Consider the following 144,179-nt stretch of genomic DNA (forward strand, 5'->3'; position numbering starts at 1 on the left):
ATAAGCAGCAAAACTACAATAAGTTGGTTTGCTGCTTAGCGACTGTAAAATTACTGCACGATCTACATCACTAGCACTCTAATGCAGGCATACACACATACACACACACACTTCTATTTTTTTTCTTAAATGCCATTGATTATTTTAGACTCGATAAGCAGCAAAATTACAATAAGTTGGTTTGCTGCTTAGCGACTGTAAAATGACTGCACGATCTATCTCTCTAGCACTCCAATGCAGGCATACACACATTCAGACACACACACTTCTATTTTTTTTTTTTTCTTAAATTTCTTTGATTATTTTGCACTCGATAAGCATCAAAACTACAATAAGTTGGTTTGCTGCTTAGCGAGTGTAAAATTACTGCATGATCTACCTCACTAGCACTCTAATGCAGGCATACACACACACACACACACACACACACACACACACACACACACACACACACACACACACACACACACTGGGACACGCGCACTTCTGTTTTTACTTAAAAGTCTTATTTTCTTATTTTACACTGGCTAAACAGCAAAAGTGATGCTTAGCCAGCATAAAATAATGGCAGTCATTAGGTTTCTCCATAGCAGTAACAGGCATTACGTGTAATGCTAAACCTTACTTCTCAATAGTACAAACTTTTGCAGAATTTCCAGATTTTGGCTTATAACTTAGGTCCATCCTATTAACATTTTCTGGTTTGCCTACGGATTAAAGTCAGTAAATAATGAGATGAATTTTTGGTGAAGTGCATGCAAACACTGGTTTTATTTGAACACCACTACGTTTATAACAGCAATATTTAATGTGTCCCTTTTTACACCCCTTTCTCTCATTACTTTTGCATCTCTCCCAACTTCTAAATCTAAGCAGTTTCAATGTATTTTTACTGAGGAACATTGCATGATCTGTACATATATGTAGGGGGAAAAATTTATAGAGAAATGTGATACAGATACCTCTAGTTATAAAATCGTCACTGGAAAACACTTGTGTGAAAAATCAGGTATTCTAGCAATCCCTCGACAAAACAGATGTGTGCAGCAACTACTATGAAGAAAACAGTTCCCACAGTCAGTCAGCATTGCATTTTTACAGGCTGCAGGAATCAAAAGTAAAATATCTCATGCATAGTTAGTGTTTGGGGGTGTTCCCAGGGTGAAAGGACTGAAGGAGGCTGGTCGTGGGTTGTTCTTGAGCAGCAACGGAGGAAAATGTGAAAAGTAACAAAGGGCGTTATTACCAAAAGGTTCAAGCGCCCATACCTTCTCTTCAGCTATGCGAGATTGTGATATGGTCAAAGATGGCTCACAGAACCGGAGCTGTTAGAACAGCTAATGAAAAAAATCGGGGAAATATTCATTCTGGATAACCAAAAAATATGGTACAGTGCAACATTCAAAAAATAGAGGAAAAGAGAACCTCGGAAATGAAAAAGCAAGCAAAGCAGCACGTAGTGGTCCTTTAAGGGAAGGGAGGTAATAACTACAGGAACAATAACTCACAGCCCCAGACTACACTAGCAAAAACCACTCTAACAACTCTACTTAAAGTATGAGAAAAAAGACAAGAAAACACATCTAGCTAGAGCCAGAGGAACACGCGTCTGCACAGGATACACGGTAAATGAGATCTGTGAAATTTGGGGATCAGAGGACAGCAGAGCATCATGGAAGAGGGAGGAGCTAGAGCCTTGGATCCATCTGTAGTATGTTGCCTATGGTGATGAATGATGACTTGGATAACATCAGATCACAATATTTTCCAGTTAGAACTTCAGAATGAAGCAGATAAAAAGACAAAGGCATCTTGGCACCCTGCCAAGAGACTTGCTGAGACCACAGACCTTCAGTTTTCTACTAGAAGTCATAAAACAATTTAGAAAAGCCCCATAATTGATTAAAAGCAGTACTATGCATGCAGCACAGTAGTAAATTAGAATTCCCAGAGGAACAAGCAGTAGTAAACAGCAAGTACATTCAAATAAAAAGTTAACACACATGTAAAATTATTATTTTTAATAAAACAGAAAGGAAACAAAAGCATTTCTGTTAAGAGCAAGAAATTTGTTTTTGTTCAATAATTTAACTTGGTAAAAGAAATGGTCTGCAGAACCTTTTCAGCTATGACCATAATCTTATACATGAGATAGCATTACAGTGATTAAAAAAAAATGCATCACAAAAGTACTGATGTAAATAATGATTACAGGTTGTAATATGTTAAAGTTATGTGCGGTCAGGCTTCTATGTCCATGCAATAGTTGTGTGCACTAGTAATGTAGGTCGTGGCTAGAGCATAGTAAATAAAAATTTCTACAAGAATTGCATTTGGAAGTTTGTTCAAGAGTACCTTCTGTTTTAGCCTATGAATGTTGAAAGGTGCTTTGAAATGTAAAGGGGTATATTTAAGTAATAAGAGTAACAGAGTTGCAGGCCTTCTCTCCTTTTGGTAAATGCGAAAGGGTACTCCATCAGAACCATTTTAGACTGTGCCCTGTAGTACATACTCAGAATACACGTGTGTGTATGTGCGCGTGCGTATATATATATATATATATATATATATATATATATATATATATATATATATATATATATATATATATATATATATATATATATATATAAAACTGTATATATATATATATATATATATGGATCCCTATCACATGGTCGACAAGCCATATGATCGACTTTCATTTGGTCGACAGTTCATTTGGTCGACAAGCAGTTTTATGTGGGGAGCTGTGCCCCCCACCCCCCCACCCCCCAACTATATATATCAACTCCAGGGTCACACAACATTGGGGAGGGGGGCAAATCTGCCTGTCGACCAAATTAAAGTTGATCAAATGGCTTGTCGACCATCTCAGGTAGACCCATATATATATATATATATATATATATATATATATATATATATATATATAGGTTCATTAGACAATTTTGAAATACTGAAATGTCGAATTTCAGTATTTCGAGACTGAATAGTAGAAAACCCACATACCCAAAACCGCGAAAACCACAACTGCGACCATACACACACACACACACACACACACACACACACACACAACACACAAACACCTACCTAACTACACTAAAACAAAACAACACACACAAACACAACATAACACACAAACATACCTACCCTACCTATAAGCAGGGGGACAAGACCCCCCCCCATGTGGGAGGCTGCACCCCCCCACCCCCCTACTTTTATATATATATATATATATATATATATAGGGTCTATATTATATCATCGAACGCTTAAAAAAGCGAACGCTGATTGATCAACCTAATTTAAGTGAAAGCTTACAATCTCGAACTGTCAGATCAGCAATTTTTTCCCAGAGAAAACAATCGCTGATCCAAAACACATACACACAACACAAGCACACCAAACAAACAGAAATCCACACACATACACCTAAAACCTGATACCTAACCCTACACTAAACTATGCACACACCACTAACTACCCACTTACCTTAACCCAAACCCTAACCCTAAGGTCCATCACTATCGCACACTCACCTCACCCGCTCCCTAACCCTAACTCACTTAAATCCACCCTAACCCTCATGTCCACTCAATCGCACACACACCTAACCCGAGCCCTAACCCTAACTCACCTAAATCACCCTAACACTCACATCCACACAATCGCACACTTACCTGAATCCGACCGGTAACTTTCCTCCATAACACTGAAAATACCAAAGCAACAGAAACGGACAACCGAATTCTTTCCTTAGGAAAAAATTTGTGTTTCTGCTGTTTCGATATTTTGCAGTTTCGCGAAAATAAGTTTGATCAATCAGCGTTCGCTTTTTTAAGCGTTCGAGGATATAATATAGACCCTATATATATATATATATATATATATATATATATGGGTCTACTTCTAAAGACCGAACCGACGATTCCCCGACACAGAAATCACCGACGCCAGAAAACCGACAACACACAAACCCGACAACGCGAAACACCGAACACCATAACACCGACACACGGAACGTAAACAACACACTACACTACATAGCATACACACTAGCCCTGACCCAAACCCTAACCCTAAGGTCCGACACTATCGCACACTTCACCTACCTGCACCCTAACCCTAACTCACTTACCCACCCCTAGCCCAAGCTCCGACACTAACGCACACTTCACTTACCTGCATCCTAACCCTAACTCACTTACCCACCCCTAGCCCAAGCTCCGACACTAACGCACACTTCACCTACCTGCACCCTAACCCTAACTCACTTACCTGACCACTCCTACCTCCGTCACTGTCGCACACCTACCGGGTCGGGATCACACATTACCCTTGTCGGTCTTTCCGCTGTCGGCGAATCACCCTGTCGGTATACGTACCTGTCGGTTATCTGGTGTCGGTGATTTCTGCGTCGGGGGATCGGCGGTTCGGTCTTTAGAAGGGGACCCATATATATATATATATATATATATATATATATATATATATATATACTAACTCCGAGGTCACACTAAACATACAAAAAAACCCACTACACACGCACGCACACACACACTAAAATCCCTACCCAATACCCTTACATAATCACCACTTACCTGAAACCCCAGATAAATCCACAAACCGCACGTCACGAACGTTCACTACAATAGCAGATTCGACATTTCCGCATTCGACATAGTGCAGTTTCGCGTAACTGCACTTTTCACTATTCATTCTCAAAATACTGAAATTCGACATTTCAGTATTTCGAGATTGTCTAGTGCACCTATATATACACACACACACACACACACACACACACACACATAAGAATATAAAAACTTTCAACACAGATAAAATGTGATACATAGAGAGTATAAAACTAATTCATAGAGAAAGTGGATAGAATATATAGAAGGAAGGTTGTGCATAGACATACTGTGCAAGGGTGATATCAAAAATAAAATAGGATGAGCTGAAATACATCAATCAAAAACCTAATAATGCATCTCACTATATCAGCAACCTAACATAATTCTAATTGACAAATGCAATGCATCTAAATTATTACAGTAGGAGAAGAAAATAAGTAAAAATTATAACTTTATATTTATATAAACATTTGCCTGATTAACTTATTTGTAATTAAAAAATGCAATATAGCTAAACAAGGAGGAGGAAAGTATGAAGAGAGTTTTGAAGGGGAGACATTTTAAGTATGTTTTGATAGAAGAAATACACATAAATAATGAGAAAATATGGAAATGTATGGATAACAAATTATGGGGGTAGTTATCTTGGAAACAATTACTTCTGACCAATTAAACAGATAATAAAGTGCTTTACAGAAGACTGGATAGAACTCACTCTCTTTGGACAGACAGGAAGAGATTTCCAGTGAAGCTTTTATTGCTTCAAGCAAACACATTACTAAAGTAGAAAGGGCCGTCACTGAACTTAGGGACCCTACAAGAAGAAGAATAACCAGAGATCTTAGAAGTATTGGAGATATTTTGGAAATTTTATGAAAAACTGTATAAAGTAGAGGAATGTGGAAACCAAGAAAGAGCACAAATGGAAAGATTTATGGAAGACTTAATTATGCCAAGGTTAGAGGAAGATATTGCTCATCAAATTAATAGTTAAGATAGGAGGTGTTGAGATAAAAATGGTGATGTATAAGCAATCTGCAAAGAAGTCTCCAGGAAAAAAGAAGTTACCATAACATTCCATGTTTGTAGTCCATCTCGCCTACATTCTTGCTGAATGGGTTCGGAGCCGATATTCGGCTCCGACTCGGTCAATACTAAAGCTCGAGAGCTTTTACTGGCTCGAGGCTAACCCCTGTCCCATGATGCCTCAAGGCAATTCCCCAGATCTTGTTTGCAAGAAGCAATAAGTACCTAACATGTATGAAAAATCAGAGTTTTATACATACAGACAAACCATTTGTAATATAATCCATGCCAAGTGGACAACAACTAAAAACTAGGTCAGACAGCACCAGTATAGTCCACCAGATCCTTCAGAGACGGGAAGGGGGTTGGAGGGAGGGACGCAATAATGTAGGCGAGATGGACTACAAACATGGAACGTTACGATAAGTAGATAATGTCTTTATGTTATGTAGTCCTATCTTGCCATAATTCTTGCTGGATGGGACAGCGTCCCTAGCACCTTTATCCCAGGTGGCTCAAGCGAAAAAGCACAGTGGACCCAAAGGATAGCCTGTCCCGGGAGGCCAAATCCAATTTGTAATCAGTGACAAAAGTATGAGGTCTTGCCCAAGTAGCTGCTGTGCAAATAGTATCAATTGGGAGCCTAGATCTAAAGGCACATGAAGTAGATACAGCTCTAGTAGAATGGCCTTTGACTTTGATGGGTAATTTTTTGCCAGCAATTTGATAAGCAAAGGAAATGCAATCCGAAAGCCATTTTGAAAGAGTAACCTTGGAAACAGGCAAGCCCTTATTCTTGTCAGAAAAGGAGACAAATTATTGATCTGATTTTCTGAATTCTTTAGTCCTGTGTAAATAAAATCTGAGAATTCTATGAACGTCTAACTGGTGTAGTCTATATTCAGATTTATTAGAGTGGTTCGGGAAAAACACTGGTAGCTCAATAGTGGTGTTCAGATTGTGCTCTGAGCATGTCTTAAGAAGAAAGACTCTATCGTTGTGAAAAATAATGTAAGGAGGTCAAATAGTAAGAGCTTGCAGTTCTGAGACTCTCCTAGCAGATGTTATGGCTACTAAGAATAGTGTTTTCCACGACAATAATTTCAGGTCTGATGAAGAGGAGGGCTCAAAGGGTGCAGACATTAAAGATGAGAGGACTAAGTTTAAGTCCCAGGGTTCTAATGGCTGTTTGATTGGAGGCCTGAGAAGAAGAACTCCTTTTAAGAAGGTTTTGCACAAGGAGTGTGACATGATAGGATTTCCCATGAAGCCAAAATAACTGAACTCTGACTGTAGCGGCTGCAGCTCCTTCATGAAAAATTGACGCTAGAAAGGATAGAATAGATTCTATAGGAGCCATGTATGGATCTAAGCCTTGGTTTGTAGCCCAAATAGAAAGCCTTTTCCATTTGCTGGAGCATAGTTTCTGAGCGGAAGGTTTATGGGATGAGATCAGAATGTGTTTGACAGAAGGAGATATGGGAATACACCTGGCTATTCGTGGAAATGGAGCAGCCATGCTGTCAATTTGAGGGTGTGGCTGGAGGGATGGAACTGCCCCGACTGATGAATCAGGAGGTCTGGAGATGGGTCCAGAAGCCATGGTTCCTCCAAAAGGTAGGGCCACAGGAAGGGAAGCCATACTTGTTGACGCCAGTAAGGAGCAATGAGGATCAGAGAACTCCTCAACTGTTTTGCTTTCTGTATTACCTTTGGGATGAGAGGAAAAGGTGGAAAGGCATAAAGAAGTCCCAGGGGCCAATTGTGGATTAAAGTATCCCTGTGTGACATCCCCAGCTGGGGAATGAGGGCAAAGTAGCTGCTGCATTTGGTGTTCAGGTGAGTGGTGAATAGGTCGCAGTAAGGCTGATCCCATTTGTGAAAGATCTCTTTCGCAACTTCTGGATTCAGGGACCACTCATGAGGCATCAGAATTGCTCTGCTGAGTTTGTCAGCTATTACGCTGGATTTACCAAGGATGTGCGTTGCTACCAGAAAACATTGAGAGTCCATCGCTCATTTCCAAACTTTTAAGGCCTCTCGGCAAAGCAGGTAAGATTTGGTTCCCCTTGCTTGTTTATGTACCACACGACAGACATGTTGTCTGACTGGATTGCAATCATCCCGGTGGGAAGGGAGCTGTGAACTGCTTGCAACGCATACAGCACCACTTTCATCTCCAGAACATTGATGTGCAAGTGGTTCTCGTGGTTCTGCCAAGTACCTTGGACTATCATTCCCAGATAATGCCCCCCCCTATCTGGGAAGCGTCCATGGTCAAAACTGCTTTCTCTTGGGGAGGAACAAGTGGACGACCTAGGAGGAGTTGTTCTGTGTGCAACCACCATGTCAGATCCTTCTTGCAGGTGTTTGTTATAAAAATCTGATGGACAATGAAAGGTCTTGTAATGACCATTGGGCAAATAGCCACTGAAGTATTCTCATGTGTAGATGGGCTAGAGGAACTAATAGGATGGAGGAAGCCATAGTCCCTAGGACTTGAAGGACTACCCTGGCCTGAACTTTTTGCTTGTTTAGCAAGGCTCTGACTTGACTGTGTAGAGACTCTACTCTTTCTGGTGTTAGTCTTGCTGCCATGGTGGTTGTGTCTATTTCTGAGCCTAAGAATACAATGTGCTGCGAAGGAAATAAGGCTGACTTTTTTAGGTTGACTGTGATGCCTAGACTGGCGCACAAGGATAGAGTCTCATCCCTGGTTCTGATGAGTTGATACTTGGTGGTAGCAGTGAGGAGCCAATCGTCTAGGTACGGAAACACCTGGAATCCTTGACGTCTCAGGTGAGCCGTAACCACTGCTATGCATTTAGTGAACACTCTGGGGGCTGTAGTGAGACCAAAGGGCAGTGTTCTGAACTGAAAGTGGCTGGCTCCCAGCCAGAAGCGTGTCTCCTGGATCGCCTGTCCATTTTGATGTGGTAGTACGCATCCTGGAGATCTACTGAGCACATCCAATTGCCTTTCCCGATAAAGGGAAATATCGACTACAGAGTGATCATTCGGAACTTTGATTTCTTTATGGACTTGTTGAGCCTTGTGAGATCTACAATTGATCTCCAGTCCCCTGTCTTTTTCGGAACTAAAAAGAATCGAGAGTAAGTTCCGGATCCTATTTGCTCTGTGGGGACTTCTTGGATGACTCTTTTTTGCAGCAACGAGATGACCTTTGATGTTACATGGTCTAGCTGAATGGGTGGTACGTCTGGTAGAGACCGGTTTGTTGGTGGTTTGGAAACTAAGGGGATCAGATAACCTCTGGATATTATGGTGTCTACCCAACAATCTTGTGAAATGGTTAGCCAGGTGATTTGGTACAGTGATAGACTAGACCCCCGACTGCCTTCAGAGATGGACAGTCCGGCAACCCCCCAGGCGATGGAAGGGATGATCAGAGAAGGTTTCTGTATCACCCTGATGCTGTGGACCTCCTCTGCCACAAGGGCGGTGTCTTCCATTATATCCTCCCCCTCTGCCTCTAGGGGAGGGTTGACCTTGTGCCTGAGGGAAACCTTTTTGGGATTTATGGAACCACAATTTCCCTCCCGTATTACCCTTGGGATAGTGTCTAGAAGGGAGGGAAAAAAGGACTCCGACAGCAGATAAGGTTTTCCCTTCCTGCTCGCACCTGGTCAAAGTCTCTCACCTGGGGTCCAAAAAGAGATGAACCATCAAAGGGGACGTTAGTGAAGTAAGACTTGAAGGATTCCGTGAAATTACAAAGATGCATCCAAGAATGTCTCCTGAGGGATATTCCTGCTGCAGCTGCCCTACTTGCTCCATCTGCTGCATACGATATCAGCCTCATGGAGGAGTTAGCTATCGATGTAAGGGTGGAGAACTGCGCAGAAACCTTATCCATGGAACCCGGAGCTACTGAACCCTGGAGGGTATCTCCTAACTCCTTCAGGAGATCCCTCTAAAGACGAGTAAAATGAGTAAGGTAATTCAGCGATCTTAATGTAAATGCCGCTGAAGAGAAGGTATGCTTCCCATATCTATCCATCATCCTGGACTCCTTGTTAGGAGGATGGATATTAGAAGATGTTTCAGATAGCACCTTCTTGATGGCCACTGCTACCACCATAGCATCAACGGGAACTCCTTTGCTAAGGAAAGTCTTATCCTCAGGTGTTGTCATGAATTTATTTGGCCTTCTGGGGACGGGCTCCACTGAGTCTAGGAAGGTACAGGCTTTCTGCGATACGACCCCCAAGAGTTGGTCATAAGGCGGTGTCACCAGGAGGTGGAAGGTCACGAACCAAAGGCCTCAAGATACAATGATTCATCCTCAGTAGGGTTAGAGGTCTTCCAATCACCTCTCTGTCTAAGGATTTCTAGGATGTCAGAAAAGGAGACATCCTCAGAGGAGGATCTAGGGAACCCTTCTGATTCCTCTAAATCAGTGTCAGAAGTGACAGACTCAGGTGAGTCAACATGCTTCCTCTTACACAGTCTCTTCCGAGGGAGCTCTTCAGTGGGGTAATCTGAGAGCTTTTACTGGCTCGAGGCTAACCCCTATCTCATGGTGCCTCATGGCAATTCCCCAGATCTCGTTTGCCACTAAAGCTTCATGGTTGTGTCTTACTGGCTCGTTGGCTAAGTAACATTTTACTAAATTTAGTCCTTTTTCTTCACTTTCACTAGCCTTTTTACAGTCTTTAATACCTTATCTCTTGTGTGACTGTTTTGCTTGGCCCTCTGGTTCCCTACGCTGTGGGGGGGGGGTGGCAGGGAGGTTGCTACCTGCTGCTAGTGGGACACAGGTTCCAAAGGTATGGCTTTAGCAGAATATAAAGCCTTCTCTATAGCTTTGAAAACATTTCCTCCCCGCTCCAAACACCTCCGCTCCGAGGAGACGGACAGTTGACTCCTAGCAAGGGGGAATGGCTCCGAAGCAGAAGTGGGAGCCAAGCTGATTCGGGCTGAGGCACTGAGAGGGAGGGTCGATTCTGAAGAAAAGCCAGGGTGACTGTCCCCCTCGGAGTTGACTCGAAAGCGTCGGCTCCCAGATCCCTCGGCTCCAGCCTGAGCCACCGAGGATAGAGTAATCGGTTCCGAGGAAGCAAGTTGGATCCCCAGAACCGATGGGTCCAAGACTGAAGAACCTGAAGTAATAGGCTCCAAGAGCGAAGCAGTCGGAGGAGGAACAGTGGAGATAAGGGGGTCAGCTCCAAAGCCTTTGGGTCCAGAGGGGCCAATTTTCTTGCCAGAGCTGGATCTGAAAGCAATCTCTTCACCACCCGCTCAATGTCCTCATCTGATAATGTCCTGGAGGATCTGGTGGAGACAGAAAGAGATCTCCTCCTGTCCAAAATAGGAGATCTTAAAGTAGGTGACAACTTCAATATCAGGTAAAATTTTCGGTACTGAAGATTGCCTCGGCACCGAGGAAACCAATGGTACAGATGTGGAAGAAGCTGAATCGGAGCCAGAACTCCTTGGCTGCGATGCATTGTTCTTTTTCGATGGCTCCGAAGCTGGGGCCGAAGATTTTCGCTTTGAAGATTTAGTAGCTGCCTGACCAAGTTCCAGCTGTTCCTGGAAGAAACTGGTCATAAGACCCCTATCAATATGTTTTTGTTTCCTCTCATTCAAGACCCTGGTGGTAAATACATGGCAAAAGGTACAGGGCTCTTGCAAATGAGCTTCACCTAAACAGTACATGCAACTGGTGTGACTGTCAGAGACATTTTTTGTGAGAATCTATCGCACTTTTTAAACCCTGAAGGGCGATGATCCTTATGCTCTCTATCCTTTTCTTTAGACATACTAACTAAAACTATAAACTAGCTAGACAACAACAATAACAATAATAACTAAATACTAACTACTGACAAAAAATAGTAAGAAGAGAGTAGTTATATAACTTCTTTTTTTTTTTTTTATCACACACTCAGGGAGGAAAGGCCCTCTAACTTAAACGGTCCATACAATCCTAGGGGAAGAATAGGGGTCAGAAACTCTCAAAACAGTCACACAAGAGATAAGGTATTAAAGACTGTAAAAAGGCTAGTGAAAGTGAAGAAAAAGGACTAAATTTAGTAAAATGTTACTTAGCCAACGAGCCAGTAAGACACAACCATGAAGCTTTAGTGGCAAACGAGATCTGGGGAATTGCCATGAGGCACCATGAGATAGGGGTTAGCCTCGAGCCAGTAAAAGCTCTCAAGCTTTAACATCGGCCGAGTCGGAGCTGAATATTGGCTCCCAACCCATCCAGCAAGAATTATGGCGAGATAGGACTACATAACATCAGAAGTTATGTACTTGCCATAACTTGGCATCTGTGTTGTCCATTTTCATTCTTCCTTACTATTTGGTCTTCGGATCTAACATCCAGTTCAAATCGGCTGCATTCACAAGACTTTAGGATCCAAGAATGGAGCTCCTCCCTTTCCCATAATGCATCATACCTTCCCTAACTCCTCAGACTGAGTTTGTTGCCCTAATGGTTAAACAGCCAGAAAAGATAGAGTAGAAGAAGAGATTCTGGAGCCCAAGCCATGGACCTATGGGTTAGAAATTCCTCTAGGTAACATCTCTAAGATGCCAAGGCTGGGGGATGGATAGGTGGAAAGTGAGGAAAAATGAAAATGGACAACACAGATGCCAAGTTATGTTAAGTACATAACTTATATATCTGATGATGTCCTTTTCATACTTCAATGTTGGGTCAGAGTCCCTGGCTACATAACTATTGGGTGGACCCTAAGGAAGGGTATGTCTGTGCACTGCCGAGCCGAAGGATGCCCTGCTTCTGGAGACAATATCCAACTTATAATGAGAAACAAATGTATGAGTCTTAGACCAAGTGGCTGCAGCACATATTTCGTCAATAGATGTTCTAGCAGAAAAGGTTGAAGAACTGGCCATGGATCTAGTAGAGTAGGCTTTAGGTGGGCGAGGCAATTTAGCCAGTGTAATCTTGGATACTGCTTGGCCCAAATGATTACTAGTAAAGGATACAAAGAGCTAATTAGATTTTCTGCGCTTCTTTGTTCTGTGCAGATAGAAATGTAACTGTCTATGAACATCAAGAAGATGCAAAGTACAGTTGTGTACACTTACCATAAATGTAGATGTTCGAGTGAATTCACTGTTGCAGTCAATACATTTGGGTTATCCTGCTGGCAGGTTGCCCTCAGTCAGCCTGAATTCCAAAGTCTTGGATCCTGCGTCAGTTGCTGTCTCCTCTTCCCTGACGTCAGGTCATCAGGGGTATAAAAGATGCAGCCGACGCCATTTTATTCAGTATTTCTTGCCCCAGATGTCAGGTGCCCCCAAAAGGGTAGGCTAAAATTATGTAAATAAAATATACATGCATCAAAAATAAGCTTTACCTTCATCTATAAGCAAATACACCACCTAGGTTGTATAGATTAGAGAAGTAAAGATAAGTTCCAGCAAAAATAAGGGGGATGGCGGGTGGGTAACCTGGACTGCAACAGTGAATACACTCGAACATCTACATTTATGGTAAGTGTACACAACTGTACTATGTTCTTCATGTTTCACTGTTGCAGTCATTACATTTGGGTTGACTCCCAAAGCTATGGTTGGGGGGCTGGAGCTAGACAGCATTAGGAGCGGCTATGAGGCCCTGCAGAACTGCAGTGGCAAAGCCTGCCCTGGATTTAGAGTAAAGAGGCAGATTGTAATGTTTTGTAAAGGTATGCACTGAACTCCAAGTAGCAGCCTCTAAAATGTCTTTGGTTGGTACTCCCCTGAGAAAGGCTGCAGAAGTGGCTGCAGCTCTGGTTGAATGTGGCCTAATGCCCTTAGGCACTGGTTTGCCATGCTGTGACTAGCAGAAACGAATGCAGTGACCTATCCACTTTGAAATAGTCTGCTTGGAGATAGCCTTTCCTTGTGATGCTGTGGCATATGCCACTAGTAATTGTTCTGTCTTTCTGAAAAAAAGAAGTTATGTACTCACCATAACGTTCCATCTGAGTAGGTACTTCATTTGTCTGCAACCTGTGGGTATCGGATCTGATCTCGGATCCGAGCCGGCAGCTTTCCAAGCTACAAGATCCGAGCTCCTAGCTCCTCCCCCCTACCCATAATCCCCTGCTATGTGCTACATTACCTCAGATCGAATTTTTTGCCACTTACACAACTCCTACCTTCGATAGAGGAAGCAACACCAGATAAACTGTCCTAAGGCAGAACAAGATCTCTTTAGTGATAGAAATCCCGAAAGGTTCGGGGGATGGCAGGGGGGGTCGGTTGCAGACAAATGAAGTACCTACTCAGATGGAACATTATGGTGAGTACATAACTTCTTTATCTGAAGTAGTTACTTCATTTGCTCTGCAACCTGTGGGACAGAGTCCCCAGCTACCTAGGGAGAAATCCTGGGCGGCCTATGGAAGGATATTCCGAAGCACCGCAGAGCCAAAGGAAGCCCTACCTCTCGATACCATATCCAACTTATAATGAGAAATAAACGTATGTGAAGAGGACCAGGTAGCTGCAGAGCATATGTCATCCAAGGGGATCCTAGACCAGAAGGCTGCAGAGGTGGCCACAGCCCTCGAGAGTGAGCTAATTCCCGTAGGAACCGGTTTGCCTGCAGATAAGTACCCGTGGACTATGCATTGACAAATCCAATTTGCTATAGTCACTTTGGAAATGGCCTTACCCATGGCTGATTTAGCAAAAGACACGAACAACTGGTCCGATTTGCGAAAATCCTTAGTCCTGTGCAGGTAGAAACGCAGTTGTCTGTGCACATCCAATTTATGCAATGTGTACTCTCCTTTATTCTGAAAGTTTGAGAAGAACATGGGAAAGTTTATTGATTGATTGATATTTGACTCCGAAGCCACCTTAGGTAAGAACGACGGATTAGTCTTGAGGAACACACTATCCTTATGAAAAATGAGATAAGGATGCTTCGTACATACGGCTTGAAGCTCTGATACCGTTTTGGCTGAAGTAATGGCAACCAAAAAGGCTGTTTTCCAGGACAAGAACTTTAATGGAACCGAAGCTGCGGGTTCAAAAGGTGGGCCTGTCAAGGCTTGTAAGACTAAGGCCAAATCCCATGGAGGCACCACCACTTTCACCGGAGGCTTCAAGAGGAAAACGCCCCGTAAGAAGGTTTTACATAATTTTGTAGAAGCCAAAGATCCTAGTCCGTCTCCCACATGGAAATGGGAGATGGCTGCCAATTGCACCTTAACTGTTGAGGCACTTGCTCCTTGTCTGAATATCAGAGACAGGAAGTCTAGAATAGTAGGAATAGGAACTGTAAATGGATCCAGGCCTCTATCTTTGGCCCAGACAGAGAAGCGTTTCCATTTACTGTAGTAAATCTTCCTAGTAGTCGGCTTATGTGCTGTGACTAGAATGGCCTTAACAGGAGATGAGATACCGGGAGTCCTAGCCATCAGTGGAACTGGAGCAACCAAGCCGCAAGCTTGAGGTTCACCAGGTTCGGGGTTTGTAATCCCGCCAGATGTGAAATCAGGTCTGGAATGGGATCCAGTATCAATGGCGGAAATACACTGCGAGACCGCAGGTACGGGAACCAGATCTGGCGAGGCCAGAATGGGGCTATGAGGATAACTCTGCTCCCCAACCAATGGGATTTCTGTATGAACTTGGTTATGAGCGGAAGGGGTGGATAGGCATACAGTAGACCGGACGGCCAAGCATGGACTAGAGCGTCTCTGGGATTCTCCCCTTCGGGGGGAAGTATTGCGAAGTACTCGCTGCATTTTGTGTTTAAGGGAGAAGCAAAAAGATCGCAGCAAGGCCAACCCGATTTGCGGAAGATCTGCTTCACAACTGATGGATTGAGAGACCACTCGTACGGAGTGAGAATCACTCTGCTCAGTTTGTCTGCCAAAATGTTGGACCGACCCGGAATGTGCGTTGCTACCAGAAAGCGGTTGGTGGATATCGCCCATTCCCACACTCTCATAGCCTCGTGGCAAAGTGGGTAGGATCTGGTTCCTCCTTGCTTGTTTATGTACCAGACCACTGACATGTTGTCTGTCTGGATTGCAATAGTCCCCAGAGGTAGAAGGTTGTGGAGAGCTTGCAACGCTAGAAGCACCGCCCTCATCTCTAGGACATTGATATGCAAAGTGGTCTCCAGGGGAGTCTATGTGCCTTGGACGGTTCTGCCCGAACAATGCCCCCCCCACCCGAGGCGAGAAGCATCCGTGGTCAGCGTGGCTTGGGGGGGGGAGGGACAACAAAAGGCCTCCCTTCCTTTAGTTCTGGGGCGTGGAGCCACCAAAGAAGGGAGTGCCTGCAAACTCTGCTTAGGGGAATCGGAGTACTCAACGGATGGAGTATCAGGGACCACTGAACTTGAAGGGTCCACTGCAGAATCCTCATTCGCAGACGCGCGTGAAGGGCGAGAGTGATCACTGCTGCCATAGATCCTAGTGCCCTCAGAACTAATTCCGCCTTCGGGGCCGGGCTTTGAAGAAGAATTAGCACCTGACATGACAAGCTGTTTATCCTGTCCGCAGTTAGCATTGCTCGAGAAATGCGGGTATCTAACTTGGCCCCTATGAACTCCAGGACCTGCACGGGGCAAAGAGAGGATTTCTGGAGGTTTACCGAGATGCCTAAGCTCTGGGCAAGGGTCAGAGCATAATCTCTTGCCAGGCAGAGCTGATGCCTGTTGGTGGCGGTAAGGAGCCAGTCATCTAGGTACGGGAAGACCTGAATGCCCTGAAGTCTCAGGTGGGCTGCAACCACTGCCATGACCTTGGTGAACACCCTGGGGGCTGAGGTGAGGCCGAACGGGAGAACCCTGAACTGGTAATGACTGGCTCCCAGCTGGAAGCGGAGAAACCTTCTGGATCGTCTGTCCATCAAGATGTGGTAGTACGCATCCTTGAGGTCTATCGAGCACATCCAGTTGTTCTGCCGCAGAAGGGGGAGAATAGATTGGAGGGTGACCATCCAGAACTTTTCTTTGGGAATGAACAGGTTCAAAGTGGAGAGGTCTAGAATGGGTCTGAGGTCCCCCGTCTTTTTTGGCACTAAAAAGAACCTGGAGTAATAACCCAATCCGGACTGGTCTGGGGGGATGGGCTGGATGGCTCTTTTTTTCTAGAAACTTCAGGATTTCTGAAGCTGCTGCCTCCCTTCGATTGGGTGGAACATCGGGGAGGTGTCTGGTCGAGGGAGGGTGGTTTATGAAGGGGATGGAATAACCTCTGGATATGATGCGGAGCACCCATCGATCTGTCGTAATGGACTCCCAGTTTGACAGGTGCTCCGACAACCGCCCCCCGACTGCCTCCAGAGAGGGACAGCCGGGTAAGCCCTCAGGGCTGCTGCGCGGGTCTATCCAGGAAAGGTTCCCTGGACCCGAAGTTACGCGGTCCCCCTCTGCCTCTGGGCCGGCGTCCTCCTCTGCCTCTAGAGGACGAGGGGTCCGAAGCCGGATGGGATTGCTGGGACTTATGGAACCACAGCTTCTTTTGTCCCCTCTGATTCCTAGAAAAGGATCGTTGGGGATTAGAGAAGCGGACCCCGATGGCAGACAGCGTCTTCCCATCCTTCTCGCTTTGGACCAGCGTCTCGCAAACGGTCTTGCCGAAGAGCGAAGATCTGTCAAAGGGTACATTCACGAAGGATGCCTTGAAGGGATCAGCGAAATCGCACAGACGGAGCAAGGAGTGACGTCGCAAGACGACCCCGGCTCTACTGGCCCTAGCGGCTCCCTCCGTGGCATGGGAGAGCAGACGCATGGACGTGTTAGAGATGGACTTTAGAGTGGCCATACAAGTCGAAAAAACTTTTTTGTCCTCGACCGACATGGACTCTGGGGGGGCTGCAGCGTATTCCTTAATTAAGTCTCGATGCAGCCTAATGGTATGTGCCATGTAGTTAAGCGCCCTTACGGAAAAGGTCGCTGAACTAAACATCCGCCTCCCAATGCGGTCCAGTGCTCGAGATTCCTTAACTGGCAGGTGAACCGAAGAGCTCTCCTGTGCGAGTTCTCTCTTGGTGGCAGCCGCCACCAGCATGGCATCCACTGGTGTTCCCTTGGCCCAAGACAATCTATCCACTGGGGGGCTAAGGATCTTGTTGGGTCGCTTCGGGATAGGCTCCACGGTGTCGGGCTCCTTCCACGCCCTGGTAGTAATGAGGTCTACCAGGGGGTCAGCCGGGGGGGACACCCAGGAGGTAGAAGGGCCTGCCTCAAATGCATCCAGGAACACGGATTCATCTGCGGAAGGTTTTTGGGCAGACCACCCCTCTCTAATATGCAACATTTCCATGATGTCTCCGAAGGAGACATCCTTGGGGGGTGACCTTGGGGAACCCTCCCCTTCATCTAAATCTGTGTCGGTCGTGACGGACTCGGGGGAGTCCAGGTGCCTCCTCTTGCACCGACGTTTGAGGGACCTCCTCGGTGGGACTGTCCGAAGAGGGCTCGTCAACGGGGTCCTGTTCCTCTAAGGGAACCAACTGGAGGGCTTGGGCAGGCTGTCCCGATGGTCGGATGATGGAGGATAGACCCACATGCGGCGGGGGTACGGGAGGATCTGACGCCCGGACTGGGGACCTGGAGGTCCTCGACAGTACCCTCTCCACAACCTCAAAAGCCGAAGGAGAGCTACTCTCGCCAGGCTCCGAGAGCAATCTCCTCGGCTCCGAGGTAGGGATCGGGGTCGGAGCCGATGCAGCCGGAGCCGAGAGAGAGGTGTGCTCCGAACCCAATGGAGCCGAAGACACACCAGCTCCCCCGGATCCGATGCTCAGCCCTCGGCCCCGAGAGCTCGGATCCGACAGACTCGAAGGCACAGTCGGCGTCGAAGCGACCGGCTATCGGCGCCGACGAATCCCCAGTTCCGAAAAGGCCTGGATCTGATAACTCCGAGACCCGAAAATGGGTCGGAGAAGGAGTAATCGGAGCAAATATGGGGGCCACACTCCCCCCCAGAGGGGGGGAGGCAAGAGCACCCCCATCTGCATTTGGGTCTGGATGAATCGGCGCATCATCCGATCCATATCTGCTTCAGTGAGGCTTCTTGTTGATCTTGAAGAAGTCGTCGAGCCGGGCCAGGAGGGTCGCCTCGATGACCTCGAGGGAGACCGATCCTCCTCCTCCAGCTCCGGAGAAAAACGAGGTGAATGGAGCCGAGAGGGGAGGATCCGTAGCCCCTCGAGGGAGACTTAGTCAGCTTAGACGGCGGGGCTGAGGGTTGAGTCTCAGCCCACCTTTTGTGGGACTTATGTCCCTTGTCTTTATGCCTTTTTTCCACCGTAGTGGAGGTACCTGAATCTCCCGAACTCAAACCCAAAGAGGGAGGTTGAGTCCCAGGTTGAGTCGGGGGCCCAGAAGGCACGAGGGCTGTGGAGACAGCCTGTGCCTGAGAGGGGGAGGAAGAAGAAGCTGATTCCTGAGGCAACAAGCCCGCCAGGATCAGCTTGTTCTTCCTGTCCCTAATAGCTCGGGGATTAAAGGCCGCACAGATTGTGCAGGCCGATGACAAATGGGCCGCCCCCAAGCATAAAACGCACTGAGTGTGGCCATCAGCCGGTGAAAGCTTATGGCCACACTCAGTACATTTTGAGAACACCGCCTTAGGCCCTTCAGCCATAACACCACTCACACCAAAAAACACACCCAAACACTAAGAGGGGGGAGGGTGAAAGGCGGGAACTAACAGAAATAAACTAGTTAGAAAGAGGAGAACAAAGGTACCTAACTAACTACACTTTCGCTAACTAACCCAAGAAAACTAAACACTCACACAAGAAAGATTTTTTTTTTTACAATAAGAAAAAGGTTCAATCTCACCAAAAGCCAAGGAGCTCTTCAAAAGTAGCTGCTTCAGCCGCGGCAAAAAACGATCTGCGGTAATGTAGCACATAGCAGGGGATTATGGGTAGGGGGAGGAGCTAGGAGCTCGGATCTTGTAGCTTGGAAAGCTGCCGGCTCGGATCCGAGATCGGATCCGATACCCACAGGTTGCAGAGCAAATGAAGTAACTACTTCAGATCTTTAGTTTTGTCCAAGTAGAATCTAAGTTGTCTGTGTATGTCCAAAGAATGCAGACTTTTCTCCCCCTTGTTCTGTGGATTTGGATAAAAAGTTGGCAAATGAATTGTTTGGTTAAGGGCTTCACTGGATACCACCTTAGGCATACATGTAGGGTTTGTTCTCAGAGAGATCCTGTCTGGATAAAAAAATGATAAAGGGTTCCACAGCCATGAGAGCCTGTAGCTCTGAAACTCGTCTTGCAGAAGTTATTGCTAGAAGCAGAGCTGTTTTCCAAGATAAGAACTTTGTATCAGAAGTAGCAGCTGGCTCAAAAGGAGGTAAGGTGAATTTTTCCAAGACATAATTGAGGTCCCATGCAGGTATTGGCGTTCTCCTTGGAGGCCTTAAGTTTTTGGCTCCTCTGAGGTACTGCCTTAATAAAGGATGAAAAAAGAGTGGTGGCTCTGTATTGCAATGAGCCAAAATGGCACAGGCATGGATTTTAATTGATGAAAAAGATAGGCCTTTGTCCAGCATCTCAGTTAAGTATTGCAAAATCTGAGGAATATTTGGGACTGCTGTATCAGTTCTTTGAGCTTGGTTCCAAGTGCAAAATCTCTTCCATTTCCCAGTATAGGATTTTCTAGTACTAGGCCTTCTGGCTTCTAAAATGACATCCATCACAGCTTTACTGAGAGGTGTGGTTTGTATGGATACATTATCTGCCATGCTGCCAGGTTTAGGGTCCTGAGTTGGCTGTGCAGAATCTGATTGTTTTGCTGGGACAGTAGATGAGGTATTTGAGGTAAGGTTTAGGTTGGGCATTGGGACAAGTTCCTTAAGATCGGATACCAGTACTGGCGTGACCAGTCTGGGACAATCAGCATAATTTTTGGTTTCTCCTGCCTGACCTTTAGGAGTACCTTGGGGAGGAGAGGCAGTGGAGGAAAGGCATATACTGATAGGTTTGTCCAGTTGAAAGATAAGGCGTCCACTTTCCAAGCTTGTCTATGATAAGTCCTTGTGCAGAATCTTTTTAGTTGATTGTTTTGAGGGGAGGCAAATAGATCTATGTCTGGCCGTCCCCATTTCTTTGTTATCATGCTGAAGACTTGTGGATCCAGGTGCCACTCATGGGGATCCATGAGGTTTCTGCTTAGTTCGTCTGCCAGAGTATTTTCCTTTCCTGGCAGGAATTGTGCCTGCAGATGAACTTGGTAAGTCAATGCTGTGTCCCATAAAGCCATGGCTAGTCTGCACAGGGGATAAGAATGAGTGCCCCCCTGCTTGTTTATGTACCACATAACCGTGGTGTTGTCTGTCTTTATCAGTAGTTGTCCCGGATGAAGTAGGTCCTTGTAGGCTGTCAGGGCATTTTGAACAGCTAGCATCTCTTTTTGTGTATGCATCATATATAGATGCTTTTAGGTTGTGGACCAGGTGCCCTGAATGTCTCTTCCTGCCATGTGTGCCCCCCAGGCATAATCTGATGCATCCGTCGTTAGGCTCTGCCTGGCTGGGGGTAGTGAGAATGGCTGTCCCTTGTTTTGGTGACAAGCCTTTGCCCACCATCGAAACTCCTGTTGCAGGCAGGGAATTAGCGTAATCATTCCTTCCAGACTGTGGTAATGTTGTGTCCAGACACTTTTTTAGGTACCATTGAATTTTCCTCATATGCAGTTTTGCATATGGAATTAGTAAGATGCAGGATGCCATGAAGCCCAAAGCCTGCAGAATTTTTCTTGCAGATAACTGGGCCTTTGTTGCCATTTCCTTGAAATAGGTAGTCAGTTGCCTTTGTTTGTCTGGAGTGAGATAAGCCATCTGGGCAGTTGTATTTAAGCTTGCACCCAGGAATATTATCTCTTGAGAGGGTACTAGCTTTGATTTCTTTTTGTTGACTGTGTACCCTAGGCATGTTAAAAGTCTTATCACAAAAGTCAGATGCTGTAGCAGAATGTCCTTGTTCTCTCCTTGTATGAGGCAGTCATCCAAGTAAGGATATATTTGTATTCCTCTTTGTCTGCAGTAAGCAATTACTGGTGGGGCGCAGTAGATAAGCCAAAGGGCAGTGCAGAGAATTGGTAATGCTTTGAGCCAGCCTTGAATCTGAGGTATCTTCTGCATGATTGTCTGATTGGGACATGCAGGTATGCCTCTTTTAGGTCTAAAGTCACGAGCCAAGCCTTGCATGGGCAGAAGCTGCTGTAAGGTCAACATCTTGAATTTTGGTATATCCAGGAAAGTGTTTAGAATAGATAGGTCCAGTATTGGTCTCCATGCTTTGTCCTTTCTGGGTACCAAGAACAGTCGAGTAAAATCCTTGTCCCTGCTCTTGCTGTGGCACTTGTTGAATAGCCCTCATGTCCATGAGAGCTGCGATTTGTTTTTGAGCTTCTGCCCATTGATTTTTTGGCAGATCTGGCCAACCATTTGCCCTTGGCAGGGTATGGAAATGAAACTTGTAGCCTTGTGACACTATGTCTAGAACCCATTTGTCCTGGATTATAATGTGCCAATTTTGAGAAAAAAGTGCTATTTTTCCCCCTAAGGGTGCTGCCAGAAGATAAGTGCTTGGTGCAGGTAGGGGGGAGTCATTGGGACTGTTTCCTGTATGATTGTGATTTGTCCTCTCCACCTTTGGAGGTAGAAGCACTCCACTGCTTAGACCTGTAGGATCCTTGCGGCTGTGATCTGCCTCTAGGGCATCTGGATCTGCCCCTTTGAGGCCTGTCTGAGACTGGAAAGGACCAGTTCTTTATAGGCCAGTGTCTGCTAAATCTAGGTGGCTGTACCTGTAAGAAATCCTTGACCGTTTGCATAGATTTAGCTTTGTCCTCCATTTTCTTTAACACCTCTTCTGCCTTAACACTAAACAAGGTATCATGTTGTAAAGGAGCATCTAATAATTTTGCTTTAACATGGTCAGGCAGATTTTGTTCCTTTAACCAAGCATGCCTCCTAATGACAGAACCCGTAACAGTGGCCCTGCAGGAGGCCTCCAGAGAATCAAACCCACATTGCAAAGTATGCTTTCCAACTTGTTCGGCTGCATGCAATAGATCCTGCATTTCTTTGTTTTCTGCACATTCAGAATTTGCTATCATTTTCTGTTTAAGCAGTGTCATGATATGTTGCTGGTATTTGAGCATATGAAACTGGCAATTTAAGGCCCTTATAGCCAAAGTAGCAGATGTGTAAATCGTCTTTCCCCATCTTTCCAGAGCCCTAGAATTCCTGTCAGAGGAGGTAGGGTTTTTTGCAGTAGAAGCCTTGACCCCTTTTGGACCCTGAGAAATAGTTTCTGGGTCTGCAGTAGGGTTTTTGAAAAGGAATTTATGAGATTTAGGGACCCTGTAGTATCTAATCGGCCTAACAGGAGCTGGAGGTAAAGAGTCAGGGGTCAGACTAGACCCCGAGGACACATCATCTACAATGTCCAACACAGGTGGAATAGCTAGAGGCCTGTGTTGAGGTAGTAAAAGGAAGTCTCTGAGCCTTTTCTTAGATTCTGAAAAATCTTGGCTCTCCCAGTGGAAGTGCTCCCTCATGGTATGCAAGGTTTCCCCAAAAGAGTAGTCCTCAGGAGGAGAAGCTGAAGGAATTGATTCTTCAGCATCAGAATCCTCATAGGGGGGAAGAGAATATTCCTGATCAGAAAAGGAATCGGAAGAAATGGAAACCTGATCTGAAGATTCATAGTCTGTCTCTTGCCTAGGCCTCTTATCAGGAGGGGGATGGGAACCCCTGATCAAGGTAATTAAGTCTTCGGCCATTTTGAGCATCTGTTTTTTGGGCATGGAGACCTGTCCTTGTGGCTGGTGAACTTTTTTCTTTGCCTTTAAAGGTGTTTTAGTCTTTGTTTTTGAAGTTGGTTTAATATATATTTGTTTAGGTCTGAATACACCCTCAGAAGCCGATGCCTGCTCAGCGGCTCCAGACCCATCTGAGGGAATAATCTCCAAGGCTCCAATACCTTGAGTTTCCTGCGGCCTGGCCGACTCCACATGAGAGTCGGTAGCGGCATGCGACTCTAAAGTAGCGGGTGTCAGGGACTGTGAAAGTGCCTCACTGAGAACCGACGACTTGCTTAGGAGAAGCTTCTTCGTCGGTTTTAGACCTTGGTTGCCTGTCTTTTTCTTTGCATTTTTTGTGAACTCCGGTAGTCGGATGGCTATCCGACAACATTGTATAATTAAATCTTTGCCCAAAATAGCTTAATGCAAAATCGTACCGACTCTTAATAGTGCATTGGTTAAATCTAGCACAAAACCGACAACTAGCAACGTCGTGGTCAGGGCCTAGGCAAGGAATACAGTAAGAATGAAAGTCCTTATGAGGTATTCGCTTCCCACAAGAAATACAATTATTAACTTTTTCTGACATCAGTCTGGAGCAAGAAAAAAGTTTCCCCAACGGGGTACTTAGCTTTTAATGAAGACTTCAGATCTGAAACTCGAACACGAAAATCTCAGGAGTCTGCTGCCCGGCACTTGCGAACTGCTTCTGCTTCGGGCACCGCGCGGCAAGAAAGACTGAATAAAATGGCGTCGGCTGCATCTTTTATACCTCTGATAACCTGACGTCAGGGAAGAGGTGACAGCAACCAACGCAGGACCCAAGACTTTGGAATTCAGGTCAACTGAGGGCAACCTGCCAGCAGGATAACCCAAATGTAATGACTGCAACAGTGAAACACAAAGAACATCATATATTCTCCTTTATTTGAATAATTTGGAAAAGAAAACTAGCAACTAAATGGACTGGTTAATGTTGGAATCTCTTGCAACTTTAGGCATAAAGTATGGATTAATTATTACGGAAACTCTGTCTTTATGAAAAATGATGTACAGAGGTTTGGCTGACAAAGCTTGCAGTTCAGATACTCTCTTGGCTGATGTGATGGCTACCAAGAAAATCGTCTTCCATGAAAAAAATTTCAAGTCACAACTATCTGATGGTTCAAAAGGTTTTTGAGTGAGGCCTTGAAGGACAATTGTAAGGTCCCAAGGGGAGAAGGACCTTTTATTGGAGGCCTTAGCAGAAAAATTCCCCTCACAAAGGCTTTGGATAACTCTGATGAGGAAAGAGAGGGTGATCCCTTTCCTGAATGAAAATTAGAAATGGCAGCCAGCTGTAGCTTAATAGTAGAGAAACTGGCACTGTCATGAAAAGGTGAACTTAGAAAAAGGAGAATAGTTAATGTAGGAGCTGTAAATTGATCAATATTCTCCTCTGATGCCCAAATTGTAAATCTTCTCCACTTACTGTTATAGACCTTTTTTGTGGAAGCTTTTTGCAAGGCCAAGATTACGTTGTGAACTGGGGAAGCTAGCCTGGACTTTCTTTTAATCACTGGAAGTGTAGAAACCATGTAGTTAGCTTGAGAGTGTGGAGATTGGGTTTCTGATGGTTGGGAGAGATAAGATCCTGACTGGGATCCAGTATCCTTGGGGGGATACTTCAGGTGAGACCACAAGAAGGGGGACCACATCTGACAAGGCCAGAAGGGGGCAATGAGGCTCACTGAGCACTTCAGCCTGCTGGCTTTCTGTAGAAACTTCGGGATCAAGGGAAGGGGGGGTTTAGCATAAAGGAGACCAAGGGCCAATTGTAGACTAGAGCATCCCTTGGTGACTCCCCTTTTGGGGGAATCAGAGCAAAGTACTTGCTGCATTTGTTGTTTAGGGGAGAAGCAAAGAGATCACAGCAAGGCTGGCCCCAATGGCTGAAAATCTGGTTTGCTACTGCTTGACTGAGGGACCACTCAGGTCGGAATGGACCTGCTGAGACTGTCTGCTAGTATGTTGGTTTTCTCAGGAATGCGTGTTGCAATTAGAAAGCAGCTGGAAGAGATCACCCATTCCCAAACTCTCATGGCCTTTCTGCATAATGGGTAGGATCAGGTTCTTCCTTGATTGTTTATATAACAGACCACTGGCATGTTGCCTGTATGAACTACAGTCATCCCTAGAGGAAGAATGTCCTGAAAGGCTTGCAACATTAGATATACTGCCCTCATCTCAAGGATACTGATATGCAGGTTGGTCTCATGCTGGGACCACGTGCTTGGACCATATGTCCCTGATAATGCCCTCCACCCCAATAGGGGAGTGTCTGTGGTCACTGTGGCTATTGGAGGGGGAACAGAAAACAACCTGTCCAACAATAGGTTGTCTGACTGCATCCACCACTGGAGATGCCTTCTGCAAATCAGAGTTACTTGGATAGGAGCAGATAGGGCCTGGTATAGAATGGACCACTGAACAGCCAAGATCCATTGTAGAACTCGCATACAGTATCTTGCTAAGGGAACAAGAACGATGGCTGCTGACACAGAACCCAACACTCTGAGAACTAACTGTGCTGGAAGGAAGGGATGTAAGATAAAGTAAGTCCTTGACTTGCTGCCTCAGAAAAGTTATGCAATGCAGAGGAAGGGAAGCAACATGAGTGGAAGTGTTCAGTTTGTGCTCCTAAAAACTTTAGATTCTGCATGGGAATCAGGTTGGATTTTGTCAAGTTTATTGAAATGCCCAGGGAGTTGAAGATCTGTAGCAGGTAATCCCTGGCCTGAATCAGTTGATGCCTTGACTGTGCAAGTAAGGAGCCATTCGTCTAAATATGGAAACACCTTGTAGATCAGAGAGCATGTGCTATGTGTTGTATCTTTAAGAAGCACGTCAAAGACTGAGCATGCACGTATCAATGTTAAACACGTGCCATTCCTAGTGCCATTTTGACAGTGCAGCCAGACAGTAAGTATGTATGATTACAGCAGTTAGTTTGTATATAAGTTAATTAGTTAAACTCAGTAAACTTCTATTGTGATGTCTTTGTATACAATAAAGCTGCTTGAACAGAACCCACGAAGACTCTTCTATTGTGTCCAAAGCAGGAGAGCAACACACCTGGAATCCTTTCAGCCTTAGGTAAGCTGCAACAGCTACCATGCATTTTGTAAACATCTGGGGGGGGGTGGGTTGGTGATGTCAAAGGGCAGCGCTTTGAATTGGTAATGACTGGCCCTCAACCAAAAGCGCAAATGTCTCCTGAAGTGTTTGTTCATTTTGATATGATAATACGCATCCTGGAGATCTACAGAGCACATCCAATCATCCTTGTGAAGAAGCAGGAGAATGGACTGGACCGTAAACTTTCAGAACTTTGACTTCTTAACATATAGATTGAGGTTGCTGAGATCCAAAACTGGTCTTAGGTCCCTTATTTTATCTGGCACCAAAAAGAAGCGAGAATAAGTTCTGTATCCTACTTGTTTGGTTGGGCCTCTTGGGTGATTCTTTTCTCCAGAAGTTTTTGAACTTTTTGAAGAACGGACTCCCTCTAACTGGGTGGCATGTCAAGGAGTAACCTTGTGGGACTTGGAGGTGGAGTGGGAAAAGGGAATGTAATAACATCTGGATATTATTTTTAGCACTCACTTGTTTGTGATGTTTGTCCAGGCAACTAGGTGCAAGGATAGAAGTCCCCCAACTGCCCCCAGAGGTGGGCAGTTGGGGAGCACTTCAGGAGCGCTGACAGGGCTTATCAGTAAACAGTTTCCTAAGGCCCTGATTCTGCGGACCCCCCCCCCTGCCTCTGGGATGGGGTCTACTGTTGAAACCTCCTCCTCTTCCCCTGGAAGAGGTATCCCCACATGAGTCCTGGAAAGGACCTTGAGAGTTTCTGAACCAAAGCTTGTTACCTCCCCCTGATTCCTTGAAAAGGTCCTTTGGTGGGTAAAAAACTTGATCCCTATGGCAGACAAGGTCTTTCCATCTTTCTCGCTGTAGGTAGGAGTTTCTTTCACTGATGGTCCAGACAAGGAGGAGCCATCAAAGGGGCATTAATGGACACCTTGAAGGGTTCCACAAAATGGTAAAGCCACATCTAATCATATCTCCTAATGGCTGTGCCTGTTCCAGCTACTTGTGAGGTGCCTTCCACAGAGTTCAAGATCAGCCTCATCGAGGAATATGCCAGAGAAGACAGAGTCGCCAACTGGGGAGAAGCCTGTTTAAGTTTCTCCTCTGGCAAAGACTCTTTTAGAAAGTTGGTTAGCTCCTTGACCAGATCTCTCTGTGGATGTGTAAAATGTACCAAGTAGTTTAATACTCTCAATGTGAAGATAGTTAAGGCTTACACTCACTTTCCATATCTGTCCAAGGCCTGAGACTCCTTGTTCAGGGGATGAACAGAGGAGCTCTCTTCAGTGAGCTCCTTTTTTGTGGCTGCTGACACCACAGTGGCATCAAATGGGACACCCTTGTACCAGTATGCGCGATCAGAAGGGTGACTCATGAATTTATCAGGACATTTGGGGATTTGCTCAACTGTGTCCAGGTCCTTCCACACCCAGTGAAAACTAGATCGATAAGTTCTTCTGCCAGGGGAGTTACCCAAGACACAGACGTGCCTGCCCTGAAAACCTTCGGAAAAAGGATTTTGGGAGGATCAGCCATCTTTTTGTCTCAGGAGTTCAAGAATGACTCTGAAGGAGATGTCATCGGAGGAGATCCTTCTCCTTCATCAAATCAGTGTCCTTAGCCAAGAACTCCAAGGGACAGTCCACATACCTCCTCTTGCATGTTTTCTTCTGATGAACCTCCTCTGTGGGATAGTCAGGGGAAGAATTGGAAGCAGCAGGGACCCCTTGTGGATAAATGGTCTGGAGGCTTAGCTGGGGGGGGGAGCTGACGAATGGCAGGATGGATTAAATCAAAGCTCTGATGAGATGACAATTTGGTAGGATCCACAGGATGAGGCACTACATCTCTAGGTGTAGAGAAAACTCTCTCTGCTACCCAGAAGGCTGATAGACTAGGAGAAACTCCCCCGTCCTCCCTCAGTGGCGAAGCCACCGGAGGAGAAAGAGCAGAGATCACCCCAGTACAGAAGCTTCCAGACAGAGCAGGGCCCAAGCTGTCGAAGGCCGAGACCCCTAGGGGTGGACTGATCTGACTAAGTAGTGACCGAAGCAATCCTCCTGGAGCCAGCACCATCTTGGATCCGGGACCCACTCCATTTCAAGGGTACTGTAACACAGTCAGTCTGGGAAACAGATGGAGTAAAAAAAAGGCATAATCTGGGACCTGATGACTACTTTCTCAGGGGAACCAAATCCTGGAATTCTGAGACTGTAGGTCGAATCAGAAGAGGAGCTTGTATCACTGGTGTTGGAGCACTCATGGATCCAGAAAGTACAGTTGTGTACACTTACCATAAATGTAGATGTTCGAGTGTATTCACTGTTGCAGTCATTACATTTGGGGTAATCTGCTTGCAGGTTGCCCTCAGTTGGCCTGATTAACAAAGTCTTGGGTCCTGCATCGGTTGCTGTCCCTTCTTCCATGACATCAGGTCGTCAGGGGTATAAAACATGCAGCTGACGCCATTACATCAGTTTTTCTTGCCCCAGATGTCAGGTTCCCCCTAAATGCGGAGCAAATAAACATAAAAACACGAAGGTATACCTCCAACAAAAAGCAAATACACCAAAAAGGCTTTTAAGCATAGCAAAGGAAAGTAGAGGTATAGCTAGAAGTTAGGGGGCTGGAGGGAGGGTAACCAGGACTGCAACAGTGAATACACTCGAACATCTACATTTCTGGTAAGTGTACACAACTGTACTATGTTCTTCGTGTTTCACTTTTGCAGTCATTACATTTGGGTACATTCCCAAAGCTATGGTTAGGAGGAGAAGTTTATATAGCATTAGGGCCAGCTATAAGGCCCTGCAAGACAGCAGTGGCAAAGCCAGCTCTGGATTTAGAGAAAATTGGCAAATGATAATGCTTGGTGAAAGTATGGATAGAAATCCAGGTAGCAGCTTCTTGGATGTCCCTGGTAGGAACACCTCTGAGAAAGGCTGCAGAAGTAGATGCAGCCCTGGTGGAATGAGATCTGATCCCCTGGGGGATAGGTTTTCCATGGTGCTTATAGCAGAAATGAATGCAATAGCTTATCCATTTAGAAATGGTTTTCTTTGAAATAGCCTTCCCCTCTGCCCCTGCAGCAAATGCCACCAGCAGTTGTTCAGATTTTCTTCGAGGTTTAGTCCTGTCCAAGTAGAATCTAAGTTGTCTGTGCACATCCAAGGAATGTAGAATCCGTTCCCCTTTGTTCTGTAGATTGGGAAAGAAGGTTGGCAAATGAATGGACTAATTAAGAGCCACACTGGATACCACCTTGGGCATGAAGGACGGACTGGTCTTGAGTGACACCTTGTCCGCATGAAAGATGATGAAATGCTCCACTGCCATACGGGCCTGTAATTCAGATATCCTTCTAGCTGAAGTGATTGCTAAAAGGAAAGCTGTTTTCCAAGAAAGAAATTTTAAGTCTGCAGTAGCAGCTGGCTCGAAAGGAGGTAAAGTGAGTTTCTCCAATACAAAGTTAAGGTCCCAGGCAGGGGTTGGAGCTCTCCTGGGTGGTCTCAAATTTTTGGCCCCTCTGAGGTACTGCTTGAGCAGAGGATGAGAGAAGAAGGGAGGTTCTGTGTTATAATGAGCTGAAATGGCTAAGAAGTAGATTTTAATGGAGGAAAAAGACTGGCCCTTGTGAAGCATCTCAGTTAAGTATTGCAAAATCTGAGGTAAATTGGGCGCTGCTGTGCTCATCCCTTGAGATTGGTTCCAGGCACAGAATCTTTTCCATTTTTCAGCATAAGATTTTCTAGTACTAGGCCTCCTTGCCTCTAAGATGACATCCATCACAGGTTTGCTGAGGGATGATAAGGGTGAGTTTAAGTAATTAGCCAGGCTGCAAGGTTCAATGTTGGAAGCTGAGGGTGCAGAATCTGGTTCTCCTGCTGAGACAGCAGGGAAGGGGTCTGAGGCAGGTGCCATGGAGACAACAGTGACACACTGCACAGGAGGGGGTATCAGTGGTGGCGCGGCCAGTCTGGAGCAATCAAAATCATCCTTGGTTTGTCCTGTTTGACTTTTAGTAGAACTTTGGAGAGCAGAGGCAGTGGGGGGAAGGCATAGACTGATAGGTTTTTCCAGCTGAAGGACAGAGCATCCACTTTCCAGGCTTGTTTGTGGGGAGTCCTTGTGCAAAACTTGTCCAATTGGTAGTTCTGGGGGAAGGCAAATAGATCTATGTCTGGGCTCCCCCATTCACTTGTCAACATGTTGAAAATCCTTGGTTCCAGTTTCCACTCATGTGGGTCAATGAGGTTTCTGCTTAGTCCGTCTGCCAGTGTATTTAATTTTCCTGGCAGGAATTGAGCTTGTACGTGCACTTGGTAGCTCAAGGCTGTGTTCCACAATGCCATGGCAAGTCTGCAGAGGAGGTAGGAATGTGTACCCCCCTGCTTGTTTATGTACCACATAACCGTGGTGTTGTCCGTCTTTACCATTAGTTGTCCTGGAAGAATGTAGTCCTTGAAGGCTGTCAGAGCATTCTGTACAGCTAACATTTTTTTTTGATTGATATGTAGGTGCATTTGACTTGGGCTCCATTTGCCCTGAATGAACTTCCCTGCCAGGTGAGCCCCCATGCATAGTCTGATGCATCTGTTGTTAGGGTTTGGGTGGCAGGGGGTAGTGTGAATGGTAGTTCCTTGTTTTGGTGGCAGGCCTCTGCCCACCAGAGGAACTCTAGGCATAGGCAAGGTATGATAGGAATCATTGTTTCTAGGCTATGAGAATGTTGACTCCATAGGCTTTTTAAATACCAAGTTTCCTCATATGCAATCTTGCATATGGAATTAGAAGAATGCAGGAGGCCATGAACCCCAAGGCTTGCAGTATTTGACTTGCAGATAGCAGGGTTTTTGTGGCCACTTGTTTGAAATAGGTTATTAAATGAATTCACTTTTCTGGCGTGAGGTAAGCTATCTGGGAAGTTGTATTCAAGCTTGCTCCCAGGAATGTAATCTGTTGACAGGGTACCAGTTGTGATTCTTTTCATTTATGCTGTACCCTAGACAAGTAAGAACCCTTTTTACAAACGCCAGATGATTCAAAAGTATGCCCTGGCTTTCTGCCTGAATTAGACAATCGTCCAGGTATGGGTATATTTGAATACTTCTTTGCCTGCAAAATGCAATAACTGGAGCCAGGCACTTTGTGAATACCCTGGGCGCAGTAGACAAGTCAAAGGGCAGTGCAGAGAACTGATAATGTGTGTAGCCTGCTTTGAAGCATAGTTATCTTCTGCAAAATTCCCTGATTGGGATGTGCAGGTATGCTTAAATCTAGTGTTGCCAACCAGGAGTCTTTGCCTAGCATAGGAAGTAATTGGTGAAGAGTCAGCAGCTTGAATTTTAGAATCTCCAGAAAGGTGTTTAGAGTAGACAGGTCCAGGTTTGGACACCATGATTTGTCTTTTCTGGGTACCAGGAAAAGTCTGGAGTAGAAACCTTGTCCCTTTTCCTCTTCTGGTACCAGTTAAATAGCCCCCATGCTTAAGAGAGAAAGTACTTGTTTTTGAGCCTCTGCCCACTGATTTGGGGGCACGTCCGGCCACCTATTTGGTGATGGCAATGTGTGGAAATGAAATCTGTATCTCTGGGACACTACATTTAAAACCTATTTGTCCTCGGTTATGAGTTCCCAGTTCTTTGCATGAAGATCAGTCTTTCCCCCAAAAGGGGCGGTCAGCAAGTAAGTGCTTGGAAATTTTAAAAGGAAGTCATTGAGACTGTTTACCATAGGGGGGGAGGTGTCTTGTTATTCCTAGATTTGGAAGTGGAGGCCCCCCACTGCTTAGTTCTGAGAGTCCCCTGGGACTGAAACCTGGGGTTTTTGCTGTGTCTGGGTTTGGCTTGAGAAGACCTGGAAGGGACTGGAAAGGACCAGTTCTTAGTAGGCCACTGCCTACTAAATCTAGGAGGTTGCACTTGTAAACAATCTTTAACAGTTTGCATAGATTTAGCTTTATCTTCCATCTTTTTAAGAACTTCTTCAGCCTTGTTGCCAAACAGGAGGTCCTGATTTAAATGAGCATCCAACAATTTACCTTTAACATGATCATGCAAAGATTGCTCCTTAAGCCAAGCATGCCTTCTAAGCACAGATCCAGTAACAGCAGATCTGCAAGAGGCCTCTACAGAATCAAAACCACATTGCAAAGTATGTTTTCCAACTTGTTCAGCAGAATGCATTAAGTCCTGTAAATCTTTATTTTCAACAGTCAGGGATCAACATCATTTTCTGTTTAAGCAGTCAAATGACATGTTGCTGATATTTTAACATATGAAATTGGCAGTTTAAAGCTCTGATTGCCAAGGTTGCTGAAGTATAATCCTTTTTACCCCATCTGTCCAGCGCCCTGGAGTCTCTATCAGAAGAGGTAGGATTTTTAGTAGTAGAAGCCTTAATGCCCTTGGGCCCCTGAGAAATATTCTCTGGATCTGCAATAGGATTTTTGAAAATGAACTTGTGGAACTCAGGAACCCTGTAGTATCTTGTCAGGTTTACTAGGAGCAGGAGGCAGGGAATCAGGGGCCAAACTGGATTCCGAGAAAACATCATCAACAATGTCTAGTAGAGCAGGAATAGCCAAAGGCCTATACTGAGGTAGAAGAAGGAAATCCCTAAGCCTCTTTTTTAAATCAGAAAATTCCTGGCTTTCCCAGTGAAAATGCTCCCTTAAAGTATGTAAGGTTTCCCCAAAAGAAAAATCCTCAAGAGGGGAAGCAGAGGGAATAGAATCACCTGCATCAGAATCCTCATAAGGAGGTAAGGACAAATCCAGGTCATCAGAACAGTCAGAAGAAACAGAATCCTGATCAGAAGATTCATAATCAAGCACAGCCCTAGGCCTCTTAATGGGGGGGGGGGGGGGGTTGACTATCCCTGATTAGAGTTATTAGATCTTCAGCCATTTTTAACATTTGTTTATTAGGCATAGGGGCCTGAGCATGTGGCCTGGGCGTTGCTTTTTTAGACATGGATCGAGATTTAGGCCTTAGTAATGAAGGAGGCGTCAATTTAATATGCAAGTCCGTAGGCCTGAATACACCCTCAGAAGCCAGTGCCTGCACAGTGGCTCCAGACCCATTCAAGGTAGTGACCTCTGCGGGTTTCATAGTTGAAATATCTCACGGCATACCGGACTCCGAATGGGTCTCAGTAGAGGCCTGTGAATCAGAAGTAGCAGGTATCAGGGGCTGCGAAAGCACATCACTGAGTACCGGTGACTGGCTTAGGAGAAGCGTCATTGGCAGTTTTGGACCTCAGCGGCCTGTCTCTATCTTTATCTTTGTGTTTTTTCAGAATCCCAGTAGTCGGATGGCTAACCGACGACATTTCTGGATAATTAAACCGAGAACCGAAATATTTAGAGGCAAAAATATACTGACGACGGATAGTGCGCTGATTAAACAAAGCACAAAACCGACAGCAAGGTATATCGTGGTCAGAGCCTAGGCAAGGAATACAGTATGAATGAAAATCTTTATGAGGTATTTGCTTTCTACAAGTAATGCAATTATTAACTTTTACTGACATCGGTAAGGAGCAAGAAAAAGTTTCCCCAACGGGGTACTTAGTTTTAAGTTGAAGACTTCGGTTCTGAAACTTTAAAACAAGAAGTTATGTACTCACCATAACGTTCAATGTATGTAGTCCATCTTGCCTCACATTCTTACCCGTGGATTCGGAGCCGAATATCGGCTCCAACTCTGCCTATTTACTAGCTCAAAAGTCTCTGATTGGCTGGGCTAAGAGGGTATCCCATAGTACACTGCTTCACATCCCCAGATTTAGTTTGCTGCAAACAACTCAGTTATTGCATACATAACACACATCCATACATACTAAATATCCAAACAAATTAATCAAAGGGACTCTGCATGATAAAATATCACCTCCAAATCCTCCAGGTAGAAAGAAGGCGGGAGGGTAAGTAAGAATGTGAGGCGAGATGGACTACATACATCGAACGTTATGGTGAGTACATAACTTCTTGATGTTATGTAATCCTATCTCACCTACATTCTTACCCATGGGACAGCGTCCCTAGCACCTACAACCCGGGTGGCTCATAGGAAAATACTCCTGAGAACCGTGGAGCCAAATGAAGATCTGCCCCTGGAAACCATGTCCAATTTGTAATGAGAGACAAAGGTGTGAGGAAAAGCCCAAATGGCCGCAGCACATATATCATCCATTGACAATCTAGCCTGATAGGTTGTAGATGTGGAAACAGCTCTTGTGGAGTGGGCTTTAGGTGGAAAGGGCAGAGTTTTACCTGCTGTGTGATAGACGAAGGAAATACAACTGGCTATCCATCTAGACAGCGTGACCTTGGATACCAGAGAAGGAAGCCGGTTTTCGGAAAAGGAGACAAAGAGTTGGTCAGATTTCCGAATCTCTTTTGTCCGATGGAGATAGAAGCGTAACTGTCTATGTACATCTAGTTGGTGAAATCTGAATACTGCCTTGTTGGAAAAATTGGGGAAGAAAACTGGCAGCTCAATAGACTGTTTTATATTAGACAGAGAAGCCACTTTGGGAAGGAATGACGGGTTTGGTCTAAGGGAGACTCTATCTTTATGGAAGATCAAATATGGGGGTTTGATGGAAAGGGCCTGGATTTCGGAGACCCGCCTCGCTGAAGTGATAGCTATTAAAAAGGCTGTTTTCCATCTTAGAAACTTTAAGTCGCAGGTAGCTGCAAGCTCGAAGGGTGGAAAAGTGAGGGCTTGAAGAACAAAATTGAGGTCCCAGGGCATAACAGATTGTGATACTGGGGGACGAAGCAATAGGGTACCTTTAAGGAATGCCTTACATAGTCTGTGTGCCATCAGGCTAGGTTCATTGGCCACGTGGAAGTTAGATATAGCCGCCAGCTGAACTTTGATGGTGGCTGAAGCGGACCCCTGATAGAACAATATAGACAAAAATTCCAAAACAGAGTCAATTGGAGCCATGTAGGGATCGATGCCTCTGGAATGAGCCCAAATGGAGAATCTTTTCCATTTGCTAAAGTAGATCTTTCTAGTGGATGGTTTATGAGAGGACGACAAAATATGTACTACGTCTGGCGAAAAATTATGACATCTGACTAAGGATGGAAGTGGAGTAGCCAGGCTGTCAGCCGGAGTGTCCTCAGAGAGGGGTGGAACTGTCCCGACATGTGTGTCAGTAAGTCTGGAAGGGGTTCCAGAATCCACGGAGTATCCACAAGGTAGGGTTGAAGAAAGGGGAACCATACTTGATGAGGCCAGTGTGGCGCAATCAGAATCATCCTGCTTCCCAAGGATTGCGCTTTCTGAATCACCCTTGAGAGAAGGGGAAATGGAGGGAAAGCATAAAGCAGCCCGGTGGGCCAATTTTGAGCTAAAGCGTTCCTGGGTGATTCCCCTGGTGGGGGGATCAGCGAGAAGAAGTTGCTGCATTTCGCGTTGAGGGGGCTGGCAAAAAGGTCGCAGCAAAGTTGACCCCATCTGCTGAAGATTCGCTCTGCCACCAGGCGATTCAGGGACCACTCGTAGGGCATAAGAATTGCCCTACTTAACTTGTCTGCTATCACATTGGTCTTCCCCGGGATGTGCATTGCCACTAGAAACCGTTGGGAAGCTATTGCCCAATGCCACACGCGCATGGCCTCCCTGCATAGTGGGTAAGATCGGGTTCCTCCTTGCTTGCTGAGATACCACACTACTGACATGTTGTCTGAGTGTATCGCGATAGTCCCTAGAGGGAGGACTTCTTGAAGTGCCTGCAATGCAAGGAGCACTGCTCTCATCTCTAGGACATTTATGTGCAAATGTATCTCATGCTCCTGCCACGTGCCTTGGACCATCCTGCCGAAAAAATGCCCCCCCCCCTATCTGGGAGGCATCCATAGTCACTGTGGCCACAGGGATGGGTGGAACAAAGGGTTTTCCTGCATTCAAGATATTGGTGCACAGCCACCAGCGGAGGTCCTGCTTGCATTTGTCTGTCAATAGGATTGGATGGGATAGCGGACGTCTTTGGAGAGACCATTGGACAAAGAGAAGCCATTGAAGAATTCTCATGTGTAATCTCGCTAATGGAACCAACATGATCGTAGCTGCCATGGTCCCTAGGAGTTGAAGAATCAGTCTTGCCTTCGCATGTCTCAGAGGCATCAGTGTGAGAATTTGTTGTTGCAACCCTGTAATCCTTTCTTGTGGTAGGAACACTCGCATTTGAATGGTGTCCAGCTCTGCTCCTATAAAAAATTACATGCTGTAAGGGCAACAAGGCAGATTTTTTCCAGTTTATCGTAATGCCTAATTGGTGACACAGACTGATAGTAGCGTCCCTGGCCTGAATTAGTAGATGCCTGGTGGAGTCGGTGAGGAACCAGTCGTCCAGGTACGGAAACACCTGGAATCCTTGACGTCTCAATTGAGCCATCACCACTGCCATACACTTGGTGAACACCCTGGGGGCTGTGGTGAGACCAAAGGGCAGGGCTCGAAACTGGAAATATCTGGCTCCCAGCCGGAAGCATAGATGATACTTGGATGCCCTGTCCATTTTGATATGGTAGTAAGCATCCTTCAGGTCGATGGAGCACATCCATAGTTCCTTTCCCAACAGTGGGAGAATAGATTGTAGGGTGACCATATGGAATTTGGACTTGTATACGTAATGGTTGAGTTGACTGAGATCTAGTATGGGTCTCAGGTCCCCTGTTCTTTTCAGCACCAAAAAGAATCTTGAGTAAGTCCCTAATCCGATCTGGTCTGAGGGGACTGGTTGGATGACTCCTTTTTCTAGCAGCTGAGATACCTCTGAGGCTGCTTGATCCCTTTGACTGGGTGGAACGTCTGGGATCCTTCTGATGGGAAGGGGTACTGAACAGAATGGAATGGTATAACCTCCGGGAATTATCCTTAATACCCATCGGTCCTGGGTGATGTTTTCCCAGACTTCCGGATACAAGGAAATTCGACCCCCGACTGGCTCCGGATAAGCACAATCGGGCACATCCTCAGGAGTGAGTATGGGGAGCCACGAAAGGAGTCGTGGTCCCCAGAATTGCGGGGGCCCCTCTGCCTCTGGGGCGATGTCTACCTGAATAACTCCCCCCTCCCCTGCCTCGGGAGGGGGTTTCACCTTGTGCGGCAGGAAAAAACCTCTGTGATTTCTTGAACCACATCTTTCCCCCTCGCTGAGCCTTGGGGTAAGGCCTAGATGGGAGGGAAAAATGGACCCCTACAGCAGACAGGGTCTTTCCCTCTTGCTTGCACCTGGTGAGGGTGTCTTTTACTTTGGTCCCAAACAAGGAGGAACCATCAAAAGGGGCATCAGTGAAGGAAGACTTGAAGGCTTCCGCAAAGTGACACAGGCACAGCCAGGCCTGCCTTCTAAGGGCTACACCTGAGCTGGCCGCTCTACTCGCTCCCTCGGCCGCATACGAAATGAGTCGCATGGACGAGTTCGCGATGGAGTTGAGGGTAGAAACCTGTGCGTTGACTGTCTGAGCCACCGCTTCAGGTATGTTACCCGCAAGAGTATCTCCTAACTCCTTAAGGAGATCTCTCTGGAGCCGAGTGAAATGAGATAAGTAGTTCAGCGACCTTAAGGTGAAGGTGGCTGAAGACAAGGTATGCTTCCCGTACCGGTCCATAGTCCTAGACTCCTTGTTAGGAGGATGGACCGAAGAGGAAGACTCTGCAACTTCTTTCTGGGTGGCTGCTGCTGCCACCACCATGGTATCTACCGGGACTCCCTTTGTCAGAAATTCTTTTCCGTGGGGGGCGCAGAGGAATTTGTTGGGGTGCCGAGCTACTGGCTTCACGGAATCAGGGTTTTCCCACACCCTTCGACAAATAAGGTCAAGAAGTTCATCGAAGGGTGGAGACTTGAGCGCCAAAAGCCTTAAGGAATACAGACTCCTCCTCAGAAGGGGTCTTGGAAGGCCAGTCTCCTCTTTGTTTCAGTATCTCCAGGATATCGGAGAAGGAAACATCATCAGGGGAAGACTTCGGGGACCCTTCTGATTCCTCGAGGTCAGTATCGGAAGTGAGAGACTCGTCCTGGGAGTCTATGTGCTTCCTCTTGCACAATTTCTTTCTGGGAGGTCCCTCAGGCACAGGCTCTGAGGGACCTTCAGAAAGTGGGGGACCGCTCGTGCGGGTATCCTTAGGGCCTGGTGCTCTGCTGTCCAAGGATAAGTGGGTGTCAGAAGCTTTCACCGGAGTGGTGGGGGACGGAATGACCAACCTGAGTGACGTAGCTGATGACCTGGCCAGCGTGCTCCGCATGGCCTCGAAGGCAGGTCCCCCCGAGTCCGAGGACCGACCGGCCTCCAAGGCCATGACCAGGACTGGAGTCCCCCCAGCCGATGCACTGAGTGGAAGACTCGGAACCGTAAGATGTCCCGAGGCATCCCCCTCGGGCCCGACCGAGGAGACCCGAGTCTCGAACCCTGTGGACGGAACCAACATGGTCGGAGCCGAGGTCGGCACCGATAAACCCAGGGGGGGTATCAGAGCTGAAGTGGAACATACCGGCTCCGACAGCAAGGATGTGCTCGGAGGAGGAATCGATGAAACAACCATAGGAATTGGCTCCAGAGCCGACTGGGTCGGAGCCAAAAACAATTTAGCCAACACCAGCGACTGCAGGAGCCTCTGCACCACCTATCCACATCCAAATCGGAAAGTCTGGAGGAGATGGATGGAGACTGAGACCTTTTATCTGGTGAACCATGTCTGACACTCAGCGACCGGCTCCGAATAGGTTCGAGAATGATTGGAGTGGACGCTGATTCACTCAATACAGAAACCTCCTGCGGCCCCGAAGACAGTGGAGCCGAGGAAGCAGTATCAAATATGGTACTTTTCTCCGAAGATGCTGATGGAGCCGGTGACCTTTTCTTGGACTTGGAGGACTTAGGTTTCGACTGGGAGCTGGGAGATGAATCTATAGCCTCCTCGAAAGATGGTTTAAGCAGTCCCTTTAAAATCAATTTGTTTTTCCTCTCTTGGAGCACCCTAGGACTGAAGGCGTGGCAAAAACTACACGATTCCTGTAAATGGATGGCTCCAAGAAAGTAAACACAGACAGAGTGTTCATCCATGATGGATATTTTATATCCGCACTTTGAACACTTTTTAAAGCCAGAAGGCTTATGTTCTTTCTGATCCTTAGACATATTCAAAGAATTAACGACTTCCAACAGGTGCAAGCACACAAAGAAACCACTTACCAAAAAGGGCGGGAAGCCCACTAGTTAGACAGTGCCACAGAGAAGAGCGAAGCTCTAAACCAACAACCACAATGAGAACACAGAGAGAGAACCTCTAACTTAAACGGTTCTCAAAAGGAAAATACAATAGCAAACTGACTAACTACTCACTAAGGGAGGACTAGGTCCTCTAACTAAAACGGGCCTAGCCCATGGGAACTGTTAGGGATACCACAAAAAACACTACTAAACACACAAACACAACTAACGCAGCAAAAATAGCTATTAAAATAGCTTTTGAAGTATGAAGCAACCAATTTCTGAAGAGAAATAAGTCAAAAAAGAGTACTTAGCCACAGCCAAGTGGCAAACGACATCTGGGGATGCGAAGCAGTGTACTATAGGATACCCTCTTAGCCCAGCAAATCTGAGACTTTTGAGCTAGTAAATAGGCCGCGTCAGAGCTGATATTCGGCTCCGAACCCGTGGGTAAGAATGTAGGTGAGATAGGACTACATAACATCGAAAATTTCAGGAGTCGGGTGACCGGCACTTGCGAACTGCTTCTGCTTCGGGCACCGCATGGCAAGAAAGACTGATGTGATGGCATTGGCTGCATGTTTTATACCCCTGACGACCTGACGTCATGGAAGAAGGGACAGCAACTGATGCAGGACCCAAGACTTTGTTAATCAGGCCGACTGAGGGCAACCTGCAAGTAGATTACCCCAAATGTAATGACTGCAACAGTGAAACATGAAGAACATTGGGACGGAGATGACAAAATCCCCATCTGGATCTGAGTTTTGAGAAAGCTTCTCAACATCCTGTCTATGTCCAAATGAGAAAGACTCCGCGAAGACCTACATGATACAGACAAATGCCTAGATTTAGCTGGTGAAGGTGTAATCTGGAACATCTAAGCTGGAGATGTTGGCTTGCTTCGAACCAGTGTATGACTCCGAGACCTCTGATCCGAAGGCTTAGGATCTGAAGGAGGCTCTACTAGGAAAGAGTGCTGGATCAGTATGATGTCTGCTGGATCCAAGGTTGCAATGGGATCTGAAATGTTAGGATCTGAGTGCAGACTTATGTGCCAGTCTGGAAACTGTCGGATCCTAAGAGACTCTCAGATCCAAGGAAGTTTTCATCTGCATCAGATCTAAAGAAGTCAGATCCGATACTTTGCGTCTTCTCAACTTGAGAAGACGAAGCCCCCAGGGAAGGTGAGGGCTCACTTCTTGAGCTCTTTAGAGGTCGAAGGCTTGGAGGGGGTTTTAGCACCAGAAGAAGGTAATAAACCTCCCAAAATTAACTTATTCTCCTCCTATCAGAAAGGGCATGAGGATTAAATGCCACTCATATGTCACACTCAGCATTCAATTTGTGCCCACAAGAGGTGCATCTCTTGCTTTTCAGCCATAACTAGGCCAACAGAAACACTCCACACACGCACACACTTCCACCTAAACTAGTCAACAGTACCAGAAACATTCTAGATATATATATATATATATATATATATATATAAATATAAAAGAAAGGAGTTTTTTTTTTTCTTTCTTGTTTTTGTTTTTTTATATCGAAGAGGAAAGTGATAGAGATGTGAGGGGAGGGAATCCTAATGCCCTCGTAAACAAAGTGTGGGAATGGAGGTACAGAAAGGACAGAACAAGCAGGTTAGCACAAGAAAATTATTATATTCTAGCTAAAGAGATAGAAGAAGCCAAAAGGAAGCAAAAATATTGAAATTATTAACTCATAACCCTTACAGAAGCTCAAGACTAGTGGACCATGTCCGTGCTGGATGGCGGTAAACGAGATCTGAGGAGTTAGGGAAAGTATGATGCATTATAGGAAAGGGAGGAATGCAAGACTCAGATCCTAAAGTCTTGTGAATGCAGCCGAGTCAGATCCAAAGACCCAATAGTGAGGAAGAATGAAAAGGACATCAGATCAGATGGTATTTCTATGGAAATGTGGAAGTTAGGAGGGAAGATGATAGTAAAGATATGGAAGATTTGGTTTAATAGTATTTAAAAAGCTGTGGTGGCTGTATTACCCAAAGAGGGTAAAGAACCATCAAACCCAACTTCATATAGACCCATTTCAATTTTATAATCATGGTTTAAAGTGTTTTGTCTTAGGTAAAAGAATGCAAAGGTGTTGCCAAAATTGACATATCGGGATTAGTGTGGTTTTATGGTGAGGAGGCAAATATTTGACATTAGCAAAACAATGATCCAGAAAGAAGCAGAATATAAGAAAATACCACTTTTGTTGGTGGGATTTGATGCAAAGAAAGCACTCAGAGTAAACTGGGATTGTATTAGTAATGGAAGAATTTGCATTCCATGATACAATAAATAGGGTTAATTTGGAGAATATATGAAGGATTGTAGGCAAGACAAAGTGGGAGACTTCCTCTCAGATAAGTTATGTTGGAACAAAGGAACCATGCAGGGGTGTCCTCTTTCCACTTTGTTATTTGCTTTATATTTGGAGCCACTAGCAAAGAAAATAAGGGACTCAGAAATTCAGATACAACTGGCATGGTAATCAAGAAAAGCTGGCTTTATCTGCATATTATTTTGTATTTGATAAATCCAGAAAATGTCATCTTGGTGTTGCAGAACATTTTGAGACAGTCTTTTTGGAATATAAAATTAACAAGGATAAAACAAAGGGTATAGCTGTAAATTATGTATCCACAGGAGAACTGGGTCAGCAACACACACACACACACACACACACACACACACACACACACACACAGAAACTGGAAGCTCTTTTTTATGGATATGGACAGGAAGGTACTAAGAGTGAAAATGTTTTTAGTCCCTTCAGTTTTATATACCGGGCATGCATATTTTTAAAAAACAGAAAAAAGTTGTGGAGAGCAACTAACAGAGTTGAAAGGAGTTTATCTGGGAGGGGGGGGGGAGGAAAATAGTTAAATGTGATATGTTGTTCCTTCCAATACAGCAAGATAGTTTAGGATTATCTGATTTGAAGGGATATTTTACACTTAAGCTCATGTACATAGCACAAACAGAAGGTTATAATTCAAACTAGAAAGGAATGATGAAGCAGGGGGGGGGGGAGTTCAAGAAAGACAGTGAATGGGATTATGGATGTAGAGCCTTAAACAGAACCACCACCACATACAGATTACTATATTCATAAAGTAATAGAAAGTATTCTAAGAATACAAAAATGGGAATGGAGAAAGGAAATTTGTCAGTAGGGATGACTACAAGTAGGGGTAGAAAAAACAGGCAAGAAGGGGCTGAAATTTACTGGAGTAAACTGGGAAATGAACCAAAGTATTTGGGAGCAAATAGAGAAAGAAAGGTAATAGAATATGTGTGTGTGTGTGTGTGTGTGTGTGTGTGTGTGTATGGGGGGAGGAGGGCAAGACGACATTTGGACTGCAAGCTAGAGACTGCCTTCTCTACCAGGGATTGATATCAGAGCGTAGGCAAACAGAAACGGTTAGGGGAATCATAAGTGAAAGACCTGATCTGTTAGTGTTTTTAGTTGAATCTAGAAGAGAAGCTGCTGTTTAAAAAAGGATTACTAGGGCATATAAAATATTGCACTATAACTTTCAATCAGAGGAGTTTAGAAGAAAGACGTTATGTACTCACCCATTTGTACAAACTGATTTGAGCCCCTCTAAATTGCAACTTTAAATGTGTCTCTGCCTTTTTGTACATTGTTACACTGCGCTAACAAGAAAGACCTAATTCATAGAAACGGACCTTAGCCAGCACATGAAAAAGCCTTCAGCTTAACAGTCTGTCTGCCTTTTAATAGTGTTACTGCTTGGAAAAGTTAATTTTCTGTGATAATACCTGTTAAGTATTATAAAGCCTCTTAAAGTTATATTGTTTGAAAAAGTTATTTTCTGGGAAAATACCTCTTAAGCATTATAAAACCTACTAGAAATAACTATTTCATAAAAACGGACCTTAGCCAGCAAATGTGAATGCGTTTCTGCTCAACAGTTTGTCAGTCTTTTAAAGTTTGTTTGTAAGGGTTAATCTTCTGTGAAAGTACTCTCTTCTACTTAGCCTGCTGTTGAATTTAATGCACATTGGGTCGTATATGTTTTAGAGCAATGATATGCAGCGTATGTTTCACAGCTAAATGGTCTAATTTGAAACTGACACTGTGATATTGACTGTTATGCCTACTTCTGAAGGGATTTTACTTGAAGCATTTTGCTAGTTTGTCTTATGTTTCTCTGCTGCTTAACCTGTTAATTGTGCATTACACTCACCTGCTGCTTAAAGTACAGTTGTGTACACTTACCATAAATGTAGATGCTCGAGTGTATTCACTGTTGCAGTCATTACATTTGGGGTAATCTGCTTGCAGGTTGCCCTCAGTCGGCCTGATTAACAAAGTCTTGTGTCCTGCGTCGGTTGCTGTCCCTTCTTCCATGACATCAGGTCGTCAGGGGTATAAAACATGCAGCCGACACCATTACATCAGTTTTTCTTGTCCCAGATGTCAGGTGCCCCCCAAATGGGGAGCAAATAAACATAAAAACACAAAGGTATACCTCCAACAAAAAGCAAATACACCAAAAAGGCGTTTAAGCATAGTAAAGGAAAGTAGAGGTATAGCCAGAAGTTAGGGGGCTGGAGGGAGGGTAACCAGGACTGCAACAGTGAATACACTCGAACATCTACATTTCTGGTAAGTGTACACAACTGTACTATGTTCTTCATGTTTCACTGTTGCAGTCATTACATTTGGGTAGATTCCCAAAGCTATGGTTGGGAGGATGAATTTATACAGCATTAGGACCAGCTATAAGGCCCTGCAGGACAGCAGTGGCAAAGCCAGCTCTGGATTTAGAGAAGAAAGGTAAATGGTAATGTTTGGTGAATGTATGAACTGAGCTCCAGGTTGCAGCTTTTAGAATGTCTCTGTTAGGAACACCTCTGAGAAAGGCTGTAGAGGTAGATGCAGCCCTGGTGGAATGAGATCTGATCCCCTGGGGGATAGATTTACCATGGTGCATACAGCAGAAATGAATGCAATGGCTTATCCATTTGGAAATAGTCTGCTTTGAAATAGCCTTTCCCTCTGCCCCTGCAGCAAATGCCACCAGTAGTTCTGATTTTCTTAGAGATTTTGTCCTGTTTTAAGTAAAATCTAAGTTGTCTGTGTACATCCAATGAATGCAGAATCCGCTCCCCCTTGTTCTGTGCATTGGGAAAGAAAGTTGGCAAATTAATGGTCTGATTAAGAGCCACACTGGATAACACCTTAGGCATGAAGGATGGATTGGTCCTGAGAGACACCCTGTCTGCATGAAAAATAATGAAAGGCTCCACTGCCATAAGAGCCTGTAATTCAGAAATCCTTCTAGCTGAAGTGACTGCTAAAAGGAAAGCTGTTTTCCAGGAGAGAAACTTTAAGTCTGCAGTAACAGCTGGCTCGAAAGGAGGGAGAGTGAGTTTTTCCAATACAAAATTGAGGTCCCAGGCAGGGGTTGGAGCTCTCCTGGGTGGTCTTAAGTTTTTGGCCCTTCTGAGATACTGCTTTAGCAGAGGATGAGAGACGAGGGGAGGTTCTGTGTTGTAATGAGCTGAAATGGCTGAGGCATGGATTGTTATGGAAGAAAAGGACAGGCCCTTGTGAAGCATCTCAGTTAAGTATTGTAAAATCTAAGGAATATTGGGCACTGTTGTGCTTATTCCTTGTGATTGATTCCAGGCACATAATCTTTTCCATTTGTCAGCATAAGATTTTCTAGTACTAGGCCTTCTCGCCTCCAAAATGACATCCATCACAGGTTTGCTGAGGGATGCTAAAGGTGAATTTAGGTGATTAGCCACACTGCAAGATTCAAAGTTTGGAGCTGAGTGTGCAGAATTTGGTTGTTCTGCTGAGACAGTAAGTAAGGTGTCTGAGGCAGGTGCCACGGTGGAAGGTGTGACACATTGCGCAGGAGTGGGTACCAATTTTGGCGAGGCCAGTCTGGAGCAATCAGAATCATTTTTGGTTTGTCCCGTTTGACTTTTAGTAGAACTTTGGAGAGCAGAGGCAGAGGGGGAAAAGTATAGACTGATAGATTTTTTTCCAGCTGAATGATAGAGCATCCACTTTCCAGGCTTTTTTGTGACGCGTTCTTGTGCCGAATTTGTCCAACTGATAGTTCTGGGGTGAGGCAAAAAGATCTATGTCTGGACTCCCCCCATTTGCATGTCAACATGTTGAAAATCCGTGGTTCCAGTTAACATTCGTGGGGGTCCATGAGATTTCTGCTTAGTTCATCTGCCAGAGTATTCAGCTTTCCTAGCAGGAACTGAGCTTGTAGTTGTATATGGTAGGTCAAGGCCGTGTTCCACAATGCCATGGCTAGTCTGCAAAGGGGGTAGGAGTGTGTACCCCCCTGCTTGTTTATATACCACATAACTGTGGTGTTGTCTTTATTTATCAATAATTGTCCCGGATGAAGGTAGTCCTTGAAGGCTGTCAGAGCATTCTGTACAGCTAGCATCTCTTTCTGATTGATATGAAGGTGCATTTGATTTGGGCTCCATTTGCCCTGAATGCACTTCCCTACCAGATGAGCCCCCCCCCCCAAGCATAGTCTGATGCGTCTGCTGTTAGGGTTTGGGCGGCAGGGGGTGGAGTGAATGGCAGTCTCTTGTTTTGGTGGCAGGCCTCTGCCCACCATAGGAACTTCAGTTGCAGGCAAGGTATGATAAGAATCATTGTTTCCAGTCTGTGACAATGTTGACTCCATAAACTTTTTAAGTACCACTGAAGTTTCCTCATATGCAGTCTTGCATATGGAATTAGAAGAATGCAGGAGGCCATGAACCCCAAGGCTTGCAGAATTTGTCTTGCAGATAGCAGGGTTTTTGTGGCCACCTGTTTGAAGTAAGTTACCAAATGAATTTGCTTTTCTGGTGTAAGGTAAGCCATCTGGGCAGTTGTATTCAAGCTTGCACCCAGGAATGTAATTTTTTGAGAGGGTACCAGCTGTGATTTCTTTTCGTTATGGTGCACCCTAGACAAGTCAGAACCCTTTTTACAAACAGCAGATGCTTTAGAAGAATGCCCTTGTTTTCTTCCTGAATTAGACAATCATCCAGGTATGGATATATTTGAATATTTCTTTGCCTGCAAAATGCAATTACTGGAGCCAGGCACTTTGTGAAGACCCTGGGAGCAGTAGATAAGCCAAAGGGCAGTGCAGAGAACTGGTAATGCAAGTAGTCTGCTTTGAAGGGGAGGTATCTTCTGCAAGATTCCCTGATTGGGATATGCTGGTAAGCCTCTTTTAAGTCTAGAGTTACCAACCAGGCATCTTTGCCTAGCATAGGAAGTAACTGTTGAAGAGTCAGCATCTTGAATTTTGGAATGTCCAGAAATGTGTTTAGAGTAGATAAGTCCAGAATTGGACATCATGATTTGTCTTTTCTGGGTACCAGGAAAAGTCTTGAATAGAAACCTTGTTCCTTTTCCTCTTCTGGTACTGGTTGAATAGCTCCCATGTTCATGAGGGGCAGTACTTGTTTCTGGGCCTCTGCCCACTGATTTGGGGGCAGGTCTGGCCATCCGTTTTGGATTGGCAACATGTGGAAATGAAATCTGTATCCCTGGGATACTATATTTAAAATCCATTTGTCCTGGGTTATAAGTTGCCAGTTTTTTCAATGAAGTGCCAGTTTTCCCCCCAAGGGGGCAGCTAAGAGGTAAGTGCTTGGTAAGTGTAGAGGGAAGTCATTGAGACTGTTTACCATAGGGAGGTGCCTTGTTGTTTCCAGATTTGGAGGTGGAGGCACCCCATTGTTTTGTTCTAAAAGTCCCTTTTGACTGAAACCTGGAGCCTTTGGAATGTCTGGGTTTGACTTGAGTGGCTCTCGAAGGAACTAGAAAGGACCAGTTCTTAGTAGGCCAGTGCCTACTAAATCTTGGAGGTTGCACTTGTAAGAAATCTTTCACAGTTTGCATAGATTTAGCTTTATCTTTTATCTTTTTTAAAACTTCTTCAGCCTTATTACCAAAGAGACGGTCCTGTTGTAAAGAAGCATCCAACAATTTTGCTTTAACATGACCAGGCAGAGTTTGCTCTTTGAGTCAAGCATGCCTTCTTAGCACTGACCCAGTTACAGCAGCCCTGCAAGAGGCCTCCAAAGAATCAAAACCACATTGCAAAGCATGTTTTCCAACTTGTTCAGCTGAATGCAATAAATCCTGTAAATCTTTATTTTCCACACAGTCAGAAATTAACATCATTTTCTGTTTAAGCAGTCCCATGATATGCTGTTGATATTTAAGCATATGAAATTGACAGTTTAAAGCCCTGATTGCCAATGTTGCAGAAGTGTAAACCTTCGTACCCCATCTATCCAGCACCGAGGAATCTCTATCAGAAGGGGTAGGATTTTTAGCAGTAGAGGCCTTAATGCCCTTGGGACCCTGAGAAATGGTTTCAGGATCTGCAATAGGATTTTTGAAAAGGAATGTGTGGGAGTCAGGAACCCTGTAGTATCTGTCTGGCTCACAAGGAGCCAGAGGCAGAGAATCAGGAGCCATACTAGATTCTGAAAAGACATCATCAACAATGTCTAGAACAGGAGGTATAGCCAAAGACCTATGCTGAAGAAGAAGAAGAAAATCCCTAAGTCTCTTTTTAGATTCAGAGAAATCCTGACTTTCCCAGTGGAAATGTTCCCTTAAGGTATGTAAAGTTTCCCCAAAAGAAAAAATCCTCAGAGAAAGAAGCAGAAAGAATGGAATCTTCTGCATCAGAGTCCTCATAAGTAGGTATAGACAAATCCTATTCCAGAAGAAATAGAATCCTGTTCAGAAGATTCATAATCAATGTCTTGCCTAGGCCTCTTAGAAGGAGGGGGTTGGCTACCCCTGATCAGAGTAATTAAATCTTCAGCCATTTTGATCATGTGTTTTTTAGGCATAGAGGCCTGCACATGTGGCCCAGGCATTGGTTTTTCAGACATAGATTTAGATTTTGGCCTTAGTTTTGAAGATGGCGTCGGTCTAATATACAAATCTGTAGGCCTGAAAACACCCTCAGAAGCCGGTGCCTGCATAGTGGCTCTGGACCCATCTAAGGTAGAGACATCCTCGGGTTCCATAACTGAAGCATCTCGTGGCATACCGGACTCCGAATGGGTCTCAAAAGAGGCCTGCGAATCAGAAGTGGTGGGTATCAGGGGCTGCGAAAGCGCCTCACTGAGTACCGGTGAACTGGCGACTGGCTTAGGAGAAGCGTCGTCGGCAGTTTTGGACCTCGACGGTCTGTCTCTGTCTTTTTCTTTGCATTTTTTTAGGTATTCCCGTAGTCGGATTTCTAACCGACGACATTTCTGGATAATTAAACCGAGAACCGAAATATTTAGGGGCGAAAATATACCGACGATGGATAGTGTGCTGATTAAATAAAGCACAAAACCGACAGCAAGGTACGTCGTGGTCAGGGCCTAGGCAAAGAATACAGTACGAATGAAAATCTTTATGAGGTATTTGCTTTCCACAAGTAATGCAATTATTAACTTTGACTGACATCGGTAAGGAGCAAGAAAAAGTTTCCCCAATGGGGTACTTAGCTTTAGTTGAAGACTTCGGTTCTGAAACTCGAAAACGAAAATTTCAGGAATCGGCTGACCAGCACTTCCGAACTGCTTCTGCTTCAGGCACCGCACGGCAAGAAAGACTGATGTAATGGCATCGGCTGCATGTTTTATACCCCTGACGACCTGACGTCATGGAAGAAGGGACAGCAACCCTCGCAGGACCCAAGACTTTGTTAATCAGGCAGACTGAGGGCTACCTGCAAGCAGATAACCCAAATGTAATGACTGCAACAGTGAAACACGAAGAACATCCTACTATTCTCTCTCTCAAAATCTCTCCCCCTTGACAAAACCTCTTTCAAGATTACGAGCCATTCCAACTCCATGATAGAAGTTGTTCCTTTTCCTAAACTTCTTGGAGTTACTATTGACGAACACCTAAAATTTGATACCCATATTCAGCTAAATATTAAGAAAACCCATCAGAAACTTGGCATGCTGTACAGAAACTCCCACTTCCTCTCCCCTTCAACAAGACAGACCCATGCCACTACCTACTTACTACCTTCACTAATGTATGGTGCTTCCCTACTACCCAACCTATCTTCCTCCATCTCCTCTAAAGTAGAAACCTGTTACAACAAAATCTCAAAGTTCGTCACCACTTCCAAATACTCCACTCACCACTGCATACCTCTCCACCAGCTGCAATGGCTAGAACTTCCCAACTACCTTGACTACCTCCAACTCATCACCACTCACAAGCTTGTTTTTAAACCAACCATATGCCCAGCACTAACAAACATCTTACCACTATACACCCCAAACAGAACTCTAAGATCTGCCCACCAAAATCTTATCTCTGTATATAAACTAAATCATCTCACTGGTCAGCTTCTCCTATCCTTTTCTGTAGCCAAAAAATGGAATTCTCTCCCTCTGTCTCTAAGAATTCTTGAGAACTTTGAACACTTCAAAACCCAGCTCCATTCTTACCTCTCCCATAAATGGAAATGCAATTGCACTCTACCCACCTAACCTGCTTAATACTTAAATACTTTCATTACACACAAAGTTTGTTCTTCCTTACACATTACAGATTAACCCTATGTACTGCCTTCATGCTAATGTTACTTCTGTATCATGCTCAGATGATTTAAACCTTGCATTAATTTAACTCTGTACTACTGTTCTCAGCCAGTAAACATGTAAATATGTATTATATTTTTTTCTCCAAGCTGCTGCTTAACTTTGTTTAGTTTTTATTTTGTATGTAAAATTTTCCTTACTTTGTTTCTGTTTCGACTGTGTATTGTACTTCATATTATGGAGCTTGTACTATGTATTAATGGAGCTTTTCTCCATGGGCCTCCAATGAAAATGGGCTCCTTGTACCCACTGGACCTCCCCGGTCATCAAACTGGAAATAAATAAATAAATAATAAATATTCAACCTGTGTTGTCCATTTTCACTCTTCCTCAACATGTGAGTTTGGATCAGATTCAGATGTTTTTTTTACAGCTCGTGGATACTGCAAACTCTCGGGTTCCTCATTTACCTATAATGCTCTAGCCCAACCCTCCATACCTCAGATCTTGTTTGTTGCCTTTTATTGCTAAATAATGCAAGAAATAACAGTTGTAAGAGAAACCACTATTTGGAGCTAAAAAAAACACGAAATTTGGCTTCCATGGTATCTTCACATTCTTCCAGAAGTCATAAACAAAAAAGGTAGGGGGATGGAGGGAGGGTAGTCGAGGAAGAATGGGAAATGGACAACACAGATAGAATGTTATGGTGAGTACATAACTTCTGTATCTGATGCTGTCAATTTTCATTCATTCCTCAACATGTGGGACAGATCCCAGCTATCCGAATCTCAGACTTTAAGAAAGCATATTCCCGAGTACTGTTGAACTGAAGGCTGCTCTCACTCTAGAGACCAGATCAACTTTGTAATGAGTAATAAACATATGAGGATTAGCTCAAGTAGCTGTAGCACAAATATCATCTATGGAAGATCTGTATAGAAATACTGAAGAGGTCGCCATGGGTCTGGTTGAATGAACTCTCAAGGTTTTTGACATGGGTAAACCCAATTTGTTGTAGACTAAGGAAATACAATAAATCAGTTAGCCATTTGGCTGAGGTTATTTTGGTAACTGGCTTTCCCAATCTTTATTTATTTTATTTGACATTTGTTTACTGTGAGAGCTTGACTGGGTAAGTGCCCATTTTCAGCAGAGGCCCAGGGAGAAATGCTCCAGATTAGAGAGACTTTCACAACAGAAAATGTACAACATATGGATAAATTGAAAAAGTAACAATAATCAGGAAAATTATATTACAAATTTACATTGATTTTAGTGACTAATGCCACTCAAAATAGAATATATGAAAATTAAAAATAAAGTTATAACACTATAAACAAGCTAGCTGAGACTTTTAGTACTTGCAGTTAAAATTCCTTGAAAGATAAAAGGTAGATTAAGAAGGAAAAATGCATGAATACTTCATAGCTAAGGTTTACTCAAGTAAAGGCTAGCAAGAAAAAGGGAAAGCGTGAGTGGTAGTAGGGTTGGTCCAGACAGATCACTATAACTGCAGAAATAAGAAGAGCTGGGGGCGAAGTTAGTAGTAAGTTCTAAGTTATAAAATAAGTTATAAAACTGGTAAAGTACAGTTGTGTACACTTACCATAAATGTAAATGTTCGAGTGTATTCACTGTTGCAGTCCTAACCAATGGGTTATCTGGCTCCCAGTAGCCCTCGATCGGCCAGAATATCAAAGGTAAGTAAAAATAACATCGGCTGTCGGTTGTAAAGGACGTCAGAGCATCCGATATAAAAGGAGGCAGCCAAAGTCACTTCCTCAGTTTTTCTTGCCATAACAGCCAGAAGCCCCCAGAAAACAAGGCTTAAACCAAAAGCCATTTTGGCAAATAACACCAAATTTAGCCTGTACCTTAGGAAAAGAGAAAAGGGGGAAGGAGAGAGGGAAACCAGGACTGAAACAGTGAATACACTCGAACATCTACATTTATGGTAAGTGTACACAACTGTACTATGTTCGTGTTTCAATGTTGCAGTCCTAACCAATGGGTTGATTACCAAAGCCCAGAGAAAAGGGAGGAGGAACCAACAGAGTCAAGGATTGGAGATAATGCCCTGCAAAACATCAGTGGCAAACCCTGCCCTGGCTCTTGAAAACAAAGACAAATTATAATGCTTTGTGAAAGTGTGAACAGAAAACCATGTGGCAGCCTCCAAAATGTCTTTAGTAGGGACGCCCCTTAAAAAGGCTGCAGAAGTGGAAGCTGCTCTAGTTGAGTGGGTCCTAACCCCTTGAAGAGGAACCTTGCCATGAAAAGAATAACAAAAAGTAATACAATGTGCAATCCATTTAGAAATGGTTTGCTTAGAAATAGCCTTGCCCTGGGCTCCAGGGGTAAAACTGACCAACAACTGTACTGATTTCCGAAGGTCTTTAGTCCTGTCCAGGTAAAATCTGAGCTGTCTATGCACATCAAGAGAATGTAGGATTCTTTCACCTCTATTTAGAGGATTAGGAAAGAAGGCAGGAAGTTGTATGGACTGATTAAGAGTCAGGCTAGAAACCACCTTAGGCATAAAGGAGGGGTTGGTTCTCAGAGAGACCCTATCTGCATGGAAAATAAGAAAAGGCTCCACAGCTATCAAAGCATGCAGCTCCGAAACCCTCCTTGCTGAAGTTATACCCAAGAGGAAGGCAGTCTTCCCCGAAAGAAACTTTAAATCTGCAGTGGCAGCTGACTCAAAAGGAGGAAGAGTGAGTTTCTCTAGAACAAAAATAAGATCCCAGGCTGGAGTAGGCGCCCTTCTGGGAGGCTTTAAGTTGCAAGGACCTCTGAGAAACATTTTCATCAGGGATGAGAGAAAATGGGTTGTTCAAAAGAACAATGAGCAGAAATGGCTGAAGCATAGATCTTGATAGAGGAAAAAGAGAGACCACCCTGAAGCAAATCAGCCAGGTATTCCAGGATCAGAGGAAAAATAGGCCGAGAAGAAGATTCCTTCTAGCCTGCATCCAATGAGAGAATCTTTCCCATTTGCCAGCATAAGACTTCCTAGTGCTAGGCCTCCTGGACTCCCTCAGCACGTCAACCACCTGCTGGGAAAGGGAAGAAGAAAAGGAAAGAGTCATACAAGAGCCATGCTGCCAAATGGAGATACTGAAGATGAGGATGTAGAATGTTTCCCCCTTCCTGAACCAAAAGATCTGGCTTCAGAGGAAGATGACAAGGAGGAAATTGGGAGAGACTGCGAAGCAGTGGATACCAGTGCTGTCTGGGCCAGTCCGGAGCTATGAGAATAGTCGTTGGTCGTTCATCCCTGATCTTCAATAATATTCTGGGAAGAGGAGGGAAGACATAAACTGAGCAGTGTCCAAGGGAAGGACAGAGCATCCACTTTCCAGGCTCTGCTGTGATGCTGTCTGGTGCAAAAAAGAGGTAGAAGATGGTTGTCTGGAGAGGAGAAAAGATCCACTTGAGGAGTGCCCCAACATTGAATGATGCTGCAAAAACCTGCTCTGTTCAGCTGCCACTCGTGAGGATCCAGGGTCTGTCTGATCAACTGGTCTGCCAAAACATTGAGCCTTCCTGGAAGAAACTGAGCTAGGAGATGCAGGCCCAGGGATTCTGCTATGGACCAAGGACTCATGCTCTGTCTGCACAGGAGGTAAGAATGAGTCCCTCCCTGCTTGCTGATGTACCACATGACTGTGGTGTTGTCTGTCCTGATAAGCAGGGTCCCTGGAGAAAGAAGATGCTTGAAAGCTAGTAAGGCCTGCTGGACTGCCAACAACTCCTTTAAATTTATGTGCAGGTGCATCTGCTGGGCATTCTAACTTCCCTGTATGCATTTGTCATCCAGGTAAGCTCCCTAGGCGTAGTCCAATGCATCTGTGGTAAGAATTTGAGTGGCAAGGGGTGGGCAAAAAGGCATGCCTTTGTTTTGTAGACAGGCTGTTGCCCACCATAGAAACTCTGTTTGCAGACATGGAAGAACACAGGTCCTGTGTGTGTTGACACCAAATGTTCTTGAGGTACCATTGCAATTTCCTCATATGCAGTCTTGCATATGGAATCATGAGAATGCAAGAGGCCATGAATCCCAGAGTTTGCAGGTATTTCCTTGCAGGGAGCTGGGACAGGCTTGCCAAGTCCTTGAAGTAAACTGAAAGAGTTGTCTGCTTCTCCTGGGTGAGATATATCATCTGGGCGGCTGTGTTCAGAGTCACTCCCAGGAATGTTATCTCTTTGGAAGGCACCATTTTTGATTTTTCCTCTTTGAGAGTGTAACCCAGGGAAGAGAGAAGAGTGTTTACAAATTCTATATCCTTTAACAGCTTTTCCTGAGAATTCTCTTCAATTAGACAGTCATCCAAGTATGGATAAATCTGAATTTTCTTCTGCCTGCAAAAAGCAATGACTGGAGCCAGGCACTTTGTGAAAACTCTGGGAGCAGTAGATAAGCCAAAGGGCAGGGCAGAGAATTGATAATGTTGCTTGCCCACCCTAAAACGAAGGTATTGCCTGCAACTTTCCCTGATAGGGATGTGCAGATAAGCTTCTTTGAGAGCCAAGGTTACCAGCCAGGAATCCTTTTCCAACATTGGCAGCAACTGATGCAGAGTGAGCATTTTGAACTTTGGAATTATCAAGAAAGAGTTCAGGATGGATAGATCTAGGATAGGATGCCAGGTGCCTTCTTTTTTTGGAACGAGGAAAAGTCTGGAATAGAAACCCTTGGCCTACCTGCTGAGCAGGAACTGATTCTACTGCTCCGGGATGTAACAGAGACAAAATTTGCTTTTCTACTTCTGCCGTTTAATTTGGAGGAGCGTCCGGGAATCCTTTGGGTACTGGAAAGGTGTGGAAAGAAAACCTGTGTCCTAGGGATACAGTTCTGAGTACCCATTTGTCGTCCGTGATGCTGGCCCAGATATTTACAAAATAACCAGCCCTTGCATGTGTCGAACCCAGGACCTACACCCCATTGGCACATCAAGTTACCACTAAGCCATTCGAGCTGTTGTTGACTTCAACTTTGTAGTCGGAAACAAAAAAAGTAAGCTGCCGATTGGCACTCGTGCAAGAAATTATTCTGCTTCGGGCTCCATGGCAAGGAAGACTGAGGAAGTGACGTCGGCTGCCTCCTTTTGTATCGGATGCCCTGACGTCCTTTACAACCGACAGCCGATGTCATTTTTACTTACCTTTGGTATTCTGGCTGATCGAGGGCTACCAGGAGCCAGATAACCCATTGGTTAGGACTGCAACAGTGAAACACGATGAACATCAGGTGCTAAGGTGGTGAGATCCATTTGCTGGTCAGGCACTCTTTGAGTTGAGATTTGAAGGAATTATAGTGAGGTATAAATCTGAGTGATTCAGGAATAGTATTCCAGTTTTGGCAATACAGTGTGAGTACAGACTGACTCCATTTGATCTTTTGAGGTTTGTAAATAGATAGCATTTGCTTGTGAGAGAAACACAAGTTACAATATGGAATATAATGTTGAAGTAATGTTGAGGTTGCTGTATGAATGAGTTAATATTTTGTGTATTATGATTAGTTATCAAAAGTCAGCAGGTTGAGTAGCTTGAGTCAATTTCAGGTTTTGAGAGCAGAGCAGCAGTGAGAATTGTGGGGCTGACCAGTGGCAAATTTAGCTATGTCGTTACAGCATTGACTAAGTTTTCCTTTTTGTTTAGGATAGGGGGAATATAGAAGGGATGCTAAGAGATAAGTAGAAGCAAGGGTTACTTTTGTGGAGATGAAGAATTTTAACTCTATACAGCATGCCCAGTTTTTGATTGGTCTTTTATATGCTGTTACTGATATGCAGGTCGAACTTGAGATTGTTGTTAATCATTACATATAACAGCTTAGTATGTGTAATGACATCTACTGAAGTATTAAGAGAAGTAATTGCGAAGTTAGAGTAATTGGGGGCGGGAGTTGTTTGGGTAAGAATAGCAAGAGTTTTGTTTTCTTGGGATTTAGTAGGAGGTGGTTGCTGGTGAGCCATGACTTGATAGAAGTGAATGCATCTTGAGTCATGTTTTAAAGATGTGTACGATTGTTAGAGGAGCAGAGTCGGCATACTGAATAAGGGTTGCTTGTTCAGAGGTGGCATGAGGATAATTAATAAAAATGTTGACGAGGAGTGAACCCAGAATTGAACCTTGAGGTACTCCAGTGCTAACTGGTAGATAGGGAGAGAAACTGGAAGTCCATCTAACTGACTGAAATCTGCTGGAGAGGTAACTGGTGAACCACTGTAAAGCGGTTTCTGTTAATCCAAGTAGGAATAGCTGAGACAAGTTTGGAGTGGGAGACTGTGTCAAAAGCTTTTGAAAGATCTAAAAATAGGGATGAGACTATGTTATTGGAGTCATGGGCTTTATTTACTGTGTCAGTAAAGCTTAGAAGAGTAGTGACAATACTGTGAGTATGTCTGAAACTGTTGTGCATGGGAGAGAAGATTATTGTCAGGAAGATATTGAAGGAATTGTTTGTGGATGCATTTCTCTAGAATTTTGGATACAGGAGAGAGGGTGGCAATAGGGCTATAGTTGGATAGGTCTCTGGAGGTGCCACCTTTGTGGAGAGGAATGATATTGAACTTTTTCCACAGGATGGGAACATGAGCTTCCCTGATGGATCTATTAACAAGTATAGAAACTGAGTATACTATGGAGTCAGCTGTCATTCTTAGGCACTCATTAGGCACTTGATAAAGGATGTGGGTACTGGTTGTATGGAGAAAGAGGAGAGGCAGGTAGAAGGAAAGTTGAGAGAAAGTACAGGGTGACGCAGGGAAGTTGTTGGTAATGCAAGCTATTGTACTGATTAAATAAGGATTAAACTGGAATACTATATCAGAGGAGAGGAAGTACTGTTACTGGAAGGTTTAGGGGAAGAATTATTTCCAGGATGTATGATTTTTTTTATTGTGTGTCAGAAAGTTTTAGTAGAGGTTTTATGTTGATCTTGACGCTTTGTGTATTTTTTTTGTCTAGGTTCACATTTCTTTATTAGGTTGCACAGTATTCTAAAGAGCTGAAGATTATATTGTTTTCTGTTTTGAGTAACATGCCCAGGCATTATCATTTTTTCATAAAAGATCTGGTATTTACAGAAAGCCATGGAGAATAGTTATATTTGGTTATTTTGTTTCTGGCAGGGGCTAGTATGTTTAATGTTTCTAGGAGCATAGAGTTGAATTTATGGACTGCTTCATCAAGAGGTAGGTATTTTAACAAAGACCAATTGATAGCATTTAGTATAAGAAACAGAGATGAATTTATGGACAGCTTCATCAAGAGGTAAGTATTTTATGAAAGACCAATTGATAGCATTTAGTATATCTGTAAATGTCTGCCTGTTAAAGTGGGTCAGACTGTGTACTGTTTTGTGAGTATGGTGTTTCTAAGAGTGAGAGATAAGTCTAGTAGTACAGATAGGGTGGCGCTCACTAATGGAGGGGGGTAAAATTTTTGATTCTATGTAGTTACTAGGGTGGAATACTAGAATACAATCTATAATTGAATCTCTTTGGTATGAGTTGGTATAGGTTGGGTGGGTCATGTGTTCTGAAAACCCAAACAGACTGATGCTATCTATGGGAAACTGGGAGTTAAGTTTACCCCAGTCAATGGTGACATCCCCTAGTATTATGGTTTCTATAGGAATGTTGGTTGACACCCAGGATAAGATGTTTAGTTGATAGATTGTTACCAGGTGGTATGTACACTGCAATAATGCAGAGGCTTTTGTTTTTATTTAGGTTAAGATAGCTGATGATCAGCTCGGCTTTGTCGAAGGAAGGAACGGGATGGTTATGAGGGGTTAATGGGATGGAGTTTGGATACAGTACGGCTACACTGCCTCCTTTTCTTTGGAGTCAGTCAGTTATAATTATGTTGAACACAGTAGGAAGTATTTCAGTATCTTTGATGTGAGGTTTTAGCCAGGTTTCAGTGATTACTAATATGTCAGGGGATTTTTAGAGTTAGCCAAGTACATAGTTTGGTCACTTTACTGCAAATGCTATGAAGGTTTACTGAGACAAATGTGAGTTTATTACATGAAGCTGGAGAACTTGCTAGGGATAAGGATGGTGTGAATGTTACCACAGTGTTAGCAATGTGATGACTGTAGAACAGAGCGTGTGTATGTACTTTTAAGAAGCATTTCCAGATGCAGGCATGTACATATAAATAGTGAGCATGTGCAGGCAGCAATGCCATTTTGAGAGAACAGCCAGAGTGTTATGTACGAGTGCTTTAGTCAGATTATAAGTTTATAAGTTTAAGTTACAAAGCCTCATTCTTGGTGTGTGTGTGTGTGTGTGTGTGTAATAAAGCTGCTTGAACTGAACCCACAACTGCTCATCTGTTTTATCCTGACTGGACGAGACACATTGTGTCAGAACCAGGATTGAGAGCAACTTCTTCAAGCCATGAGGTACACAGTTGAAGGTGAAGGCATACTGAGCTGGTTGAGTGAAACAGAGCTCAAACGAATAAAAAGGGCCAGAAATGAACTCAAGGTAACCAAAACTTGCACAAATGATTTATTTGGTACAGAAAATGAAATGGAGCAATTGTAAGGCACAAAATGCATTACTAATTAAATAAGTAGTACAAAACACATTATTAATCAAACAAAAGGCACAAAAAACATTATTAATTAAACGAAATGTTCAAAACCATGATAGTTGATAAAACTAGCAGAAATATTCATATGGGGCTCAGAATTACCTCTGATTTGCATGACTCTGGGCATCTTGGGGCAATGCAGCAATTGCCTCATGTACACAGACAACCCTCTCTTCCTACCACTCAACACTAAAACCTGTGAGAGATGCATTTATATAGCCAAATTGGAAGCAAAGCTCTCTTCACCCAAGACTGGACTAGACAGTCAAGAGGAGGAGGAGGTAAACACTTGCACCACACCACACATCACATAGTCCCTCAAACCCTACACCACCAAAACACACACACAGCAACATAAAACACACACCTACATTCGCAAAGGCTCTCAATAAAAATCTGTTCAAGCAACAGAGACCTCCAAAGCAGAACCGCATGCAACCTCCACCCTCCAACACAATCCAAATGACACATAGCCCACACACTCATGTGCCACACAACCAAACCCATAAGGCATAACAACGTACCCAACACTCTAGTCATAGGTGACTCTATAGTCAGGCACACTGATGTTCCATTCAGGCTAAACAAGGAGAAAGTTACTGTCAGCTGCCGGTCGGGTGCCAGGATGCGCCACATAATGCACGCACTCAGTGCAACTAACTCTGGGCAAGACCGCAATCCAAACTGTAACTTGCTACAGATTCCCATTTCTCATTTCTTGATATACTGGAAAATATTTGGGTACAACCCAACACCCTAATAATGGGCGATTTCAACTACCCCACCATTAACTGGGAAAACTACACATGTACCAACTCTTTTGCTCAATGTTTTCTGGAATTCATAAATTCCAATGCCTTGGATCAACTTATCCACACCCCCACCAGGGGCAGCAATATCCTAGACTTGGTCATTACCAACATGGATGACCGGTGTTCCACACCAGAGGTCAATTCCTCATTGGTCAGATCCGACCACAATCTAATCAGTCTAAACATCCACATCCCACCCGCATCCCACATTAGGGAAACCGCTGTAAAATATTTCTCCAAAGCCAACTTCATGCTTCTTAAGACAGAAGTGGCAAACTTCATGACACCCATGCAGATGGACAATAGAGGTACGACTGCTTAATCCTACACAAATGCACTTTATAAGCACTTACACAAGTGCATGGATCATGCTATCCCTAACAGAACCAAGATGCTATCCTCCAAAAAAAGGAAGCCAATCTGGTGGTCCCCTGCCATAAACAAACTCTACAACAGAAGAAAGAAACTGTTGCAAAAAAGAGTAAAATCCCATGACTGGAAGAACTCCCTGGTCAGCCTCTGTAAGAAGCTGAGATCCCTCATAAAATCCTCCAAAGCTAGTTATGAAAACAAAATCACCAGCTAGTTATGAAAACAAAATCGCCACTGATTCTAATGACAACCACAAAGCATTCTATAGCTATGTCAAGAATCTCAATGACAACACTCAGATCTGCTGTGAGTTACAGCACAATGGCACTAAATATGCAGAACCAACTGATATTGCCAACATCCTGGCAGATAGGTTCAGTACTAACTTTACCCCACTCACCCCCTAAAGGGCCCATCTCTATACTGGAAGAATGCAAAGTTCCTGTAATCATGGCTGCACAGGTAAAAAAAAAACACTCTTCAAAGCCAAGAACACAGCATCCATGGGACCTGACAACATCCCATGCTGCGTTCTACATGAACTACAGAATGAACTGGTACCCCACCTAAGCATCACGTTCAATCATAGCCTCACCTCAGGCTTTGTGCCATCTGAATGGCTCACAGTGATGGTTATCCCATTGAATGTAAAACAGAGCACGACCACCGCAGGAAAATTAACAGGATCCAGTATTTAAGACAAGCGCTTTCACGTGCAACCCCTGCAAGCTTCTTCAGATCTCAATACATATAACAAAACCAACTCATTTATATACCTTGCTCAATTGCAACCAATTAATAAATCAAGCAATTAAATAATCAAGAATCAGTGGATACTTAAAAACTAACTTTAAAATGTTATCATGAGGCAGATGAAAAACTGCCTTCAAAATATATGTTGGTTTCACATAACGTAGCACAAATATTAAATATACCAGCAAAATTCATAAAATCAATTATATAAAAATCTAACATATATAAAATTTTTATTATACAATATTAATTAAATCAGCAACGAATGAATAAATAAGACATAGCTACTAGCAATTATACAAATATATATTTCATATCCATATGAAAGTACTGAATATATTATATTAAATGGATATTATTAACTATTTAATTATGAGCTTCTAATATGGGTTTGATACTAATATGTTGATTCAAACCTGGCTCCACATGAGCTCTTAACTTAAAAATGGTTATCCCATTCCACAAAGATGGAGCCACCACAGACCCCGGGAACTACTGCCCCATTAGCCTAACGAGCCTGGTCTGCAAGGCCATGGAATGTATCATCATGGAACTTAAACAAAGACATTGCTAATCTCCAAACTCTGGACCCCACCCAGTTCGGGTTTGTAACATGCAGATCATGTCTCCTAAACCTGATTGACTTCTTTGAAGCAGTCATCAAAGCCGTAGATGAGGGTAAGGTGGTTCACACAGCCTATCAAGATCTCGCCAAGGCTTTTGACATCATCCCCCACTCTGGAATTATAGATAAACTCACCAAAATAGGCATAAATCCCTATGTCACAAGATGGGTTGCCAACTGGCTCACTGACAGAACCCACACTGTGAAAGTAGCAGACTCCAAATCCGACTTCAGACCAGTGACATGCGGAGTACCACAGGGTTCAGTCCTGGGTCCTCTCCTGTTTGGTATCTACTTTTCTGAAGTACAGGCTAACACAGAAGGTATTTGGCTAACAAAGTTCGCAGATGGCTGTAAACTAGGAGCCATAACTGAAACTCCTAACGATGTGGACATCCTACAAAAGGGCCTCACTGAGACAGATGCCTGGTGTCAAAGCCATGGCCTCAAGCTCAGTGTCAAAAAGTGCATCGTCATCCTCTTTGGTAAAAACTCTGTACCCATGAGCTACCACATAGGTGGTAGTCTACTTAACACCAAAAGTGTGATAGAGACCTTGGGACACAGGTGGGCAGTAGTCTCTCCTTTGATAATCACATCGCCACAGTAGTCAGGAAATCCTTCTACATGGCACACCTCATCACAAAAGGTTTCTCATCCAGGAAAAAAGAGGTCATTGTTCCCCTCTACTCGTCACTCATTAGACCCATTATAGAGTACAACGCTCCTTTTGGCATGTACATCACAAGACATCTACAACAACTGGAAAGAACGCAGAAATACCTCACAAAGAGGATTACTGGCCTCAAACAGATGCCCTACGTAGACCGTTTCAAAAACTCTACCTTTACTCTGTTGCATATTGCCTACTCAGATGCGATCTCTGCCTAACATACAAAGCTATGTCAAACCCAGAGCTGTTGGACATGCTCCACTTAAAGAAATCCCAATCCCTCCGAGCTACATGCTCTAGGGACCTAAGACCTTGTCACCACAGTAAACAGAACATGCTGGAGGGATAGATTCCTGTCCCAGAGACTTTCCATACTCTGGAACAAACCACCTATCTATATCAAACAAAGCTCCTCATTAGCACTCTTCAAGAAAAATCTTGATGATTGGATGGGAAATAGGAAATTCACCCTGGGGATCACCTTTGTGGCTCTGCTCGACAGGGGCACAAAAAAATAATTTTCTTGGGTGGCAAAAGCCAGGGTACCTTTTTGGCTAGGCTTGTATAGGCCCAAGGGCTGATAGCCTAGTACCTACCTATGAGCATGTTTAAAGTAAAACGAGCACAAGAAAACTATCATGAGCATGATAAAACGTTAAATGGACAAAAAGAATACAATAAAAGGGCAAAATAAGCTTAAAGAGCAAGGCAACTACATTTTTTTTAGTAAAAGACCGTGTTTGGGCACGAACTACCATTTCACTTTGGCTGAAGCCATTCAAAGCATAACTAGTTATTTGAAGCATCTCAGAGTGTGCAAAGTGTTTGCAGAGTGTGTGCTTTATTACGGTACAATTATTTCAAACAGTTTGCTGTGTGCAAAGTACAGTTATACTGCAAAGTACAGCCACTTTGAAGAGTTTCTGTGCTGTGTACAGTTTATTTGCAAAGTGCATTCATCTCAAAGTGTTTCTTACTCCGAGCTTTTTCTGCTGTGTACAGTTTATTCGCAAAGTACTGTCATTTCTAAGTATTTCTTACACAGATAAGGAGTGATTTCATAAAGTACAATGGTTTCAAAGTGTTTTTGTGCTACGGAGACTTATTTGGTAAACTGCAGTTATTTCAAAGAGTTTGTTGTGCTATTAGACGTAATTACAAGTAATGGCATAACGTTTTGGCATATTTGTGTGTATGTTCGTACATAATTCCAAGCACCTTTACTACTGTGTGTTGATATGGCAGAGGAATTCTGCAGACCCATTCCACTTGTGTTTGATCATAATATATGAGCGAATTGGAGAGTATTTGAGCAGGAATATGATATTTTCATACAAGTAGCTTTTTCTGACAAAGATGCATGTACAAGGGCATTCATTTTGCTTAACTTAGCTGGGTCAGAGGCCATTGAGTGAGAGCATTCATTTGTGTATGCACCAGAAGTATATGCAGGAGAGGGGGAACCACCATATTTTTATACTGGCTGAATCAAGAGAAGACCCTGAGTGCTTAAAACGTAAAATTAGAGAAATGTGCAACCCCTAGCCAAATGTAACATTAGAGAGGCACCTATTTTACACAAGAGACTAAAAGCCAGGTGAAACATTTGCAGCTTATATCACCGACTTGAGAAATAAAGTTAAAACATGCAGATTTGGTGATTTGAAAGATGAGAATAAAGGACAGGTTTGTGTGTGATGTTAATAATGCTGCAATGAGAAGTGATTTAATGTTAAGCAAAGCCACAGAGATTTGTGAAATCCATGAGCTCACAGAAAGGCACACAAGTATGCTTACAAGTGACAACAGCTTATTTTCAACAGCCTCTAGAGCAAGCATAGACAGCATGTAACATGTGGAAAGCAGAAACAGGCCTAAGCACATGGCAGCTGCAACTCCTGTAGGTCTACCAGGGAAACCCTGTAACTTCCTAGCAAGTTCCAAGACTAGCTCAGTAAAATGGACATGCTCAGTGCAGCATAAGGGTGAGTCAGCAAAAGTCAAGTCTTAACTGTCGTAATTGTGGAGCCAACCATGAGTCTAAAAGAGAGAAGTGCTTAGCATTTTGTCAGCAATGCCACAAGTGTAAAAATGGAACCGCTTTCAAAAGTTTTGTAAATCAAGCAAGCCTCAATCAGTTATTAAGAAAGGTCACTCAAAAAAGCAAGTTGATCATATAGAAAGCTGCAATCCTACTTTCTATGTAGATGGTGTATCTGTGTTCGGTGAAAAGGTTAATGCAGTATATATGTTGGCAAAGAATTAAGTATTTTGTACTACCCTGACCAATGGTAAATCCACAGAGCTCAAAGTAGACACTGGTTCAAAGTGTATGTAATGCAATGTCAGCAGAAACATTTGCTAGAGTGAGAGCTAGTGAGCAACTTAATTTGGCCAATTGTGCAAAGCTTGCTGCTTATAGAGGTGAAGAGATTCAAACCGAAGGCTCAGTAGTGCTTTTGTGCTATTCAGCTGGGAACAGTTGGAGCTTGCAATTTTATGTAGTCAGAAGACCTGTGCAGTCATTATTAGGTCTCAGAGACAGTTTAAGAATGAAACTTTCTTTTACCAAAGAAGTACATCATGTAAGCACATGTCCCAGTTCCAGCATCAGTGACGCTATTTTCTCAGAGTATGCTGATGTTTTCGATGACAAGCTAGGCAAACTTCCAGTTGTGTACTCCATGACAGCAGACCCAGAGGTCAGTCCACTGGTCAGACCAGCAAGGAGACTTCCAATAGTTATGCAGGACAAGGTCAAGTTAGACAAAATGGTGCAGCAAGGTGTGATTTGTCCAGTCACAGAACCAACTGAGTGGGTGTCTTCCATAGTAGCTGCTCCTAAGAAAAATTCAGATGAAATCAGAATACAGATTGACCCGAGACTTGAACAAGGCATTTAAAAAAACTCATCATCCTATGCGTACAGTTAAGGAGATGGCAACCTTTGCCAAATGCCACTGTTTTTTCTGTCTTAGATGCAAAATTGCATTTTGGCAAGTAATGCTTGCTCGCAAATCTTCACTACTGACTAGATTCGGTACCCCATTTGGTAGATGCAGATTCCTCAGGATTCATTTTTGAATACATTTTGCCAGTGAAGTCTTTCAGTGTGCAATGGAGCAAATTGTTTCAGGCTATCCTTGTGCAATAATAGTTGATGACTTACTAGTTGGAGGCAATGGTAAAGCAGAGCATGACAGAAACCTCAGGAAAGTTCTGGACAGAACTCATGAAGTGAATTTGAAGCTTAATCCTCTGAAGTATAAATTTAGACTGCCAGAAGTTACTTATGTAGGTTATTTATTTACCAGTACAGGCTTACGACCAGACCCTTCTAAACAAGAAGCCATTCTTGAGATGCCAGCTCCAGACAATGTCCAAGCCTTACAGCATTTTCTTGGCATGGTTAACGGTATGGGCAAATTCATCCCTGACTTTAGTGAGTTAACACCTTTGAGAGAAATGACACACAAAAATGTTGCCTGGTCATGGTTAGAACAACACCAGAGAGCATTTGATAAACTCAAACAGCAAATTGCCAACCCTCCTACATTAAGGTACTATGATGTCCACAAACCAGTATTTCTTTCCTGTGATACTTCAAAGATTAGTCCTGGTGCAGTTACTCTTCAAGAGGGCAGACCTGTTGCCTATGCATCTAGAACTCTTACCTAGGATGCAGTATACTCAAATTGAGAAGGAACTTTTAGCAATTGTGCTCGCATGTTCAGATTTCCATGACTGTATTTATGGCTGAGCTATCCAAATTGAAACTGATCATCAAACTCTAGTTACTACTTTTAAGTCTCTGCATTCAGCTCCAGCAAGACAACGAAGAATGATACTTAGATTACAAAAGTATGATTTCAAAATGATCTATACAAAAGGCAAACTTACCTGGCTGATACCTTATCCAGATCACCTAGAAATAACACGGAACAGCTTAATGCGGAGTTTTGACTTTGATGTCATGGAAGTGCGTAATTTTTTTACCATGAGACTTGAAGAACTGAGAAATCATACAAAGTCTAATCCAATTTTGCAAAAGCTCAACCACTTCATCAATGAAGAATAGCTGTCAACGTAATCCTGTGTACTGCCAGAAGTGCAACCTTACTTTCCATTCAGAAATGAGATACTGAGGGAAGATGGTATCATTTTCAAAGGTCCAAAAGTAGTAGTTCACACTTCCTTACAACAGGAATACATTCAGATTTTGCATTGTGGCCACCTAGGTTCCAAATTCCACCAAAAGAAGGACACGAAGGCTAGTATTTTGGCCCTCTCTATCGAAAAGACACTGATAAAGTACTTTCTTCTTGTTCAGTACGCAACTGTACTAAACTGCATTTATGAAAAGAGCCACTTCAGCTAAGCCAAATTCCTGAACTACCTTGGTCAACAGTAGCCACTGACATTTTTGAGTGGAACAATCAGCATTACTTAGTGTTGGTAGACTCTTATTCAAACTGGTTTGAGATAAAGTTTTTACCTAACCTAATGCTCAGTGCTATTACTAAGATGAAACATCATTTCTCAGTCCATGGCAGTCCAACACAAAGTTATTTCTGACAACAGTTCCCAGTTTACCAGTCAACTGTTTCAGAGATTTGTAAAAGAGTGGGACTTTATCCATGTTGCTAGTAGTGCTGAATACTGTCAAATGGCCTTGCTGAAAGTGCACTACAGAGTGCAAAGCAATTACTAGAGAGGTCAAAGCGTGACAATACAGATATCTTCTTGAATTTACTTAATCTCAGAAATATACCCTATGACAACCTATTTGGCTAACCTGCTCAGAGACTTCTATCTAGGCAAACCAGAACAACCTTCCCTATCAGTTTGTTTGTTGGTTCCTAATGCTAAAAAACAGAGCAATCAAAGCCCAACTCTTTAAAAAGCTTTTCTTATCAGAAGTCCATCTATGCTAATTTCACTATATATCTCCTTCCCTCTCTCCTTCACTGGCTGGTGTAAACACAAAACTATAATTTTGTGAAATCAATCCCCTTCAACTATTTAAATTTATTGGCCATCCCACTCTATTTCATAACATCAGAATACAAGAGTGTCCACCCATTTTCACTCTATCTTGCTCTTTTAAAAATAGTGGCTCCCCACTTAGTCAGCTAAAAAAAGAAGTTGTTTTACCATAATGCTCCATCTGTACTGTTCATCTTCTTTCATTCATCACTGATGGGTTCGGTTCTGAGCCCTCAGAACTGAGTCGGCTTTTTTACCAAGCTCGCGCCAGCCAATAACTCTCGAGCTAAGCTTCTGCCCAGAATGCCCTTCTCCCTGTTACCTCAGATCAAGTTTGCTAGAGATAGAAAAGTAAAGCTGAAGCCACTTCTGCGCAAGTACCCTAGGATACCACTTGGACTCAAAGCATCCCCCAGGAGCCTTTGGAGAGGGAAGGAGGGTGGGAAGTGATGAATGAAAGAAGATGAACAACACAGATGGAACATTATGGTAAGACATAATTTCTTTATCTGATGTTGTTATTCTTCTTTCCATTCATCACTGATGGGACAGAATCCCAAGCTACCTTGAGGTCCATGGGTGGCCCTTATGGAAGAACATACCTGAGTACCATTCAGCCAAAGGTAGCTCTCCCCTCTGGAGACCAAGTCCAATTTGTAATGATTGATAAAGGTATGAGGCTTAGCCCAAGTGGCTGCTGTGCAAATGTCATCCATGGAAGCCCTGGAATGGAAAGCTACAGATGTTGCCATAGATCTAGTGGAGTGAGCTTTAACTTTTGGCATAGGTTCTTTTATGAGGGAATAGATGAAATGTATGCAGTCCCTTAGCCATTTTGATAATGTAACCTTGGAAACAGCATTTCCCATTCTAGGCCCAGAAAAAGAGATAAAAAGCTGTTCAGACTTACAGATAGGTTTGGTCCTGTCTAGGTAAAATCTCAGTTGCCTATGTACATCCAAGGAGTGTAGGCAATACTCTCCTTTATTGGAAAATTTCAGAAAGAACACTGGTAGGTCAATGGTCTGGTTAATGGAAAATTCAGAAACAACTTTGGGAAGTAAGGATGTATTCGCCCCAAGTGTTTCTCTGTCTTTATGGAAGACCAGATAGGGCCTCTGGATACACAATGCCTGTAGCTCCGAGACCCATCTGGCTGACATGATGGCTACTAAGAACAAAGATTTCCAGGACAAGAACTTTAGGTCACACTTCACTGCAGGTTCAAAGGGTTTTTGAGTCAAAGACTGAAAGACTAAAGTGAGGTTCCATGCTTCCACAGGCTGACAGGAGGTCTGATATGAAAGGTTCCCTTGAGAAAGGCTTTGCATAGACGTAAAGAGATGAGAGGGGTGCCATCTATACCACTGTGGAAATTAGAAATTGTTGCCAGGTGTACTCGTACAGTAGAGGCAGAGGCTCCATTATCAAAAAACATAGCCAAGTATTGCAGCACCGCAGTCACTGGAGCCGAATACGGGTCCTAGCATGTTATCCTTAGACCAGATGAAGAACCGTTTCCTTTTATAGTCTTTTGGCGGATGGTTTAAGAGAGGCCAGAATGATGTCTCAAACAGATGAGGTGAGATTAGCTTGCTTGGCAACTAACAGAAGTGGAGAAACCAAGCTGTCAGCTTGAGACTGTACAGATTCGGGTGGCTCAACCCTTGGGGGTGAGTAATCAGATCTGGAAGAGGGTCCAGAATCCATGGTGGGTATACCAGGTGAGGCTGAAGGAAGGAGAACCAAACTTGTCGAGGCCAGAATGGAGCTATGAGGATCACTTTGCATCTCAACCAAAGAGCTTTCTTTAGAAATTGTGGAATCAGGAGAATGGGAGGATAAGCATAAATAAGTCCTGTGGGCCAATCATGGATTAAAGAGTCCCTCGGGGACTCCCCCTCTGGGGGAAACAGGGTGAAATAGCTGCTGCACTTGTTGTTCAATAGGGAGGTGAAAATATCGCAGCAAGGCTGGCCCCAGTGGCTGAAGATTTCTGTCGCCACCTCGGGATTGAGAGGACCACACGTGAGGCAGGAAGGTGCATCTGCTCAGTTTGTCCTCTATTACGTTGGAGCTCCCCGGGATATAAGTTGCTATCAGAAAGTGGTTGGAAGCTATTGCCCACTGCCAAATTCTCATGGCCTCTCAACACAGGGAGTAAGACTTGGTTCCTCCTTGTCTGTTGATATACCAGACCACTGACATGTTTCTCTGACTGAATTGCAATTGTCCCAGAAGGGAGAACTGAATGAAAAGCCTGCAATGCTAACAGCCCCGCTCTCAGTTCCAGAACGTTGATATGCAGGTGGGCCTCTGAGGTGGACCATGTGCCTTGCACTGTCTTTCACTGGAAATGGTCCCCCCACCTGATCAGGGAAGCATCCATGGTCACAATGGCCCTGGGCTGAGGGGATTGAAATGGGTGACTCCAAAGTTCTGTATCTGGCCTCATCCACCAAAGGAGGTCCTGCTTGCAGGAGTTGGTTATTTGAATCTGGTAACTGAGGGGGTGATAGTTAGGGAACCACTGACAAAGAAGGATCCACATGTGTAGCTTCGCTAGGGGCACTATTGGAATTGAAGCTACCATGGATCCTAGGGCCTGAAGAACTTCTCTTGCTGAAACGTTTGTTTGACAGAGTATCATTCGAAACTGGAGTCTGTGATTTGGGAATGACACTAGACAGGACCAGGTACTGAACACTGCTCCAATGAATTATATTTGTTGTGTAGGAGTAAAGTTTGACTTCTCCCAATGTATTGTTATTCCCCAAACTTTTGCCAGAGTGTATAATGCAGTGCTGTTACCAGGAGACGCTTGGTGGGGACGGTGAGGAGCCAGTCGTCCAAATATGGAAACATACGGAATCCTTGTAGTCTCAAGTGAGCTGTGACCACTGCCATGCACTTTGTGAACACACTGGGGGCTGTAGAGAGAGACTGAACAGCAGAGCACATAATTGATAATGACTGGCCCCTAGCTGGAAGCAAAGCAGACTCCTGGAGCATTTGTCCACTTTGATGTGGTAATATGCATCCCAGAGATCTATCAAGCACATCCAATCTCCTTCCCTTAAAAAAGATAGAATGGACTGAACTGTGACCATCCGGAATTTGGTTTGGGTGACAGACTTGTTTAAGCTGCTGAGATCCAAAATGGGTCTTCAGTCTCCTGTCTTTATTGGCACCCAAAAAGAATCTTGAGTAGAATCTGGATCTGTGTTGGTCTGGGTGGACTGGTTGGATGACTTTTTTGAGACAGCTTTATTATCTCTAAAGCTGCTTCTTCCCTTCGACTGAGTGGAACGTCGGAAGTATTTAGGAAGATTTGGTTGACAAGAAAGGGGAATGGTGTAACCTCTGGTGATTATACTCTGCACCCAACGATCAGAAGTTATAGATTGCCAGGCAGCTTGGTGCAGAGAAAAACTAACCCCGACTGCTTCATGAGGTAAGAAATCAGGCTACTCCTCAGTAGCGCTGATAAGGCTGTCCGGAGAAGTCGTCCCTTGAGCCTTGGTTATGAGGACCCCCTCTGCCTCTGTAGGGGCATCTGTAGGGGCGTCTTCCGGAACTGTTACTCCCCTCTGCCCCTGGGGGTATCATCACCACATGCGACAAGGAAAGGACCCTGAGATTTTATGTGCTACATTTTCCCACTCCTTTGATTCCTGGAGAAGGTACGTTTAGGACTGGAAAATTGTAGGCCTACGGCAGAGAGGGTCTTTCCGTCCTGCTTGCACTTGGCTAGCGTGTCCTTCACTTTGGAGCCAAAAAGGGATGATGCTTCGATGGGAGCATTCAAAAAGGAAGACTTGAAGGGATCCGCGAGGTCACAAATGCGCATCCAGGCATGACACCTCATGACAATGCCCGAACCCACTCCTCTAGCCACCCCTTCAGTCGCATGTGAAAGCAACCTCATGGATGAGTTGGAGATCGATTCCAGGGTTGCGAGCTGCGAGACCACTTTGTCCCTGACCTCGTCAGACAGCTGTCTTGTGAGTGTCCCAGAGAGTTTGGAGATCAAATCCCTCTGGAGCCTCGTAAAATGTGCCAAATAGTTCAGAGACTATATAGCAAAGTTCCCTGATGTAAAAACTCACTTCCCAAGTCTGTCCACCGCCCGGGACTCCTTGCTGGGCAGGTGGACAGCGGGACTTTTCTCAGCCAAGTCCTTTTTCATGGCCGCCACCACCATAACATCGACTGATAACCCCCTGGACCAATGCGGGTTTTCCCTGGGAGGGGAAAGAATTTTGTCAGGTTTCCTAGGGATCACCTCAATGGAATCAGGGTTCTTCCAAGCACGCTGGACAAGCTCGTCGGCAGGCAGGGTCACCCAAGTGGTAGAAGGCTGGGTGGGGAAAGCCTGCAGAAACACAGACAAAGGGTTGGAGGGCTTCCAGTCACCTCTCTGTTTTAGCATTTCCAGGATGTCTCTGAAGGAGACATCATCAGGAGGTGACCATGGGGACCCTTCACCATCATAGTAATCCATGTCTTCTGTTAAAGATTCCTCAGGTGAGTCCATGTGCTTCCTCTTACATGTCTTCTTTCGAGGGGGCTTCTCAGTGGAGGTCTCTGAGAAGGATTGGTGCAGATGTGGCTATTTCCACCGAAGACAAGCACGGCTCCGTGCCCTGAGCCGAGGCGCCTGGACCCCCAATCCCCAGATTGAGGAAGGACCAGTTTCGCAGGAACCGAAGACCAAAGGGACAAACCCTGAGCCTGAGTGAAGTCCACTATAGGTGCCGAGGTGATGGGTTCCGAGAAGGATGTTGGAGCAGAAGACTTCGGAACCGAAATGGTCGAAGGAGTGTAAGGAGGAGTCTGTGGAGAAACCAACCCAAGTCCTGCAGGCAGATGGGTCTTAGAAAGTGTGGGTATTCCGCTGGCTGCCAAAAGCTGGTCCACAAGACGCACCACATCGTGTTCTGACAGGCTCCTGGTGGATCTAGTGGATACTCCGGATGGAGAGTCAGGTCAGTCAATGAACGGGCTATACATCTGGCCCAGAAATGAATGTATGGAAGGGGAGTATCGGGTCCATGGTTCAAGGTCTGCTGGCACCAAAGTCTCAAGTTTCGAAACCGGGAGTAATGGGGTCAAATCCAACTTGGTCGGAAAAACGCTCGGTGCCGAAGTGGCACTTGGAGCTGAAATGGTCGGTTCTAAAATCGTAGCTGACGAAGGTATTGAAGGCGTGCCCTGAGCCGAAGTGGCCACAGGTGCCAAAGTCGTAGTAGGCGTAGTGAGGTCTATCATCGGTGCCAGAGGCTAGATCGGTGCCGAAGCTGGTGCTGGTATTGTAAGTTTTGAGATGCTCAGAGCCAACAAGGACAGAGCCATAGAGGCAGATTTATGCTCAGAGGACAACTTTGGGACCTTTGATTTCACAGGCTTAGCCTGATTACCCGATGGTGAGGAGGGAACCAACTGGGACCTCTTTTTGTCTTTTGTAGGAGGGGTTGAGACCTCCATCGCAGAAATGGCCTCTAAAAAGGGAGACTTAAGTAACCCTTTCAGTATCAGTTTATTTTTGCACTCATTAAGAGTGCGCTGACTGAAACGCTGACAAATGTCACAAGGAGGTTGCACCGAAAGATGGGGCACCCCCTAACAGTATACACAATCATTGTGAGAATCACTATTAGGTAACTTGCCATTACATGAAGCACAATGCTTAAAACCTGAAGTACCTTTCTTATCCAACATCTTGATAGAGAGAGACCACAGGCAAACAGTATAACCAGTAAGAACTAATAAGTCAAACACAGTTCAAAAAAGCCACACAGTTGTATCACTAGTGATATGTAAAAGTAAAACAAACACCTTATTGAAACAAACACTAACAGGCTAGGAAAGAAAGGAAAATACCAGCTACGGTATTGAAGGGATACCACAAGAGTAAGGGAGGAAAGGCAGTACCAACAATGGTACTTGAAAGTTTACCAACGGTAACAACGGGTAGAACAGAGAAGAAAAATCAAGTTCTGACAGAAGAAAAACACACTAGAGATACTAATTGCTCAGTAAAAAAAGAACATATCAAAATTTTTCCACACAAAATATCAAATAAAGTTCCACTTAGCTGAGAGCTCAGCTGAAACGCGGCTTTATGGCTACGCGGCAAACAAGATGTGAGATAACAGGGAGAAGGGCAATCTGGGTAAATGCTTAGCTCAAGAGTTTTTGGTTGGCGTGAGTTTGGTAAAAAGGACGACTCAGTTCTGAGGGCTCGAAACTGAACCCATCAGTGACGAATGGAAAGAAGATTAAAATCAGATCTTAAGTTACCCACTTTCATTTCTAACTGGTAAGTGTACACTACAGTGTTTAGGATAAACCATTTTTTTAATCTTACCCTTAAACATCTATTGCAAGACCACCAGTTATTGGACAGCCCACATTCTGCTTCTCAGTAGTCATCTTGGAATTAGTGCTTCTGTTTTCTCCTGGTGAGAGGAGTACAGGGACATTATTTCCTGGAGACCGCTGATCACCAGAATGCCTAATAACTGCTTTATAGGTGACAGCTTGGAATTTTTGCTTATATTTTAGTCCTGGTGAGAGAAGGAGCAGAGTGCATTGATTCCTGACTGTTTCTGGTTGGAAAGTGAGTGTCTGTGCTTAACGTTCCTGATTGGTCTGGTTGCTATTCAAGGCATCTACCAGGAAAAGGCTACAAGCCTACAGACCCCTTGCATCATCTGGGACAAGACTGTGGATCACTAAAACAGGCCTTGGCCTGCTTCTCATCTTGGGACTGGTGCTAACATTTTGCTTCTGGTGAGAGAAGAAGCAAAGGAGCATTGTATCCCAACAGAGTGAAGCTGTGGTGAGACCAGCATTAGTAGTAGTCAGCCAGTAGCAATTCATGCAACTCCCCTCTTCATCATTCTTGATAAGCTAATTATTTGTTTACAATAAATACTGCTTGATTTGTATCTAACTTCAGAATATCCGCCTAAATACTTCATCCTTAAATGTTCAGGGTCTACATATTAATTACCCCTCAAGTGTTTGGCAGTGCTCTCTATAGACTCAAACACCTTGAGTGACATTTTTCCTATAAAAGCACAATTAAAATGTCTCCATTACCTAGTTGCACTCAGGACAACTAGTTTGTAGTGACAAGGACTGTCCCCCCACCAGTTGCAAACCAAATACTCCTGACAGTGATTGATATTCTCACTCCAAAGCAGTTGTGTACACTTACCATAAATGTAGATGTTCGAGTGTATTCACTGTTGCAGTCATTTCATTTGGGTAATCTGCTGGCAGGTTGCCCTCAGTCTGCCTGATTAACAACGTCTAGGGTCCTGCGTCGGTTGCTGTCCCTTCTTCCATGACGTCAGGTCGTCAGGGGTATAAAACATGCATCCGACGCAATTACATCAGTTTTTCTTGCCCCAGATGTCAGGTGCCCCCCTAATGGGGAGCAAATAAAATTAGAAAACACAAAAATATACCTCCAATCAAAAGCAAATACACCAAAAAGGGTTTTAAGCATAGTAAAAGAAAGAAGAGGTATAGCCAGAGAAAAGTAGGGGGCTGGAGGGTAACCAGGACTGCAACAGTGAATACACTCTAACATCTACATTTATGGTAAGTGTACACAACTATACTATACTAGAACTGTACTATATTCTTTGCGTTTCACTGTTGCAGTCATTACATTTGGGTAGATTCCCAAAGCTATGGTTGGGAGAGGAGTTTATACAGCATTAGGGCCAGCTATAAGGTCCTGCAAGACAGCAGTGGAAAAGCCAGCTCTGGATTTAGAGAAAATTGGTAAATGATAATGCTTGGTGAAAGTATGTACAGAACTCCAGGTAGCAGCTTCTAGAATATCCCAGGTAGGTACACCTCTGAGAAAGGCTGAGATGCAGCCCTGGTGGAGTGAGATCTGATCCCCTGGGGGATAGGTTTTCCATGGTGCTTATAGTAGAAATGAATGCAATGGCTTATCCATTTAGAAATGGTTTATTTTGAAATAGCCTTCCCCTCTGCCCCTGCAGCAAATGCTACCAGCAATTGCTCAGATTTTCTTCGAGATTTAGTCCTGTCCAAGTAGAATCTAAGTTGTCTGCGCACATCCAAGGAATGCAGAATCCGTTCCCCTTTGTTCTGTGGATTGGGAAAGAAGGTTGGCAAATGAATGGACTGATTAAGAGCCACACTGGAAACCACCTTGGGCATGAAGGATGGATTGGTCCTCAGAGATACCCTGTCTGCATGAAAGATGCTGAAAGGCTCCACTGCCATAAGGGCCTGTAATTCAGATATCCTTCTAGCTGAAGTGATTGCTAAAAGGAAAGCTGTTTTCCAAGAAAGATTTTAAGTCTGCAGTAACAGCTGGCTCAAAAAGAGGTAGAGTGAGCTTCTCCAAAACAAAGTTAAGGTCTCAGGCAGGAATAGGAGCTCTCCTGGGTGGTCTGAAGTTATTTGCCCCTCTGAGATACTGCTTGAGCAGGGGATAAGAGAAGAGGGGTGGTTTTGTGTTATAGTGAGCTGAAATAGCTGAAGCGTGGATTTTAATAGAGGAAAAAGACAGGCCCTTGTGAAGCATCTCATTTAAGTATTGCAAAATTTGAGGTAAACTGGGCACTGCTGTGCTCATCCCTAAAGATTGGTTCCAGGCACAGAATCGTTTCCATTTGTCAACATAAGATTTTCTAGTACTAGGTCTTCTCACCTCCAAGATGACATCCATCACAGGTTTGCTGAGGGATGATAAGGGTGAATGTAGGTGTGTAGCCAGGCTGCAAGGTTCAATGTTGGAAGCTGAGGGTGCAGAATTTGGTTCGCCTGCTGAGACAGCAAGGAAGGGGTATGAGGCAGGTGCCATGGAGATATTTGTGGCACACTGCACAGGAGTGGGTACCAGTGTTGGCATGGCCAGTCTGGAGCAATCAAAATCATTCTTGGTTTGTCCTGTTTGACTTTTAGCAGAACTATGGCGAGCAGAGGCAGAGGAGGAAAGGCGTAGACTGATAGGTTTTTCCAGCTGAAGGACACAGCATCCACTTTCCAGCCTTCTTTGTGGGGAATCCTTGTGCAAAACTTGTCTAACTGGTAGTTTTTGGGGGGGGCAAATAGATCTATGTCTGGGCTCCCCCATTTCCTTGTCAACATGTTGAAAATCCATGGTTCCAGTTTCCACTCGTGTGGGTCCATGAGATTTCTGCTTAGTCCGTCTGCCAGTGTATTCAATTTTCCTGGCAGGAATTGAGCTTGTACATGCACTTGGTAGCTCAAGGCTGTGTACCACAGTGCCATGGCTAGTTTACAGAGGGGGTAAAAATATGTACCTCCCTGCTTGTTTATGCGTCACATAACCCTGGTGTTGTCCGTCTTTACCATTAGTTGTCCTGGAAGAATGTAGTCCTTGAATGCTGTCAGAGCATTCTGTACAGCTAACATTTCTTTTTGACTGATATGTAGGTGCATTTGATCTGGGTTCCATTTGCCCTGAATGCACTTTCCTGCCAGGTGAGCCTCCCATGCATAGTCTGTTGCATCTGCAGTTAGGGTTTGGGCAGCAGGGGGTAGTGTGAATGGCAGTCCCCTGTTTTGTTGGCAGGCCTCTGCCCACCACAGGAATTCCAGGTGTAGGCAAGGTATGATATTAATCATTGTTTCTAGGCTGTGACAATGTTGACTCCATAGACTTTTTAAGTACCACTGTAGTTTCCTCATATGCAGTCTTGCATATGGAATTAGAAGAATGCAGGAAGCTATGAACCCCAAGGCTTGCAGTATTTGTCTTGCAGATAGCAGGGTTTTTGTGGCCACTTGTTTGAAGTAACTTATAAAATGAATTTGCTTCTCTGGCGTGAGGAAAGCCATCTGGGCAGTTGTATTCAAGCTTGCACCCAGGAATGTAATCTGTTGAGAGGATACCAGTTGTGATTTCTTTTTGTTTATGGTGTACCCTAGACAAGTTAGAACCCTTTTTACAAATGCCAGATGATTTAGAAGTATGTCTTGGTTTTCTGCCTGAATTAGACAATCATCCAGGTATGGATATATTTGAATATTTCTTTGCCTGCAAAATACAATAACTGGAGCCAGGCACTTTGTGAATACCTTGGGCGCAGTAGACAAGCCAAAGGGCAGTGCAGAGAACTGATAATGCAAGCAGCCTGCTTTGAAGGGGAGGTATCTTCTGCAAGATTCCCTGATTGGGATGTGCAGGTATGCTTCTTTTAAATCTAGAGTTGCCAACCAGGCATCTTTGCATAGCATAGGAAGTAACTGGTGAAGAGTCAGCATCTTGAATTTTGGAATGTCCAGAAAGGTGTTTAGAGTAGACAGGTCCAGAATTGGATGCCATGATTTGTCTTTTCTGGGTACCAGGAAAAGCCTGGAATAGAAACCTTGCCCCTTTTCCTCTTCTGGTACTGGTTGAATAGACCCCCCACCATGTTTAAGAGGGAAGGTACTTGTTTTTAAGCATCTGCCCACTGATTTGGGGGCAGGTCTGGCCACCCATTTGGTGTTGGCAACGTGTGGAAATGGAATCTGTATCCCTGGGACACTATATTTAAAACCCATTTGTCCTGGGTTATGAGTTCCCAGTTCTTTGCATGAACAGCAATCTTTCCCCCAAAGGGGCGGCTAAAAGGTAAGTGCTTGGTAATTTTAAAAGGAAGTCATTGAGATGTTTACCATAGGGGGGTGTCTTATTTCCAGATTTGGAAGTGGAGGCCCCCCACTGCTTAGTTCCGAGAGTCCCCTGGGACTGAAACCTGGGGTTTTTGCTGTGTCTGTGTTTGGCTTGAGAGGATCTGGAAGGAGCTGGAAAAGACCAATTCTTAGTAGGCCAGTGCCTACTAAATCTTGGAGGTTGCACTTGTAAGAAATCTTTAACAGTTTGCATAGATTTAGCTTTATTTTCAATCTTGTTTAGAACTTCTTCAGCCTTATTGCCAAACAGACGGTCCTGATTTAAAGGCGCATCCAACAATTTCGCTTTAACTTGATCGGGCAAAGATTGCTCCTTAAGCCAAGCATGCCTTCTAAGCACAGACCCAGCAACAGCAGCCCTGCAGGAGGCCTCTAAAGAATCAAAACCACATTGCAAATTATGTTTTCCAACCTGTTCAGCAGAATGCAATAAATCCTGTAAATGTTTATCTTCCACACAGTCAGGAATCAACATCATTTTCTGTTTAAGCAGTCCAATAATATGCTGTTGATATTTTAACATATGAAATTGGCAGTTTAAAGCCCTGATTACCAAGGTTGTAGAAGTATAAACCTTCTTACCCCATCTATCCAGCACCCTGGAGTCTCTATCAGAAGGGGCAGGATTTTTAGCAGTACAGACCTTAATGCCCTTGGGCCCCTGAGAATTGGTTTCTGGATCTGCAATAGGATTTTTGAAAAGGAATGTGTGGGAGTCAGGAACCCTGTAGTATCTGTCTGGCTCACAAGGAGCCAGAGGCAGAGAGTCAGGAGCCATACTGGATTCCAAAAACACATCATCAACAATGTCTAGTACAGGGGGTATAGCCAAAGACCTATGCTGAGGTAGGAGAAGGAAATCCCTAAGCCTCTTTTTTGAATCAGAAAATTCCTGTCTTTCCCAGTGGAAATGCTCCCTTAAGGTATGTAAAGTTTTGCCAAAAGAAAAATCCTCAGGAGGGGAAGCAGAGGGAATGGAATCCTCTGCATCAGAATACTCATAAGTAGGTATAGATAAATCCAGGTCATTAGAAGAGTCAGAAGAAACAGAAACCTGATCAGAAGATTCATAATCAAGCTCAGCCCTAGGCCTCTTGGGGGGGGGGGGGGGTTTGACTACCCCTGATTCGAGTAATTAGATCTTCAGCATTTCTGATCATTAGTTTTGTAGGCATAGGGGTCTGAACATGTGGCCTTGGCATCGGTTTTTTAGACATAGATCGAGATTTAGGCCTTAGTAATGAAGATGGCGTTGATTTAATATGCAAGTCTGTAGGCCTGAATACACTCTCAGAAGCCGGTGCCTGCACAGCGGCTCTGGACCCATCCAAGGTAGAGACATTCACGGGTTCCATAGGTGAAGCATCTCGTGGCATACTCTGAATGGGTCTCAGTAGAGGCCTGCGAATCAGAAGTAGTGGGTATCAGGGGCTGCAAAAGCGCCTCACTGAGTACTGGCGAACTGGTGACTGGCTTAGGAGAAGCATCGTCAGCAGTTTTGGACCTCAGTGGCCTGTCTTTATCTTTGCGTTTTTTCAGAATCCCGGTAGTCGGATGGCTAATCGACAACATTTCTGGATAATTAAACCAAGAACCGAAATACTTAGGCAAAAATGTACAGATGACGGATAGTGCGCTGATTAAATAAAGCACAAAACCAACAACAAGGTACGTCGCGGTCAGGGCCTAGGCAAGGAATACAGTACGAATGAAAATCTTTGTGAGGTATTTGCTTTCCACAAGTAATGTAATTATTAACTTTTACTGACATCGGTAAGGAGCAAGAAAAAGTTTCCCCAACGGGGTACTTAGCTTTATGTTGAAGACTTCAGTTCTGAAACTTGAAAATGAAAATTTCAGGAGTTGGCCGACTGGCACTTGCGAACTGCTTCTGCTTTGGGCACTGCACGGCAAGAAAGACTGACGTAATGGCGTCAGATGCATGTTTTATACCCTTGACGACCTGACGTTATGGAAGAAGGGACAGCAACCGACGCAGGACCCAAGATTTTGTTAATCAGGCCGACTGAGGGCAACCTGCCAGCAGATTACCCAAATGTAATGACTGCAACAGTGAAACACGAAGAACATCTGTCTAATCAATAAAAAAGGGTCTGTTGCTATGGATATGAACTTTCCTACTGTCTCCGTTACCGGCTTGGTGGATATGGGCACCCTGAGGCAATGCAGAAATTGCCTCATGTTTACTGACAACCAGTTAATTCTCAAACAAACTGATGTGGTATGTGAGAGATGTATTTACACAATGTCACTGGAGGCAAAGCTCTGACATAAAAGTACTCCTAATGTCAAAAGCTTGTCATTAGTACACACGCTGCACCCATCACACACAATTCAAAGCAGATGTATCAACCCACATATGCTGAAGCACTTAACTGTAACCCTCCTAAACCACAAAGACCTCCTAGACGAAGTACACATAAAGTACAGTTTTGTACCTACCATAAATGTAGATGTCCGAACAGGATAGCATCTGCAGTCCTAACAAATGGGTTGTCCTGTCGTCAGGCAGCCCTTCGGTCGGCCGGATTCCAAAGTCTGGGTCTGGCCTCGGCTGGTGTCGCACTTCACTCGACGTCATCTCTGCTGGTCTTCGGGTATAAAGGCATCAGCCGACGCCATTTTCCTCAGTGTTTCTTGCCCCAGATGCCAGTTGCCCTCCTGGAAAACTAAATTTTGGATAAATGCCAATGTTTCCAAAAAAAAATAGTAGGCAAACACAAAAAATAAGCATGTATGTACATATATACAAACAAATACACCATAAGAGATCCCCCCCTAGCTAGCTATTAGGAGGGTAAATACCCTAGGAGTACCACAGAGGGGAAGGAGGGTGGGTAATCCTGACTGCAGATGCTATCCTGTTCGGACATCTACATTTATGGTAGGTACAAAACTGTACTATGTCCTTCAAGGATGCATCTGCAGTCCTAACAAATGGGTAGAATACCATAGCCAAACTAGGGAGGAGGAAGAAGAATTATGGTGTAGTTAGGATCCCTTGCAATACAGCAGTGGCAAACCCTGCTCGGGATCTAGAGTATAGAGGTAAGTTGTAATGCTTGGCAAATGTATGCACGGAGGTCCAAGTAGCCGCCTCAATAATGTCCTTGGTAGCCACTCCTCGTAAGAAAGCTGTGGTAGTGGCTGTAGCCCTTGTAGAGTGAGGTCTTATGTTCTGTGGAATTTGCTTTCCATGGTAGGAGTAACAGAATCTTATGCAATTTCCTATCCACTTGGAGATTGTCTGTTTGGAAATTGCTTTTCCTTCCCTTCCTGTTGCATAAGCTACTAAAAGCTGGTCAGTTTTTCTATTGCCCTTGGTTCTGTCCAGGTAGTAGCGAACTGTCTATGTACATCCAAGGTATGCAGCGGTCTTTCACCCCTGTTCTGTGGATTGGGAAAGAAGGTAGGTAGGTGGATTGCCTGGTTTAGAGACACTCTGGATACCACCTTAGGCATAAATGTAGGATTAGTTCTCATGGACACTCTATCTTGATGGAAGATTAGGAAGGGTTGTACTGCCATTAAGGCCTGTAGTTCAAACCCTTCTTGCTGAAGTAATTGCCAGTAGGAAAGCAGTTTTCCAGGATAGGTGTTGAAGATCTGCTGTTGCTGCTGGTTCAAATGGAGGGAGTGTCAATTTTTCTAGCACAAAGTTCAAGTCCCATGCTGGTAATGGTGGTTTCCTAGGAGGTTTTACATTCTTGATTCCTCTGAGGAACTGCCTGAGTAGAGGATGTGAGAAGACAGGGGGATCGAAGCTGTATTCTGCAGAAATAGCTAATGCATGTATCTTGATGGATGAATAGGACAGGCCTGTATGGAGAAGCTCTGCCAAGTACTCCAGGATGTTAGCAATATCTATCTTTGACACATCTTTTCCTCTTTCAGTACTCCAAATGACAAACCTTTTCCATTTTCCTGCATAGTTCCTTCTTGTTGGAGGTCTGCGGGCCTCAAGGATAATGTCTTTAACCCTTTGGGATAAATCTGGGTTAGTTGCTGTTATGTAATGTTCCAGGCAGTCATTTGCAGAGTTTTTAGGTTTGGATGCATGATGTTGTAGTCGTTCTGAGTTAACATCAAAGGCATCAGGGGTAGTGTCCACGTTCTCGCCCGAGACATGCTCCTCAGCAATGGATACCAGTGTTGTCTTGGCCAATTTGGAGCTATCAGAATTATCCTTGGACGTTCCTCTTTGATTTTCAGTAGTACCTTGTGCATCAAAGGAAGAGGTGGAAATGCATATGCTGTCAGGCCTTTCCAACTGAAGGATAGAGAGTCCACCTTCCATGCAAGTGGGTGGTATGTCCTTGTACAGAATTTCTTGAGCTGGTGATTGAGTGGGGATGCGAATAGGTCTATTTGTGGCATTCCCCATTTCTTTGTGATGGCCTTGAAGATGTCCGGGTGTAGCATCCATTCGTGAGCATCCGAGGTAGTTCTGCTTAACATGTCTGCTAGGATGTTTTCTTTTCCCGGTACAAATATTGCCTGTAACTGGATGTTGTAGCTCAGAGCCATATTCCAAATGTCCAGAGTCATTCTGCATAGGGGGTATGAATGAGTGCCTCCCTGTTTGTTGATGTACCACATGACTGTGGTGTTGTCTGTCCTTATCATTAAATGGCCTTCTTTGAGGAATGGTCTGAAATTCTGGATTGCTAGTTTTACTGCCAGCATTTCTTTTTGATTTATGTGCAGGTGCAGCTGGTCTGGAGTCCATAATCCTTGTATGCATTTGTCCAGCATGTGTGCCCCCAACCTAGGTCTGAGGCGTCCGTTGTGATGGTTTGGCTTGCTTGAAAGTTGTGGAAGGGCAAGCCTGGGTTTGACTGACATGCTTGAGCCCACCATAGGAACTCTTGTTTCAGGCATGGGATTAGTGGTATTTCGGTTTCTAAGCTGTGCCTGTGTTGAGACCATAAATTCTTTAGGTACCACTGTAGCTTTCTCATATGCAGTCTGGCATGGGGGACCAGGATTATGCATGATGCCATGAAGCCCAAGGCCTGCAGTACTTTCCTTGCTGTTAGTTTGTTCTGCTTTGTTAATGCCACGAAGTAAAGAGGGAGTTGTTCTTGTTTTTCTGCAGTTAGGAATGCCATCTGTTTTACTGTGTCCAATTCCGCACCCAAGAATGTTCTTGTTTGGGATGGTATCAGTCTTGACTTTTTTAAATTGACTGTGTATCCCAGGGCTTGTAGTAAGCAAATGACCCTTTGTAAGTCTTTTGTCAGCTTGCTTTTGTTGTCCGCTTGTATCAGGCAGTCGTCCAGGTATGGATAAATTTGGATTCCCTGTAGCCTGCAATGAGCGATTACTGATGCCAGGCATTTTGTGAATACTCTGGGTGCAGTAGATAAGCCAAAGGGCAATGCTCTGATCCTGCAAGAAATCTGAGGTATCTTCTGCAATTTGGTCGTATGGGGACGTGCAGGTATGCCTCCTTGAGATCTAGAGTTACCAGCCAACACTCCTTGCCCAGCATGGGAAGAAGTTGCTGTAGGGTCAGCATTTTGAATTTTGGGACAATGATGAATGTGTTTAAGGCGGACAGGTCGAGAATAGGTCTCCAACTTTTCTCTTTTCTTGGTACTAGGAAGAGTCTGGAGTAGAATCCTTTGCCCTGTTCTGTTGGTGATACTCTTTCCACAGCTCTCAGCTTTGTTAATTGAGCTATCTGCTTTAGAGCTTCTGTTTTTTGGTTTGGAGGTAGGTTTGGCATTCCTCTTTTTACTGGTAAGGTGTGGAAGTGAAACCTGTAGCCTTGGTCTATGGTCTGCAAAATCCACTTGTCTTTTGTGATATAGTGCCAATTTTTTGAAAATAAGGCTAACTTTCCGCCTAAGGGTGCTGCTATTTGTTCCCTGGTAGGCGGTATCAGAGCCAAGTCACTGTGATTGTCCTGTTGCAGTGGCAGGGGTTGTGTCTGTACCTCGCTGGTTATTGCCTTGCCACTGGCGTCCTCTGTAGGCACCTCCTCTGGATTGATTTCTGCCTCTGGAACATCTATTCCTGCCTCTCTGAGATTTAGAGGAGTCTGGAAAGGACCAATTTTTGGAAGGCCAGTTCCTGCTAAACCTTGGGGGCTGAACCTGTAAGAAATCTTTAACTGTTTGTACAGATTTTGCCTTCTCTTCCATTTTCTTCATTACTTGCTGAGCAGGAGAACCAAATAGACTGGCCTTATCCATAGGAGCATCTAAAAGCTTTGCTTTAACATGGTCCGGCAAGACCTGTTCTTTCAACCATGCATGCCTTCTTATAACTGTGCCAGTCATGGCTGATCTAAATGAAGCCTCCAGTGCATCATAGCCACATTTTAAAGAATGGTTACTAACCTGCTGAATGTTATTCACCATTTCTAAAACATATTTCTTATCTAAGGAGTCATCAGAGGACAGTTTCTTAGTTAACTGATCAAGCATAAACTCTTGGTATTGGATCATATGAAACTGACAGTTCAAAGCTCTAGCTGAGAGAGTAGCAGAGGTGTAAACTTTTACCCCATCTCTCTAAGGACCTGGATTCCCTTTCAGAAGGGAGAGGGTTTTTTGCTGAGGTCGAAGCTACTGCCTTAGGCCCCTGGGAGATAGTCTCCGGATCTGCAAGTGGGGCCTTGTATAGGTGGTGATGAGTGTCCGGTACCCTGTAAAACCTATCTGGTTTGGCAGGGGCTGGAGGTAAAGTATCAGGAGCAGTGCAAACATCATTAAATGCATCATCCACAACAGGCAGAACTGGAGGTATAGCTAAGGGCCTATGTTGCGGTAAGTGTAGAAAGGTCCTAAGCCTTTTTCTTGAATCTGAGAAATCTTGTCCCTGCCATTGGAATTGCTCTCTCATGGCATGTAAGGTTTCCCCAAAGGAAAATTCCTCTGGTGGAGAGGCAGATGGAATAGATTCTTCAGCATCGGAATCTTCATAAGTAGAAAAAGGAGCCTCTGGATGGTCTGTAATGTCTGAGTCATCAGAAGAATCATCTGAGGACACTGGCTCTGGGGGCTCTGCTCTAGGTCTCTTTTCTGGAGGCTGAGAGGCCCTGTCTGGGTGAGATTGGGATCCCCTAATTAAAGAGATGAGATCCTCTGCCAGAGTAAGCATTTGAGAACTGGAACTGGGCCTGTGTGAGGGGGGCTTAACAGGCACTGATTTAGCAGTTTTGGCTGCTTTAGCCCTGGCAAAGGCCTTAACAGACATGGCTGCAGGAGGCCTAGCAGCACCACGTGCTGGGGTAGAGACATCCAAAGGGATGGTGTCTGATAATTCTATAGGAACCACATTAGTAGGCAAAACTTCAGAGGCCGATTCAACTAGGGTAGCAGGGGCCTCGGTAGTAGTCATGGATTCGGCTGAAGATTGACCCGTTTGCTCGGTTTCGGCCGAAACAGAGACACTCGCGGTTTGCTTAACCGTGGTTTCGGCCGAAACCGCGGACCGCGAGTGTCGGTCTTTTTCTTTGCGTTTTTTAACAATTTGAGAAGTCGGAGGATCCGACGGCATAATGTACGCAAAATCTGAGCCGAAAAACTGTTCAGCAAACTCCGACCGAAGCCTAAGCGTTCGTCGGTTGAAGGAAGCACAGGCTAAACAGGCTGCTACGTCGTGGTCTGGGCCTAAACAAGGTAAGCAGTAAGAGTGGAAATCTTTATGAGGTATTTGTTTCCCACAAGTTAAACAGTTATTTACTTTTTCTGACATCGGCTGAGGCAAGAAAGAGTCCCCAACGGGGTACTTAGCTTTTTAGAAGTCTTCGAAGTAGTATTCGGTAGTAGTAATCTCTGGATCTGACCGACCGGCACTTGCGAACAGCTTCTGCTTCGGGCGCCACGCGGCAAGAAAGACTGAGGAAAATGGCGTCGGCTGATGCCTTTATACCTGAAGACCAGCAGAGATGACGTCGGGTGAAGTGCGACACCAGCTGAGGCCAGACCCAGACTTTGGAATCCGGCCGACCGAAGGGCTGCCTGACGACAGGACAACCCATTTGTTAGGACTGCAGATGCATCCTTGAAGGACATCATACCCTCACAGCAGTCCCAAATGCATTCTCTCAAAATAACACACACAGCTACATCTCATGGAGTCTCTACCTCTAAGCCCATAAGGCAAACCACCACACAATCCAACATTCATGTCATTACAGACTCCATCGTGAGGCACACTTACGTCCCTCTCACCACGTTGAGTACGGAGAAAGTCACTGTCAGCTGCTTATCAGGAGCCAGGATCCACCACATTATGCAGGCACTCAGGTCACTGGACCACAATTACCAATATGACTCAGTCATAGTCCATGTGGGAGTAAATGACCTGAGATACCTTCCTAGACTATAGTAAGAGAGACATCACGGAGCTCTTGGAATGTGTCTCAGGCTGGTATGAGCCTAGCACCGAACAGCATTTTACCTTCTCCAAGGATGATGTCACAATATGAACAATGAATGACTGACTTTAATAATTGGCTTAGTTCCTGGTGTCATTCTAAGGGGGTGCCATTTTTGTCAGCATGGAAGGAGATGGTCACAGACCATGCTGCTTTGCCAGGGATGGTCTTCTCCTCTCCCCTCTAGGCTTGTGAGTATTAGCTAAAATATTGTCTACCCCCACAGTGACTTTTTTAGGCAATGCCAAACTGAAAGTGCTTCCGACACAGAAAATCTAAAGGTATTACTGCTCAATGCTAGGAGTCTAAATAAAAAGCTCCACTCCCTATTTAGCTCCCTTTACCCTAGAGAATGCTGACATCTGTGCAGTCACTGAGACATGATTTAAAGCCATGGACAGCACACCAACAGTGCTAGGTTATAATGCCTTCCACACATTTATGCCAGCTACTTCAAAGGTAGGGACTAAAGGTGAAGGTGTCTCTATTTACATCAAAGAGAAATATACTTCAAGGCTGGTAAAACAGGACAATGCACTTGAGCTGCTCCATGTTCAAATCACCATAGGCAAAATCCAGTACCACTTCCTTGCAAACTATAGGTCCCCCCTCTATGACCCAGGAAACCCATACCATGTATTTAAACTTACTAGAAACACTAACCATCCAACCCAATACCATATTCATGGGTGACTTTAATTACACCACTATTAACTGAGAATCCTACACAACACCAAAAGTACATGGACCAGATAAGTCAATATGCCAACCAGGGGTGCAACCATACTAGATCTGGTCCTCACTAATATGGGAGAGTGCTGTGCACACTCTACTGTAATGCCTTCCCTGGTAAGGTCGGACCACAAAATGGTCTCCTTTGAAGTAAAAGTAAAACCTGGACCCCCAGCTAAACCTGGAATATTCAGGAACTATTCTAAGGCTGCTATTAAGTGAAAACCTGGCAAAATTTCAAGCCCCCATAAACCCTGAGAACACTACTGCCTATGTAGAACTGCTCACAGAAACCCTGTATAAGCATGTTAATAGCTGTGTACCTACCAGGAAAAAGTACAGAACTAACTCAAAAAGCAGGCCACCCTGGTGGAATCACAAAATCAATAAGCTGTATAACAGGAGGAGGAAAATCAAGATCAAGGCAAAAATTAGGAGGTGCAGCACCCAGCAGGATAAAAGCACTCTCATAGGTTGATACTAGGCTATCAGCCCTAGGGCCTATACAAGCCTAGCCATAACAATTCCCTGGCTATTTCTTCCCACATTATTTACTTTCCTGGACCCCTGTCTAGCAGGGTGACTGACGTGATCCCTGGGGTGAATGTCCTTTCTCCCATCCAATCGTCAAGGTTCCTCTTGAAGAGGTCCAAAGAGGCACTCTGCTTGACATGTATGGGCAATCTATTCCAGAGTCTGGGGAGTCTCTGGGTCAGGAACCTATCCCTCCAGCATGTTTTGTTTATTGTGATGACAAGGTTTATATCCCTGGAGCGTGTAGCTCTGAGGGATTGGGATTTCTTTAAGTGTAGCATGTCCAACAGCTCTGGGTTTGACATGGCCTTGTATGTTAAGCAGAGATCGCCTCTGAGTAGACGATATGCGACAGAGTATAGCTGGAGTTTTTTAAGGCGGTCTCATCAAACTAAACAATTCAGAGGACAAATAAAGTCTACCAAAGCCAACTTTGAGGTAGGTTTGGTCTCCCAGGCCAAGGACAACCACAAAGCATTCTTTAGCTATGTCCACAACCTCAAAGGCAATACACAATTGTGTGCAGAGCTCATTGTAAATGGAGCCACTTATACTGAGCCAGAAGACATAGCAAACCTCCTGGCTGATAAATTCAGCTCCAACTTTACCCCTCTCACCCCCTCAACTTTCCTTCAAGAAATATCATCAAATATAACTCCCCCTACTATCACTAAGGAACAGGTCCTTAATGCTCTTTCTAAGACCAAGAATACTGCATCAATGGGCCCAGACAATATCCCAGGATGCCTTCTAAACAGCATGAAACATGACCTATCAGGGCCTCTGGAATTACTATTTAATGGTAGCCTCCAAACAGGTTTCAAGCCTCATGAATGTAGAAAGGCAACTGTCATCCCTCTATACAAAGGTGGGCCATCTACAGACCTTGGAAACTACAGACCAATAAGTCTCACTAGTCTTATATGTAAAGGCATGGAAAGAGTTATCATGGAGATGATCAACAGATATATAGACCTCCACACATTGGACCCAACCCAGTTTGGTTTCATCAAGGGCAGATCATGCCTACTCAACCTGGTGGACTTCTTTGAGAGGGTCACCAAAGCAATGGATGTGGGCAAAATTGTTCACACTGCCTACCTTGCCCTGGCCAAGGCATTTGACACAATACCCCACTTGGGCATTGTTGACAAACTCAGAATGTTAGGTACAAACCCATATGTCACCCGGTGGATAGCCAACTGGCTCACAGACAGGACCCAGGAAGTTAGAACTGGGGAGTCCACCTCTATAAAGAGGCCAGTCACAGGTGGTGTCCCTCAGAGATCATTCCTTTTTGGCATTTACTTCTCAGAATTCAAGGCCAATGTCAGTGGTCTCTGGCTGATTAAATCTGCAGATTATTGCAAAGTAGGAGACGTCATTGAATCTCCCACTAACACAAATGTTCTCTAGGAGGGGTTGACACAAACAACTGGTGTCAGGGCCATGGACTAAACCTAAATGCCAGGAAATGCATAATAGTATCCTTTGGGAAGTCATCCATCCCTGTTAACTATCATATGGACAACACACCCTTGGAGTTAAACCAGTAGTCAGGGACTTAAGGACACCCACAGATAGTAATCTAGCCTTTGACCATCATGCATCTACAGTGGTGAGGAAAATATTCTATATTGTGCAACTTATAAACAAATGTATTGCATCGAAGCCCAAGGAAGTCATTGTTCCACTGTATTCGGCAGTCATCAGACCTATCACTGAGTACAATATCCCCTTTGGTATGTATCTAACCAGGTATATCCAACAATTGGAATGTCCACTGAGGTTCTTCAATTAAAGCACACAGGGCGCAAGTAAAATGTGCTATGCAGACCGCCTCAAAGCCCTATCCCTGTATTCTGTCTCCTACAGGCTTTTGAGGGGAGATCTATGTCTGGCATACAGGGCATTGTCAGACCCCACTCTGATGGACCTCCTGCATATCCACAAAACAAACAGCCCCAGAATTACCAATTCTAAAGACTTAAACCTTGCCTGTGATATAAATAGGTCCTGCTGGAGAGATAGGTATGTATCCCAGAGACAACCGCATCTATGGAACAGGCTCCCCATCCATGTGAAGCAGAGTTCCTCCCTAACCCAATCCAAGTGCAACTTGAACAACTGGATGGGAAACCAGAAATTCATCCCTGGTTTGGCACCTATGTCTCTAATGGACACAGATAACCTGTAAATGGTTAATTTCCCAAACCCCTGCTTACACTTATCAAGGGTATCAAAACTTGTCAGAGATTTGGGATGCATGGCTAGGCTTAAAAAGGCCCTTGTGGTTGTTAGCCTAGTAAACCTATGAACCTATGATAAAACAATTTCAGTAAGGAGCAACAGATTTCTTCATCCGTTAAAAGGAGGAGAGAATGTCAGGATGCAAATGGCGAAAGGCTTTGATTGAAATGGTCAAGTGAGAGGTATATGTGCCAAGCCGAGATCCTACTTAGTGGAATCTGAGGGTATGGAATACAGGAGAAACCGCAGACATCTTTCTGTATCAGAAATTATATCGCAGCATTGTACCTGTGATACAAACTCTGGATCTCAGAGCAACCCTGACAATATTCATACCAAATAACATGTCCCAGTACCCATTTCCCTTCCTGATAATGTCCCAGTTGTCCCCAAAGTTGAACATTCCTTGAAAACACTCCCTGTTGCTAGATCCAATTCTGAATTTTATGTTACATGATCAGATCAAATTTCTAGACCTAGTGTAAAATACACAGTAACGTAGACATGATTGTTTTGTGTGCGTGTAATTCCGTATAATTGCATGTCACTGAATACTGTCATTTGATGTATGAGCTATTCCTCAGAGGATGCAAAACAGAGTGTATGTACCTTTAAGAAGCATTTCCAGATGTAGGCTTGTGCATATAAATAGTGAGCATGTGCCGGCAGCAGTGCCATTTCGACAGAACAGTCAGAGTCTTAACATGTATGAGTGTTGTAGTCAGTCTGTCTAGAAGTTTAAGTTACAAAGCGTCATTCCTGATGTGTTTGTGTGTACTAAAGCTGCTTGAACTGAACGCACAACCACTTTTCTGTTTTATCCTGACCGGACGAGTGACAATGACAAAACTGGAAAGAGAAGAATTAAATTTAGATGTTGGACAAGTAAAGTTTAGGTTTAAACAAGAAACTATGGTCCATGTGAAATAAATAAGGAGTGATGGGTAGGGAGTAGGATTCTGAAAAAGGAGACAAATAATTGATCCGATTTTCTGAATTTTTCAGTTCTATTCAGATAGAAATGTAATTGTCTGTGAACGTCCAACAAACCTAAAATGTATTCCCCTTTGTTTGAGAAATTTGGGAAGACTGGGAGGTTGATAGATTGATTAGTGTTGGATCCTGACACTACCTTAGGGGAAATAAAAGATGGATTAGTTAGTAAGGACACCTTATCTTTTATGAAAAATTAAAAGAGGTTTAGAAGATGAGGCTTGAACTTCAGAAACCCTCCTAGCCAATGCAATGTCTAACAAAAAAAAAAAGTTTTCCAAATTAACACCTTTAATGCACATCTTGCAGCCAGTTCAAATGATGATCAAGTTAGGCAGGGCTTGTAACACTAAATTCAAATCCCATGGTGGAGTAGGATCTTTAAAGGGAGGTCTTAGTAAAAAAGATACTTTTATAAATGACTTACAGAGTCTTGATGAAGCTAAGGTAGAACTCTCAACTCTGATATTCAAATTAGAAATAAAAAGAAGTTATGTACTCACTACAACATTCCATCTGAGTTATTGCTCTTCTTTTGTCTTCAACTTGTGGGTGACCGCATCTGCTATGGATCCGACTTGGCCGCATATCCAGCATCTGATCCGAGCTCCAAGCATCTCCCCTACCCATAATGCCCCTGTCTCCTTCCTCCCTTCAGACTGAGTTTGCTGCCTAACCTAGCATCCACACCCGACCCAACACCTTGTCCCATGCTAAATATCTCTATAAGCAAGAAAGGGAGAGTAAGAGGCACCCTAGTGGTGACCAGATTCTCTACTCACCAGACCACCACACAGTCTATGCAAGCCAGGGGGAAGGAGGGAGGGAACGGCTGAAGACAAAGAGCAACAACTCAATGGAACGTTATGGTGAGTACATAACTTCTTTATCTGAAGTTGTTGTCTTCATTTGGTCTTCAACCTGTGGGACAGAGTCCCCAGCTACTAAATACCTGGGAGGCCCACATGGAAGGATATTCCGGAGCATGGCGAAGCCAAAGGATCCCCTGTTCCTGCATATGAAGTCTAGCTTATAATGCAAAATGAAGGTATATGATACAGCCCAAGTAGCCGCAGAGCAGATGCCATCTAACGAAACTCTGGACCAAAAAGCCGCTGAAGCAGCCATAGATCTAGTGGAATGTGCCTTCATATGACCTGGCGGGGGATAAACCCCTTGCAGAATATGCCAGTGTAATACACTGTGAAATCCAACAAGCAATGGTGACCTTCAATACTGGTTTCCCCAAAAAGGGTAGGAAATGAAGAGTTGGTCAGACATACGAAAGGACCGAGTCCTGTGCAGGTAAAAACGTAATTGTCTGTGCACATCCAACAAATGCAATTTGTATTCTCCCTTATTTCGAAAATTTGGGAAAAAGACCAGGAGATTAATCACCTGATTAATACTGGACTCTGAAACTACCTTAGGAAGAAAGGATGGATTATTACGCAAGGATACCCTATCCTTATGAAAAATCGTATAAGGAGCCTTGACCTACAAAACCTGAAGCTCCAAAACCCTCCTGGCAGAAGTAATAGCAACACAAGAACGGACAAAAATTGCAAGTCCACAGAGGCTGCAGGCTCAAATGGGGATGAAACTAGAGCTTGCAGAACTAACTTAAGATCCCATGGCAGTGTAGGATCCTTCACTGGGGCCGAAGAAGAAAAGTGCCTTTTAAGAAGGCTTTGCAAAGCTTAAAAGATGCTAAGGGAAGCCATGTCATCACCTACATGAAAACTAGAAATCACTAACTGGACCTTGACTGTAGAAGAAGAACTGGCATCTTGCTAAAAGATTCCTGCCAAAAATTCTGAAACTGGGGCAGTGAAAGGATCTAGGGCATGCTGCGAGGCCCAGATCGAAAAATGTCTCCATTTGCTGGAGCACACCCTTCTGTGTGGAAGGTGGAAGACTTATGAGGCGCCACCAGGATCCTTTTTGACAGGTGAAGATAAGCTGGGAGTCCTGACTATCATGGGAACTGGAGCAGCCAAGCAATGAGATTCAGACTGTCCAGATCTGGATGGGGAATCCCTGAAGGTTGAGAAATAAGATCCTGAACTGGATCTAATGTCCATGGTGAAGCCACCAAGTTAGAGACCACTGAGAGGGGAACCAGACTTGGTGAGGCCAGAATGGGGCAATGAGGATAACTAAGCTCCCCAGCCTGTGAGCTTTCTGAAGGAATTTTGGTATTAAGGGAAGAGGAGAATAAGCATACAGAAGGCCGCTGAGCCAAGCATGAATCAGAGCGTCTCTGGGGGTTTCCCACGGTGGGGGGTTCAGAGCGAAAAACTCAGTGCATTTCACATTGGAAGGAAAGGCAAAGAGATCACAAGGCTGACTCCACTTGAGAAAGATCTTTTTCTCTAATGAAGGACTCAGAGACCACTTGTAAGGCATCAGAATAGACCTGCTGAGCCTGTCCACTAGAATGTTGGACCTCCCCAGAATGTGCACTGCCACCAGAAAATGGCAGGTGGTGATCGCGCACACCCACACTCCCATGGCTTCGCGGCGTAGGGGATAAGACCTGGTCCCCCCGCTTGTTTATGTACCAGACCACAGACATATTGCTCATCTGGATAGCAAGTGTCCCTGGGGGAAGATGGGCATGGACAGCCTGCAACGCTAGAAGCACTGCTCTCATCTCCAGGACACTGATATGCAATCTGGTCTCACAGGGGGACCAAGTGCCTTGGACTGTCCTTCATGAGCAGTGCCCCCCCCCTATCCAGGAGGCGTCCATGTTCACTGTGGCCAAGGGGGAAGGTGGAAGAAAAGAGCAAACCCGAACAAGCTCCGGAGAATGAATCCAGCACAGAAGAGAGTCCCTGCACACCCGAGAGACTCGAATGGGATGTGATAACGGGAGATCTAACATGGACCACTGAACCATGAGGGTCCACTGAAAAACCCACATGTGAAAATGCGCCAAGGGTAAAAGACTGATTGTTGCTGCCATGGACCCCAATGCCCTTAATACCATTTGTGCTGTTGGTGACCGAGCTTAAATAATACAAAGGACATGCAGCTTCAGAGACTGTATTTGCTCCGAGGTAAGAAAGACTTTGGTTTGAATCGTATCCAATCGAGCCCCAATGAAATCTAATACTTGAACCGGGGACAGTGACGACTTGCTGGGATTGATGTTAATGCCCAACCGCTGGGCTAAGAGAAGAAAGGAATCCCTCGCTTGGCAGAGCTGATGCCTGGAAGGGGCAGTGAGGTGCCAATCATCCAGGTAAGGGAAGACCTGTAAACCCTGGAATCTCAGGTGAGCCGCTACCACTGCTATCACTTTGGTGAACACCCTAGGGGCTGTGGTGAGACCAAAGGGGAGCACTCTGAACTGGTAATAACTGGCTCCCAGCCAGAAGCGGAGGAACCTCCAAGAGCACCTGTCCATTTTGATGTGGTAGCATGCATCTTGAAGGTCGATCGAACACATCCAATTGCTCTCCTGCAGGAAGGGCAGGATAGATTGTAGGGTGACCATCCAGAATTTTGCCTTGGCCACTGACAGGTTCAAGATGGAGAAATCCAGAATGGGTCTCAAGTCCCCCGTCATCTTTGGCATAAAAAAAAACTTGGAATAAATGCCAAATCCGGACTGGTCTGGGGGGACAGGTTGGATGACTCTCTTTTAGCAGCTTTGCAATTTCCACTATTGGATCCTCCCTTTGCGCGCATGGAACGTCCGGGAATTGTCTGGGTGGTGGCGGTAGCTTCAAATAGGGGACTGAATAGCCTCTGGATATAATTTGCAACACCTAGCGATCTTCAATGATGGACTACCAAGCCATTGGGTGTAGCGACAGACAACCTCTGACTGCCTCCAGAGATGAGGAGCTGGGCAACCCTTCAGGGTTGCTGCGCAGTTCTGTCCAAGAAAGGCTCTCAAGTTGCTTGATTTCTCTGACCCCCTCTACCTCTAGGGTGGCATCTATCAAATCCCCCTTTACCCCTGGGGGAAGGCGAGTCCCGAGTGCCCAGGGAATAGCTCTGAGATTTCTGGAACCATATCTTCTTGGCCCCTCGCTGATTCCTAGAGAAGGTTCATTGAGGGGCTGAAAAGCAGATCACAATGGCAGACAGAGCCTTCCCGTCCTTCTCACTCTGAACTAAGGTGGCACATACCAACTTCCCAAAAAGGGTGGAACCGTCGTACTTCATACATTCGTAAAAGACGCCTTAAAGGGTTCTGAAAATGCACAGAGCCGGAGCCAGGCATGGCATCTGATGGCTATGCCTGTACTGGCAGCTCTAGCAGTGCCCTCGGTTTCATGGGGGAGGAGAAGCACAGAGGTATTAGCGAAATATGTCAGGGTGCCCATTCGGGAGAACACTTTCTTGTCCTCAGCTGACATGGATCCAGGGGTAGACTCAGCGATCTCCTTGACTAGGTCTCGCTGCAGCCTAATCACACAGACCACATAATTCAGCGCATGCACAGAAAACGTCGAAGTGTACATCCACTTCCCAAAACAGTCCATCAACCTGGACTCTCGGTCAGGAGGATGAACCATAGAACTCTCCTGAGCGAGCTCCTTCTTAGTGGCAGCTACCACCACCATGGCGTCAACCAAGGATACCTTGGTCCAATAGGTCCTGTAAGTAGGGGCAATCAAAATTTTGCCCAGGCATTTGGAACCGAGCTCCACCGTATCCTGTTCCTTCCACACCAGAGATGTAATAAGATCCACCAAAGGATCTGCGGAAGGGGACACCCAGGACATAGAGGGTCCTATACCAAATGCCTCCAGGAAAACAGATTTGCCCAGGTTAGTTTTGGGCAGTCCACACCCCCATGCTGGTGTAGGATTTCTATGATGTCTCCAAAGGAGACATCCTCAGGGGGGTGATTGGGGGGAACCTTCCCCTTCTTCCAAATTGGTGTCTTCCGTTAGGGACTCCAGTGGGGAGTCCAAGTGCCTCCTTTTGCATGCACGTTTGTGAGGATCCTCCTCAGTGGGGGTTTCTGGGGAGGACTTGGCAATGTCTCAGTGCTCCCAAGTGGGAGCACCTTGGGGCAAAGAGGTGGCAGGCTGTCCTTCAGATGGTAGAATGTCTGGGTCCACGCCAGAAACAGAGGGAGCTGGGGTGGACTCCGAAGATGAGATTGTCAAGGGTATCGATGGGGTCGAGAGGACCCTCTCCACCACGTCGAAGGGGAACAGACATCCTGAAAAGGTGCAATGGAAGGAGATATAACTCTCTGACTCAACAGGGGAGTCAGAGTAGAGACTCCAGGTGCCGAGATTCAAAGAGGGAAGCTCTGCTCTGAAAAACGTGGAGCTGACACCATCCCCTCAGATCCAGTGCCGATGCTACAGCTCTGATCTGCTCAAGGCCATGGCCGGCGTCGAGGTACGAAGTACCATAGGAGCCGACCCTCCGATGTTGAGTGTCCTCGGATCCAAGGGCTCTGAAACCAGAGGATGGATCGGAGAAGGAGTAATGGGGATGAATACAGACTGCATGCCCCCTGCTGCAGAGGGAGAGGGAGCAGGCAAGACTTCCCATCTGCATCTGAGTGAGGATAAACTTCCTCATCATCCTATCCCATCTCCGCTTCGGAAAGACTGCAGGAGGGGCAGGAAGAGGAGGCCACTGACACCGGCCTAGAGAGGCGGTAAGGGGAAGCCCTTTGCCGCCAACCGGGTCCAAAGCTTCTCTGGTTCTGGAAAGAACCAAGGGGAATGGAGCCAACCTCACTTTTTTGCTGGAGGACCTGCTGAGGATGAGCAGCCCGGGGATTGCTTCCTGGCCCTGTCCTTGGACATAGAGGATTTGTCTCCATCCTTGGACCTCTTGGCTGGAGGTTGAGTCTCAGAGGCCGGGGAGAGACTGAAGCAGACGCCAGGGCAGAAGAGGCCTGGGCCCCCCTGGTAGGAGGGGGGAGAAGGCCCTTCAAAATTAACTTATTCCTCCTGTGGATCACTGCCCGGGGGTTAAATCCGGAACAGATGGAATAGGAGGTCGCCAAGAGGGCAGCCCCAAGACATTCAATGCACAGGGTGTAGCCATCAGCTGGAGAGAGCTTGTGGCCACACTATGTGCATTTTCGGAAGCTGGTTTGGGGGTTTCAGCCATACTCCCAACCAAAAGGCCCAACACACACTCATGCACACAGAGACCACACACACACGCGGTTAGAAGAAAAGTTTTTTTTTTAAATTGATGCAGAGCACGCAAGGGGAGGTAGAAAATAGAAAAGGAGTGTCAAAAAGGCAGAAAAAGTCACCCTAAAACTGTAGCCTAGAGCATGGATCGCGATGCAGACATGAAGTGTGACAAACGAGATCTGAGGGATGAAGGAGACAGGGGCATTATGGGTAAGGGATGAGCTTGGAGCTTGGCTCAGATGCTGAATATGCGTCCGAGTTGGATCCGTGCCAGATCTGGTAACCCACAGGTTGAAGAACAAATGAAGACAACAACTTCAGATCAACTAATTGTACTTTAACAGTTGAGGACCTGCCACCTTCATTAAAAACAGTAGCCAATAAGAACTGTGGGTGCTTGCGCTGAAAAGGGTCAGTGTCTTTCTATTGTGCCCAAAAAGCAAATCTTTCCCATTTACTTTTGTAAATATTTCTAGTGGAAGCTTTGTGGGAAGACAAATGAATGGGACAGACAGAGCAGGACAGCCTGGGTTGTCTAGCTATCAATGGAATTGGAGAAACCATGGGGTCAACTTTAGGCCCAAAACATCCAGGTGAATCATGTCTTTTGGGTGAGACAGAAGGTCTGGAACTGGATCCAGGATCCAAGTAGGATGAACTAGATGAGGCTAAAGGAAGGGGAACCAAATCAGACAAAGCCAATAAGGGGCAATGAGGATTAATGTGCTCTTCAATCCAGATGCTTTCTGAAGAAACTTGGGGATCAGAGGAGTTGAAGGATAAGCAGATGAGACCGAAGGGGCCAATCATGGAGGAGTGTCTCTCTGGGTGACTCCCACAGTGGCGGGATCAGGGCAAAAAACCTACTGCACTTGAGGGGAGATCTAAAGAGGTTGCAGCATAGCTGGCCCCATTGATGGAATATCTTCTCCGCAATTTTCTTCTTGAGAAGTCATTCGTGAAGCAATAGGATGGACCTGCTCAACTTGTCTATCACTTTGGATTTCCCCGGAATGTGTATTGCTATTAGAAATGGATTAAATAAGATTGCCCACTGCCATACACTCAGAGCTTCTCGACATAATGGGTAAAGATCTGGTGCCTCCTTGTTTGTTGATGTACCAGACTACTGCCATATTGTCCATTTAAAGCGCAATAGTCTCTGAAGATAGAGCGTCTTGTAAGGCCTGCAATGCTAGGAGAAATGTTATCATCTCTAGGACATTGATATGCATATGCTGGCCTCTTCTGGGAACCAGATGCTTAGGACTATCTTTCCCAAGTGCCCCTCCACCTGAATTGGGATGAGTCCGTGGTCACAATGGCCTTGGGCTGAGGAAGTATGAAAGAGCAGCCCTGTAAATCATCATCTGAGCAAATCAACCACCTGAGGTACTTTTTGCATGCCTGAGTCATTTTGACCTGGGTGGACAAAGGCTGGTATAGGATGGAACAGTGAGTCGCCAGGGTCCATTGAAAAATTCCCATACGGTATCTTACCAAAGAAAAGTACAGCTGTGTAAAATCTTACCATAACAGTAGATGTCCTTCTCTTCAATGCTGCAATATTCATTACATGGGTGTATACTACGTTATTGAACTTTTAAAAGTTCAACTCTCAAAAGTTTGAATGTTTCAATGGTGATCCCTGTACAGTGCAGAATGGGAAGATTTCCCTTTCCTGCACTGTAGAGAGATCTCGGAGTTGGTATATTTAAAGAGTGAGGGGTGAAGGGGGGCTTGCATCCCTGTTCAAAACGGTCAGGTAGGTTTTTTTCTGTTTTTTTTTTTTTTTAGCTTTTTGGACTTTAAAAGTTTGATCATATGGCATCAACCATATGATGTTCGAACTTTTAAAAATTTGATAACGTTAATATACACCCTCATTACATTAGGGATCTCCTGCTAATGGCAGCCAGACATCTGGCCTTTATACTAAAGCCTTAAGTTTTTTAAGGTATGCCGTATGTCACACACACACTCCTCACATAGTGTAGGGCATAAAGGTGAGGTCCGGATGAACCATCCTCAAAACTGACAGCCCCAGCAGGAACACCAGTCCAAGGAAAAAAGAGGTAACCAGTACATCCAGAAGACCAATAGACCAGAGGGAGTGAATACTGCAATAGTGAAGAGAAGGACATCTACCATTATGGTAAGATTTTACACAACTGTACTATGTCTTTTCATTTCACTGTTGCAGTATTCATTACATAGGGAGAGTGCCAAAGCTCAGGAAGAAACTTGGGAGGAGTAAGGACCAATAGAGCCCTCTAGGAAGCCATGAAGGATGGCCCTAACAAAACCAGCTCTAGACATTCCATCCAACTTATAGTGCTTGGTGAATGTATGCACTGAAGTCCAGGTAGTTGCCTCAAAAATAGAGTTAGTATCCAAACCCTTGAAAAAAAGCAACAGAAGCCGCAGCTCCAGCAGAATGAGTCTTAACAGAATAAGGAAGGCTCTTGCTATGAAGGAATAACAAAAAGAAATAACTGTTGAGATCCAAGAAGAAACAGTTTGCTTGGATACAGCTAATTCTAAGGACCTGGGATGAAAGGAAACAGAGCTGATAAGATTTCCTAATAGTCTTAATCTTATCCAAATAAAATTTGAGTTGTCTATGCACATCCAATGTGTGCAGCACCTTCTCAATGGTAGATTGCAGAGAATGGAAAAAGCGGGCAACTGAATAGACTGATTAAGGGATAACTCATTCACTACCTTGGGTATAAAAGCATTAACATGCAAGGACAACCTGTCCTTATCAAACACCAGAAAAGCGGGACAAGCTGTAAGAGCTTGAAGCTCAGACCAGTCTGGCAGAAGTAAGGGCTAACAAAAGTACAGTCTTCCAAGAGCAATGTTGCAAGGAAGCTGAAAGCTGCAGGCTCAAAAGGAGCCTGAGTCAATTTTTCCAAAACAAAATTAACATCCCAGGGAGCAGAAACAAGCTTCCTGGGAGGCCTAATATGAAGGATGCCTTTAAGGAATTGTTTAGCTTCAAATCTAAAACTAAAGGAGGTGATAAAGGCAGACAAGCAGAGATAGCTAATAAGTGAGCCTTAACAGAATAAGCCAACTCAGCACTGAGCAAGTCACACAGATAAGAGAGAGCCAAAGGAACATCCACAATAAGTGGATACAGACTATGAGAAACGCACAAAACAGAAAACCTCTTCCATTTGGATAAGTAGGATTTCCTGGCCTCCTGCAGAACCCTAAGCACATCCTCATAAAAAAGGTGTCTATGCGGAATCAAAATCCAAATCACCACAATGTCAGTTGGAGAGGACAGGAGGGGATGGATGAAAGAGATCTCTTGTCCTGTGTGAGCATATCCACACTGTGAGGTAACCTGTGATGATTGCCCTTGGCTAAATGCAGAAAAAGAGGGAACCAATGCTGTCTCAGCCAAATGTGATTTAACAACAAGATTTTGGGAGCATCCTGTTGAATTTTGAACAGGACTTTTGGAATGAAGGGGAGGCGGGGGATCATAAAGAAACATCCCCTTCCAAGAAAAAGATAGGGTGTTCACATTCCAAACCAGAGAAACTGTGAATCTGGCACAAAATAAGAGGAAGTTGTCTGTTCAGAGGGGAGGCAAAAAGATCTATTTGAGGAGTACCCCAGTGGTGGACAACATCCAGAAACATCCCTGTGAAGCATCTATTTGCGGGAGTGAATTAAGGGTCTGCCATAATTTTCTGACCTGAGAAAATGTGAACTGCCTGAAGAGTCACGATACTGGATAGCAAGATCCCACATTAGAAGTGCCAACCGGCAAAGAATAAGAAGTTATGTACCTACCATAACGTTCCATGTTAGTTGTCTTCTTCTCGCCTTCTTTCTTGCTGGTTGCGTTCGGAGCCAACTCTCAGCTCCGACTCGGCCATTTTCTAAAGCTCGAGAGCTACTTACTGGCTCGAGGCCTCCCTATATCCCACAATGCCTGGCGCTAGACCCCCAGATCTCGTTTGGAAGACCTAACACCAAAATAATACAAGAGGACAACTGTCCCAAAAGCAAGACTTCAGCTAGAGGGCTGAAGAAAAAGGTAGAGGACATAAAACGGTAAAGGCTCAGCCAGTGACAAGACTCATAGGAGGACTCTTCTCGGTCCATCTAGGCTAGGGGGATGGAGGGTGGGACGCAAGAAAGAAGGCGAGAAGACGACAACTAACATGGAACGTTATGGTAGGTACATAACTTCTTAATGTTAAGTTGTCTCTCTCACCTTCATTCTTGTTGGTTGGGACAGTGTCCCTAGCACCTTAGTCCTGGGGTGGCTCATCGGAACAGACTCTTGAGCACAGTGGAACCAAAATCAGCTCTACTCCTAGAGGCCACATCCAATTTATAATGTAAAATGAAGGTATGAGGGGTGGCCCATGTGGCCGCCGCACAAATGGCTTCCATTGGTAGTCTTGCTTGAAAGGCTACCGACGTAGCTAAAGCCCTAGTAGAGTGGCCTTTAGGTTTAGCAGGGAGTTCTTTATTCCTCAACTGATAAATAAGGGTAATAATAGAGGACAACCACCTGGATAAGGTTACTTTAGACACTGGTCGACCCTGCTTACCCTACGCATAAGGACAGGAAGAGTTGGTCTGATTTCCTTATTTGCTCAGTCCTATGCAAATAGAAACGTAATTGCCTATGAACGTCCAGCTGGTGTAACTTCTGCTCAGCTTTGTTGGAATAATTTGGAAAAAAGACTGGCAGATCGATGGATTGATTCAAATTGTTCTCAGAGGGGACCTTAGGAAGGAACGAAGGATTAGTCCTGAGTGAAACTCTATCCCTATGGAAAACTAGATAAGGAGGACGAACACAAAGGGCTTGAAGTTCAGAAACTCTCCTCGCTGAAGTAATGGCCACCAAAAAGAGGGTTTTCCAGGTAAGCAATTTCAAGGAACAGGAAGCTGATGGTTCAAAGGGAGGCAGTATCAAGTAAGCTAGGATCAAATGTAAGTCCCACGGAGGTGGGGGATCTCTCACTGGAGGCCTGAGCAAGATTGTTCCTTTCAGAAAGGCTTTGCAAAGCTTATGGGACATGATGCTGGTTTCTGACAGGCCCGTATGGAAATCAGAGATTGCCGCTAATTGAACTCTAATGGTGGCCGACGAGGAGCCCGCTTGAAAAAGTTCTGCTAAGAAGTCCAGAACGTTATGGACAGGGGGCGTGAAGGGATCTATATTTCTAGCCTCTGCCCAGAAAGAGAAACGTTTCTACTTACTAGCATAAGTCTTCCTGGTTGTAGGTTTGTGTGAAGAAAGGATAATCTCACGCACTGAATTGGAAATACTGGGAAGCCTGGCTAAGGTTGGAAGTGGAGCAACCAAGCAGTGAGGTTGAGACTGAAGAGACTGATGCAGCCTGCCCGACTGATGGATCAGGAGGTCCGGAACTGGGTCCAGATTCCAAGGCTGCTCTAGAAGGTGACGATGCAGGAATGGGAACCAGATTTGTCGAGGCCAGTAGGGGGCAATGAGGATCATCCTGCAACCCAGCACGGTAGCTTTCTGAATTAGTTTGGGAATTAGTGGAAAGGGTGGGAATGCATACAGAAGTCCCTGGGGCCAATTGTGAACTAGAGCGTCTCTGGGGGAGTGTCCGGGAAGAGAGTGAAGAAACTGTCGCACTTGCTTTTGAGAGGAGTTGCGAAAAGGTCACAGCAAGGCTGACCCCATTTGCAGAAGATTCTGTCCGCTACTGTCCGGTTGAGAGACCACTCGTGAGGCATGAGAATAGCTCTGTTTAGCCTGTCCGCTATGATGTTGGACTTCTCAGGGATGTGCGTTGCTATCAGAAACTGTTGAGAGGAGATCGCCCACTGCCATAGTCCGAGTGCTTCCCGACATAAGGGATATGACTTGGTTCCGCCCTGCTTGTTGATGTACCACACTAAAGACATATTGTCTGTCTGAATTGCAATGGTCCCAGTGGGTAGAGAGTTCTGAAGAGCTTGCAACGCTAAAAGCACTGCCCTCATCTCCAAGACGTTTATGTGCAAGTGGTACTCGTGGGGTTGCCAGGTGCCCTGGACAGTCCTGCCCTGAAAATGCCCCCCCACCCGATCAGGGAGGCATCCGAGGTCACCGTGGCAACTGGAGGAGGAAGGACAAATGGTCTGCCCTGGGGTACTGATGGAGAGACCATCCACCAAGCCAAGTGGTCTTTGCATGACTGTGTGATTATTATCTTGTGAGACAAAGGAAGTTGTTGAAAGGACCATTTGGTGAAAAGCATCCACTGGAGAATCCTCATGTGAAAACAAGCCAGGGGAACTAATATGATCGATGCTGCCATGAGACCTAAGGTTTTTAGGATGAATCTGGCCTGAATCTTTCTGCATCCTAATACCTGTACATGTCGGCGAATGTCTGCCACTCTGTCTACTGGAAGCCTTGCGGACAGATCTTTCATATTTAATCTTGAGCCTATAAAGGTTAAAGACTGACAAGGCGACAATGCAGACTTTTCAAAATTTATTGAGATACCTAGGTTGGAGCATGTTTGGATGGTATAATCCCTGGCTCTCAGCAATTGATGTCTGGTGGTAGCAGTAAGGAGCCAGCCGTCTAGATATGGAAACACCTGGAATCCTTGCAGTCTCAGGTGAGAGGTAACCCCTGCCATGCATTTGGTGAACACCCTGGGGGCTGTGGTAAGGCCAAAGGGCAGGGCTCTGAACTGGTAATGACTGGCTCCCAGCTGGAAGCGGAGAAACCTTCTGGAACGCCTGTCCATTTTGATGTGGTAGTACGCATCTTGAAGATCTATGGAGCACATCCAATTGTCCTGACCCAAAAAGGGTAGAATGGACTGAAGCGTGACCATCCGGAACTTCGTTCTTTGAACAGACTTGTTTAGTCTGCTGAGATCCAAAATGGGTCTCCAGTCCTCTGTCTTTTTTGGTACCAAAAAGAACTTTGAGTAAATTTCTGATCCTTGTTGGTCTGCTGGGACTTGTTGGATGGCCCGTTTTTGTAGCAGTCTTGAAATTTCTTGTACTGTCTGTTCCCTTAGACTGGGTGGAACATCTGGGATGGGGTTGTTTGATTTTAAGGGAGTGTGGACAAATGGGATATGATAGACTGTACCCATCTGTCTCGAGTGATGAGAAACCAGGCTTCTGGGTACAGAGACAACTTCCCCCGACTGCCTCTGAAGGCGGACAGCCGGGCAGCCCCTCAGGGGTTCTGGAAGGGCTTGTCAGAGAAAGATTCTCTGCTGCCCTGATTCTGTGGACCCCCTCTGCCCTGCGGGCGGCTTCTATTGTTGTTCCCTCCTCTGCCTCTGGAGGGAAACTCACCACGTGTGTCAGGCACGGCTCCCTGGGGTTTCCAGAACCACATCTTCCCACTCTTCTGACCCTTAGGGTATGGTCTAGAGGGAGTGGAAAAACGGACTCCAATGGCAGAGAGAGTCTTGCCTTCCTGCTCACACCTGGTAAGTGTATCTTTCACCTGAGGTCCAAACAGAGCCGAACCATCAAAAGAGGTGTTGGTGAAAGATGCCTTGAAGGGATCAGCGAAGTTACATAACCGCATCCAGGCATGTCTTCTCAAAGCCACGCCTGTGCCTGCGGCTCTACTCTCCCCAACAGCCGCATACGAAATGAGCCGCATGGAGGAGTTAACGATAAAATTAAGAGTCGCCAGCTGGGAGTTTATCTTGTCTTGAGCCCCCGCAGCTAATGGATCTTGCAGGGTATCTCCTAACTCCTTGAGGAGATCCCTCTGAAGACGGGTGAAGTGGCACAAATAATTCAGCAACCGCATGGAGAAGGTCGCTGAGGAAACCATCCGCTTCCCGTATCTATCCATCATCCTAGACTCTTTATTAGGTGGATGGACAGGTACAGAAGTGTCAGCCAACTCCTTTTTCGTGGCAGCTGCTACCACCATGGCATCAACGGGGACACCCTTTGTCAGAAACTGTTTATCTTGGGGGGCCGTAATAAACTTAGTGGGCCTGCGAGGGGTTGGTTCCAGTGAGTCTGGAGCTGACCACGCCTTCCGAGTCACCACTTCCATTAATGGATCGAAAGGCGGAGACACCCAGGAGGTGGAGGGGCGAGAACCAAACGCATCCAAGTATACCGACTCGTCCTCAAAAGGGTGAAGGGCAGACCAGTTTCCCCTCTGCTTAAGGATCTCAAGGATGTCTGAGAAAGAGACATCTTCAGAGGGGGATCTTGGGGACCCTTCCGAATCCTCCAAGTCAGTATCTGACGTGACCGACTCTGGGGAGTCAACATGTTTCCTCTTACATTTCCTCTTTCGAGGGGACTTCTCTGAAATCTCAGGGGAGGCCTTGGAAGAGGAAGATACACCCAGTGGGGTGACCTGGAGCATTTGATCCCCTTGCTTGGGGTCTGGAGGAGGGGCAGAGACCGAAGCAGGCACCCTGGGGGGAGGAGCTGAAGGGGCTGATCGAGGTGCAGACTCAGAAGTCAGCACGCTCCTCATGACCTCGAAGGCACCCCTGTCCGGCAGAGAAGAGGGTCCCTGCTCCTAGGAGATGGGAATCCTCTCCGGCACTGAAAGGGACAGCTCCGAGGCCGATGTAGGAGCCGAGCTTACCTGCGCCGAGGCTCCGAGAGGGAGAACGGGGTCGGACACGGGTCCGATGCCACTCGCCCCCTCGGAGCCGACGAGGGAGTCTCGGCGCCCAGATCCCTCCAAGGACGAAACCACTGAAGAAATCTGAGCCGCCGAAAGGGGAAGCATCGGCACCGACATTTCCAGGATCTGAGCCCCAACAAGCTCCGGCTCCTAACTAACCGGAGGAGTCGGAGGAGGAACTACTTCAGAAAAAGGAGCAGCCACAGCCTGAGGAGGAGGGCTAGTTAACATTTTAGCCAGGGCCTGCGATTTGAGGAGTCTACCACTCTCTCCAAGTCATGATCGGACAGCCTTGAGGACCGAGAAAAGTGGGACCTATTGCTCCGTTCAGACTGTAGCAAAGATGATCCTGGAGCCGAGCGAATCGACTCCAGGGATGGTGACCTGGATCGCTTACGCCTCCGACACCAAGGTCGGAGCCGAGAGAGATTTTGATACTTCAGTTCCGGCCAGTACCGAAATTGAAGCAGACGCTCCACCTGGCGACGGCTCCGTACTGGGAGCCGACGGCTTGGTGGGCTTAGGGGTTTTCGCTGGCTGAGATTTTGCCGAAGACCCCTCGGGTTTTAGTAACCCCTGAGAATTAACTTGTTCCTACGCTCCTGCAGGACTCTCGGACTAAAGGCATGACATACCGAGCAAGAGTTCTGCAGGTGTAGGGAACCCAAACAATAAACACAAGAGGTGTGACCGTCTGTCAGAGACATTTTCTAACAGCACGAGTCACACTTCTTGAACCCTAATACCTTGGTATCCTTTGACATGTTATAGATAAAAGGAATACCAATGGATGAATTTTAGACTAGTGCAAAAAAAAAACACACACACACACTAGCCCCACACCTTCACACAAAAATTTAAGGTACCTATACTAACAAAAACTAAGAGACTATGATCCTAGACTACAAAGGCTAAACACTACTTCCTACTGAAAACAATATAAAAGGGAAGGGGATAGCCTCTAACTTAAACGGCCTACTCAGGGAGATGGGGGGGGGGGGAATCTCTAAGTAAAAACGAGTTTTCTAAGGGTCAGAAAACACAGGGAAACTAAGACTAGTCTACAGTACTATTCTGATTTAACAAAAATTTTGAAAAATATACACTAAAAGTTTAACTACTAAAAATACAAAAGATTAATACGACCTGAGCCAGTGAAGCGCAACCTCGTAGCTGAAATGGCAAATGAGATCTGGGGGTCTAGCGCCAGGCATTGTGGGATATAGGGAGGCCTCGAGCCAGTAAGTAGCTCTCGAGCTTTAGAAAATGGCTGAGTCTGAGCTGAGGGTCGGCTCCGAACCCAACCAGCAAGAATGAAGGCGAGAGAGACAACTTAACATGATAAGATCTTGCTCCCCCCATTTGTTTACATACCATATCACTGTGGCACTGTCTTGCAAATACATTGAAAGGTCCTGGGGAGAAGAGAGGATGAAAAGCCTGAAATGCCAGCAGAACAGTTCTCATCTCGGACATTGATGTGCTCTTTCTGTTGAAGAGTCGACCACACCTCCTGCGCCTTTACAGAGCCAAAAATTGCTCCCTATTCCACATCTGAAGCATCTGTGAACAGCTCCCAAGAGGGAAGACAGTGATGAAAAGGGAGTCCTGGATTTAGAGAACTGCTGGATCCACCAGAGATGTTCCTTCTTGAGAAAAGGTAGAAGAGGAACTGCAAATTCTAGGGATGCGTATGCTGAAGCCAAACTGACTTCGGAAACCACTGAAATTTTCTCATGTAGAGTTTGGCCAGAAGGAGCATAGGGATAGTGGGTGCCATAAACCTCAGTGCTCTCAGAACTTCTCTGGCTATTACAGAGGCCAGAGAAAGCAGAGTTTGAAAGAAAGATACTAGTGTTAAGGCACTGGGGGGAGGCAGGGATGCCAGCATAGGCACAGTCTGTATAATGCACCCCAGAAAAATCTGATCTTGAGAAGGAATCAGAAAAGACCTTATAAAGTTTATTGCACACCCCAGGCTTCGCAGAAGAGAAATGGCAAAGAGAAGATTTTGCAACAGTATCTCTGGAGAGGATGCCTGAAATAGAAGGTCGTCCAAGTAAGGAAAAACTTGGATCCCCTGAATCCTGCAAAACGTAATCACAGGAGCAAGGCATTTGATGAATATCCTTGGGGCAGTAGAATGGCCAAAGGGCAAAGCAGAGAAAGTACAGTTGTGTTACACTTACCATAAATGTAGATGTTCGAGTGTATTCACTGTTGCAGTCATTACATTTGGGTAATCTGCTGGCAGGTTGCCCTCAGTCGGCCTGAATTCCAAAGTCTTGGGTCCTGTGTCGGTTGTTGTCTTCTCTTCCATGACGTCAGGTTGTCAGGGGTATAAAACATGCAGCCGACGCCATTTTCTTTAGTTTTTCTTGCCCCCGATGTCAGGTGTCCCCAAAAAGTAGCAATATTATATATTTATTTATTTTATTTTATTTTTTATTTATTTATTTTACATTTGTTGACCGGGAGGATCCGACTGGATGCATGTCCATTTTCAGCGGAGGCCCGGGGAGAAAAGCTCCAAACATAGGTAACAAAAAAACAATTTGAATAACAGTGAAGTATATTTTACATTCAAAGTTAGAACATATATTATTCTTTCTAATTTATCTAAAAGTGAGAGGATTTAGGATAGTAAGGAGATGTAGGAGAGTCATGTGTAATGACTGTTTGTCTATCCCGGATTTAGGCAGTGACAATTTCGCATTGAACCCAGATGTGTTTTTAGCTTAGCTTTGAATTGACTTAAAGTAGAGATGGATATAATATCATGGGGAAGTTTGTTCCAAATTTTACCTGCAACGTTGGTGAGAAGGGAGTCACCAGCAGAGTTATTAGTTTTGAATGTTTGGATTAGGAGACGGTTGGATGACCTCAATGGGCGTGGATTGTTACAAAGAGGAAGCAGCATTTTGAGGAAGGAGCATATTCAGGGTTATATATAATTTTGTGGGTAAGGACTAGTAGGTTGAAAGAAAAAAGGGTAGGAAGCTCAGACCAGTTGAGCTTGGCCAATGATGGGTCCTATATGGTGACCCAGTAACAAACCTAGCAATATGATTGTAGCAATTGGAGAGTTTGTTCATGACAGTTTTACTTATGTTGTGAAAAGGGGACGAGTACAGGAGTGATGAGAGAAGGTGAGTCTGGGCAATGGCCATTTAGCTATTTATTCTATATAAGGAGCCTAGCTTCTTGTTAATGGTCTTGATCATTTGGTTTACATGTATATCATATTTTAGTTTGTTATCTATGGTTACCCCTAGTAATTTTGTTGAGAGGTCTGGAGAAATTATGGTCCCATCCTTAGCTTGGATAGTAAAATTGATGGGGCAGGACCTTTTAGTTGGAAGAAACAACAACATTTTAGTTTTTTTAGGATTAAGAATCAGGCGCCGATTGGAGAGCCAGTGTTCTATTTTGCTGAAAGTAGACTGGGTTAACAATTGTAAATCTGAAGGGGTTGTACCAGAGCAAATTAACGTAGAATCATCTGCATATTGTATGCAACTGGCATTAGGAATAACTGTATGCAGATCATTGATAAAGATGGAAAATAATTAAAATAGATCCTTGTGGGACTCCCAATGTATTGGTAGTAACTTGGAGAGTTTGGTCTGCCATAAAACTGCTTGTTTTCTACCAGATAGATAGGAACTAAACCATTGTACAGCAATATTGTCCAGACCAAGTGAAGGCAATGTATTGATTAGAAGTTTATGATCCACCATATCAGATCCAGAAATAGTGCAGATGAGATTTTATTATTATTACGATGGGAGTTTATGGTGTTTGAAAAGACAAGGAGGGCTGAGGTAGTGCTATGGAGGGGTCTGAAACCATGTTGGGTATCAGCCAGTAGTTGGTTGACAATTAGGTGTTGCATGAACTGTTTCTGAACACATTTTTCCATTATTTTTGCTAGAGGAAAGTATGGATATGGGCCTATAGTTTGAGAGATCAGTGGAAGTGCCTCCCTTGTGGAGAGGAATTACATATGATATCTTCCAGATCTCGGGATTTTGGCCTCTGCTAAGGAGCGGTTGATGAGGATTGACACTGGGTAAGCAATTACATCAGTTGTTTTTTGCAAATTTTCAGCTGGGAGTTGGTCAGCAGAGAGTGTTGAGGGTTTTAGTTTTAATTAATCTACAAATAAATGAAGTTGGTACAGGTTGAAAGGTAAGTAGGGAATATTATTGGGTGTTCGAGAGTCAAAGGTGTGAGGGCTGGGTGGTAATTGATTAGATAAAGTTTGAATTGTCTCAGTGAAGAAGTGGTTAAAACTATTAGAGACATCGACAGGGATTTATCAATGAGTGTGGCAGGGACAGGGGTAGTAGTACAACCAGGGTGAAGAAGTTGATTTAGTCTGGTCAGTTTGCAATTTACAATAGTATTGTCTTTTATCTAGTAATATTTGCCTTTTGGTTTCATTCCTAAGTTGTCTGTATTTAATTTGGTCCAGAGGGAGTTTAGGCAGACCACGCTTTGTTTCTGAGATTAATTTTCTGCCTTGTTTCTTTTGATAGCCAAGGAACATCTACAGTTTAATTTTGTTAAAGTATAGCACTGCTTCATCTAGGGGTAGATATTTTAGTATTGTCCAGTTACAAGAGGATAGTTCTAGTTGTAGTTTAGTTAAGTCAAATTTCTTTTTGTTTCTAACAGATCCAGTGTGGGTTGCTTAGGAATGGCTATCTTATGCTAAAAATGTAAAGTAAGGTGGTGGTCACTTAAACTATCGGAGTACCAGATGTATAATGGTCAGGGTGACTATTAGTCAAGTATACTGTCTTTCTGGTTAGATTTCCCTAGCCTGGTGGGAGTATTAATAATTTGCTTGAAAGAGTAGAGGTTAATATGTGTAGTGGGAGCTGAGGGGGTACAGGTATTCCAATCTATGTTGAAGTCTCCGAGAACTAAGGTTTCTTGAGGGAAATGAGTAGATATCCAGTGAAGGATGCATTAATATAAACTTTACCTTCATCTACAAGCAAATACACCACATAGGTTGTAGAAGATAAAGAAGGAAAGATAAACTAGAATGACAGGGGGATGACGGGAAGGTAACCTGGACTGCAACAGTGAATACACTCGAACATATACATTTATGGTAAGTGTACACAACTGTACTATGTTCTTCGTGTTTCACTGTTGCAGTCATTACATTTGGGTAGAATCCCAACGCTATGGTTGGGAGGCTGGAGCTAAACAGCATTATGTGCATCTATCAGGCCCTGCAGCACTGCAGTGGCAAAGCCTGCCCTGGAAGAGTAGAGAGGCAAATGGTAATGCTTTGTAAAGGTGTGAACAGAACTCCAAGTAGCAGCCTCTAGAATGTCTTTGGTTGGTACTCCTCTGAGAAAGGCTGCCGAAGTAGCTGCAGCTCTGGTGGAATGAGACCTAATGCCCTTGGGCACAGGTTTACCATGGTGTAAGTAGCAGAAACGGATGCAGTGGCTTATCCACTTTGAAACTGTCTGCTTTGAGATATCCTTTCCTTCTGATCCTGCAGCATATGACACTAGTAATTGCTCAGTTTTTCTTAGAGCTTTTGTCCTGCTCAAGTAGAATCTTAGCTGTCTGTGTACGTCCAAGGAATGCAGAATTCTCTCCCCTTTGTTCTGCAGATTTGGATAAAAAGTTGGCAGATGAATTGTTTGGTTAAGAGCCACACTGGAGACCACCTTACGCATAAAAGTAGGATTTGTCCTCAGAGACACCCTGTCTGGGTAAAATGTGATAACAGGATCTACAGCCATGAGGGCCTATAGCTCTGAAACTCTTCTTGCTGAAGTAATTGCTAGTAGCAGAGCTGTCTTCCATGATAAGAACTTTATATCAGCGGTAGCAGCTGGTTCAAATGGAGGCAGTGTGAGCTTTTCCAACACATAATTGAGGTCCCATGCAGGTAATGGTGATCTTCTAGAAGGCCTTAGGTTTTTGGCTCCTCTAAGATACTGCTTTAGTAAAGGATGAAAAAAGATTGGTGGCTCTGTATTGTAATGAGCCAAAATGGCAGAGGCATGGATTTTGATTGATGAGAAAGAAAGGCCTTTGTCAAGCATCTCAGTTAAGTATTGTAATATCTGAGGAATATGTGGTTCTGCTGTATCAGTTCCTTGTGCTTGATTCCAAGCACAGAATCTCTTCCATTTGTCAGCATAAGATTTTCTAGTACTAGGCCTTTTGGCTTCCAAAATGACATCCATCACAGCTTTACATGATTAGCCATGCTGCCAGGTTCAGAGTATGTAGTTGATTGTGCAGGATCTGATTGTTTTGCTGGGACAGTAGTTGCGGTCTTTGAGGCAAGGTCCAAGCTGGGTATTGAGACAAGTTCCTTAAGATTGGGTACCAGTATTGGCAAGGCCAGTCCGGGGTAATTAATATCATCTTTGGCTTCTCTTGTCTTTTAGGAGGACCTTGGGTAGAAGAGGCAGAGGAGGAAAGGCATAAACTGACAGATTTTTCCAACTGAAGAATAGGGCGTCCACTTTCCATGCTTGTCTGGGATAAGTCCTTGTGCAGAATCTTTTCAATTGATAACTTTGAGGAGAGGCAAATAGATCTATGTCTGGGCTCCCCCATTTCTCTATCATCATGCTGAATACTTGTGGATTTAGTTTCCACTTGTGAGGATCCATAAGGTTTCTGCTTAAATCGTCTGCCAGAGTGTTCTGTTTTCCTGGCAGGAATTGAGCTTGAAGATTTATTTGGTAGGTCAAAGCTGTGCCCCACAGTGCCATGGCTAGTCTGCAAAGGGGGTATGAGTGCGTGCCCCCTTGCTTGTTTATATACCACATGACTGTGTTGTTGTCCATCTTTATCAGCAGTTGTCCTGGATGAAGTAAGTCCTTGAAGGCTGTTAGGGCTTTTTGAACAGCTAGCATCTCTTTCTGGTTGATATGTAGATGCATTTGATTTGGTGCCCATATGCCCTGAATGCATCTTCCTGCCATGTGGGACACTCGGGCATAATCTGATGCGTCTGTTAAGGTTTGGCTGGCAGGGGTAGAGTGAAGGGCTGTCCCATGTTTTGGTGACAGGCCTTTGCCCACCATAGAAACTCCTGTTGCAGGCAGGGGATGAGAGGAATCATTGTTTCCAGACTGTGTGAGTGTTGACTCCATAAACATTTTAGGTACCATTGAATTTTCCTCATATGCAGTCTTACATATGGAATTAGTAGGATGCAGGATGCCATGAAGCCCAGAGCCTGGAGAATTTGTCCAGCTGAAGACTGGGTGTTGGTTGCCATCAGTTTGAAGTAAGCAGTCAGTTGCCTTAGTCTGGCGTGAGGTAAGCCATCTGGGCAGTTGTGTAAGCTTGCACCCAGGAATGTTATCTTTTGAGAGAGTACCAGTTGTGATTTCTTTCGTTTATTGTGTACCCTAGGCATGCTAGAAGCCTTTTCACAAATGCCAGGTGTCGTAGAAGAGTGTCCTTGTTCTCTGCTTGAATGAGACAGTCATCCAAGTAAGGATATATTTGAATACTTCTTTGTCTGCAAAATGCAATTACTGGTGCCAGGCACTTTGTAAAGACCCAGGGCGCAGTAGATAAGCCAAAGGGCAGTGCAGGGAATTGGTAATCCATTAAGCCAGCCTTGAATCTGAGGTATCTTCTGCACGACTGTGTTATTGGGACATGCAGGTATGCCCCTTTTAAGTCTAAAGTCACCAGCCAAGCATTCTTGCCCAGCATGGGCAGAAGCTGTTGCAAAGTGAGCATTTTGAATTTTGGAATGCCAGGTATGTGTTCAAAATCGATAAATCCAGTATTGGCCTCCAGGCCTTGTGTCTTTTTTCCTGTTCTGGTACTGTCTGAATGGCCCCCATATCCATGAGGGATGTAACCTGTTTCTGTTCCTCTGCCCATTGGTTTTTTGGCAGGTCTGGCCAACCATTTGTCATTGGCAGAGTGTGGAAATGGAATCTGTATCCCTGTGATACGATGTTCAGTACCCACTTGTCCTGGGTTATTAACTGCCAATTTTGAGCAAAAAGTGCTAATGTTCTCCCTATGGGTGCTGCCAAAAGATAAGTGTTTGGTGTATGTAGAGGGAAGTCATTGGGATTGCTTTCTGTAGGTTTGCGCTTTATCTCCTCCAGATTTGGAGGTGGATGCGCCCCATTGCTTTGACCTGTATGAATCTTGAGCCTGGTACTTGGAACCCTTAGGGCGTCTGGATTTGCCCTTAGAGCTCTGTCGGACACAGGAAAGGACCAAATTTTTGTAGGCCAGTGTCTACTGAATCTAGGTGGCTGCACTTGTAAGAAATCTTTAACAGTTTGCATAGACTTAGCTTTGTCTTCCATCTTCTTTAGGTTCATAGAGTACTTAGGTTCATAGATTAGTACTAGGCTAACTGCCCTTGTGAGCCACTTTAAGCCTAGCCAATTATACCCTGTGAGACTCAAACCCTGCACCTTGTGTTTGTATGGCAAGCACCTTAACCATTAGGACACCCTCCCAACCCTTTAAAACCTCTTCTGCCTTAATACCAAACAGAGAATCATGCTGTAAAGGTGCATCTAGCAATTTAGCTTTAACATGATCAGGCAAATTTTGGTCCTTTAACCAGGCATGCCTCCTAATCACAGATTCAGCCACTGTGGCCCTGCAGGAGGCCTCTAAAGAATCAAAACCACATTGCAAAGTATGCTTTCCAACTTGTTCAGCTGCTTGCAATAATTCCTGCAATTCCTTATTTTCTACACATTCTGAAGTCAACATCATTTTCTGTTTCAGCAATCCCACAATATGTTGTTGGTACTTAAGCATATGAAATTGACAGTTTAAGGCCTTGATTGCCAAGGTTGCAGATGTATAAACTTTTTTTCCCATCTGTCCAGTGCCCTTGAATCTCTGTCGGAGGGGGTAGGGTTTTCTGCTGTTGAGGCCTTAACTCCCTTTGGACCCTGCGAAATAGTTTCAGGATCAGCAGCAGGGTTCCTAAATAAAAAATTTATGAGAGTCAGGGACCCTGTAATACCTGCCAGGCTTACTGGGAGCCAGAGGTAAAGAGTCAGGGGTCAGGCTCGACTCCGAAAAAACATCATCTACAATGTCCAACACAGGGGGAATGGATAAAAGCTTGTGCTGAGGGAGGAGGAGGAAATCTCTGAGCCTCTTTTTTGATTCTGAGAAGTCTTGACTCTCCCAGTGAAAATGCTCCCTCAAAGTATGCAAGGTTTCTCCAAATGAATAATCCTCAGGAGGAGATGCAGATGGAATAGACTCCTCAGCATCAGAATCCTCATAGGGAGGTAAAGATAATTCCTGATCAGAAGAGGAATCAAAAGAAATAGAAACCTGATCTGAAGATTCATAGTCAGTGTCTTGCCTGGGCCTCTTATCTGGAGGGGGATGGGTACCCCTGATCAAGGTAATAAGGTCTTCAGCCATTTTGATCATCTGTTTTTTAGGCATAGAGGCCTGTGCACATGGCTCAGGCGTCGGTTTTTTAGTTTTAGAAGGTGTCTTTGTCTTTGGTTTTGCAGCTTTCGATGGTTTGATATAAAAATGTTGAGGTCTGAATACACCCTCAGAAGCCGGTGCCTGCTCAGCGGCTCTGGACCCATCTGAGGGAGATACATCCGTCGGTCCAATACCTTGAGTATCTTGCGGCATGCCGGACTCCACGTGGGTGTCGGTAGAGGCCTGCAACTCAAAGGTAGGGAGTATCAGGGGCTGCGAAAGCACCTCACTGAGTATCGGCAAACCGGCGACTGGCTTAGGAGAAGCTTCGTCTGTTTTGGATCTTGACTGCCTTTCTCTGTCCTTTTTTTTGCGTTTTTTATGTACTCCGGTAGTTGGATTGCTATCCGACAACATCTCTGGGTAGTTAAATCTGTTTCCAAAACTTGGATACAAAAATATACCGACACTTAATAGTGCGTTGGTTAAATCTAGCACAAAACTGACAGCAAGGCACGTTGTGATCAGGACCTAGGCAAGGAATACAGTATAAATGGAAATCCTTATGAGGTATTTGCTTCCCACAAGTAATACAATTATTAACTTTTTCTGACATCGGTAAAAAGCAAGAAAAAAGTTTTCCCAACGAGGTACTTAGCTTTATTGAAGACTTTGGTTCTGAAACTCAAACGCGAATATTTCAGTAGTCAGCCGACCGGCACTTGCAAAATGCCTCTGCTTCGGGCACCGTGCAGCAAGGAAGACTAGAGAAAATAGCGTCGGCTGCATGTTTTATATCCCTGACGACCTGACGTCATGGAAGAGAAGACAGTAACCTACGCAGGACCCAAGACTTTGGAATTGAGGCCGACTGAGGGCAACCTGCCAGAAAATTACCCAAATGTAATGACTGCAACAGTGAAACACGAAGAACATCTGAAAATGCCAGGAAGCAACAGAGAAACAAAAACTTCCTGAAAAGGGGATTAATTGGAATATGGAGATAAGCAACCTTGAGATTCAGAGACAATATAAGCCTGAGGAATTAGAAGAGGGAACAAATTCTTGAAGGGACAACATTCAAAAGGAGGGAGGGCACCTTCAGAAAAGTGTTTAGATGAGAGAGCTCCAGAATTGGTCTCCAAGTACCCTTTTTCCCGGGTACTAGAAACATCCTGGATTAAACCTCCCACTTTGAGACGAGACACAGGCACCTCTTAAAATAGTACCCTGAGTCAAAAGATCCCGAAGCACCTCTGGAAAAAATGATGGTTGTTCCTGAGGGGGCTGAGACATGCCCATAAAAGGGGGAAGACATTTCACTGTACTCCTCCCTTATAAGACCCATTATCAAGTACAATGCCCCCTTCAGCATGTACCTTGTCAAGCACATGCAGCAGTTGGAGGAGACCACAGAGGTTCCTGACCAGGAAAATCTAGAGTCTCAAACACCTATCCTATACAGACAGGCTAAAAACCCTGTCCCTCTACTCAGTCTTGTACAGACTGCTCAGAAGTGACTTGTGTCTGGCATACAAGGCCATCTCAGACCCAGCCTTGATGGAGTTGCTGCACATCTGTAAGGCAAACTCCACTCGCAGAACCTGCAAGTAAAGCCTCAACCTGGTCTGTGACATTAACAGAATTTGTTGGCGGGATGTGTGTGTCCCAAAGACCCCCAGACCCCCCCATCTGTGGAATAGACTCCCTTCTCCATGTCAAGCAGAGTACCTCACTAACCCTATAAGAGGAACCTGGATGACTGAATGGGAAACAGAAGATACACCCCTGGGATCCCACCTGTGTCCCTGCTGGACAGGGGAAACAGATGCTGACTTTTCAGGGAACATGGGTGAAATTCTTGGCTAGACTTATAAAGGCCTCCGAGCCAATAGTCTATTATCATCCTACGAACATATGAAATACCCATGGCGAATAATGGATAGGACCCAGGAATCCTCCGTAATCTGTAGCCAAGCAGGAAGACAGAGGAAAATGGTTGGGAAGAATAGGATAGTCAGACAGCGCTTATTTTATCTGGAAAGGAGACATCTGAGGCACAGAAGTGTGAGTAGGCTTAGCAGGAGGAGCCTGCTTGCCACCCCTTTTGCACTAAGGAGGGCGAGGATTGTCTGTGAACAAAAGATAGCTTATTGGGGTAGTTTCTCTGAAATTTAAGCATTAAGTACAGGAGAAACAAATACATGTTTAAGTTCCTGTAAAGCCTTGCCCTTATCCTGAAGGAACTTAAACATAGCAGCAGCAGCTTCACCAAAAAGACGTTATGTACTTACCATAACATTCCATCTGAGTTGTCCAGCTTCATTTAACCTTAACTGATGGGTTCGGTTCCGAGCATCAGAACCATCTCAGTCGTTTCCACAGTTTGCGCAAGGCAAAACTTCTTGAGCTTCAATCCTATCCACAATGCATTTCTCCCAGTTACCTCAGATAGAGTTTGCAGATTAGCGCTAAACAAACACAAGTACAGGCAGCCTGATGAAACCACATCTGCTATATGAAAGTAGCGAAGCAATATAGAATGGGTCCTATTTGATCCATCAAAGGACTTTAGTAAGGTTGGTGCAAGAAGGGAGGGAAGTTAAGGATAAATGAAGATGGGCAACGCAGATGGAATGTTAGGGTCTATATTACGTGATTGAATGATTAGGTGATCGAACACCTAAACATTGACCACGTAATATCAAACTGCAAAATAGCAAACGCCACCGGGAAACGTTACTGTCGGCCTCAAAAAAAAAAATTTAACTTTACAGCCAAACTAAGTGGGGGGCTTTGCCCCCACCCCCCCTAACTAAATATACCAACGCCGAGATCACTCCACAGTGGAGAAAATGGCAAAATCCAGCGAACGGCCAAGGGAAATCTTTCCCTGCACTAAATTGGCCGTTCGCTGTTTTTTGCTTTCTATATTACATGATGGATGTTTAGGTGTTTGATCACCTAATCGTTCGATCACGTAATACAGACCCGAACGTTATGGTGAGTACATAAATTATATGAAGTTGTCAATCTTCATTTTATCCTTGAATGATGGGACAGAGTCCCCAGCTACCTAGATCTTGGGTGGCTCGAGGAAGGCCATTCCTGAGCATCATTGAAACAAAGGATGCTCTTTCCCTGTTGACCAAGTCCCGTTTGTAATGAGTAATAAAAGTGGGAGGGGAAGCCCAAGTAGCTGCTGCACAAATGTCATTCATAGAAGCTTGAGACTGAAAAACTGCCGATGTAGCCATGGATCTTGTAGAATGAGCCTTTACTTTTTGAGGCACGTCAATATTCTGTCATAAATAAAAGTTATACAATCTTTTAGCCATCTGGCCAAGGTTACTTTGCTGACTGGTTCATCAATTTTGGTATTTGAAATTCAATTGGCCTGATTTTTGATAATCTTTTGTTCTGTGCAGGTAAAAACATAACTGTCTAAACATCCAACAAACGAAGGGTATATTCTCCTTTAATTGGAAAATTTGGAAAGAATACTGGAAGATTGCTAAATATTAGAACCTGATACTACCTTAGGAAGAAAGGAGGGATTCATCCTTAAGGTAACTCTGTCCTTACGAAAAATCAAGTATGGCGGTTTGCAAGATAAAGCTTGCAATTCCAAAAACCTTCTGGCAGTAGTTATTGTCACAAGGAATAAGGTTTTCCAAGATAAGTATACGAGGTCACATTCAGCAGAAGGCTCAAAGGGAAGTTGAACAACAGACTGTAATGCTAGAGTAAGGTCCCAAGGAGGAATAGGATCCTTAAAGGGAGGTTTTATTAAGAGTTACTTTCAAAAATGCTTTCCACATTGTTCTGTTTTCTCCTGCCAGTCTGGTTGATATGGGCATCCTGAGACAGTGTAACTACTGCTTCATGTACATGGACAACCCTCTACTACTACCACCTCCTCACACAATTTGTGAGAGACAATTACATCAAGCACCTCAAGTTATTGCTCCCCCCCAAGCCAGTATATCTGGTACTGAGAAGGTTGTCAACACAAACACCACACCTCAACCACCACCCACACTTACACAACACCCCCCCACATATGCAGAGGTCTTCAACAAAAACTGACCCAAACAAGAGAGACCTCTGAGGCAAAAAAACATGAACTCCACTGTCCACCATATGACACAGTCCACACACCTGTGTCTCACAGTCACTAAGGCCTAAACATAAACCCAACATATTAGTCACAGCAGACTCCATTGTGAGAGACACAGATGTGCCCCCTCCCAAGCTGGGTAAGGAGAAAGTCACAGCTGTTTGTCGGGTGCCAGAATCCACCATATCACCCATGTACTGTTATGACTGTCATAGTCTATGTTGGCGTGAATGACTTGAGATGCACCTCCCTGGACTATATGAAGAGAGATGACTGAGCTCGCTGAATGTGTCCCCCAGGCAGGTATGTTCCTAGCTTTAAGCAGCATGCTACTGTAACCCAGAATTATGCCTCAATACAACAGAAAATGATTGACTAACAATTGGCTTAGTTTCTGGTGTTCCAAGGGGATCCAGTACCTGACAGCCTGGGATGACATGATTGACAAACCATGATGCTTTGCCAGAGCTGGCCTGCATCTGTCACCCTTAGGCGTCCAGCTCCTGGCAAAGGCTCTTGCCTCCCCCATAGTGCCTTTTTTAGGCAATGCCATGAGGTCAAAACTACCAACATGAAAATTTCATCTAAACGTAAATTAAATGTCATGCTGCTAAACGCTAGGAGTCTAAACATGAAACTGCACTCATTGCAATCATTCTTAACCCTGGAAGATGCTGACGTTTGTGCAGTCACAGAAACCTGTCTCAAAGCTGTGGAGAGCACCCCAGCCATACCAGGTTACTCATCCCATCATGCATTCAAACCACAAACCATGGGCAGCAAAGCAAAAGGAGGTGGAGTTGCAATATATACATAAAAGACATACACACCTCCAGGCTGGTCAAATAGTATGATGCACAGGAAACACTCCAGGTGCAGTTAACAACTGACAAGACCTCTATTCAAATCAAAGCTAGCTACAGGCCTCCAACTTGACTCAAGATGCCCACTCCACCTAAATGGACCTCTTCAAATTTATCAAGATTCAACCCTTCACTCTGATCCTGGGCAACTAACTATCCAACCACAGATTGGAAGAAATACTTACGCCAAAACACAAATGCCCAGAGATTCCTTAATTTCGTCAGTGCAAATGCCTTGGACTAGTTGATCGACACCCCCACAAGAGGTGAAAATATCTTGGACTTGGTATTAACCAACATGAGTAACTACTGCAGCATCCCTACAGTGTCATCATCCCTGGTAAGATCTGACCACAAAGCGGTAACTTTCGAAGTCACCTGCTACCCCAGCCAGGGTAAAAAAAAAAATCTCCAAAGCTGATTACAACCTCCTGAGGGAAGGTATAAACAGCTTCACAGCCCACTCTCCCGTCACAGGAATTGGCACATATGTCCAAAAATACATGAATACATTTATATAGCTGCACAGAATCAGGAATATCCAACAGGGTGAAATCCTCCTACTCAAAGAAGAGCAAACCTGCCTGGTGGACATCTGCAATAAATAAAAACTATTATAAAAGGGGAAAAAAAACTCCTGTCCAGGACCAAGAAGGAGCAGGTACCTAATTGGAAGCAATCTCTCCTTAGCCTGAACAAGCAAATAAAAGCACTACTGAAATCCTCCAAAGGAAACTTCAAGTCCAAACTGGCCACATCTACTAAAGACAATCATAAGGTCTTCTTCACACAAGTCTGCAATCTCAAAGGAAGTGCCCAGATCCTCTCAGAACTGGTGGTCAAGGACACAGCACACACAAACCCTGAAGATATAGCTAACCTGCTGGCAGACAGGTTCAGTGAAAACTTTACCCCTCTGTCCTCCCCATTAGTAAAATCAGGAAATCCCCAGTACCTGCCCCCTCCCCATATCTCTAAGGAGCAAGTCATCACTGCCCTTTCAAAGGCAAAAAATACAGCCTCCATGGAACCCGATAACATCCCAGGCTGCATCCTACATGAACTCAGGCAGGAACTTGTAGCACCATCAGGCACCCTATACAACCAAAGCCTGAGTACCAGCTTCATCCCAGCAGAGTGGAAGACAGCCACTGTCATCCCTTTGCACAAAGGTGGAGCGTCCACCAATCCAGGAAATTATAGACCCATCAGCCTAACTAGTCTGATCTGCAAGGCTATGGAGTGGATAATCATGCACCTATTAACAAGGATACTGGCAACCTCCAAACACTCGATCCCACACACTTTGGTTTCATCAAGGGGAGGTCATGCCTGTTAAATTTGGTCGACTTCTTTGAGAGTCGCCAAGGACGAAGGGAAGATGGTCCACACCGCCTACCCTGACGTGGCCTTCGATACTATTTCCCACTCAGGTATAATAGATAAACTCTCAACTAGGCATCAATCCATATGTTATCAGATGGGCAGCAAACTGGCTCACTGACAGAATCCACCTAGTCAAAAAAGGGGAGGCCACCTCAAGCAGTAGACCATAATGAGCGGTGTACCCCAGGGATTGTTCTTGGGGCCTCTGCTGTTTGGGATATACTTTTCTGAGGTGCAGGCCAAAACCAGTGGGCTATGGCTGATCAAGTTTGCAGATGACTGCAAGCTGGGTGCTATCATCAATTCCACTAGTGATGTGGACATCCTCCAAGAGGGTCTCACCCAAACAAATGACTGGTGCCAGAAACATGGCCTCAAACTGAATGCCAAAAAATACATCATCCTCTTTGGGGAGAGTGACATCCACACAAATTATCACATCAATAAGGTCCTAAGCATTGCAATCAGTTGTGAGGGACTTGGGCACCCAGATTGATAGCAAACTGACTGTTAACCACCATATTGCCTCCGTTGTATGGAAAGCTTTCTACATAGCCCACCTCATTAGTAAGGGTATCTTATCCAAGGACAAGGTGGTCATAACATCCCTGTATTCTTCCCTTATAAGACCCATTATTGAGTACAATGCCCCTTTTGGTATGTAACTCACAAAGCACATGCTGCAGCTGGGGAGACCACAGTGGTTCTTCACCAGGAGAATCCAGGGCCTTAAACATCTACCCTACAGATAGGCTAAAGGCCCTGTCCCTCTACTCAGTCTCCTACAGACTTCCTCAAAGGTGACCTCTGCCGGCATACAAAGCAATCTCAGACCCCGCCTTGATGGGACTGCTGCATACCTGCAAGTCAAGCTCCACTCGAGTAACTCGCATGCATGACCTCAACCTGGTTTGTGACATCGCTAGGACTTGTTGATGGGACAGATTTGTGTCCCAGTGACTCCCCCCTTTAGTGAAATAGACCCCCTCTCCACGTCAAGCAGAGTACCTCATTAACCCTTTTTAAGCACAACCTGGAATACTGGATGGGGAACAGAAAATACACCCCTGGTATTCTACCGGTGTCCCTGCTGGATAGTGGCATAGGGTGCTGACTTGGAACATGGGCTAAATTCTTGGCTAGGCTTGTAAGAGTAAAGATGTCTGGTGGACATCTGCAATAAATAAACTCTATAATAAAAGGAAAATATTGCTGTCCAGGCTCAAGAAGGGGCAGGTGCCTAATTGGAAGCTCTCTCTCTCTCCTTAGCCTGAGCAAGCAGAGAGCACTACTGAAATTCTCCAAAGGAAACTATGTCCAAACTGGCCACATCTACTAAAAACAATCATAAGGCCTTCTTCACATATGTCTACAATTTCAAAGGAAGCATCCAGATCTGCTCAGATATATCTTATGAGAAGCTAGGGAGTTATTACAATGCCATTATGAAAGTTCAAAATCGCTACCAACTGAAATTTAATAGTGGAAAAGGTGGCTCCTGCATTAAAAAAAGAGGATAAGAATTCTAAAATCTTTTCGATAGGTGCTGTAAAGAGGTCAATATTCCTTTCACAGGACCAAAAAGCAAATCTCCTCCATTTCCTCATACAGAATTTGCAGGTGGATGGCTTATGAGGCTAGTAAAATTCTGCATACTGGAAAGGGAAGGTTAACTTGTCTGGCAATTAATGGAACTGTAGAAACCATGCAGTTAGCTTGAGATTCCGAAGGCCTGGGTGAATGAGTTTCTCTGGATGAGAGGAGGAGGTCTGGAGTTGGCTCCAGAGTCCAATTCCAAGATGTTTTTATCAGATACAGCAAGAGAAAGGGGAACCATATTTATTGTGGCCAAAAAGGGGCAATGAGGATTACACTGCTCTTCAACCTTAGGACTTTCTGAAGGAACTTCGGAATTAAGTGAAAAGGGGGGGAAAGCGTTCCGGAGTCCAGGGGACCAAGTGTGTAAAAGAGTGCCCCTGGGTGACTCCCCCAGTGGGGGCATTAGGGCAAAGAAGTTGCTGCACTTGTTGAGGGGCAAGGCAAAAAAGTCAAAAGGCTGGCGCACCAGTTTTGGATTGAGGGATCACTAGTGAGGTAGAAGAATAGACCCATCTCAGTTTGTCTGCTATCACACTGGATCTCCCCAGAGTATACATTATCAGATACTGGTTGGAAGAAACTGCCCACTATCACACTGAGCACTTCCCGACAAGAGGGTAAGATTTGGTTCCCCCTTGTTTGTTGATGTACCACACTACAGACATGCTGTCTGTATTGCAATAGTCCCTACAGGGAGAACAGTTTGAAAGGCTTGCAAAGCTAAAAACACTGCTCCCATTTCTAGCACACTGATGTGCAGACTGGCCTCGATGGAAGACCAAGTACCCTAAACAGTCCTGCCCTGATAATGCCCTCCCCACCCTATATGGGAGGCCATCAGTGGTCACTATGGCCTTGGGCTGAGGTGGGACAAAAGGGTGACCTAGAATGTCCTTAGAGTGCATCCACCAAGCTAAATCTTTTCTGCAAAGACTGGTAATGAAAATCTGATCTGACATAGGCTTGTGAAGTACAGACCACTGAGTTGTAAGTAGCCACTGAAGAATTAGAATATGAGATCCTGCCAAGAGAACTAGAGTTATGAACGCCACCATACAACCCAGGGTTTGTAAAACTAGATGGGCTGGAACTTTCCTCTTGTGTTGTATGTTTTGAATTTGTTCTGTTATTTTTTTGTAATCTCACTGGAAAAAGAGATGCTATAGATGTCCCTGTAGTTAGCTTTGCTCCTATGAACTCCAAGCTCTGAGATGGAGTCTGTTGAGATTTTTCATAATTCTGTAATTCCTAGATTAGAACAAGTCTGCAGGACACAATCTCTCACTATAATCAACAGATACCTGGATGGAGCAGTAATGAGACAGTCATCTAAATATGGAAACACCTGGAATCCTTGCAGTCTCAAGTGAACGGCTACAACTGCCATGCATTTGAACACTCTGGGGGCTGTGGTGAGACCAAAGGGCAAAACTTGAACTTATAGTGACTGGACCCCAGCCTGAAGCATAGGAACCTTCTGGAGCGTTTGTCTATTTTTATGTGGTATTACGCATCCTGAAGGTCTACTGAGCACATCCAATCATCCTTCAGAAAGGGTAGAATGGTCTGTACCGTGACCATCCAGAATTCTGTCTAACAGATTTGTTCAATAAACTGAGATCCAAAATTTGTCTCCAGTCCCCTGTTTTTTTTGGCACTAAAAAGAATCTTAAGTTCGGGACTCTTAAATGGTTTGGTGGAACTTCTTGGAGGACTCTGCTTTTTTCTAGCAGTCAATTCCTAGGAATACTGGTTCCCTCTGACTGGGTGGACCAGCAGGGATTTTCTTCTGGTAAAGAGAGGGGGAAGAGAAAAGGGTACCACACAGCCTCTGGATATAATCTTCTACACCCAGGTATATGATGTGATCTCTACATAGGCGTTTAGGTGCAGGGATAAGCATCCCCGACTGCCTCCAGAGGAAGGCAATCGGGCCTCCGTTCAGGAACGCTGATAGGGTTTCCCAGAAATATAATCTGAAACATTGGTTTTGTGGGCCACCTCTGCCACATGGGTGATGTCTTCAGTTAAAGTTCCCCCCTTGTCCCTGGGGGAACTTTCACTGTGTCTCTCTTGAAAAGGCTTTCTGGATATTTAGAACCATATCTTTCCACCCACTCTCTGATTCCAGGAAAAGCATCTCTGAGGAGCAGAAAAAGGTGCGCCCACAGCAGAAAGGGTATTTCCATCTTCTCACACCTGTATAACTTTTCTCTAATCTTTGGGCCAAATAAGAAGGTTCCATCAAAGAGTGCATTGACAAATGAAGACTTAAATGGGTCCACAAAATCACATCCAAGTGTGTCTCATTTTGGCTACACTTGAACCCACTTGCTCTGGTAGTCCCTACGGCTGCATGAGCAATGAGCCTCATTGGTGAATTGGAAAACTCCATGGTAGCTGAGAGGCAACTTTGTCTTGAACCTCATCAGAAACAGCTCCTGCCAGGGTATCAGAGTTCCTTGATCAGATCCCTTTGAAGCCTGGTGAAATGTGCCAAAAATTCAGAGATCATAATGCAAAGGTCGAGAAAGCATAAATCCGCTTGACAAACCTATCCATCATCCAGGACTCTCTGTTGGGTGGATGGATAGAGGAACTTTTCTCAGCTAGTTCCTTTTTTGTGGCCGTCGCTACGACCATGGCATCTACTGCTAGACCTTTTGCCCAAAATTGTTTATCTTCTGGAGGGGATAACATTTTATCTGGTCTCCTGGGAATAGGCTTAATGGAGATGGGTACTTTCCACGCCCATTGAGCAATCAAATTGATAAGATCAGCAGTGGGTGGAGTCATCCAAGAGAGAGACAGTTGTGTGCGAAAGGCCTGCAGGTATACTGATTCTTCAAGGATAGGGTTTTGGGACTTCCAATCACCTCTCTGTTTCAAAATTTCCAGGACACCTCCAAAGCAGGTGAAACTAACACTAGGTAAGACTGCAATCCAAATTGTAGCTTGCTACAAATCCCCCACCATGTCCCAAGATTCTCATTACACCTTTCTAAACATACTGGAAAATATTAATATACAACCAAACACCCTAATACTGGGTGATTTCAACTACCCTGCCATTAACTGGGAAAACTACTCGTGTACCAACACCTTTGCCCAACGGTTCTTGGAATTCATAAATTCCAATGCCCTGGATCAACTAATCCATAGTCCCACCAGGGGCTCCAATATCCTAGACCTGATCATTACCAACATGGGAAATCGATGCTCCACACCTATGATCACCCCCTCGTTGGTCAGGTCAGACCATAAGCTAATTACCCTTAACATCTACATCCCACCCCCAATCCCCAGTAAGGAAACCTCCATAAAAAACTTCTCCAAAGGCAATCTCATGCAACTCAATTCAGAAGTTACAAACTTCATGACACCCATGCAGATGGGAACAGAAAGTTCGGCTGCTGAGTCCTACACGAGCACATCCACTCATGCATGAATTGTGTCATCCCAAATAGAACCAAGATGCTCTCCTCCAAAAAGAGGAAGCCAATCTGGTGGTCCCCTGCCATAAACAAACTTTACAACAAAAGGAAGAAACTGTTGCAGAAAAGAGGAAAATCCCAGGATGCAAAAAACTCCCTTACCAATCTCAGTAAGAAGCTGAGATCCCTCATAAAATCGTACAAAGCTAGTTACGAAAATAAAATTGCCAAAGATTCCAATGACAACCACAAGGCATTCTATAACTATGTCAAGAATCTAAATGGCAATGCTCAGATCTGCTCTGAGCTACAACAGAATGGCATTAAATATACTGATCCCAAGGATATTGCCAATATCCTGGCAGATCGATTCAGTGCCAACTTCACTCCCCTCTCACCCCCTAAATGGCCCATCTCAATACCAGAAGATTGCCAAATGCCGGTAATAATGGCCACATAGGTAAAAAACGCAGTCTCCAAAGCTAAGAATACAGCATCCATGGGACCAGATGACATCCCGGGCTGTGTACTACATGAACTGGCACCTCACCTAAGTGTCATATTTAATCATACCCTCACCTCAGGCATCATGCCCACTGAGTGGCGGACAGCTACAGTTATCCCACTCCAAAAGGGGGGATCCACCTTGGATCCCGGGAACTACCGCCCCATTAGTCTGACGGGCCTGATCTGCAAGGCCATGGAACGTATTATCATGGAACTTATAAACTAAGACATTGGCAACCTTAAAACACTGGACCCCACCCAGCTTGGGTTCGTGAAGGGCCGATCTTGTTTCCTGAACCTGACTTGACTTCTTCGAATCAGTCTCCAGAGCCGTGGACGAGGGTAAGACAGTCCACACAGCCTTATCTGGACCTCGTCAAGGCCTTTGACACCATCCCCCACTCTGGAATCATAAACTTACTAAGCTGGGCATTAATCCCTACATCACTCGATGGGTTGCCAACTGGCTTACTGACAGAACCCACACTATAAAAGTAGCTGACTCCAAGTCCAGCTCCAGACAAGTGAAGTACCTCAGGGTTCAGTCCTGGGACCTCTCGTTTGGCATCTACTTCTCTGAAGTATAGGCCAACACTAAAGGACTCTGGCTACCAACGTTCGCAGATGACTGCAAAATGGGAGCCATTACTGAATCCCCAAATGATGTTGATACTCTACAAAAGGGCCTTACAGAAACAGATGCTTGGTGCTAGAGCCATGGGCTCAAGCTCAATGCGAAGAAAAAAGAAGTTATGTACCTACCATAATGTTCCATGTTAGTTGTCTTCATCTCGCCTTCTTTCTTGCTGGTTGGGATTGGAGCCAATCCTCGGCTCTGACTCAGCCATCTTCTATAGCTCGAGAGCTGTTTACTGGCTCGAGGCTACCCCTTATCCCATAATGCCTAGCGACAGCTACCCAGATCTCATTTGAAATACTTAACTCCAGACATAGCCAGAGAATAAACCTGTCCTAACAAATAGGTTGAGTATACCTGTAATACTCTCTAAGTCAGTAGAGGAAACCAACCAGAAAACACTCAGCCAGTGAAACCAGAACTCCTCTTGGTCCAATAGGACAGGGGGATGGAGGGAGGGACGCAAGAAAGAAGGCGAGATGAAGACGACTAACATGGAACGGTATGGTAGGTACATAACTTCTTTATGTTAAGTTGTCTATCTCGCCTTCATTCTTGCTGGCTGGGACAGCGTCCCTAGCACCTACAGTCATGGGCGGCTCATTGGAACAGACTCTTCAGAACAGTGGAACCAAAGTCAGCTCTGCTCCTGGAGACCATATCTAGCTTGTAATGAGAAATAAAGGTATGAGGATTTGCCCACGTAGCAGCTGCACAGATAGAATCCATAGGCAACCTAGATTAGAAGGCTACAGAGGTGGCCAAGGCCCTAGTAGAATGACCTTTCAGTTTGATAGGTAGCTCTTTGTTTCTTAATACATAAATGAAAGTAAGTGTGAGACAACCACCTGGATAAGGTCACCTTGGAAACTGGGAGACCTTGTTTGCCTAGAGCATAGGAAAGGAATAGTTGGTCCGACTTCCTTATTTCCTTAGTCCTGTGCAGGTAAAAACGCAACTGTCTATGAACGTCCAATTGGTGTAATTTGTACTCTGCCTTGTTGGTGTGGTTAGGGAAAAACACTGGAAGGTCTATAGATTGGTTTAAATTAATTTCTGAGCAGACTTTCAGAAGAAACGAAGGATTAGTCCTCAGAGCAACCCTGTCCTTATGAAAAACCAAGTATGGAGTACGAACACATAGTGCCTGAAGTTCAGAAATGCGTCTGGCTGAAGTAAGTGGGCGGCACAGTGGTGCAGCGGTTAACGTTGTCGCCTCACAGCAAGAGGTTCTCCAGTTCGATTCTCGGCTGGGGTGCCTTCTGTGTGGAGTTTGCATGTTCTCCCTGTGTTCACGTGGGTTTCCTCCGGGTACTCCGGTTTCCTCCCACATTCCAAAGACATGCATCTGGAGCATTTCTCCCCGGGCCTCCGCTGAAAACAGGCTATGTGGAACCTAGTCGGACATTCCCGGTCAACAAATGATAAATAAAAAAATAAATAAATAAAATAATAGCTACCAGAAAGAGTGTCTTCCAAGATAGAAACTTAATGGAGCAGGACGCTGCTGGTTCAAAAGGGGGCAAACTTAAGGAAGTTAGTACAAAATTAAGGTCCCAAGGAGGAGGGGGATCTCTCACTGGAGGCCTAAGGAGAGTGGTCCCTCTCAAAAAAGCTTTACAGAGCTTATGAGACAATGTTTGAATTTGACAAACCAACATAAAAGTTAGAAATGGCCGCTAATTGAACTCTGATTGTAGCAGAAGCGGACCCGGAATTAAAAAGTTGTGCTAGGAATTCCAGAATTTCGTGGACTGGGGCTGAAAAGGGATTTACGTTACTAGCCTCTGCCCAACAAGAAAAACATTTCCATTTACTAGCATAAGTTTTTCTGGTTGTGGACTTGTGAGAGGAGACAATCTCACGTACAGCCGGGGAAATGCTGGGAAGCCTGGCTAAGGTTGGAAGTGGAGCAACCAAGCTGTGAGAGCTGGAGAGTTCAGAGGGACTGATGCAATCCGCCGGATTGATGAATCGGTAGGTCTGGAATCGGATCCAGAGTCCAAGGCTGATCGAGAAGGTAATGGTGCAGGAATGGGAACCATATCTGTTGAGGCCAGTAGGAGGCAATGAGGATCATTTTGCAACCCGACAATATTGCTTTCTGTAGGAGTTTTGGAAACAGAGGAAAGGCATAAAGAAGTGCCTGAGGTCAATTGTGGACTAGAGCATCTCTGGGTGAGTGACCTGGAAGCGGAAGAAGGGAGAAATAGTTGATGCATTTGCTGCTGAAGGGGGTGGCAAAAAGATCGCAACAAGGCTGTCCCCATTTACGGAAGATAAGATCCGCAACTTCCTGATTCAGAGACTACTCGTGAGGCATGAGGATAGCCCTGCTGAGCCTGTCGGCTATGATGTTGGACCTCCCAGGGATGTGTGTCGCAATCAGAAAATGTTGGGAGGAAATCGCCCACTGCCACAGTCTGAGTGCTTCTCGACACAGGGGGTAGGACCTGGTTCCGCCCTGCTTGTTGATGTACCACACCTCTGACATGTTGTCTGTTTGAATTGCAATGGTCCCAGAAGGAAGAGAGTCCTGAAGGGCTTGCAACGCTAGGAGCACGGCTCTCATTTCTAGGATGTTTATGTGCAGATGGTACTCGTGAGGCTGCCAAGTGCCTTGGACTGTCCTGCCCTGATAATGCCCCCCCCATCATGGAGGTGTCTGTGGACCATCCGAAACTTTGTTCTTTGTACAGGCCTGTTTAGTCTGCTGAGATCCAGAATCGGTCTCCAGTCCCCTTTCTTTTTTGGTACCAAAAAGAACCTTGAGTAAGTTCCGGATCCGTGCTGGTCTGCCGGGACTTCCTGGATGACTTTTTTCCTAGCAGTTTTGAAACTTCTATTACTGCTTGGTCCTTCAGATTGGGTGGAACATTTGGAAGGGATTTCCTTGACGGTAAGGGGGGTTTGACAGAAGGGAATTTTTGTAACCTCCGGATATAATGGACTGTACCCATCTGTCTTGCGTTAAATCTTGCCAGGCTTTTGGGTACAGTGAAAGTCTTCCCCCGACTGCCTCCAGAAGTGAGCAGCCGGGCAACCCTTCAGGGATGCTGAAAGGGCCTATCAGAGAAAAATTCTCTGTTGCCCTGGTTCTGTGGACCCCCTCTGCCACGAGGGCGGCGTCTGTTGTTATTGTTTCTCCCTCTGCCCCTGGAGGAAAAATCGCTGTGTGTGTCAGGTAAAGCTCCCTGGGATTTTTGGAACCACATTTTGCCACTCTTCTGACCTTCGGGGTATGGTCTAGGAGGAGTGGAAAAACAGACTCCCACGGCAGACAGAGTCTTGCCTTCTTGCTCACACCTAGTCAAAGTGTCTTTCACCTGTGGTCCAAAAGAAAGGAACCATCAAAGTGAGTGTTGGTGAATGACGCTCGAAAGGGTTCCGCAAAATTACACAGCCGCATCCATGCATGCCTCCTAAGGGCCACACCCGTACCTGCCACTCTACTCGCACCAAGGGCTGCATAGGAAATGAGCCTCATGGAGGAGTTAACTACAGAATTAAGCATCGCCAGCTGGGAAGCTACTTTAGCTTGAGCCCCCTCAGCTGATGGATTTTGAAGGGTATCTCCGAGCTCTTTAAGGAGATCCCTCTGAAGCCGGGTAAAATTACATAAGTAGTTCAGTGACCTCATAGAAAAGGTTATTGAAGTAAACATTTGCCTCCCGTAACTGTCCATGGTCCTAGACTCCTTGTTAGGAGGATGGACAAACGAAGAGGTCTCCGCAAACTCTTTTTTGGTGGCTGCTGCTACCACCATGGCATCAACAGGAACACCTTTAGTAAGGAACTGCTTATCTTGGGGTGCTGTGATGAATTTGCCAGGTCTCCTCGGAGTTGGTTCCACTATATCCGGAGCTGACCAAGTGGATCAAAAGGCGGAGAAACCCAGGAGGTGGAAGGTCAGGAACCGAACGCATCCAGAAATACAGACTCATCCTCGGTAGGAGTTGGGGGGTTCCAGTTCCCCCTCTGCTTAAGCATTTCTAGGATGTCCGAGAAGGAAACATCTTCAGAGGGGGATCTCGGGGACCCTTCCGATTCATCTAAGTCTGTATCAGAAGTGACAGACTCAGGGGAGTCAATGTGCTTCCTCTTGCACTTCTTACAAGGGGGCTCCTCTCAATGATCAGGGGAGGCCTCGGAAGAAGAGGAAACACCCAATGGGGTGCCCTGGAGCGCTGGTTCCCTACGCTTGGGGTCTAGAGGAGGAGCAGAGGTTGGCACAGGCACTACAGGGGATGGAGGAGGCGGTGGGGCCGATAGCGGAGCTGACTCAGTGGCCAGCACAGTCCTCATGACATTGAAGGCGTTCCTGCCACGATGCAGAGAAAGCTCTGGTTCAGAGGAAATTTGAATCTTTCTCCGCACCAAGGGAGACGGCTCCGAGGCCGATGTAGGAGCCGAGCTCACCTGCGCCGAAGCTGCGAGAGACAGAACAGGGTCGGACAAGGGTCCGATGCCACTCGCCCCCTCAGAGCAGATGAGGAAGCCCCGGCACCCAGATCCCTCGACAGATGGTTCCACTACTCAAACACCAACGAACTCCGGCCCCGAACTCATTGGAATCTGAGGAGGAACATCGATAGAAGTGGACAGAGCAGACACCTGTTGAGGAGGGCTGGACAACACCTTGGCAAGTGCCTGTGACTTTAGCAACCTACTGACCACTCTCTCCACATCATGATCCGACAGCCTAGAGGATCGAGAGGAGTGAGGATCTGTGACTGCACTCGCTCTGAAGCAAGGGAGACTGAGGAGTGAAATGTACCGATTCCAATGAAGGTGACCTCAGCCTCTTGTGGCTCCATGAAGGCTCCACAGTTTCTGATGGAGCTGACGGGGAGATAGTCTTATTGGTGCCAGCCGGAACCGAAGTAGAGGGTAGAGTCTGAACTGAGGACGGCTCTGAACTTGGGAGCAGACGGCTTGGTAGATTTAAGGGATTTCACAGGCTGAGAGGTCTTGGCCGGTGAATCCTGGGGCTTTAAAAGACCCCTAAGAATAAGCTTATTCTTACACTCCTGCAGGACTCTTGGACTAAATGCATGGCAGATAGAACAAGAGTCCTGCAGGTGCACAGTGCCTAAACAATAGACGCAAGAAGTGTGCCCATCTGTCAGAGACATTTTCTGACAGCATGAGTCACACTTCTTGAATTCAGACACTTTGGATTCCTTTGACATCCTGAAAGAAGGAAACAACAAATACCACAACAGCTACCAAAGCAAAATACAGTCTACACAAAAAACACACTGTACTAGGAGACTATACCTAAAGGAATTTTTTTTTTTTTTTTTTTTAATAGGAAAGCCTCTAACTTAAACAGCTAGCCTATGAAAGAAAGGTAGAAGGAAAGCCTCTAACCTAAACGGCTAACCTGACAAGAAGAGGATAGGGGGGAGGGGTGGGGAAGAACTCTCTAAGTTAAACGAGTTCTACAAGGAAAGGAAGGGATACTACAATTAAACACTAGCTATCACAAAAAACAAGACTAAACATTAACAATAAAACACTGAAAAAATATAATTCTAGAGTAAGAAAGTTATATGAAAAAACTTTATACGAGCCTGAGCCAGAAAAACGACACCTCGCAGCTGAAGCAGCAAAAGAGATCTGGGGTAGCTATCGCTAAGCATCATTGGAAAAGGGGTAGCCTTGAGCCAGTAAACAGCTCTCGAGCTATAGAAGATTGCCGAGTCAAAGCAGAGGATCGGCTCCGATCCCAACCAGCAAGAACGAAGGCGAGATAGACAACTTAACATTGCATAGTTATCCCCTTTGGGAAAAACGTACCCGTGAATTACCACATAAGTACTCTGGCTAACAAAGTTCGCAGATGACTGCAAACTGGGAGCCATTATTGAATCCTCAAATGATGTGGATACTCTACAAAAGGGCCTTACAGAAACAGATGCTTGGTGCCAGAGCCATGAGCTCAAGCTCAATGCCAAGAAATAAGAAGCTATGTACCTACCATAACTTTCCATGTTAGTTGTCGTCTTCTCACCTTCTTTCTTGCTGGATGGGTTCGGAGCTGATCCTCGGCTCCGACTCGGCCTATACTATAGCTCGAGAGCTATTTTTACCGGCTCGAGGCAGTCCTATATCCCACAATACCATGCGCTAACTCCCCAGATCTCGTTGGCAGCTAACACATAGTATAGTTTTATTGTTACCAAAAAAAAAAGCCTTTATATAAAGATATGGTCTTCCTGCTGGTAGTACTCATGATACGGATAACCCTGGATAACTATGTATCATGAAAGAGGAGGACTCGGAGAGACCTTCAAGTCTGTCCAGGCTAGGGGGCAGGATGGAGGGACACAAGAAAGGCGAGAAGAAGACAACTAACATGGAACGTTATGGTAGGTACATAACTTTTTAATGTTAAGTTGTCATTCTCGCCTTCATTCTTGCTGGATGGGACAGCATCCCTAGCACCTTGGTCCTGGGTGGCTCAACGGAACAGACTCCTGAGTACGGTGGAACCAAAGTCAGCTCTATTTCTGGAGGCTATATCAAGTTTGTAATGGGTAATAAAAGTATGTTGAGAAGCCCATGTAGCTGCTGCATAAATGGCATCTAATGGTAACCTTGCTTGAAAGGCTGTTGAGGTTGATAGTGCCCTGGTTGAATGAGCCTTAGGTCTTGAAGGAAGTTGTTTGTTTCTCAACTCGTAGACAAAGGTAATGATGGATGCTAACCATCTGGAAACAGTTACCTTTGATACCGGAAGTCCTTTCTTTCCTTCAGCATAAGACATGAAGAGCTGTTCTGACTTTCTGAACTGTTTTGTCCTGTCTAGATAATACCGCAGTTGACTATGAACATCCAAGGAATGTAGTTTTTGTTCAGCCCTGTTTGAATAATTTGGGAAGAAAACAGGCAAGTCAATGGTGTGGTTGAGATTTGATTCAGACGAGACTTTTGGTAGGAAGGAAGGATTCGTTCTGAGAGCTACCCTGTCTTTATGAAAAACCAAATAAGGGGGACGGACAGACAAGGCCTGAAGTTCCGACACCCTTCTGGCAGATGTTATAGCCACTAAAAACAGAGTTTTCCAAGAGAGAAGCTTGAGGGAACAAGAAGCTGCAGGCTCAAAGGGAGGGAGAATTAATGAAGTTAACACTAAATTTAGATCCCATTGTGGAGGATCCTTAATGGGAGGTCTGAGCAAGAAGATGCCCTTGAGGAAAGCTTTACAGAGTTTATGTGACATAATATTGGTTTCCGAGAGCCCTACATGAAAATTGGCAATGGCCACTAGTTGTACTCTGATAGTGGCCGACGATGACCCTAAATGAAAAAGCTCCACTAGAAAATCTAGAACTTTATGAATTGGTGCATTAAAAGGATCTAAGGACCTAGCTTCTGCCCAGAATGAAAAACGCTTCCATTTACTCACATAAGTCTTCCTAGTATTGGACTTATGGGAGGCAAGAATGATATCACGGACAGGAAGAGAAATAAAGGGAAGCCTGGCTAAGGTTGGAAGTGGAGCAACCAAGTTGTGAGGTTGAGGGAGTGAAGAGACTGGTGCAGCTTGCCCGTCAGATGGGTCAAAAGGTCTGGAAATGGTTCCAGATGCCAGGACTGTTCCAGTAGATGACGGTGCAGGAACGGAAACCATACTTGTCGAGGCCAGTACGGGGCAATGAGGATCATTTTGGATCTCAATGCGGTTGCTTTCTGAATTAACTGCGGAATCAACAGAAAGGGGGGAAAAGCGTATAGAAGACCCCGAGGTCAATCGTGGACAAGAGCGTCTCTGGGGGGATGGCCTGGTAGAGGAAAGAGTGTGAAGAAGTTGAGGCACTTACTGTTTTGAGGTGTTGCGAAAAGGTTGCAGCATGGCTGGCCCCACTTCTGGAAAATTCTCTCTGCTACCGCTTGATTTAGAGACCACTCGTGAGGCATGAGAATTGTTCTGCTCAGTCTGTCCGCTATGACGTTGGACCTCCCGGGGATGTGCGTTGCTATCAGAAACCACTGAGAGATCGCCCACTGCCAAAGTCTGAGTGCTTCTCGACATAGGGGGTAGGACTTTGTTCCGCCCTGCTTGTTTATGTACCACACTACAGACATATTGTCCATTTGAACTGCTATAGTCCCCATGGGAAGAGAGTCCTGAAGGACCTGCAACGATAAAAGCACTGCTCTCATCTCCAGGACATTTATGTGCAGGTGGCATTCTAATTGTTGCCATGTGCCCTGCACAGTCCTGCCCTGATAGTGCCCCCCCCCACCACCTGATCAGGGAGGCATCCTTTGTCATTGTGGCAACTGGAGGGGGAAGAAAGTACAGTTTTGTACCTACCATAAATGTAGATGTTCGAGTGCTAATACAGCTGCAGTCATAACAGATGGGTTCTCCTGCCATCAGGCGGGTCCTCGGTCAGTCGAATTCCAAAGTCTAGGTCCAGCGTCGGTTGTCGTCACTTCTTCCCTGACGTCAGTGCAACAGGGGTATAAAAGAACCAGCCTACGCCATTTTCTTCAGTTTTTCTTGCCCCAGATGTCAGGTGCCCCCAGAAGGAAGGCAATACATAAAATTATGAAGTAATGCAATGCAATATAATCAAAAAACAGTAGTTGCAAGCAAATACACCATAAAAGAATACCCCTAGAGTGGAAGGAGGGAGGGAAACCTGGACTGCAGCTGTATTAGCACTCAAACATCTACATTTATGGTAGGTACAAAACTGTACTATGTTCATCGTGCATACAGCTGCAGTCATAACAGATGGGTAGAATCCCAAAGCTAAGAAAGGGGTGGTAAGCACTAGGTGGAACTAGGAGGAGCCAAAATGCCCTGCAAGACTGCAGTGGCAAAGCCTGCTCTAGATTTGGAGTATAATGGTAGGTTGTAGTGTATGGAGAAGGTATGCACAGAACTCCAAGTGGCTGCTTCCAAGATATCCTTGGTAGGAACTCCTCTGAGGAAGGCTGCAGAGGTGGCTGTGGCCCTGGTGGAATGAGTTCTAATGCCTGTAGGAACAGTTTTGCCATGAAAGGAATAGCAAAAGCGTATGCAGTGGGCTATCCATTTTGAGATTGTCTGCTTGGAAATTGGCTTTCCTGGAGCTCCTACTGCATAGGCCACAAAGAGCTGTTCTGATTTTCTGAAAGGCTTTGTTCTGTCCAAATAATAACGCAGTTGCCTGTGGATGTCCAAGGAATGTAGTAATCTCTCCCCTTTGTTTTGAGGATTGGGATAAAAAGTAGGTAAATGTATGGCCTGATTTAAAGCTACCCTGGATACCACTTTAGGCATAAAGGACGGGTTGGTTCGTAATGAAACTCTGTCCTGATGAAAGATGATAAAAGGCTGGACAGCCATGAGGGCCTGTAGTTCTGAAACTCTACGAGCTGAAGTGATAGCCAGAAGGAAAGCTGTTTTCCAGGACAAATATTGCAAATCTGATGAAGCAGCTGGGTCAAAAGGAGCAAAGTCAGTTTTTCCAGAATGAAATTTAGATCCCAAGCAGGTATTGGTTGTTTCCTTGGAGGTCTTAAATTCTTAGCCCCTCTGAGGAACTGTCTTAAAACAGGGTGAGAGAATAAAGGAGGATCAGTGTTGTATTCTGCAGAAATGGTTGAGGCATGGATTTTGATGGAGGAGAACGAAAGTCCATTGTTTAGCAGTTCAGCCAAATATTGTAGTATTTGAGGTAAATTCAGTTTTCCAGGGTTCTGGCCCTTTTTCTCATTCTAGACACAAAAACGTTTCCATTTTGCGGAGTAAGCTTTTCTAGTTGATGGTCTTCTGGCCTCCAAAATGACATCCTGCACCTCCTTGGAGAGTAGGGCCTGCTGTGATGCTAAGGAATCTTCCATGCGGCTAGATTGAGTGTTTTTAGCTGACTGTGAAGAGTTTTGAAGCTGTGCTGAGTCAGAAGAAGAGGCATTAGAGGCAGGGTCCATGGAGGGGAATGAGTCAGGCTCCTCAGGAGTGGGTACCAGTGTTGCCCTTGGCCAGTCCGGAGCAATGAGGATCATCTTTGGTCTGTCTGCTCTGGTCTTCAATAGGACTTTGGGCAGCAGAGGAAGAGGCGGGAAGGCATAAACTGTCATTGATGTCCAACTGAAAGAGAGAGCGTCCACTCTCCAGGCCTTTGGGTGGAAGGTCCTCGAGCAGAATTTTGTCAATTGATGATTTTTGTGGGAGGCAAAGAGATCTATGTCTGGCCTTCCCCATTCTTGGATTATTTCTGTAAAAACTTTTGGATGCAACATCCATTCGTGTGGATCTGTCATATTCCTGCTTAGGTTGTCTGCCAGCGTGTTTTCCTTGCCTGGCAAGTACTGTGCTTGTAGTTCCATTTGTAAGTCCATGGCCATGTTCTAAAGTGATATGGCCAGTCTGCATAGGGGATAGGAATGTGTTCCTCCCTGCTTGTTTATGTACCACATAACTGTGGTGTTGTCCGTTCTTATCAATAGTTGACCTGGTTGTACAAGGTCCTTGAAAGCTATAATAGCATTTATTACTGCTAGCATTTCTTTTTGATTGATGTGAAGGTGCTTTTCTTTTTGGGACCATTTGCCCTGAATGCACCGGTCTGTCATGTGCGCCCCCCAGGCGTAGTCCGAGGCGTCTGTTGTGATGACTTGATTTGCTTGAGGCTTGCTAAATGGAAGACCTGTGTTTGCTTGACATGCTTGAGCCCACCACAGAAATTCCTTTTGCAGACATGGAAGTAGTGGTATTATTGTTTCCAAACTGTGGCTATGTTGAGACCATATGTTTTTAGGTACCATTGTAGTTTTCTCATATGCAGCTTTGCACATGGGATTAGCAAGATGCAAGATGCCATGAATCCCAGAGCCTGCAGGATTTTCCTTGCAGTCAGCCTGGTGCAATTTGCCAGTGTTCTGAAATATTGAATTAGTTGCCCCTGCTTCTCTGACGTGAGGTAGGCCATCTGGGTGTTTGTGTCCAAATTGGCACCCAGGAAAATTATATTTCGAGAGGGTATTAGCCTTGATTTCTCTTTGTTGACTGTGTATCCCAGAGAGTTTAATAACATTATTACATAAGCCAGATGTTTCAGAAGAATCTGCTTGCTGTCCGCTTGGATCAGGCAGTCATCCAAATAAGGGTATATTTGTATCCCTTGAAGTCTGCAGTAGGCAATTACTGATGCCAGGCATTTCGTGAATACTCTGGGCAGTAGATAAGCCAAAGGGCAATGCAGAGAATTGATAATGGGTTGAACCTGCAAGAAATCTGAGGTATCTTCTGCAATTTTGTCTGATTGGGACATGCAGGTATGCCTCCTTGAGGTCCAATGTTACCAGCCAAGACTCCTTGCCCAGCATGGGAAGAAGTTGCTGTAGAGTGAGCATCTTGAATTTTGGTGCAGTAGGAATGTGTTTAGGATGGAAAGATCCAAAATAGGTCTCCAATCTTTTCCCTTCCTTGGCACCAGAAATAGCCTGGAATAAAACCTTGACCTTGTTCGTGTGTAGGTACCTCTTGAATATCTTTCATGTTTATAAGATCTGAAATTTGCTTTTGTGCCTCTGCCCTTTGATTGTGTGGCAGTTTTGGCATGCCTCTCATTTTTGGAAGGGTATGAAAGTGGAATTTGTAGCCTCTATTTATAATGTCCAGGATCCATTTGTCCTTTGTGACAACATGCCAATTTTTTGAGAATAGTGCCAGCTTTCCTCCTAAGGGGGCTGCCATTTGTGACCTGGTTGGCCTGCAAAGGGGAAAGTCATTGGGTTTGCTTTCTGAAAGATTGTGAGTTGTCTTCACCACCTCTTTGTGTAGGAGCTTGCCATTGTCTGCCTCTGTACGATCCTTGTGGTTGTCCTCTGCCCCTCGGGCGCCTGTATCTGCCTCTTTGGGGTCTGTCCGTGGCAGGAAAGGACCAGTTTTTGGAAGGCCAATTTCTACTAAAACATGGGGGTTGAACCTGCAGAAATTCTTTCACAGTTTGCATTGATTTAGCTTTTTCCTCCATTTTTCGTAATACTTCCTCAGCATTTGCCCCAAATAGTACATCCTTTTGAAGGGGGGCGTCTGGTAATTTAGCTTTGACATGATCAGGCAAGGTTTGTTCCTTGAGCCAAGCATGTCTGCGTATGACTGAGCCTGTAACAGCAGCTCTACATGAGGCCTCTAGAACATCAAAACCACATTGTAAGGTAGGTTTACCCACTTGTTCTGCACTATGCATCAAATGCTGCAACTCCTTCAAGTCTGGTTGTGACATTTTACTTTTCAATTGAGATAACAGAAACTGTTGGTATTTTAGCATATGAAACTGACAGTTTAAGGCCCTCATGGTTAAGGTAGCAGAGGTATATACCTTTTTTCCCCACCTTTCTAAGGATCTGGAATCTCTCTCGGAAGGCAATGGATTTTTGGCAATGGAAGCCTTAACTCTCTTGGGTCCCTGTGAGATGGTTTCTAGGTCAGCAGCATGGCTTTTGTAAAGAAATTGGTGAGAGTCAGGAACCCTGTAGTACCTGTCAGGCTTAACTGGAGCTGGAGGTAGAGAGTCCGGGTTAAGGCAGGCCTCCGAGTAAACATCATCTAGGATGTCCAAGACAGGAGGTATAGCCAGAGGCCTGTGCTGGGGTAACAAAAGAAATTCCCTGAGCCTTTTCTTGGAATCTGAATAATCCTGGCCTTCCCAGTGGAAGTGTTCCCTTAAGGTATGCAAAGTTTCCCCAAATGAGAAATCCTCAGGGGGGATACAGAAGGAATAGACTCCTCTGCATCAGAGTCTTCAAAAGGGGAGTAAACCTGTTCCTGATCATCAGAGTGTTCTGAAATAATGGATCCCTGATCAGAGGAGGGGGAATCTTCCTCCACTCTGGGCCTTTTGTCCGGAGGTGGCTGAGAACCTCTGATTAGAGTAATTAAATCCTCAGCCATTTTAAGCATCTGTCTCTTAGGCATGGGGCCTGGAGATGGGCCCTGTGTAACTGGTCTCTTAGGGTGCATCGTTGCTTTAGACTTGGTTAAAGCCTTGATGGAGAAAGAAGAGGAAGGTCTGAAGACACCTTGAGTGGAGGTGGACCTGTCCACATTCTGTGTTTCAACGCCGAGTGGCTTCGGTATCTGTAGTTGGGGTGTGGGCCGAGGAGCCTGCGACCTTGGGTACAGGAGACACCGCACAAAGATGTGTCGTCGGTAGTCAGGAGCTGCATAGGCGCCTCACTGAGAACCGGACCACGTGTAGTCGGCTTTGGCGTGGTGTCGGTAGAGGCTGCGGACCTCGAGTGTCGGTCCTTGTCTTTGCGTTTCTTAGACAAAACCGGTGTCTGAGTATCCGACGACATGGTATAGTTAAATGCTTTCCCAAAAAAATGCTGGGCGATCTCCGCCCGACGCTTAATAGTGCGTTTGTTGAATGTAGCACAACAGTGACAGACCAAGACATCGTGGTCTGAGCCTAAACAAGGTATACAGAGGGGAATGGAAATCCTTATGCGGTATTTGCTTCCCACAAGAAATACAATTATTAACTTTGTCTGACATCGGTCTGAGGCAAGAAAAGTTTCAACGGGTACTTAGCTTTAAGAAGACTTCGGTTTTCCAAATTTTTCGTAATCTCAGGAGCTGGCCGACCGGCACTTGCGAACTGCTTCTGCTTCGGGCACCGCGCGGCAAGAAAGACTGAAGAAAATGGCGTCGGCTGGTTCTTTTATACCCCTGTCGCACTGACGTCAGGGAAGAAGCGAAGACAACCGACGCCGGACCTAGACTTTGGAATTTGGCCGACCGAGGACCCGCCTGACGGCAGGAGAACCCATCTGTTATGACTGCAGCTGTATGCACGATGAACATCAAAGGGTCTGCCCTGAAGAAGTTGAGGGGAGACCATCCACCAGGAGAGGTGTTTTTTGCAAGTTGGGGTTATCAAAATGTTGTGAGTCATTGGGAGCCATTGATAGGACCACTGAGAAAAAAGCATCCACTGGAGAATTCTCATGTGGAAGCGGGCTAAGGGGAGAAGGAGAATCGCCGCTGCCATGAGGCCTAATGTTTTCAGTACTAACTTGACTTGAATTCTGTTGGACTGAAAGAGAAACTGAACATTCCTCCATATGTCTGTCACTCTCTGAGGTGGTAATGCTGCAGACATTTCTGTGGTGTTTAACATGGCGCCTATGAAGTTTATACATTGACAAGGCGACAAGGAGGATTTTGCGAAATTTATGGCAATAACTAGTTTGTTGCGAATGGTGTAATCCCTGGCTATGATAAGATGCTGCTTGGTGGTAGCGGTAATGAGCCAGTCTAAATATGGAAACACCTGGAATCCTTTTTGTCTCAGATGAGCCATGACCACTGCCAAACATTTGGTGAACACCCGGGGGGCTGTGGTGAGACCAAAGGGCAGGGCTCTGAATTGGTAATGACTGGCTCCCAGCCAGAAGCGGAGAAACCTCCTGGAGCGCCTGTGTATCTTTACATGATAGTGCGCATCCTGAAGGTCTAACGAGCACATCCAGTTGTCTCTGCCCAAGAAGGGCAGAATGGACTGCAGCGTTACCATCTGAAATTTTGTCTTCTGCACAGACTTGTTCAGTCTGCTGAGGTCCAAAATGGGTCTCCAGTCTCCTGTCTTTTTTGGTACCAAAAAGAACCTGGAGTAAATTCTGGATCCTAGCTGGTCTGCTGGGACTGCCTAGATGACTCTTTTTTTTCTAACAGCTTTTTTATCTCTAGCTGTGCCTGACCCCTTTGTGCGGGTGGTACGTCTGGGAGGGGTCTCGGCAATTGGATCGGAGGGGAAATGAAGGGGATTTTGTAACCCCCGGATATGATCGACTGTACCCATTTGTCTTGAGAGAGGGATTGCCAGGCTTCTGGGTACAGAGATAATCTTCCCCCGGTGGACAGTCGGGCAGCTTCTCAGGGATGCTGAAAGGGTTGGTCAGGGAAGGATTCCCTGGAACCCTGGTTCTGTGGAACCCCTCTGCCCCTAGGGCGGCATCTATTATTGTTCCCCCCTCTGCCTCTGGGGGGAAGTTCACCACGTGCGGCAGGCGCGACTCCCTGTGGTTTGCGGAACCACATCTTTCCACCCTTCTGACCTTTAGGGTATGGTCTAGATGGTGTGGAAAAGTAGACTCCCACGGCAGAGAGAGTCTTACCATCTTGCTCACACCTGGTGAGGGTAGACTTCACCTGAGGTCCAAACAACTCTGAACCATCAAAGGGGGTGTTGGTGAAGGACACCTTGAAGGGATCAGGCATGACGTCTTAATGCAACACCTGTGCCTGCGGCCCTACTCGCTCCATCGGCTGCATAAGAGATAAGCCGCACGGAGGAGTTAGCAATGGAATTCAGGGTAGCCAGCTGGGAGTTAATCTTGTCCTGATAACCCACAGCAGAAGGATCCTGTATGGTTTCAGCCAGTTCTTTGAGCAAATCTCTCTGAAGGCGGGTGAAATGACATAAATAGTTCAGCGACCGCATGGCAAAGGTCGCTGAAGCAAACGTCCGCTTACCGTACCTGTCCATAGTCCCAGAGTCTTTGTTAGTAGGATGAACAGGTACAGAAGGATCAGCTAATTCCTTCTTAGTGGCGGCTGCTACCACCATAGCATCTACCGAGACACCCTTGGTCAGAAATGATTTGTCTACCGGAGCAGAAATAAATTTAGAAGGCCTCCTAGGAGTAGGTTCCATCGAGTCAGGAGCTGCCCACGCCTTTCTGGCCACTACTTCCATCAGTGGGTCGAAAGGAGGGGACACCCAGGAGGTGGAAGGGCGAGACCCAAAAGCGTCAAGGTAAACAGACTCATCCTCGGAGGGTTTGAGGGTGGACCAATTCCCCCTCTGTTTCAGGATCTCTAGGATGTCTGAAAAGGAGACATCCTCAGAGGGGGATCTCGGGGAACCCTCCGACTCATCCAAGTCGGTGTCCGAAGTGAGCGACTCGGGGGAGTCTACGTGCTTCCCCCTGCATTTTCTTTTCCTAGGGGGTTCCCCCTAAAACTTCAGGGGAGGCCACGGACGAGGAAGAGACACCCAAAGTGGGTACCCTGTGCTTTGGATCTCTGCTATCAGTTTCAAGATGATGACCAGAGACCGTAACAGGCACTGTAGAGGGAGGAGCTGAAGGAACCAACCTTGGAGCGGACACCGGATCCAGCACGCTCATCACCTCAAAGGCTCCCCTATCAGGCACCGAAGACAGCCCTGGCTCCGAGGATACCAGGACCACCCCCGGCACCGAAAGAGAAGGCTCGGAGAATGATGTCGGGGCCGAACTAACCAGAGCCGACGCTCCGAGAGGGAGAACCGGGTCGACAAGGGTCGCCCCTCGAGCCGACGATGGAGTCACGGCGCCCGGACCTCTCCACAGACGGTACCAATGAAGAGGTCGGAGCCAACGACGTCAGAGCCGAAGGTGGTAGCATCGGCTCCGACGCGGGCAAGGTCCCGGTTCCGACAAACTCCGGCTCCGAACTCAACTGAAGAGTCGGAGGAGGAATCGAAAGTAGTACCGAGGGAGCCACAGTCTGATGAGATGGGCTTTGAATTATTTGGGC

Source organism: Protopterus annectens, chromosome 1.part1, assembly GCF_019279795.1.
Source record: "Protopterus annectens isolate FY-2018-M chromosome 1.part1, PAN1.0, whole genome shotgun sequence".
NCBI lineage: Eukaryota > Metazoa > Chordata > Ceratodontiformes > Protopteridae > Protopterus > Protopterus annectens.